Genomic DNA, 104314 nt, shown 5'->3' on the forward strand with positions numbered 1-104314 from the left:
GACCTGTCAACACAGCACTTACTATACCATGATGCAATAGGGGAGATACACTATATATACAAAAGTATGTGGACACCCCTTCAAACTAGTGGATTTGGCTATTTCAGCCACACCTAATGCTGACAGGTGTATATAAATTGAGCACACAGTCATGCAATCTCCATAGACAAACATTGGCAATGGAATGGCCTTGTTTGTCAGTGACTTTCAATGTGGCACCATCCTAGGATGCCACCTTTCCAACAAGTCAGTTCGTCACATTTCTGCCCTGCTAGAGCTGCCCCGGTCAACTATAAGTGCTGTTATTATGAAGTGGAAAGTCGAGGAGCAACAACAGCTCAGCTGCGAAGTGAAAGGCCACACAAGCTCACAGAACGGGACCGCCGAGTACTGAAGCACGTAATGCATAAAACTCGTCTGTCCTCGTTTGTAACACTCACTACCGAGTTCCAAACTGCCTCTGGAAGCAACATCAGCGCAATAACTGTTTGTCGGGGGCTTCATAAAATGTGTTTCCATGGCCGAGCAGCCGCACACAAGCCTAAGATCACAATGCACAATGCCAAGTGTCGACTGGAGTGGTGTAAATCTCGCTGTTTTTGGACCCTGGAGCAGTGGAAACACGTTCTCTGAGTGATGAATCACGCTTCACCATCTGGCAGTCTGACGGACGAATCTCGGTTTGGCGGATGCCAGGAGAACACTACTGCCCCAATGCATAGTGCCAACTGTAAAGTTTGGTGGAGGAGGAATAATGGTCTGGGGCTGTGTTTCATGGTTCGGGCTAGGCCCCTTAGTTACAGTGAAAGGAAATCTTAACGCTACACCATACAATGACATTTTAGATGATTCTGTGTATCCAACTTTGTGGCAATAGTTTGGGAAAGGCCCTTTCCTGTTTAAGCATGACAATGCCCCTGTGAACAAAGCGAGGTCCAAACAGAAAGGTTTGTCAAAATCGGTGTGGAAGAACTTGACTGGCCTGCACAGAGCCCTGACCTCAACCCCATCGAACACCTTTGGGATAAATTGGAATGCCGACTGCGAGCCAGGCCTAATTGTCCAACATCAGTTCCCGACCTCACTAATGCTCTTGTTGTTTAATGGAAGCAAGTCCCCGCAGCAATGTTCCAACATCTAGTGGAAAGCCTTCCCAGAAGAGTGGAGGCTGTTATAGCAGCAAAGGGGGGACCAACTCCATATTAATGCCCATGATTTTGGAATGAGATGTTCGACAAGCAGGTGTCCATATACTTTTGGTAATGCAGTGTACCTGCTGACATTCACTACTGACATTTTACCATCTTCAGTTTGTTCAATTTGAGACATTCAAGATTCCTGTTAACACTGGTAACTACTGACATATCAAACACAAATCAATACCATTTATCTTGAATGCTTTTGATTGTATTGGACATCCTTGTCAAACCATGAGGAAATAGGTAATTGCAATAATCCTAGGTATACCGGTAACTCAATACTTACGCAAGGCTGTGGCTTGTATGACCTTTTGCTCTTTTTTTCCTGATCCATTTTGAGCTCTAGGTTGGAAGAGCACTGGTTATAAGCAGAAACCACCAACAGACCTTGGGGAAATTATCATTAGGCACTCATTATAAATGTCTCAATTGTATCTAGTCATGCCATGGTCACTTTCCCTGCTAGAATGAGATGCACAATTGAAAATCCTTGGGATGCTGTAACCTTGACTACCTAGCATTAGAATTTGGATTTCTAGAACTAATACTAACTCTATGGACTAATGACCCTCTCCTTGTATTCATGGTCTCAATAAACAATGTTCCCCAAATGAAACAAAAATCTAACTGCATTTCACAACAGCAATAAAATATCCTACATGCTTATTTACATAATGTGTTTGTCTTGTAAGAATTCTTAAAAGTTGTTTTGGTATTTGTATAAGTGATATAAGTATATAATTAATAAAAATAATGCTAAGACCAGTGGTATCTGTTTTTAAAGTCTACTGTGTAGGTCCTCTCTTGATTGGAGTGGTAAAGACAGGTTACCTAGCAGGATTTTAAGGTGCACAGCTGAGTATTATTACATTTTATAGGTACCATTCATAAGCAACGAGTGGGATTAAATGTGGCAGTATTACAATACATCTTCTTAAAGAATATCAAATAAACACATTATCCACAGCCACATACCTTCCTTAGGTATTTGTTTCTTTCTCTCCGCCCCTTTAGTCTCTGTCTCAACCCACCCCTCTCTCCCTGCCACTTTCAGAGAAAGAGCGAGAGAGAGGGAGAGAGAAATAAAATGTGGTGGTTTGGATAACTGGGGCAAGGTAACTTTACAGGATAGAACACATCGAAGGGAAGGGAGCCCCTGGTTGCTCTCGAAAGGAACACTTACAAAGGTAATAGTATAAAATAAGAAATAATACGTTGGTGTTGCTCAGCCCTTCTGGGCTGTACACTTGTTTTCTTTTGTAGACCTGTTGGTGTAGCTTTTTTCTAGTGTTCTCAGGTTGGTGATGAATGCGTTTTTTGTTTGTGTCAGACAGTGTTCAACAGAAAGTGTTTTGGGTGCTAGCAGTTGATTCTGCAACCTTACTCTGTAGGCTATATTTTACTTTGTTCTATAGTGTTATATATATATATATATATATTTTTTTTTTAATTATGGTGTAATATGAGACATTCTTACTGCCTCTGAGCTCCTTGAACAAATTCAAACTATCCTGTGTAAGAATGTTAGGCTTCCGGTGCCGCCCAACATTTGTTTTCTATATTAATGCACATCTGTATATTTGTATGTTTTTATGAAAGTATTTGTTGTGTGTTTGTGTTTGGTGTGACATGGTCTTTTTAGTGAGCCAAATTCCTCTTTAACTAGCGAGGGAAGGGTCAGTAACTTCAGTTTAGTTCTACATTCAAGTTACACTTTTTTGACCATTTTGACCAAGGCATAGTAATCACAGAGGCTTTGCTATTTCTTCCACATGATTAGTGATGCAGAAGCCTCTCATCCAGGATTTGGCACTGTAATCATCTGGTCTGTTGTTCTACAACTACCCAACAAAACCCCACAAGTCTGAACCCCTCTACGCTACACACTTCTGTTATTGGTTACCAGAGGAAGCTTAAAGCCTAATCTCTGCCCCTGTAACAAAACATGAGGTGAGGAACATTGAATGTCATTGAGCGGCTGGATTGAATAACTTGAGTCTTTGTTAAAATGGTATTGAAGAGAAAAGTAACTATTGATTGGCTGATTGAATGCTGTTAGAACTGTTTTAGCCTATTGTTGCTTCCTCAAGTCTAATGGAATGATGGCATTAAGAACATTCTGGGTGTAGTCACTTAGAAAAATGCCACTTTGACAAAAATTGGAGCTCAATTTAAACAGTTGTTTAAAGAGTGTTTATTGACTGAGGATTGCTGCCATATTTCCATATAGGGTACAGGTGTTCTCACGGGCACATATTCTACAGGAATTCCATCTGCGCTGTCAATCACTCGCTGCCAAGGACAACAGTGGTTTCTGGCAGAAGTTTGAGGTAAATAAATCTCAACCAGTCTTCTATTGAGTAATACCCTGGCTCTGTAATCCAGAAGTGTTTCCCAACTCCAGTCCTCCAGCATCCCCAACAGCACACATTTTAGTTGTAGCCCCAGACAAGCACACCTGATTCAACTTGTCAACTAATCATCAAGCCCTCAATGAGTTGAATCAGGTGAGTTTGTCCAGGGCTACAACAAAAAGGTGTGCTGTTGGGGGTCCTGGAGGACTGGAGTTGAGAAACATCAGAGTATTGAGCCTTGGAGACTTTGTGCAGTGTCTGCTGTGGCAGTAAAGTCCCACTTTCATATTGTCCCTTCAGTTGCTGTTTTTTCATTGTTCAGGAGCTGAATGATGTTGGTAAAGAGTTCACTACCAGGGCTGGAAACCTGGAGGCCAACAGAGAGAAGAACAGATATCCCTACATACTGCCTTGTGAGTATTATGGTACATACCATATCAGGGCACCACCAAATGCTACCTCTGAGTAATAGTTTATTACCATGATAATATGACCTGCTATATCTAAGCACATAAACATTATCTTCACATCTATCCCATGTGTGGTAATGCTTCCCATTTTCTGATCACTTTGATTAATGGTCCCTGTGGTTTCAGATGACCACAGTCGAGTGAGGCTGTCCCTGCTAGACTCCCAGCTACACTCAGATTATATCAACGCTAGTTATGTCCCTGTGAGTACTCTGTCTGTCCGTCTGTCGCTGTGTCTGTCCGTCTATTCATTCATCAAGTCTGCTGTCTGTCTGTCTGCTCCTCAGGGTGGATGTACAGTGCGAGACTTCATCTGTACCCAGGGTCCTTTGCGCAGCACCATCGCTGACTTCTGGAGGATGGTGTGGGAGCAGAACATTAGGATCATCGTCATGGTGACCGCCCTAAAACAGAAGGACATGGTGAGTGAGGGATTTGATGGTGATGACACACTGAACAATTCTCAAATGTATTAAACGTTCATGGGTAACATGTTAACTGCATTCACAGCATCAAGTTTGACTCGTAGACTTGCATAGTTCTTCTGGTTTTATATTGCTCTCATTGCCACCCATGAAGTTATGGAAAAGTCTTCGTAAGCATATTCTTGCCCCTGTTGATGTGGATGCTGCACAGAGTGGGTGTATCTACCATGAATTGGTCATAGTTTCAATTTTCCTGGTGTGCACAAAGTAGTTTCTATACTTTTTGTTAGTTAGACAACGTGTTGACTATGTTTCTCCAGGTGCTGTGTTATGAGTACTGGCCAATGGAGCAAGGGACGGTGTCGTACGGAGTGGTCCAGGTTACCACAGTGTCTCGTAAACGGCGTCCAGATTATTTCATCACCACCATTCACTTACGACAGGTGAGGCCTAGGCCCTGTCATATCCTAGTTGTCCTATTTTATTGTAACAAAGACTATTAGTTTCAGCCACTGGTCAACAGATGTAGGCTATTTCCAAGATGAATCATGTGTTTGTGAGTGGTACAGATGGTGTGTGTGTGGTTATTCTGGTAGTGTGGTTGTGCTGATAGTGTGTGTGTCTGTTTCAGCACGGTTTTCCCGTAGAGAGGACAGTAACACACTACTACTACGCTGCCTGGCCAGACCAGGGTGTACCCAACGACCTCGCCTCTCTCTGTGCTTTTACTGAGCATGTGCGGCAGCATCTGGACACTCTACCCCTTCTGGGGCCTGCAGTGGTGCACTGCAGGTATGACCTCTCACCCCTGACCCCAACTCACCTAGCTTGCAAACTGTCTCACACTTTTTGTTTTGTGTCATTATCTATTAACTTCTACTTAAGATTTTTGGCCTTGATATTTCTGTGACAGAAACATTAATAAAATGTTACATTTGCAAGTATACAGTGTGCAGCCCTCAGTCTATTTTTGTTTATTAACTGTGAAAATAGCTGAATGCCAGTCACATTTCCATCATTGTAAAACATTTAAATCATAGTCATTGTGTTGGTGGTGGTTCCTTAATATTTGCAGATATCTGTGTATGAATCTCAGTTGAGACAATATCTCTATATAAAGTATGTGTGTCCCAGTGCAGATTACACCTCTTTTAAATGCTGTTTGCATCTCTCAGTGCAGATTACCTCTTAATGCTGTTTGCATCTCTCTCAGTGCAGATTACACCTATTTTAATGCTGTTTGCATCTCTCTCAGTGCAGATTACACCTCTTTTAATGCTGTTTGCATCTCTCAGTGCAGATTACACCTCTTTTAAATGCTGTTTGCATCTCTCTCAGTGCAGATTACACCTCTTTTAAATGTTGTTTGTATCTCTCAGTGCAGACTACACCTCTTTAAATGCTGTTTGCATCTCTCTCAGTGCAGGTGTGGGGCGGTCTGGGACGTTTGTCGCTCTGCTGTGGCTGATGCAGCTGTGTGTGCGTGGCATCATGCCTGATGTTAGAGCAGCCGTGGAGGACCTGAGACGGCACCGAGTCATGATGGTCCAGAACCTGGTCAGTCCACAACTACTGAGAATATTGATGATTAGCTGAATCAGTTGTGTTGGGATATAAACAAAATGTGCACCCCCTATAGATAGAAACCCTGCCCCAGGAAAGTGATTCATTTTGATCCTTGTTACACATCATCATCAATAGATAACTGAAGGCCTGGAGACAAACTTCTTTTGATGCTGCATTGAAAGTAGTTTGTCTCTAGCCTCCCCGTTTATTAAGTTGTGATAATGGTTCCTGATGACCTACTAGTACAACGTGAGGCTATATAACCCCTCAGAAAAGGATAGGGCAGCTGAAGGCTCCTCTCTGCTGGCAAGTTAGTCTGTAAGACCCCCCTCCCCCCAGTTCAAGAGCTCAGCTTGTCACAATCTTCATGTCATCTTCATTAGCTGCAGTATGTTCTCAATGTTCTGTTCCCTCACTGCGTGTACCCAGGAGCAGTATATACTGGTTCATCAGTGTCTGATGCACTGGCTGAGTGGAGGGAGTGTGGGACCTCTAAGGTGAGAGCACAAAGCAAACACTCAAGTATTATCTTTTTTTTTTGCATATGTTAATGTTTCAGATGGTAACATGTCTATTGAAACAGACAGTATCATATTACACTGTGCTATTTGATTCAGCTGGCTATCAGAACTCTTAACTTCTCAGCAGAGTACAGAGTCATGCTGGCCCTGCTCATGTTGATCAGAGGCAGGATCACCCCCTCACCTCCTCAGGGCGATCAGGTCAGGGAAACCGGTCGAGAGGGAGGCGCAGGCGGCAACAGGAACAGCACACCCCCCATCTAGTCCAAACCCAACCACAAACCCAGAGCTCCGTGCAACAGCTGCTCAACCCTAGGAACTTGCTAAGAAGACTGCTGCCCCCCTCTATGCATATTAATCCACAAAAACACACTTGAGGACTAATCGCACAAATGCAGACACACCCAACACCTTAATCCGCATTTACACACCAATCTATAGCCACACCCTCATCTTCACTCAGTCACACACCTGGAAGGGCTAACTCCGTCTGAACAAACAATAGTACACACACCTGTATCTACAAGTGAAACCACATATCCAAACTCCAACACACCTGGGGTTGAGGGAAGATGTCCCAACCTAGGGACTATTGTACGTTGTGTGATTACATATAACAAGGCCTTTGACTGAGTGGGAAGGGGACTTTGCCCTATGAGATGACTGTGTGTGTGACAAAAGACAGACAGACAAAAGGAGGCAGCCGCAACAATGGATCCATCTACTTCCTGGATCAGTCCGACAGACATAGAGAGAGGAACATGCCTCTCCGGTTGAACCTGTTCCTCCAGACTGGATTACCAACCATGAATAACTATTAAGGCCTGAGGTAATGGGGGAGATATGTACTTCATCACAAATGGTGCTGAGACACATCTATTCTCATGAATGCAAAACCAAGATTGTCCCTATGTATAAGGTTGCAGCAATGTTGAAATGCATTTAAAAAGCATAGTAGTGTGCTGGAACAAGATTTGTATGTTGATGTACATTGTTACATATGTGTCTCTGACTGCTTGTTTATCTTCCTGGTGAAAAACAGCCTCTAACACAATTTAGACCCTTGATTTACATTAGGAAAATTCTATGAAAATATTTAACTACTTTGTGCAGAAATTAAGCACTATTGTTCACGTTATCTCCAGAGAAAAACACAAACACGTGGTGAGTCACTGCACAAAAAAAGGTAATGTTTGAAAATCGCAGAGGCACTGTCATTCTCCATAAGGCTCTGACAGCACTTACATAAAATAAACAGAACAGTGGATGAAAACCCACATCTATTATCTGTTTCATTCATCATGAACAGTACACTGTGGCCAGGAGTTTTTCCTGCTCAGGCCACTAATTAGAGCCAGGAGTTATCAGACCCTATATCCTGGCCAGGGAAAACTCCTGGTTCTATTATGTATAATACACATGCTACCAAGTACTATTAATGCTGTTAGACTCCCTCATATGGTAGCTGCAGGCTGTGATGCACTGTGTTGAGGTCAGAGAATAATAAAGACCTCTAGTGGCTAACAGGCTGTATTAGCATAGGCAGAATCATTGAGAGCTTCCACCATTTTAATGTAGTCAACTGGGTGGGACCTCCAACTTCATTTGCTGTTGACTCATGTCCAACCCAGTCATCAGGAGGGATCTGCCAATTGTAAAGAAGAAAATTGACTATTTCAAAATGGAGATTGCCATAATGGAACAGATGCAAAGATGAGTCCTCCATCTTGCTCTATGGTTGAGGTCCATGTAAGAAAGTGGTTTAATAGTCAACAATGATTGTAAGCCTGGGTCGCATTCAGAAGCCCACAACGTAGAAAAACATTTAACAGAAAGAAAAAGTCTGTTCTTATGACAAGTTTATGTGGAACACTTTCATTAACTGCCTGCCATAATCCATTAGGGGCCACAACAGCCCGAGCACCATTCAGTCAGTTCACTGTGCCGCCAGACAGTTCAGTAAGGCCATCACAGGTCTGTTCAGTCCAGTATCACACAGAGAAGGAGAGGAAAACAAAGAGTAAAGCCCATCCTGGTTGTGAACTTGCAGGTGAGTCCATATATACACACCTGTTCACAGCTGGGCAACAATGAGATCAGGAAAACTTAAGAGGAAATGCAACAAAGAGGGGTACTCATGACAATGACAAAGAAGCAGCAGTGTCTAGTTAACACCAGCAACATAAAAAACAATATACATGTATTTTACAGAATAAAACAGGAGAAATGCATATATCCCTCAGTCTGTTGGTGAACAGAAAATAACAATTACAACAGTAATGCTTAAATGAAATTAAAAAAAAAGATTTCACAGGTTAGTTTATTATAATGAATCTTGTTCTGGATGCCGCTCTGCAGTGGTTACTAGCTGGCACAACCACAAAGGCATAACATCTGATTTTAAACCTAACCCCACGGCTAACCCCAACACTCAAATTAAGACCAAAATAAAAAAAATGTTATGACAATATAGCCAATTTTGACTGCAGCTGGCCTAAGGGGAAAATCACAGTTAGCTTACAGGACAAGACTCATTAACCTGCAATTACTTCCTTTGGCAAAAATATTTGATGGAAAGGTTGTATCTAAGGCTGAGTTTACAAAGGCAGCCCTATTCTGATGTTCTGCCCAATAATTGGCAAAAGAGCTGATCTGATTGGTCAAAAAAAAATTGGGCTGTCTGTGTAAACGCAACCTAAGGCTTGCAAGCGGTATTCTCTGTATGGATGAAAGTTAAGTATGCATCTTGGGATGTGCAGTGTACAAAACTTTAGGAACACCTGCTCTTTCCATGACAGACTGACCAGGTGAATCCAGGTGACAGCTAGGATCCCTTATTGATATCACCCGTTACATCCACTTCAAATCAGTGTAGAAACAGACAGGTTAAAGAAGGATTTATAAGCCTTAAGACATGGATTGTGTATGTGTGCCATTCAGAGGGTCAATGGGCAAAACAACAGATTTAAGTGCCATTGAACAGCGTAGGGCAGTATGGTGCCAGGCACATGAGTTTGAATGTGTCACGATCTGCAACGCTGCTGGGTTTTTCCATGCTCAACAGTTTCCCGTGTGTATCAAGGAAATCCAGCCAACTTGACACAATAATGGGAAGCATTGGAGTCAACATGGGCCAGCATCCCTGTGGAATGCAACTCAATATTAGGAAGGTGCTCCTAATGTTTTGTACACTGCATGCGCTATACACTAGTACTTCCCAACCCTCTTCTCAGGGACCACCAGACATTTAAACTTTTGGTTTTAGCCAGAAATTGGTTCAACTGATTCAATTAGTCAAGGGGTTGATGATTAGCAAACTAATTGAATCAGGTGTGCCAGTTTAAGGTTACAACAAAAATCTGAAACATCTGTTCGTCCCCAAGGAGAGGGTTGGGAAATTCTGCTAGACACAGACAATTAACATATACATACATTTAAACGCCCACACCAGTAGAAATCCACTTTTTCGGGGTGAAAGACAATTGCCAGAGCTTACCCATGATGTTACACAACAATGTGAATCAATAAGTCATCGTTTTAGTCAAAGTATAATATTTGGGCTTGAAGTGACAAATCCAAATGTGTAACTTCGGACGTTTCCATGAGGCTTACATGCCTTTTTCGATGAGGTGACGTGCAAATTATTTTTCACCCTACGTTTCGCTTTGGGGCTGGGCTTTATGTAAATATTATCACCCACCAACATGGCAACATTTATTAAATCAGAAACACCTGCTGCAAAGTTCTTCCTATTCGAGAGTCGTCTGAGAACCAAACAACTTCTCTGTAGCCTACACTTGAGTTTCCACTAGATAAAAACAGCCACAAAGTCAACATTGGCTATATCGTACGTACAAATTCATGAAAACAAAAAGTAGATTATTTTTTTACCTTAAGGATAGGCTAAGGTTAGCAGTGTGGTTAAGGTGAGAGTTGGGTTTAAAATCAGATTTTAAGATCATGTTGAAATAGACAGGGTTTATGACTTTGTGGCTGTGTTCACTAGTGACGACCCTACACTTGGCCACCTTGCCACGGAACAAATTAAGATAAGGGGTGCAAACTAATGTTTTTACCAGCAAATTATCATAATCCATTGGATAATGTGTGAAGTTATAATTATTTTGGAGCCGTCAGGAGGGATGGACCAATGAATTATAGGCCTACTCGTGAATAAACATTCCATAACTGCAGTTGGCAGTAAAACGCCAACCGTGGCTTTATACTGTTCAAACACCACACTCCGGGTGGTAGTATGAACCCTTTCAGTTTGTTTGCCAACTCATAGAAGTAGAAGAAGAAAATGTACTACTTCAAAATAGAAATGGCCTCAATGGCCCTGCCCATGCTCTCACCGACGCCATAATGATGCGATGTCTAAGTCAATGGTCATTCCCCTCCTCCAGTCCTGCTAGTGTATGTTGGCAACAGCTTCCTGGATCTCTCTCACGATGAGGCAGCGAGCGAGGATGTGCGCCATCTGCTCTCTGTCGATTGGCTGGGTGGAGTACCACAGGGGGCTGTTGGGCGCCACTACGGGTTCAGGGTTCAGGTAGAAGGCATCGTTGCGGCCTTTAGCACTCTGTGGACTGAGAGAGAGAAGGAGAGAGGTTAGTATTATGTGACAAATGGGAAAAAATGTCAACGTTTTAACCACCATTTATCAGTTTTCCATTAAAAACGCTTCATAAAATATAATGGGAAATCCTACTGCGTAGTATGACTGCTAGGGGCAATGAAGTTCTACCGCAGTAGTTCGGGTAGCTATTTGTTTAACTATTTAGCAGTCTTATGGCTTGGTGGTAGAAGCTGTTCAGAGTCCTGTTGGTTCCAGAATTGGTGCAAACGGCAAACCGTTTGCCTTGAGGTAGCAAACGGTGCCGAACAGTCTGACTTGTGTGGCTGGAATCTTGACAATTTTTAGGGCCTTCCATTTACTGATTAAAATAATTTTAGCGTTCTAATGCTGTTAAATCTATGCCTCAACTCCCATTATAAAGGAAATAACACCATGTTGAAACGGGAGTAAATGTCGAACAGTGATATTGATGAGAAAGACGCACCTGTTTCAGCAGTGCGAGTCATGGCTCAAATGGTGCTTGCATTTAGCAAATTACCTCAACTCAAGTAGGCCATTGGCAAGGGCTGCATATAAACTGCAATCCTTTCTGTAATCAGCACCTTCTTTTCCAACTGTTAAGGACGATGACGTGCGGAGCGCTTTAAATCCGTCGCAAATAATTTGAAAGATGCATATCCCCTCTTAACGTCACAGCATTGTTGCGTTAGGTAGGCCAATTTGTAAAAAAAATAAAAAAATAATCCCTTTACGACAATGATCGGGACCTGTTAGTGGTAGTTTTGTGATAGCTGCATTGTGATATAATTTTCTTCAGTTAGGGATTTTTTTCTTAATGTTAATGATTAAATGTAGTTTTTTTTTTTTTATGTAACGTTCACACCCCTATTTGTATATAGTGTTCTACAAATATCAGGCTAGATTCAGAGGCATTATGTACCCTTCAACTGTTTCCTTCACACCCTTACTCCTTGTCCCTCAACTCACCATTTGAAGAGGTAGAAGTCGTAGAGTTTGATGGGGCAGCGCAGAGGGTTCTCTGGGTGCTCCAACTGCTCTGCATACATGTCATCTGTCACTGCGGGAGAGGGGTTAGAGGTTACCACCAAGTTTCTGCATGTCACAAAGAGCCATGTACAGCATTTGACCCCTGGCTCTCCTGTCCTGGGGCTGGGTGACCTCTCACCTTTCTGTCCTATCTGGTGCTGGCCAACAGGCTTTAGGTAGCGGATGCTGGTGCACTTGTCTTTGGGGTTGTTGGGGCTCTTCCTGGTGTGTCTCAGGACCTTGGAGAAGGCCAGCTTCAGATGCTGCTCCACAGTCTTCAGCTGGAAGTACCTAGGGGGGACAAAGAGGTGTTAGATACATGCATTTTATGTGTGGATGTGTGTGGGTGTGTATGTGTGTGTAACTTACTCACTTGGTGTTGAAGAACATCAGCGTAGTCAGTAGCGTTGCAGGGGAATGGGCACCCAGCTGTTTACACTCCCACAGCATCTCCTCTGTCACCTGACTGGCGATGAGGTAACCTGGGCCAGGAAGTCATAAAACACAGCAAAAAACATGAAACACCTGACATGTTTTATTCATCACTAATTCATACAGGTGATATGTACAATGTGTATGGTTGGGCTCTAATGGACTATACCGATTTCTGTTCTTACCTAGTGGATGGACGCTTGGCCTCCATGGCTCCAGTATCCGATGCAGACACTGGGAGAAGCGCCCGTAGTACGGGTCTGAAAACACGTCATCCACACGACCATTATCAACCAGATACTACAGAGAAAGACAGGAAAGACAAGAGAGTAAAAAGACAGTTAGAATATGCAGTAGCTTCTATTATAGTTACTATATTCCTGTGTGTGTGGGGCACCTTCTGTATGCAGAGGAAGACGTAGTAGAGAACGTCAGCCCCATAAGTCTCTCCCTCCAGCCCTCGGGCCTCCTGGCACATGTGAGACAGCCCCACACTGAGCTCAGCAACCGCACACGACACCAGGTCCTCCTGGAACCTCAGTGCCTGCCGGCCTACACACACACAAGTATAAACAGTCAATGGGGAGCTGGCTAGCGAGGGGGTAGACAGTGTCCGACAAAAAAAGGTGAGTGTACTTACGGCCAATGGGAGCTAGTTTGTTGATCTCGTCCTTGTCCAGCTCGGCATTCTTCCTCTGGGCCCAGAGCTTCCACACATCAAGCCCCTCCTCAGGCTTCAGAGAACAGGGAAGCATCATCTCTGTATGCCCCTGGCCCTCCATCTCTGCTACGGCCATGGTCTGACCCTGCGCAGACACACCAGGGCTATCAATATGCAAAACAAATGCAGCAAGAGACCAGGCCATTCGAGTTAAGACCTCTAAACAGAAAAATTAAATCAAGATTATAAGTTATATCAATCTTGATGTAGATGTTTGGGGCTTGTAGAATTATAATCTGTAGCTGCTGAATAAAGTGACCTGTAGTTGCTGTGCGTCCTGGACCTGCACCCCTCCCTGTGTGTGCAGCACCTGCTGCTGGGGGTCCCAGATGAGCGACTGCGTGGTGTTGCCGTACCCTTGCACCGCCACAGGGATGTGGATGTTCCCGTGCATGAACTGGGCCGGGAACAGAGAGTTGGCCGCCACTGTCTGGTATTGTACTTCTTCATGACCCACCGACGACCCTGTCATCGTTGAAACTGCATGACTCGAGCCGATCGTAACTTGCGTTGGCGTAGTGTGTGCCATTGTCGTTGTAGTCCCCCCACCAACCTGCACAGCGCTGTATGCTTCCTGGGGAATGGCGATGTGTGTGACGCCGCCCTGATCACGTGACCCTGGCGGGGCAGAGTAGACTGGGATGGTCCAGGTCTCTCCAGTGGGGCTGGTGATGGTACCTGTAGCGCTGTACAGGTGGCTGCTATCTACAGTCAACACGTCTGGCCTCAGAGATACGTAGCTCTGCTGCTGTCCCTGACCCTGGGGGATTGCTAGTACAGTGGCCAGCTGCTGACCAGGCAGGGCGTAGGACACTGTGATGGGCATGTCCACCTTACGCTTCTTGGCTGGCTGGAGGGGGGAGGTGGTCTGGATGGTGTTCCCCCGGGGAGAGCCCTGCTGCTGGGAGGGGGAGAGAGCTCCCACCGTCTGGATCTGGATCTGTTGACCACCCGCCACCGCTGCCATCAACTGGGCCTGCAGCTGCGAGAGAGAGATGTTAAAATACATTATCCGTTAGGTATATGTGTACACCAACTGGAATGTGTGTTTACCTGTTGGTGCTGTTCTTCTGTGAGGTCCCCGGACTGTATTAGCTGGGCTGTGGTGACCCCCTGCAGCTGTTGATTGGAGGATGAGGGCAGCTGCAGCACCTGGCCCCCCACCCCAACCACCTGGCCCTGATGTTGCCCCCCAATCTGCACCTACAGGAGACATATACATTTCGCTTAACCAGGATAGTCATAGGCTCTCAGCAATAATTGGCACTCATTTTTAGGAGAGTGGCAGGGACAGAGCAAGACATTGAGTGAGAAAGACAGAAAGAGTAGATGATAATACCTGTATTATGTCTTGGCCTTGGTGCATGGCTGTGGTCATATTTGGTGAGAGCTGCTGCGCTGCCATCACCTGCTGCTGGGACACCTGTACCTGCTGTTGCTGAAGGTAGAGCACAAGGTGGTTTTTATTATAATATGGATCATGTCACCAAATCTATCTTGTCTTTCACAAACTCTACATTCTCTTTTCCTCTCCCTGTCTCTTACCGGACAGGCCAGTTCCAGCAGTGACCCAGCCACCTCGGTGCTGTCTGTGTATATGCAGTTTGCTCCCTGCTGGTACACCGTAGTGGTGGTAGTGGTTGTGGCGGCAGCGCCGCCCTGATGGTTGAACTCCTGCAGTGCCTCGGGGCCCTTGTTGGCCAGGGACTCCAGGAACTCCTTCATTCGATGCTGGGGGACACTGCGGGCCTTCAGCCTCACCAGATCCTCAAACGAGCCCCCCGAACCCTCCATGTTATTCATCACAGCCCAACGCTACTCTTCTACAGGGGATAGGATGGGGTGCCTGTGTGGACATAGACAAGACGCATGTCAGTTATTGACCATAAACCTGCAGTAATTTACTTACTGTCATGAAGGCTTAAAGGGCAACTCCACCACTTTTCAACCTCATCTCTTCATCTCTTTCCACAATACGCAAAAAAAAGCACATTTCTACATTTTATAGAAATAAATAAAGTTAAAAGTTCTACCCGATAACATCAAATGCCAAAACGTTTTTTTTTTACGGATTTTCAAATTGAGATATACGGTGACTTTGGGAGCAAGAAAAATATCCTCCCTCTGGCTAGAAACTCGTTGCAGGTTTTGAAAATTAGTTTCTTACTTTTAATCCTACCCTGTGAGGTCACAGAGATGCATTTTTTAGGACCTTATGTTTTTATCCACAGATCATAGAAAAGGTACCGTTTTCACATATTTAGACAAAGATAAGGTGCTGTAGATAATGAAAACGTTGAAGTGGTGGAATTGCCCTTTAAGTTACAATGAATATGTAAATAGGGTTGTGGTACACTACTAGTTGTCTGTCACAAAAAAATAGATTTCATTTTGGACGGAAATTAACGTTTTCGGACAAGAATATTTGCTGACAGACAAGGGGGTAACTTTTGTGGCCGTTCAAATCACTACCAATCGGTAGTGGGTGGCCTTAGACTCCGTTCTGTCCGGACAGGACTATGACAGTGGTTGAAGGCAGGAATGTTTACATCTGACAGAAGCTAAAAGGTTAATTCTGCTGGCCTGGGGTATCGAGAGTCGGAGCTGCAAAAGCGTTGTATCAAATCAGAGGAATTAAATAATGCACTCGGAAGTCGGAACAATGAACACTGTTCAGTGACAGTCGAGGTCAGGGCGAGCGCTCACCAGGTAGGTCTTGTCCTGGTTCTTCGCTCGAGCAGGTCGGTTGTGAGAACACCGAACGAAGATGAAACACTCACATTTGACTGGGTGTGAATTAAGTAACTGTTCATATTGTCATTGATACTGAACAAATGCCAAGTGTACATTAGCTACTGTTGCTAAAAGCGAGATACTGGTGCTGTAAATCTACTGTAGCTAGCTAACGTTACAAGCTAACTAACGTTAGCTGACTACGGTATTTTGCTCGTTCCCGTGGAGTCCCCTCCTCCCTACCGGCCTATTAAACAAACAGAATATGCAGCTCTTGACCAAATAAAATACGCCATGTTAATGAAAGCACAAAATATATAATGTGGCGAATAGAACGTCAGTATAAAACGTGTTAAGTTCAGTAACAGTATAGCTCGCTCCACTCTCCTCCCTGCCTGGCTTAACTGTTACCTCTCTTTCCCAGGCCGACCAAATCCACTCTCTCTATCCGCCCAGAAATGCAGCTCCACAAGCCAGTAGCAACGTTTTTCTTGAGCATAGGAGAGATACAAATTGTCTCAGTGATCTTTTAGACTTGGATTTTTCACGGTTTCTTGCTATTTTCTCTATTATTTTCCCTTTTATTTTGCAGTCAGATTTCACTGGGCGCCATCTTACAACTACACCCCTTTCGTCCAATCAGATGGCGTTCTACTGCGGCGTGTTAATAACGCGAGATTACCCCCTTCAGATGCCGCGAGAAATTGATGTGACGGTCATCTTAAAGGGGACATGCAGTGCAACATGCCACACGCATCACAACCTCGTGAGAAAAACGCTTCCAGATGAAGCATAACTCAAGATTAATTAGCAATCTAATTGCTCTAAAGTGTGAATTAAATGTATTGTTCATAAGGCGGTGTGCTACTCATCAGGAACAACCTTACAATACATCTCACTTTTCATTTATCCAGTTAAATCTTTTCCCCATCCAAAAGCTTGAAAATAACCTTTGCTCAGCACTAGTGAAGAACCCTGGAGGCAGGGTAATGACTGGGTACTGTGTTTTAGAAACATAATCTGTCCCAGTCCACCTCTTAAAGACCTCTTAACTGTTCTCTTGCCTAGTTCTCTTAAGGGAGACCACAGGAAATGTGCCAATTGTGGAGCTGGGACAGCTCTGGGCAGGCAAGAGTTAATTCGCATGCGCTCTACTTCCTAAAAAAAATGGTCTGTGTTCCTCCAACAATGCAAGTGTGCCTTTAAGTTGATTGTGTCAAAGTATGAAAGTGGGTGAATGTCATCCCTGTCACTGCTTTTTTTTTAAAATAATTTGTGTATTTAATTTTCACTGTTAAAGTTGATTAAGACACACACTTACATTAACCCAAGGTAAACACTGACTCAGACACATTTTAATATCTATTTTAAAATTGTTTTTCATGGTTTTATTCATGTTTTCCTCTCAAATGTATCACCAAATTTTGCATTTGTAAGCATCTATGTTGTGTGAGATCAGCAGAGCCAAGCTTGATGATAAGTTTGACCATGGACTCAGAGCTTGATATGATGGGTTTACATCATACAACTTACAGTAAGACCCTTATTACCCCAATTATAAATGAGTTGTGGTCCTCAAAAGGAGGTACCTTGCGACAGTTTCCAAGTCTGTGCAAATGCTAAACTGAAAGATGCCCGAAAACCCCAATTCTGGATTTCAAATCGACTCCTAAACACATCTGTAGATCTGGATTGGATATGTGTTAGGTATTCAATATGGCAAAAAGTCCAACAAGCCTATCAGAGGTCTATCAAGATGGATCATTGCTTACACTCATTGATACTTTCAGATCTAAATCATGTCAGGTATAGGGGACAGGGGTTGATTTGGGATTCAGACATGTTTGAGGGCTCATGGGAAGCAGGCAGTCCAGCTTGATCTCATTCTGCCCAATCACATCTTCCCAGGATCCTCTTTGAGGGTGACCGTTCTGTTGAAGACGAGCTGCAGGGAGAGGAAAGCTGCTGTTACCCTCTGGCTCATGCTCTATGGAAATGTCTCTTAGGTCACCAACTTCATAAGATGACATTCTACATTTCAAAGTAAACAATTTAACACCCCAGTTCTCACTCCTTTTTGCCACCTGTGTCAATCAACTATTCAGTTTCTGGTTGGTGGACCGTACCTTGTCTGCTGTGCTGTCTGGGTCCAGTGCGAAGTAGCCCACTCTCTCAAACTGGAACTTATCAAACACCTTTGCTTTGCTCACAGAGATGTCCACCAAGGCACTGTCAATCACTTTCAGGGAGTTCTGGGGGACAGAGAGGACATAAGAAACATTTTGACATGGGTGAATCTCAAGCATCCTCTCCTTGTCTCCTTTCCTTTATCAGCATGTGTGTATGTGCGGAGGTTGTGTGTGTCCATGACAGTAACACTTAGACACACTCACAGGGTTGATGTCACTTAGGAAGCCACCGGGCACCTCAGACGGGTCCTCAGGATTTTTGTGAAGGAATCTGTGGACAGACGAAAAAAAATTGACAGCGAGAGAGAAATCATTCCACACCTAGCAGACAGATGTATTTACAGACGTGTGTCTCTCTCACAGACACACGCAAAGCCTTTTCAGTGACTCACAGTCTTTCGTAGAGACGGATTTCACACTTCTGGGGCTCGCTGACCCAGTGGATGAAGGCCTTAGGTTTCTCTGCAGCCTCATGGGAAGTACAGCAATGCACCTCCAACTCCACCACCCTGCCCTGGGCGTCCTGAGAGAGATGGAGAGCGAGAGAGATACAGTAAGAAAGCGGAAGATAATAGCAAAGTGAGAGAATCAGAGAGGAAAAGGAGAAGACAGACGGTGTAGGGGACAGAAAGAGGACTAACATCCTGCCAGGACAAACAGGCATGTTTGTAGGTTCATAGTCTTAACATGGTTCTTTATAGTCTTTCAATCTGAGAGAAGCATCTCACCTTGATGACCTTCTGTACAGAGATGACATAGCCAGCATGCCTCAGGCCTACTGGCTGATCTGGGGTCAGACGCTTGTAGCCCTTCTCCATCACCTGCAGAGGGAGATTGTGTGAGAGAGAGCAGCAAGGTTAACACCCACACTTACAAAGTACACAGACCTTGTATTGAAAGCATGCGCACTAAGACCCACACAACTTGTCACCTACCTCTCTAAAGTCACTCTGCTCGATGAAGATGGTGCGTGTAAATGGAACAACATGGCTGCCCATGAACTCATTGGCTGGGAAGTCAGGCACACGGACATCATTCTAGGAGAGAAGATAAATAAATGGTTCGCATTCGCACTAATCCTTGAAGCAAAAGTGATTGTGTGAGTGTTGACATACCCGTATGCCCTCAGGCAGATTGGTGATGGTGACTTTGAGGGGCTCCAGGACAGCCATGGCTCGGGGGGCGTGGTCATTCAGCACATCCCTCACACATGACTCTAACATGTGGGGCTCCATCGTTGCCTGGGCAACAGTCACTCCCACCTGGCAAGATGGAATAAAACATTCAAACAATAGTATTGCTTACTCCACCATCTCCCTATCCCTCTCTCATACCTTTGCACAGAAGTTGTTGATGGCCTCAGATGGGAAGCCCCTCCTCCTCAGAGCAGTCAGAGTGAAGAGACGAGGGTCGTCCCAGTCCCTGCGAAACACAAACCGTCAGTGGAAGTCTCTCACACACACACACACACACACAGTTACTTTGGCACAAATAATGTAGTTTGGCTCTGGAAACAAATAGTTTGGTTGGGAGAAATCCAGATTTTGATACCATCGTACACTATTACCGAATGTGCACACAAGGTGCTATAACAACAAAAACACAAAACAATTTAAGCAACAGGGATCGTGATCCAGGAGGTGATTTACTGTCTCTGCCGTAACCAAGAAGCTTGATCTTGACAACTAGCCACTTAGCTAGCAACTTAGCAAACCAAATGCATAGCTGGAGCCCTGAGCTGGATCATACCGTTTCAAAATACCCCGGTATACAGTGTATTGCCCAAGCCTACAGTTTGGCCATAGAAACAAATAGTTTTGCCTTAAACAGGGCTTCCATACGTGTGTGTATAATGCTGACCTGACAGTTCCTTCCTCCACCAGTTTGATGATCTTCCTCTTGGAGACCACGGTGTAGGTGAGGTTCAGACGGCCATATTCCCACTGCACAGGGCAGTACACGTCCAGAGCATTACACAGCCAGAAATACGATGACCGCCTGAAGGACACACAAGCATATTAAGATTATCAAAGGTTCTAAAGAACCAACAACTTAAAGAAAAGTTGACCCAGAAACAACTACAACACAGCATACCTGGCCTGGAACTCCTTGGTGCAGAGTGAGTGTGTGATGTTTTCAATAGAGTCACACAGACAGTGGGTGTAGTCATAGGTAGGATAGATACACCTGTGAAGAGGAAAGGCAGGAGGGGGTAGAACTGTGATGAGTATAATGAACTGTTAGAAGAAACACTGTGGTGTGTGTGTGTATTACCATGCGTCCCCAGTGCGATGGTGGGCTGTGTATTTGATCCTGTAGGCCACGGGGTCCATCTTGCCGTCCTCCATCACTATCTTCATCCTGAGTGTGGCCTCTCCCTCAGCGAACAGGCCCCGCCTCATCCTGTCAAACAGCACCAATGACTCCTCAGCAGGACGCTCTCGCCATGGCGACGGGGGCGGGTTGTGACCCTTCAGCTCCTCCCCCCGCTGGTGACACACGTAGGCATGGCCCCTAGAGAGATGAGCAAACACACAGACACACACATGCAAATTGTTCCACACATATGAGAATAAAGAGAAACACAGATAGCGTCACCCACCTACGGATGAGGTCCACTGCCAGGTCGTAAAGTCTCTGGAAGTTGTCGGAGGCGTGAGTGATTTCATAAGGCTTATAACCTGAGACACACACATACAGATGTTGCAATGTGTTATGGTTGACTATGGCATGTCATTACCAGTCATTGCAAAACCGTTCTCTGGATGCTTTGCCAGTGTTGTTGTGATGTTAGGGTAACATTGTACAGCGGACACTCACCTAGCCACTCCACCATGTCTTTGATGGCAGTGAAGTACTTCTCCTCTTCCTTTTCTGGGTTAGTGTCATCATACCTCAAGTAGCAGATCCCATCGTTAGCCTGAGGAGGGAGAGAGGACAAGGCGAGAGGAAAAGAGGACAACACACAATTATGATACTGTGTTATTGTCAGGGTTCTGTCAAGTACCCCATATGAAATCAAGCCTTAGCCTTTACCAATAAGCTAAACGTAGCCTGAGCTATACTTAGCCTTCTGGTAGTGGTCAAGAGTGTGGTGCTGGTGGGTGGAGTGTGTGTCAGGGTCATACCTTAGCATAGCCAAAATTAAAGTTGATGGCTTTGGCGTGACCAATGTGAAGAATACCGTTGGGCTCTGGAGGGAAACGAGTGCGAATCTACAGTAATATAGACAGGCGAGATAAAAACCAAGAGAGAGATCAATTAGTGAGTGATCAACAGTTCCACCTGCAGGCAGTATGAACCTTAAATGCATTCTGGTCATCCCACCTGTGACATTGCCTTGTCTCCATACCTGTCCTCCAGTGAACTCCAGATGCTGCTTCAACAGGTCCATGGTTTTAGGAGTGACCACATAGCCCTCTGTTTTATAGTTCTCTCCTGGAGAAACAGGTCAGAGGTCAGGGGTTACAAGCTAGTATACTTAAATTGGTCATGGATGAAGTGGCTCTTCATCTCACCTGGTTTGTGGAAATTCAAGGCCACTCCTCTCAGCTCATCCATCAGCGTTCTGCCCTCAATCTTTAACTCCCCTACACACACACAAAAGTATGTCAACACCCCTGTAACAGGGTGACCACTTAACCCACAGCAGCTTTATGTGGAGTCCCCAGATCATTACCATTCATAGTGAGCTCCTCCTTCACCTTCACCTCACCATCTGGAGCCTTAGCCTTCTGAGCCTGCACATAGAGAACTTATTCATTTAGTAAATTGTATGTGATTATGCAGTCACATAATGGATTAGTAAAATTATCTGCGCTTTTGCGTGTGAAATATGATTGCATTTTTTTATATTTTTTATAGACAGCCATGTTGAGCTGTGTGAAATGTTACCTTGGGTTTCTTCTCCAGGTCAGCCTCTGTCTTTGGGCCCAGGAGATGGAGGACCTGAGAGGGAATGGGGTCAGGATTGAACACAGGGTCACAATATAAGCACACAGCTGAGGTACAGTATATCTATGTTGATATACACAATGCCTTCAGGGGACAAACATAAATGTATTGCTACACACACCTGCATGTCCACCTCGTTTTTGATCATCTTCCCATCAGCCCACATCAGGCCACCACGAGCCTCACCTGTGAAGACAGAGGCACTCTCAATGAGACTCACATCCTCTCCTCCTTACCGACACAGATATTAATTTCCTCCAGTCCCAGAGGAGGTAATCAATATTCTATCAGGGCTGTATTCTTACCCATGAGCAGTCCCATGTTAAAACGGTACCTCTCCTGCAACAGCTGGTCTTTGTGCTTCTTGATCACTTTTTCCACCTGTAACATACCACTGTTAGTCAAACCCCTCACACTACCTAGCAACTGTTAATAATCATCATCACTGGACAGAGACTATGTTTACAGCATTACGGGTAAACAGGAAATCGCTGGGCCCTCTAGTTAGGGCTAAAGCCAGACGTTTTCCCAGGTCAAAATAAGCTCAAGTCCTCACCTTGTCTTCTATCTGCTCTGGTGTTATAACCACTCCCACTCCACACAAAGACTCAAACTCCTGCTGGTTGATAGGGTCCTGGGGATGGCTCTTCACAAACTCCAAAGCAGCTAGAGAGGCGAGAGGAGCATGGTTAAACAGTCTGACACATTATGGATAGTTCACCCCAAAAGTCACTCACACACACACACACACACACACACACACACACACACACACACACACAGAGAGAGAGAGAGAGGAATGGTCACGAGACAAAATGCTGATGACATATGTAACAGTGTAGGTTCCGTCCCTCTCTTCGCCCCAACCTGGGCTCGAACCAGGGACCCTTGCACACATCAACAACTGACACCCCACGAAGCATCGTTACCCATCGCGCCACAAAAGCCGCGGCCCTTGCAACGCAAGGGGAAACCCTACTTCAAGTCTCAGAGCGAGTGATGTCACTGATTGAAATGCTATTAGCGCGCACCACCGCTAACTTACTAGTAATTTCACATCGGTTACACATACAGTCAACTACATTAATCAGTGATGTCAGGAAACGTGTGTTTGTGTGTGTCTACCTGCCAGTTGCAGCTCTGTACAGATCTTGCGTTGAGCGATGTGATCTGTGAGGAAGCCCAGGCGTTTGGGGTCTCGAAGACGAGAGGCCATTGTGTACAGGAGGGTCCCTGTCGCTTTGTCCACTCCTGCCACCCCAAGCACCCGCTGGGCCTGTGGAAATCAACCAGTTGGAATAAATAGACAGTGTTACAAATGTTGACACCACTTAACACTATTGAAACCAGTGTTGGGCCAATACCAAGTCCCAGAGTAGACTAGACCTGGAGTTGGACAGGAAAACTGTCAATTGAAGTCTGGATTGCTACTTTCAAGAACAAGTGAGGTACAGTGGAGATCTGGGTTATTTTTAGCTGGTCAAGTCAGGGTAAGATGAGTTCTAATGACAGGGTACACTAGAAAGAGGACTCCAAAGAAAATTCAAAGGGGCAGGCCTATAACATGTGCATGTGAAAATTTACAGTGAACTATCAGGTCTTTTCTTTCACTATTATTCTTGATTTGTCAATAATACGTTTGAATGAATGTATTCACTCAGACTCATATCAAAGTATGAACTTGTCTGACTGAAATAAATGCCACAGCCAAAAAGAGTCAGTGAAATGACTAACGTTACTAAAAAAGCTAACGATAGATGGTTTATAATACTGTCATATATGCCCGAGCTGCCAAGATTTCATACTTTTACCAATCTCTGAAGTCATACCTGTGCAATAGCATCCTTTAGGGCAGAACATAAGGCATCATTTTTCAAAGTCTCCTTCGCTTTCTGCTCACTTAGCCCGATAGAAGTGAATAGCGTCAACGGATCCGCCATCTTTTACAATTTACACCAGCCAAACACGTTGCAAAAAATAATTTGTCTGGAGGGGCGGGTGTACTTCCTAATCACGGAAAGAATGAAAGGACAGTCATATGAACCAATCATGTCGCGTCTTTTGGACCAATCATGAATGGTGTTTGTTGCAGGCGTTATATTATGCTCTCTCAACGAGCCAATCGTTGGTTGTGTTGATATCAGGAGGCTCCCGAAGAGTGGAGAGGGGTTTCACAAATGTGTTGGTTGGTTGCATCAGACAGTAGACGAATGAATTAAAGTTTGAGTAATCCCCAAAAAAAAAAATCATTAATACGCAGAATAATGTTAGAAATGTTAACTAGGAAGTCAAATTGGCTGTTAATGTAAGAACGAAGTGACAAATATATTATGTTAGTCAAAGAGGTTAGGTCACTCCGCGTAATATTTCTTTTCCATTCTCAACAGTCAAACACCGGGAAAGTCATTATAGGCCCACACATATCCAGGGTGTGAAGATACGTGTAAACATCTGCTCTCAAAGTAAGATTTTGAAGCTATAACTTCTTGTACTGACAAACTGGTTTTAACTTAGATTTGCGTAATATGTTAGCTACTGTACTATGATTTTGAGGTGACTCATGGCATGTGGAGCTAACCTAATTAATAGCCTGTAGACTAGCTAGCTAACTACTATCTTAACTAATTATTACCAGAGCAAGAGCCGAAGTAATCAGTATGCTGTAACGACCCTGGGTTTATAAGCGCGGATATCGACTCTGCCGCACGAGCATGCTTTTGGGGCACAGACGATAGCACGCTGGACTTCGGGCTAGAAGGTCGAGGGTTCGAGGCCTGCTGCCTGCCTGTTTCATTACAATACGTTATTCCACTAACGTTAGCAATCTTTATTACACAAATTGCTAGCCTCCCTAAGTTTGTTTTATTCACTGCTTTAGCACACTCTGCCAACCCGGTTGTCCTAGCCGTGTCTGAATCCTGGTTTAGGAAGGCCACCAAAAATCTGAAATTTCTATCCCTAACTATAACATTTTCCGACCAGATAGAACTGCCAAAGGAGCGGAGTTGTAATCTACTGCAGAGAGAACCTGCAAAGTTCTGTCATACTATCCAGGTCTGTGCCCAAACAATTCAAGCTTCTACTTCTAAAATAAACCTTTCCAGAAACAAGTCTCTCACCGTTGCTCTTGTTATAGACCACCTTCAGCCCTCAGCTGTGCCCTGGACACCATATGTGAATTGATTGCCCCCCATATATCTTAAGAGCTCGTACTGTTTGGTGACCTAAACTGGGACATGCTTAACACCCCGGCCGTCCAACAATCTAAGCTAGATGCCCTCAATCTCACACAAATGATCATTGAACCGACCAGGTACAACCCTAAATCCGTAAACACAGGCACCCTCATAAATATCATCCTGACCAACCTGCCCTCTAAATATACCTCTGCTGTCTTCAACCAGGATCTCAGCGATCACTGCCTCATTGCCTGCGTCCATAATGGGTTCTGCAGTCAAACGACCACCCCTCATCACTGTCAAACGCTCTCTAAAACACTTCAGCGAGCAGGCCTTTCTAATCGACCTGGCCCGGGTATCCTGGAAGGATATTGACCTCATTCCATCAGTAGAGGATGCCTGGTTATTCTTTAAAAGTGCTTTCCTCATCTTAAATAAGCATGCCCCATTCATAAAAATGTAAAACCAGGAACAGATATAGCCCTTGGTTCACTCCAGGCCTGACTGCCCTTGACCAGTGGCGTACCGCATTAGCATCGAATAGCCCCCGCGATACGCAACTTTTCAGGGAAGGTAGGAACCAGTATACACAAGCAGTTAGGAAAGCAAAGGCAACCCCGGTTCTTCAGCCCTGCACCCCCCACAGCAACTTGCCCAAGCTTCCCCCATTTCTCTTTCACCCAAATCCGGATAGCTGATGTTCTGAAAGAGTTGCAAAATCTGGACCCCTACAAATCAGCTGGGCTAGACAATCTGGACCCACTCTTTCTAAAGCTATCCACTGCAATTGTTGCAACCCCTATTACTAGCCTGTTCAACCTCTCTTTCGTATCATCTGAGATCCCCAAAGATTGGAAAGCTGCCACGGTCATCACCCCTCTTCAAAGGGGGAGACACTATAGACCCAAACTGTTACAGACCTATATCTATCCTACCCTGCCTTTCTAAGGACTTCGAAAGCCAAGTTAACAAACAGATCACCGACCATTTCGAATCATACCGTACCTTCTCCGCTATGCAATCTGGTTTCCTAGTTGGTCATGGGTGTATCTCAGCCACGCTCAAGGTCCTAAACGATATCATAACCGCCATCGATAAAAGACAATACTGTGCAGCCTTATTCGTCGACCTGGCCAAGGCTTTCGACTCTGTCAATCACCACATTCGTATCGGCAGACTCAACAGCCTTGGTTTCTCAAATGACTGCCTCGCCTGTTTCACCAACTACTTCTCAGACGGAGTTCAGTGTGTCAAATCGGAGGGCCTGTTGTCTGGACCTCTGGCAGTCTCTATGGGGGTGCCACAGGGTTCAATTCTCAGGCCAACTCTTTTCTCTGTATTCATCAATGATGAATACAGGCACTTGCTGCTGGTGATTCTCTGATCCACCTCTACGCAGACGACACCATTCTGTATACTTCTGGCCCTTGTTTGGACACTGTGTTAACTAACCTCCAGACGAGCTTCAATGCCATACAACTTTCCTTCCGTGGCCTCCAACTGCTCTTAAATGCAAATAAAACTAAATGCATGCTATTCAACCGATCGTTGCCCGCACCTACCCGCCCGTCCAGCATCACTACTCTGGACGGTTCTGACTTAGAATATGTGAACAACTACAAATACCTAGGTGTCTGGTTAGAGTGTAAACTCTCCTTCCAGACTCACATCAATCATCTCCAATCCAAAATTAAATCTAGAATTAGCTTCCAATTTCACAACAAAGCATCCTTCACTCATGCTGCCAAACATACCCTCGTAAAACTGACCATCCTACCGATCCTTGACTTTGGCGACGTCATTTACAAAATAGCCTCCAACACTACTCAGCCAATTGGATGCAATCTCTCACAGTGCCACCCGTTTTGTCACCAAAGCCCCATATACTACCCACCACTGCGACCTGTATGCTCTTGTTGGCTGGCCCTCGCTCCATATTCGTCCCCAAACCCACTGGCTCAAGGTCATATTTAAGTCTTTGCTAGGTAAAGCCCGCCTTATCACAGCTCACTGGTCACCATAACAGCACCTATCTGTAGCACGCTCTTCAGCAGGTATATTTTACTGGTCACCCCCAAAGCCAATTCCTAGTTTGGCCCCCTTTCCTTCCAGTTCTCTGCTGCCGATGACTGGAACGAATTGCAAAAATCACTGAAGCTGGAGACTCATATCTCCCTCACTAACATTAAGCATCAGCTGTCAGAGCAGCTCACAGATCATTACACCTGTACATAGCCCATCTGTAAATAGCCCATCCAACTACCTCATCCTCATATTGTTTTTGTTTTTTTCTCCTTTGCACCCCAGTATCTCTACTTGCACATTCATCTTCTGCACATCTATCACTCCAGTGTTAATTGGTAAATTGTAATTAGTTCGCTACTGCGGCCTATTGATAGACTCACCTACTTAATCTTACCTCATTTGCACACACTGTATATAGATTTTTTCTATTGTATTATTGACTGTTAATTTGTTTATTCCATGTGTAACTCTGTGTTGTTGTTTGTGTCACACTGCTTTGCTTTATCTTGGCCAGGTCGCAGTTGTAAATGAGAACTTATTCTCAACTGGCCTACCTGGTTAAATAAAGGTGAAAAAAAAAGTTAATTAGCTAAAGTTACTGACAGATGAATTCTTACCAGCATCAATCAGATACATGACTAACTGATTAGTGTCTGCAATGTGTCCACAATCTTTATAATAACCCACCTGTATTTTGATTTAGGTTGTTTATTTTATTGTAATTTTTTTTGGGGGGGGGGGGGTAGATAAGCATCCACTCCTAGTGGCCAGTGATTTTAATGCAGGAAAACTGAAATGTGTCTTTCCTCATTTTTACCAGCATGTCACCTGTGCAACTAGAGGCGAAAAAACTCTAGATCACCTTTACTCCACACACAGAAATGCATTGGCTTATAAAGCTTTCCCTCGCCCTCCATTTGGCAAATCTGACCATAACTCTATCATCCTGATTCCTGCTTACAAGCAAAAACTCGAACAGTAATTACCAGTAACGCGCTCAATACGGAAGGGATCCAATGAAATGGATGCTAAGCTACAGGACTGTTTCGCTAGCACAGACTGGAATATCTTCCGGGATTCATCCGATAACATTGAGGAGTATACCACATCAGTCACCGGCTTCATTAATAAGTTAATTGATGACGTCGTCCCCACAGTGACTGTACGTACATATCCCAACCAGAAGCCATGGATTACAGGCAACACCCGCACTGAGCTAAAGGCTAGAGCTACCGCTTTCAAGGAGTGAGATACTAGTCTGGACGCTTATAAGAAATCCTGCTACGACTGACAAGCTATCAAACAGTCAAAACGTCAATACAGGACTAAGATCGAATCTACTACGCCAGCTCTGACACTCATCAGATGTGGCAGGGAAACCCAGCCGCAAGCTGCCCAGTGACGCGAGCCTACCAGACGAGCTACATTTCTTCTATGCTCGCGTCGAGGCAAGCAACACTGAACCATGCGTGAGAGCACCAGCTGTTCTGGATGACTCTGTGATCTTGCTCTCCTTAGCCAATGTGAGTAAGACCTTTAAACAGGTTAACATTCACAAGGCCACGAGGCCAGACAGATTACCAGGACGCTTACTCAGAGCATGCGCTGACCAGCTGTCAATTGTTTTCACTGACATTTTCAACCTCTCCCTGACCCAGTTTGTAATACCTACATGTTTCAAGCAGACCACCATAGTCCCTGTGCCCAAGAACGCCAAGGTAACCTGTCTAAATGACTATCACCCCGTAGCATTCAAATCTGTAACCATGAAGTGCTTTGAAAGGCTGGTCGTGGCTCACATCAACACCATTGCCATCCCAGACACCCTGGACCCATTCCAATTCGCATACCGTACCAACAGATCCACAGATTACGCAATCTCTATTGCACTCCACACTGCCCTTTCCCACCTGGACAAAAAGAACACCTAGGTGAGAATGCTGTTCATTGACTACAGCTCAGTGTTCAACACCATAGTGCCCTCCAAGCTCTGGGACAGAACACTTCCCTCTTCAACTGGGTCCTGGACTTCCTGACAGGCCGCCCCCCAGGTGGTGATGGTAGACAACACACATCCGCCATGCTAACCCTCAACACAGGGGGCCCTGCAAGGGTGCATGCTTAGTCCCCTCCTGTACTCTCTGTTCACCCATGACTGCGTGGCCATGCACGATCATTAAGTTTGCTGACAACAAACGGTGGTTGGCTTGATCACCACTGACAATGAGACAGCCTATAGGGAGGAGGTCAGTGACCTGGCAGTGTGGTGCCAGGACAACAACCTCTCCCTCACTGTCAGCAAGACAAAGGAGCTGATCGTGGACTACAGGAAACGGAGGGCCGAGCACGCACCCATCCACATCGACTCATCTGTAGTGGAGCTGGTCGAGAGCTTCAAGTTCCTCGGTGTCCACATCACTAAGGAATTTTCATCGTCCACACACACCAACACAGTTGTAAAGAAGGCACGACAAATCCTCTTCCCCCTCAGGAGGCTAAAAAGATTCGGCATGGAATTTTAGATCTTCAAAGTTCTACAGCTGCACTATCGAGAGCATCTTGACTGGCTGCATCACCACTTGGTATGGCAACTGCTTGGCATTGGACCACAAGGAGCTACAGAGAGTAGTGCGTATGACCCTGTACTGGGGCAGAGCTCCCTGCCATCCAGGACCTCTATACCAGGCGGTGTCAGAGGATGACCCAAGTCATAGACTGTTCTCTCTGCTACTGCACGACAACCGATACCGATGCACCAAGTCTAGAACCAACAGGACCCTGAACAACTTCTACCCCCAAGCCATAAAACTGCTAAATATTTAGTCCAGGTAGCTATTGGTTAACTGTTTAACTATCTGCATTGACCCTTTTTGCACAAACTCTTTTGGCTCATCACATACTCTGCTGCTACAGTTTATTATCTGTCCTGTTGCCTAGTCACTCTATATGTATCTACCTCAATTACCTCGTTCCCCTGCACATGGACTCGGTACTGCTACCCCGTGTATATAGCCAAGTTATCCTTACTCATTGTGTATTTATTCTATTATTTATCATTTTTCTCTGCATTGTTGGGAAGGGCCTGTGAGTAAGCCTTTCACTGTTAGTTTGTTGTTTACAAAGTGTGACAAATAACATTTTTTTTTATTTTGTTGCTACACTCTTAGAAAAAAAGGTGCCGTCTATGACCTAAAAGGGTTCTTCAGCTCTTCCCATAGGAGAATAGTTCTCCTATGGGAACAGGCGAAGAACCCTTATTTCGAAGAGTTCATGGCCTCCACTATCCATCTCATCAGATATACTCCACTGTTCATCTCATCAGATATTTTAGATGCACTATTGTAAAGTGGTTGTTCCACTGGATATCATAAGGTGAATGCACCAATTTGTAAGTCGCTCTGGATAAGAGCGTCTGCTAAATGACTTAAATGTAAATGTAATATCTCTTATACTACAGTATGTGGTGAGTGATCCAGCACTATGTCCCAGCATGCATTGCTGTCGGCGGGGACCAAGTCATGGCGCTCCCTGGCCTGCTCACGATCAGAGCTCCGTTTGGACCTCACACTAGGCTGCGGACAGAGCTTCCGGTGAGTTCCTTTGACCACTGCTTCGCTGATTCTATAGAGCAATGGCAGGCCATATGTTACATGACCCAGGGCTCTGCCAAAGGCATTAGCAAGTATTGAAATGATCTCTAATCCACTCACTACCTCTCAAACCATTTATCCTAACCCTCTGTCGTCCCTCCCCCCTTTTCCCTGCAAGCTGGCGAGAGACAGGGGATGGCCACTGGACCGGAGTGATGGGGGGACGAGTGTGGACTCTCACCCAGACAGACGACACACTATGGTACCACACATACAATAGCCCCAACACCATAAGAGGGGATGGGAGGAAGCGGAGGGCAGGTTCCCTGCTCCAGGGGTCAGGGAAAAGATCCAAGGGAGTGATAGAGGTGAAGGAGGAAGAAGAGGGGGAGCCAGTGGCTGTGACCCCTGACCCAGACAGAAAGGAGGAAGAGCTGCTAAATGATTATTTCCAGCTGAAGGTGAAGCTGGGGGATCTGTACAGAGATTGGGGAGCAGCCGACCCACACTTTAACAGCATTGCCAAGATCTTCACAGGTAAGTTGGTCTGTGTTTGTAATACTGTGTCTGTATCTATTATGTCTCTTCCGTGTGTGCGGGTGCGTGCATGTGCGTTTCATACTTTACAGTGTGTGTGTTCTGTCTCTCCCCCAGGTGTGCGTATGCTGCGTCAGGACCCCACAGAGTGCCTGTTCTCCTTCATCTGCACCTCTAACAACCACATCTCTCGTATCCAGAGCATGGTGGAGAGGCTGTGCCAGTCCTTGGGCACCCCTCTGTGTCAGCTGGACCAGACCAGCTACCACGACTTCCCCTCCCTGCATGCACTCGCAGGTTCCACCTCCACTACCACCAACACTACTCTGGCTGATTGTCTGACATCTGTCTATCTCTCTCTTTCAAATCCTTCGTTTTTTCAAATGTTTTGGGCTCTGACATGTCCTCTGTCCTCTGATTGACAGACAACAGTGTGGAGGCTCGTCTGAGGGACCTGGGGTTTGGGTACAGGGCCAGGTTCCTGCAGCAGAGTGCCAGACAGATCCTGGACTCTCACGGTGGGCCCCATTGGCTCCAGGGGCTCCGCAGTGCCCCCTACCTGCAGGCACGTGACGCACTGCGCACCCTCCCCGGGGTAGGCCCCAAGGTATGCCTCAACCCATCAGGACAATTAAGGGTGCATAACATAGTAAATGTAGACCTAACATAGTAAATGTAAATCCGGGACACTCAAATGTGTATGATATATTACGTTTGGTATGGTTACATTAGACGGATAGTTACTTAGGGTGGTTGGTAGGGGTGGATGTATAGCGAACGTCTAGCAACCCAAAGGTTGCAAGTTTGAATCTCATCATGGACAGCTCTAGAATTGTATCTAATTAGCAACTTTTCAACAGCTTATTACTTTTTAGCTAATTTGCACCGACAGTACATAGCATGTTAGCTAAACCTTCCCCTAACCTTAACCCTTTAACCTAACTCTTAAACTTAACCCTAACCCTTAGCCTAGCTAACTTTAGCCAGCTCGCTAACGCTAACCACCTAGCTAGAATTCGTAACATATCATACATTTTGCAAATTCACAACATATTGTACGTTTTTCAAATTCTTAACATATTGTCCGTTTTGCAAATCTGTAACATAATACGATTTGTAATTTGTAACATATACGAAATGAGTGATTCACATCCACAAATTAATACATTCCATATGAAACTTAACGTATCATACTAAATGAAGTGTCTCGGATTTGCGTACAGAATAATACTAAATGCTCTGAGACCAGGTTGACTATACATGTATTATACACAGGCATAGAAAGTGTTACCTGGGTTCCCCTTGTAGGTGGCAGACTGTGTGTGTCTGATGTCTCTGGAAAAGGCCTGTGTTGTGCCTGTGGATACACACGTGTGGCAAATCGCAAAACGAGACTACAGTTGTGCGGCGGGCAATGGGCAGAAGAGCCTCACAGACAAGGTCCACCGTCAAATAGGTGAGGATTCACAGTACAAGGATGTGTTTAACAGGCTTTAACAGTGTCCTTCTGAATATTACCAATCACTAATTGACTGATTTTGTATCTGCACAGGGGACTTCTTCAGGCAGCTATGGGGTCCGTATGCTGGTTGGGCACACTCGGTGAGAAAAATAACTGGTGGTCAGAATCCATCCACTCATCTGTTCACTTCCTCTCTCTGCTCACTCTCTTTCTCTAATCTATCCATCCATCCAACTTGAGACACAGGAAACTTGAACTTTCAATAAATCATGCATTGATGTCAATGGAGCTTGACTGTCACTCTCTCAGGTGTTGTTCTGTTCTGACCTGAAGAAGTTCCAGAAGCTGAAAGAAACACACTGTCTGAAACAGGAGGAGGAGAAGAAGAAGGTCAAGATAAAGGTGGAGGGAGAGGGAATGACCAAGAAAATTAAAAAAATGTGTAATAGAAAGGTGAAAATGTGTGTGAAGGAGGAGGTGGGGTGAGGTCAGTAGAGGTTATGTGTTGGTGATTTATGTTAGCTCAGGAAGCTAACCTGAATGTATGTCATTCTTTGCACACCTCTCTGGAGCAACTAGGCTATGAGTCTGACAGTCTTACCTGTTCTTTTTAGGTTCATGACATGATTAACTGCAAACCAAGGTCACTGTCAGTGGAGATTGTTCCTGATCACTTTGTAGAGTGATGTAAGACAGATCTATAAATGTGATACACGTTATAAAAGAGAGAGTTCACTCTGAACCAGACTTCTCACATTATCTGTCATACATTTGTGTTCAGCTCTAAACTGAAGGCTGGTGTTTAATTTTACTGCGATTTCTGTCTGAATGAAGCTCTATCGCTATGTGTCATTTTCCACTGCCGTCTCTTCATATGAACTACACACAGAAACCGTGTGTTTATCATATATTTTCTGGATTAATGGACCGCTACACAGACTCTGTAACAGTTAATTTTTACACTGAAATAAACTGGTTTTAGACTATTTTCCTTTGTCAGTGTTGTTTGGAGATTATGCACACATTTTGAATAAGTCTAGTTGTGGATAATTCCACTTTTTGATCCCCTATATTTGTCTTTCTATCAGTGTAGTATGCTTAGACCATAGAGATAGAGGACTGTAGTTGGATAAATGGGACATATATCAAAATAGTATATCCCTCTTATTTTCTGACCCAGACAGACAAGGTGCAGAGTGTCAGAGGTGGCCTCTAGATGGCAATAAGATATGGGAAGATTCTGCATCATAGTATCATGTGATTCTTCAAGGTCTGTCACTGTTAAAAGATTATTCTACTTTAAACTTCATTGTTTGCTGAGCTTATATTAAGTAGTCAATGGCCCTCAGGGTAGCCTATGTGCCAATGCATTTAGCAGTGTTGACGGGTGCAGGTTCGTATGTCCAACAATGTTTCCCATTACTGGTGCAATACACACTCAATCTCTCTTGACGATTCTATATGTTTACTGAGCATGTCTGTGAGTCTGTCCAAAATAAGCAGTATGTCCAGCCAGCTGTGAAATGCCATGGTGTCTGTACATGTATCTATAGGCATTAGTCAGGTGCGTCAGCACGTCTGTTTATAGTTGGGATTGCAGTTATCTGCCCTCAGTGCTATGAGCTATAAGTGTGTGTATGTCACTCTGGGCTGTCACTGGTGTCTAGGATAGTGTGGGCTATATGGGAGTCACTGGGAGAGTTTGACTGTAATGTAACGTAGATCTTTTTTTAGCCAACTGCTCTGTTATGTTTGTTGTCAGGCCATTTGCAGTTAGCTACAGCACAAACAGACCTGGCTAGAGTGTATGGATTTGAGTGTGTCACTCAAAAATCAAGACATTTATAGATCAAGACACTGATTGAAGTACATAACATTCGTCATCTATACTGAATGGATATGTGTGTGCATTAATGGGTAGCCTAGGCTACTTATATATGTAAGCATACATTCATGTATGTGTACTTGCATATGTGTGTATGTCTGCATCCATAGGTTCTTTATTTGTGTGTGTGTGTAAGCGGTGTGTGTATAAGGGGTGTTTGTGGTGTGTGTGTGTATAAGGGGTGTTTGTGGTGTGTGTGTGTGTGTGTAAGGGGTGTTTGTGGTGTGTGTGTAAGGGGTGTTTGTGGTGTGTGTGTATAAGGGGTGTTTGTGGTGTGTGTGTATAAGGGGTGTTTGTGGTGTGTGTGTGTGTGTATAAGGGGTGTTTGTGGTGTGTGTGTGTGTGTGTGTGTGTGTAAGGGGTGTTTGTGGTGTGTGTGTGTGTATAAGGGGTGTTTGTGGTGTGTGTGTGTAAGGGGTGTTTGGTGTGTGTGTGTGTGTGTAAGGGGTGTTTGTGGTGTGTGTGTAAGGGGTGTTTGTGGTGTGTGTGTGTATAAGGGGTGTTTGTGGTGTGTGTGTGTGTGTGTGTGTGTAAGGGGTGTTTGTGGTGTGTGTGTGTATAAGGGGCGTTTGTGGTGTGTGTGTGTGTATAAGGGGTGTTTGTGGTGTGTGTGTGTGTAAGGGGTGTTTGTGGTGTGTGTGTGTGTAAGGGGTGTTTGTGGTGTGTGTGTGTGTATAAGGGGTGTTTGTGGTGTGTGTGTGTGTATAAGGGGTGTTTGTGGTGTGTGTGTGTAAGGGGTGTTTGTGGTGTGTGTGTGTGTAAGGGGTGTTTGTGGTGTGTGTGTAAGGGGTGTTTGTGGTGTGTGTGTATAAGGGGTGTTTGTGGTGTGTGTGTGTGTATAAGGGGTGTTTGTGGTGTGTGTGTGTGTGTGTGTGTGTGTGTGTGTGTGTGTGTGTGTGTGTGTGTGTGTGTGTGTGTGTGTGTGTGTGTGTGTGTGTGTGTGTGTGTGTGTGTGTGTATAAGGGGTGTTTGTGGGTGTGTGTGTGTGTGTGTGTGTGTGTGTGTGTGTGTGTGTGTGTGTGTGTGTAAGGGGTGTTTGTGGTGTGTGTGTGTATAAGGGGCGTTTGTGCTGTGTGTGTGTGTATAAGGGTGTTTGTGGTGTGTGTGTGTGTGTATAAGGGGTGTTTGTGGTGTGTGTGTGTATAAGGGGCGTTTGTGGTGTGTGTGTGTATAAGGGGTGTTTGTGGTGTGTGTGTGTATAAGGGGTGTTTGTGGTGTGTGTGTGTGTATAAGGGGTGTTTGTGGTGTGTGTGTGTGTGTGTGTGTGTGTGTGTGTGTGTGTGTGTGTGTGTTATAAGGGGTGTTTGTGGTGTGTGTGTGTATAAGGGGTGTTTGGTGTGTGTGTGTATAAGGGGTGTTTGTGGTGTGTGTGTGTGTATAAGGGGTGTTTGTGGTGTGTGTGTGTATAAAGGGTGTGTGTGTATAAGGGGTGTGTGTATAAGAGGTGTGTGTATATAAGGGGTGTGTATGTGTGTATAAGGGGTGTGTGCATATAAGGGGTGTGTATGTGTGCATAAGGGGTGTGTGCAGCCACGTGTGTGTTGATGTGTGAGTGAGTCAGCTTTCATCTCCAGTCCAGTTGAGTTGGGCAGGAGCCGGGGTCCAGCTTTAGGGCACAGAGAGAGAGAGAGAGAGAGCACACAGATATAAATAGGAGTGGAAGAACAGGAGGAAGAAAAACAGCGGGATGGATAGAGGAGAAAAGGGGGGATTGACGTAGGTCGACTAAATAGGCGATATCTGCAACATGAACTCAAACACATTTGTTCGCTATGACCAAAATAGCCCTAGTACCCTGTATGTTGTGTAAGTGATAGGTCCCAGTGTGTGTCTTGTCTGTCTATAGTGTGTATGCTGAAAGGAGAAGATGCTGGTCCCCTGAAGCGATTGTGTTACTCTCCTCACCCACCAGGGAGCACACTCCCAGAGCCCCAGCACAAAGAGGGGCTTGTGTCCCCTGCCAGATGTGCAGTAGTAGGGGTGTGTTTGCCTCCCTGCGCAGAAACATGTGAGGTTTGTGAGAGAAGGTTGTGTGTGTGGAGATGTGTTACAGAGAAAGAGTATGGTGTGTGTGTGTGTGTGTGTGTGTGTGTGTGTGTGTGTGTGTGTGTGTGTGTGTGTGTGTGTGTGTGTGTGTGTGTGTACACACGCATGTACTTGAATGTGTGTGAGAGAGAGCGAGTGTCTTAGTATTCTAGAAATGTATGTGTGTTGATTTATCTGTATGAGTATGTCTCCATGTGGCTCTCATTGTTATGGCTTTGGTGTTCTTCTTAAATGGAAAGACAGCGTGAAAGCCAATGGAACATCTGCCTCATCACAACTTTCTTTCTCCGACACACATGCTCTGTTCTCCCCTCTCTCTCTTCCTTTCACATACCCCAAACATGGTCTGTCTGTCTCCTACTGTTCCTCTCCCCTCTGTCTAATAATACAAGACACATGATAGCTATTATATTAAACAATAACAGCTGTAATATTTGTTTTATCCTCTGTTAAATATACACTGAGATGTGTATAGTATCATACTGTACAGACACAGAGACTAGAATGGGGTACACCCCTCTTGTCCTTCCAGATCTGATGAAACCCAATGCTGGTGGAGGGAGAGGGAGAGACTGAGGGAGAGGGAGAGTGACCCCTATACAGATCTCTATTTTCGGGGCCCAGAGTGGGGGATTATCCCTGAGTGTCTAGACAACCAGAGAGAGGCCGGAGCCAGTGGAGGTATTTTGGTGCTAAGCTCCCCACTGACTCCTCTGTGGTTATACATTAGCATATGAGAAGCCTGAGCTAGGGCTAATAAGCAAGGGTTTATCACATCAATGAAATTAATATGGGTCTTAATCTGATTGCTTTTATCCTGCTGCTGCAGTGTTATTTACATGCCTTTTTTTGGAAGGAAAGATCTGTTCTGATTTAGAGGTAGATGTGTGTGGCTTCCTGGCAGGACAGCGGTTTTTCCATTGAGTTTCAGTCTAGAAGTCCTGGTATGCATCTACCTCATTGTTCCAGGAAGGTGTGTGATCTACTGCCTGCCTGACTGTTTGTATCTGACTACTGGTATGTTTGCTAACATGAGGCTGTGAATTTCTGTGTGACAGTCTCTGTGTTTTCAGACCGACAAACTCCCTCTCTCAGCTCAAGGACATTTCACAAAGAACACATATGGCTTCAAGTGTGCCGGAAAGCAAACCATGTTTGTTTCTAGACCTCCTGAAGCATGTACTGTAGCCCTCTAACTATCTGTCTGTCATGTTCTCTATCTCTCCCTGTGTCTATAATATGGCTTAGGTTATCTTTCTGTCTCTCCCAGTGGTCGTCTTTCTCTGTCAATCCTTCTTTCTCTCTCTCTCTCTCTCTCTCTCTCTCTCTCTCTCTGATATATATTTCCATGTGAGACACATGGACACTGAGTGTACAACCCCCCCCCCTCATTTTGCCCTCAGAACAGTCTAAATTTGTTGGGGCATGGACTCTACAAGGTGTTGAAAGCGTTCCACAGGGATGCTGGCCCATGTTGACTTCAATGCTTCCCACAGTTGTGTCAAGTTGGCTGGATGTCCTTTGGGTGGTAGACAATTCTTGATACACACGGGAAACTGTTGAGCATGAAAAACCCAGCAGCTTTGCAGTTCTTGACACAAACCGGTGCGCCTGGCACCTACTGCCATACCCCGTTCAAAGGCACTTAAATATTTTGCCTTGCCCATTCACCCTCTGAATTGCACACATACACAATCCATGTCTCAATTGTTTCAAGGCTTAAAAATCCTTCTTTAATCTGTCTCCCCCCCTTCATCTACACTGATTGAAGTGAATTTAACAAGCGACATCATTAAGGGATCATAGCTTTCACCTGCATTCACCTGGTCAGTCTATGTAATGGAAAGCCCAGGTGTCCTTAAAATGTTTCACACTCAGTGTAGATATTCTCTCGTATATCGCACAGGCAGACAGATGGACTCCTGTGTTGGGCTGGTGACTCATTGGGGCCTTTTGGGTGGTTTTAGGCTGTCAGCTGAAACAGGCCCAGTGATAGGACCAGATTACTGTAATCTCGTTAGCCAGGGAACGTAGCTGGGTAATTCCCCGGTCATACGCTAAACACACAGCAACACATTCTCCCATTCACACTATACACATTCCTGTGGTCATTCCTATAGCGCAGCCTTTATGTGCTGTGGTCATTCCTATAGCGTAGCCTTTATGTGCTGTGGTCATTCCTATAGCGCAGCCTTTATGTGCTGTGGTCATTCCTATAGCGTAGCCTTTATGTGCTGTGGTCATTCCTATAGCGCAGCCTTTATGTGCTGTGGTCATTCCTATAGCGTAGCCTTCATGTGCTGTGGTGATTCCTATAGCGTAGCCTTCATGTGCTGTGGTCATTCCTATAGCGTAGCCTTTATGTGCTGTGGTCATTCCTATAGCGTAGCCTTCATGTGCTGTGGTGATTCCTATAGCGTAGCCTTCATGTGCTGTGGTCATTCCTATAGCGTAGCCTTTATGTGCTGTGGTCATTCCTATAGCGTAGCCTTCATGTGCTGTGGTCATTCCTATAGCGTAGCCTTTATGTGCTGTGGTCATTCCTATAGCGTAGCCTTCATGTGCTGTGGTCATTCCTATAGCGTAGCCTTTATGTGCTGTGGTCATTCCTATAGCGTAGCCTTCATGTGCTGTGGTCATTCCTATAGCGTAGCCTTTATGTGCTGTGGTCATTCCTATAGCGTAGCCTTCATGTGCTGTGGTCATTCCTATAGCGTAGCCTTTATGTGCTGTGGTCATTCCTATAGCGTAGCCTTCATGTGCTGTGGTCATTCCTATAGCGTAGCCTTTATGTGCTGTGGTCATTCCTATAGCGTAGCCTTCATGTGCTGTGGTCATTCCAATAGCGTAGCCTTTATGTGCTGTGTAGTCACACCCATAGTGCATTGTGGATAGTACATGTACACAGGCCTTGTATCTGGGGTGCAGCAGGACAGATACTGTAGTTCAGCCTGGAGGACTAGAGGAAGGGTGAGGGTCTACTCTTATCACTGTTAAAAAAACTCCCCTGCACTGAATAGAACACTGTTGACACATAGTCCATGGACAGCTTAGATAAACACTGTACAAGGACAGGTGTATGACTACAGGTGTGTGTGTGTGTCATCTGTAACTCCCCTGCTCCTTTAAGCAGTCCCTAGGCTCTTCCTGAATCACCTGGACACACCCATCCTCGGAAGGTTTGAGGGAGAGGGGGGGCTGATAGGGTGGCATGGAGCCAGGGTGCAGAGCTTGGCGCAGGAAAATACCAACGGCCCTGCCTGCCTCTTTCCCTCCATGACTGAAAGAGAGGGGAGGAGGAGGGTAGAGTTTCAACATGAGAACACAGTTTGTTCCAACCCCTTTGTCTCCCCTGGCCTGCACCATTCTCCAACCTGCCTCAGTTGGAAGTTAGACATGACCTCAGGTTGGGGTTCTCTTCACATACAAACAAGCCTTTCTCCTTGTAGCTGGAACAGTTAGGTGTCAAGCCAACTTTCACATGATGTTTTATGACTTCCTAACCACTGGGGTGGCAGCAGCAGCTCATAACTACTGCAACAACCTCTCTGAACTGATGGTCAGAATCGGACAATCCTAGAGGTTAAATAGCTGGCTTCAGAACTATTTTATCACACCTTGTCAATTATCACCCTCAGCATGCAGTCTTACAGTCGCATTACCAGATGCTGATAGCATAAAATACGTAAAAACGGAATATAATTATGAATAATAATTTAAAAAAAGGTTGAAACATAGCCAAAGAAAGACCTGACATTTTATAATTTATTCGAGAGAGAGTGCGCAAGAAGGGGGGAGAGAGTGAAAATCAATATTCTGACTATGAGTGGAAAATAAAAACGTCCGTATTCATCCCATCATGTAAGGCTGGAATCTAAATGTCGGCGAATTTGTTGGTGGGCCCGGGGTCTCCGTGCTTGAGCAGATCAGTTGTGTAATAGTAACCGCTTCGGGCGGTTGGAGGTAATCATGTTGATCCGCATGTGAGCCAGAGAGAGGGAGGGAGGGGAAGGGAGAGAGAGATGGAGCAATTTTAAAGGGGCGTGAGTTTCCGTGCTTGCTCCTGCTGGTTTGGTTTATCGTAGAGAGAACTGGCTGAGGTAGTCTAAGTCAATATCTACAGAAGACTGACTTTCCGTATTTTAGCCTATAGTTTCACCAGAGGTGGAAGCGCGAGACCGGAGGCTGTGGATACGCATCCGTGCCCGCTGCTATATGACCAAGTCATAATCGGATGCAGACGACGTCATATCTGAGGACAGGACATATGAGCGCAGGTAGGTTTTGAATGAAGAAAGGCGAGTATGGGGATAGCCTACATTAAAACTGTATGAACGAAGACGATGCGATAGGCCTGCAGGTTATGAATGATCCATATGTGGCCTGTGCGCTTAAATATATCATATTCATATAGCGTTTTTATTATAAATGTATTATACATTTTGGCCTATGGTGCGCTATGTATGCCATATCCTGTCAATATGAATGAATAAAGTCAGTCGAACTTTAAATATTTATGTGGCTGCTGTATGCAGTCGTTTTTATATTGTTGGTAATCTGTGAGAGGCAAAGAGCAGGTTGGGGACACAGGCTGCTGCGGAAATTCTAAACCAGTTGCGAAAATTGGCAGCATCGTCTATTCTGTAGCCTGTCGTATGGAAAGAACGGGTAGGAAAGACGAGCCTCTCTTCCCAATGATGCGATGATACCAGATAGGCTACAACACCAGACTATTCTCCTCACGACGACCTACTCATGTTTAGTTACATGACATACCCAGGTCCCCAATTTACAATCGGAAAGAGGAGACGGGTTCAGTTTGGACACACGCAATGAGGGGATTATTGAGATCTCGATTCTGGACGTGGACTACGATTATTCAAATGGTTTAGGGTTCGTTGAAAGAGCAAGCAACTCGTTGATGTGCACACAACAAACCCCATTAGTGCTTCTGTGTGTTTAGCCTGCTCATTTGAAAGTGCGCCTGAGGTCTGTCCTCAAACTGGTACGCGTATTGTGTGTTTGTGAGTGTGTTTACGAGGGTTGCCCAACCAAGGCCCGAGGCAGAGGGTTGGTGTATGGGGCCGTTGGAGAATCTAGATTCACCTGTTTCTCATCAGGACTTCAACGACAGTCGCAGTTGAATCCAGCTGAGGGAGGGAGAGAAGGAGGGAGGGAGAGAGGGGGGCGTGCCACTGCGTAACGGGCGGCAAACTGCTCCAAAGAGCTACTGGATTGAACACAGAGCCCTGCCAGACCACTTGGATTGCAAAGAGAAACAAAAACACGTCGATCCACCGACTAGAATAACAGAATGTCAACCCCAAGAACAGCATTTTGCTCCGGGAGGATTTACTGCCTGCTTTGATACCTAGTATTATTTTAGAGAAGGAGGCTTTTAGAAGGGACACGTGCAGACCATACACTCCAGACCACCTTGTAGGTATGGGATATCAAAGCAAACTTAAGAGTTTATCGTTCTGTCATATGTTATGCCAGAGTGGGGTGTGAAGCTGGCAGGATAGTGGGAGGGACATCCTCTCCAGATAGTAAAGTGCACAGGGCAGACAGATCACCCATCAACAGCAGGACAGATAGTTCACATATGGGCAATTCCACAGTAAAAGAGTGATGCTGAGACTTTAAAATTGATGTCAAACAAAAACTAATGATTGAAAATGTAAACAAACCATACAACTGTTACTGTTGAATTGTCCATATCTGACTGACAAAACCTTCAAGAACAAAAAGGCTACCCGACAGAAAACATCACTCACAACCAACCCCAAAACCTACTGACCAAGCACTATGACACACCACAGACAGAACACAGAGCACAGACAGAACACAGAGAGAACACAGAGCACAGACAGAACACAGAGAGAACACAGAGGACAGACAGAACACAGAGAGAACACAGAGCACAGACAGAACACAGAGCATAGACAGAACACAGAGCATAGACAGAACACAGAGCACAGACAGAACACAGAGCAGACAGAACACAGAGCACAGACAGAACACAGAGCAGACAGAACACAGAGCATAGACAGAACACAGAGCAGACAGAGCACAGACAGAACACAGAGCAGACAGAACACAGAGCAGACAGAACACAGAGCAGACAGAACACAGAGCACAGACAGAACACAGAGCAGACAGAACAGAGAACAAAACCTAGAACAAAAAACTGACAGAAGACTGCAAAGTGTGTAGATCACAGAACTTGTGATCTGACATTATGCTGTGGATAGTGTAACATTCTAACATTCTACAGGGAAAGTGATCCATATGGATGACTCGTCAATCAATCAAATGTATTTAGAAAGCCCTTTTTACATCAGCAGTTGTCACCAAGTGCTTATATAGAAACCCAGCCTAAAACTCCGAAGAGCAAGCAATGCAGATGTAGAAGCACAGTGGCTAGGAAAAACTCCTTAGAGAGACAGGAATCTAAGAAGAAACCTAGAGAGGAACCAGGCTCTGAGGGGTGGCCAGTCCTCTTCTGGCTGTGCCGGATGGCGATTATAAGAGTACTTTGGATGGGCAGCCTCCTCAGTATTCCACTACTCTCAGCTCTTATCATCAGTTAAGAGTCTGCCAATCAGGGTGTGTTTTCTGTGTGTGTCTCTGCTCTGTCTGTATTCCAATCTGAACTATAGTGTTGGTATTCACAAATGTGTTTTTGGGGTTCCATGATCCTCTGTATGCTCCGCTCATTAGTGTTACAAAGGCAACCCGTATTTGACCTTTGTGTGTCTGTACGTGTGTTCATGCGTGAGTGGGTGTCAAACTGTAGTTAAAATACCTCCCTGTCAGAGTCAATCTTGGCCTTTGAACTGTGGCCTGTCTCAGAAGAGGCAGAACATCAGAGAAGATGTCTGCCTCCGATGTAGTTGGCTGTCCACCTCATCCAGAGGTCAAAACATGAAGGCAGGAGTCAGATGATTGGTTCTGGAGCCACAATAACAAGCCAATGGACACGTCTTTAAGGCTTTGTCATGTGACCCTTCTGTGTGGTCCAAGTCACATTGGACAGGGTTATAGCCCCGGACAGAGGGTCAGAGTCAACGACCTTTAGTGCATGGCTGAATAGAGGGTTCATGATGGTGTGTCTATAGGTTTAATGGAGTTCCTTTCACCAGGTATTTATGAACTCATTTTGGAGATAACTTATCATGACAGTTATCACAAATACTGCATGTTGTGCTTATCATTGGATCCTTTAAACGCTTAATGTATTTATAACTATATGTTTTCTCATCAAGGTATTGAGACAGAGATAGTGCGCTACAGGTAATCAGAGTTGTTGGGAATAAATGAGTGTGTATGTGTGTGTGTCGGAGGAGGAGGAGGAGGAGGGATGATCTGGTTTGATAGTGAGCGGTTTGTTTACATTCCTGCAAGATGGTGGAATCTTAAGGATCATATCGACCACCTCTTACCTCCTTGACCCCACACATACATACCACAAACACACACACACCCGTCCTCTCACCTACACGGCACTCTTATAGTGTCACGCCTGTGTGTAGGAACGGACCAAGGCGCAGCGTGAGTATCGTTCCACATCTTTTATTTGAATGTGAAACTTTGAAAGACAAACATTAAACAAAACACAAACCGTGACAACACAGGTGCAACATGCACTAACTCAAAAATAATCTCCCACAAACACAGGTGGTAAAAACAACTACTTAAATATGATCCCCAATTAGAGACAATGCTGACCAGCTGCCTCTAATTGGGAATCATACAAAAACCCAACATAAAAAAAGAAACTAGAACACAACATAGATAAAATAAACTAGATAAACCCCTCAGTCACACCCTGACCTACTCTACCATAGAAAATAAGAGCACTCTATGGTCAGGACGTGACATATAGGCCATACATAGGTACCTTAAGCTGAGGGTAATGCAGTAATACTTTAAAGGTCCACTGCAGCCATTTTTATCTCAATATCAAATAATTTCTGTGTAACAATAAAGTACATTACGGTGATTGTTTCAATTAAAATGGTCAAAAATAACTAAATGCAATTTATCAAGCAAGAATTTTGCTAGGACTGTCTGGGAGTGGTCTGAGAAAGGGGTCTAATTGGAGGAGCCTAATGGGAGAGATGTGTAACCTGAAAACTAGCTGTTATTGGCAGAGAGGAGGGCAAACTCTTTGTTATTGGTCTATTAACCTAAATCGAAAAACCCCACTGAGCCAAACAAGCTGAAATTTCAAGCAGTCTTTTAAAACAGATCTTACACTAAATGTGCATTATCATAATTTTCACAATTTCACAGTATTCTTCCAACCTCATATTGTGGAATTACATATAAAACATAGGAGAAATCTAGTTTTTGACTGCACTGCCGCTTTAACTGTTCTGTTGGACTTTGGAACCGCTCAGTGTCCCTCCATGGCATATCTCTCTAGAGTGCTCTATTTCTGTCTCTCTTTCTCTATCTGTTTCTGAGCTATAAACCTCCCCTATTATTCTCACTCTCTCTCCCTTTGTCTCCGCATGTATGCTATCAGTCCATTGATCATTATTTCTCTCTTACCTCTCCTCTCTCTCTGCCCCTCTGTTTCCCACTCTCTCGTTCTTCAGATTGAACTTTATTTTTCTGTCATTCTCCACTGTCGGTCTTCCCGTTCTAAAGTTCTAACGTAATTCAGTCTGACTCTTTAATCCTGTTTATTAGAGGGCCACCTTGACATTCGAGACCCCACAGTCACTCCCATTCACTCACTCACTCACTCACTCACTCACTCACTCACTCACTCACTCACTCACTCACTCACTCACTCACTCACTCACTCACTCACTCACTCAGACACACACACACGCTCACACACACACACGCAGACACACATGCATGAAGGCCAGTATGTCACCGTTCAGACTGGTGCTTGCTGGGGAGAATTCAGCAATCCCTCTGTCCACAAACAGGATAGTGTCTGTTTCTGGAAATATTCACTCAAATTAAGATGCTCAGACTCTCTGAAATCTGGCAAAAATGTGTGTGTGTGTGCAAGAAATATAGAGAAAGAGTTTGTTTGTGTGAGTGTGTGTGTGTGTGTGTGTGCGCATGTATGTCAGTCTGGGCAATGTGTGGGTCAAAAGTGGCTATGAAATGTGGTCATTTCAGTTGAATCTGGAACAGAGATTTCTTTCAGAATTGTAGAGGTATTTTGGCTTGCTATGTTTATGCGGCTTGGTTTAGGTTCAGTTTAGTTTGAGCTTAAGGAATTAACTTTACAGTTCCTGATATTTGCCTGTGGTTTTTGGAAGCCATTCTTTTTTGGAAATAAGGGTTTGCTTTGCACCTGTTTCATTTTTTTGCACCTGGTATTAGTAGAATCGATAGTATTATCATTAGCAGTCTAGTTACGGCAATAGAAGTGTTACAAACAGAGAGAAGTGTAACTTTACTTGTAGTAGTAGTGGTGTCATGCAATATATATCTGTATGTATGGCAATCCTCAGCTTGTTGCATGTTGTTCTACAATATTATATTGTCCTCAGGCCTTCCTGTAGATGGATAAAGACGTTATTGTGAGAGTGACGGCATACCCCCTCCTCCATTCCATTGCCCGCACTTAGTGTTCTTCTGCCTCAAGGGGCAGATCTCAGGATATAAATACCCTCCTCCTCCCTGCACCCATTTGCCCTGTACAGATATTCACAGAAAGACACAAGACACTCACAGATGCTGTAGTATTGTGTGTGTGTGAGCGAGAGAGAGAGAGAGAGAGGGAGAGAGAGGGAGAGAGAGAGAGATTAATGTTGACAGTGATTCAGATAAAGCAGCAGGGTGTTTCTCCTCTCTATGAATCCCGTTTGGCTAAGGGCCCTCAGAGTGTCTTAAATCAGGACCACCGCCTACACACACACACTCACACTGGATGAACTGTGATTGCAGTAGTAAGACTACCATCGAGGGGCAATGTTTTTTTGTAGGCCCATTTTTCAACTGTCAGTTTGTTTAAAGTCAACTGCCAGGTTGCTAGTTTTACCCTGTGATAAGGTGAGATGGCTCAGTTCCACTGTGTTCCAGGCTGCCCAGAGTGACATCTTGACACACACCTCATCAGAACTTTAGAGACTGTACACACTTCTAGCCCCTTCAGAGTTTCTCTATCCCCTCCTGTCTCTGTTACTTTATTTTTCACTCAATCACATACACACAGACTAATTTGCTATGGTCAAGACATACCAGCATCACTGAGTCAGTTTCCCCTGAAACCGTGTCTCTCTGCCGCCCACATTCTCTGCTTCGTTATATCCCTAATGCTCACCTCACCCTCTCCCTCTCCCTCGCTCTCGTTTATTTTCCTTTCTTTCTCCATACTTTCCACTCCCCCTCTCTGTACCTTCCACTGTCTGCTTCGTTATATAGCTATCCATCACCTTTTTCCATGCATCTCTCCCAACCCTCCCAACCCTCCTCCCTCTCTCATTTTCTTCTTCTGTTTATCTCTCTATCTTCACTGCCCTATATCTCCTCCCACAAGAGTACAATACAACCATGTTGAAATAACACCACCAGAACGAGGGAAGGGGGTGAAGGGCGGGGGTAAAACAGAGTGATTCATCGGAGGTGGATTGGCCAACAGAAGGCTGGAGTCTGGGAGAAAGAGATGGTTGATTGGGAGAAAGAAAATAAACAGCAAAACTACTGTGACGAGTTGGAGATGGAGACGTATACCTCTTACTTAATCTCTCTTTCTCCCTCTCTGTTCCTCTCTTTCTCTGTGCTTCTCTCTCACTATCCTACCCTAAATCCATCAATTTCTCTGTCTTTCTTAGTCTCTTTTCTCAGCTTTGTTTAACATCTATATGGGAGTATTTGAGCATCACATGCTATTAGCAAGATCTCAGTTACAGGGACAATCTGTGATTGCTACATGTGTTTTGTGACTTTTAAATTCATGATATATAGCCATTGATTTTATAACGTGTGCGCTGAGAGTTGGGAAGCAAGTTCAGGGAGTAAATAATTTAATAAATGAATGAAACATAATATAAAACAAGAAAACGCGAGCAACGCACAGACATGAAACTGAAACAGAAACAATAACACCTGGGGAAGGAACCAAAGGGAGTGACATAAATAAGGCAGGTAATCAAGGAGGTGATGGAGTCCAGGTGAGTGTCATGAGGCGCTGGTGCGCGTGAAGATTGTGACAGGTGTGCGCAATAATCAGCAGCCTGGTGACCTAGAGGCCGGAGTGGCAGCACACGTGACATATTCTTGTAGAATATAACTTATAAATGCTTCGTGAGCTTAGTTAAACTGTCATACCCCATCAGAACCCCAAATATGAACTTGTTTTACTCTTTGTTAAATAATGTAATTGTAAACAAACACCATATGGTCAAAATTATAATTTTGAAATCATGAATGATTAGTCCTTGCATTTAAATGTTTTTATTAAAACAAACGTAACCTTTATTTAACTAGGCAAATCAGTTATTAAGAACCAATTATTATTTACAATGACGGCCTACCCCAGCCAAACCCTAACCCGGATGACACTGGGCCAATTGTGCGCCGCCCTATGGCCGGTTGTGATACAGCCTGGAATCGAACCAAAGTCTGTAGTGATGCCTCTAGCACTGAGATGCAGTGCCTTAGACCGCTGCGCCACTCGGGAGCAGATAGCTGTCTTTGAATTTGAGAGTGCTTACATTTCTCCAGCCCTATCCCTCAGCTGTTTACTGAAACAGTGGCGGGGTGTCTTTGTTATTGTTTGAACTGCAGATTGCCCCTTTTAAGATTTAAATTCCTCACATGTACCCATAGATTTTCTCACATATGCTCACTCTCCCATGATGGTGCACACACACACACACACACACACACACACACACACACACACACACACACAGTGTCCTTACACATACTTACTCACGTATGTCACTCCCTTAACCACTTCACACATGTGTTGTTCATGAGCATAACACACACATGTCAGGATTAGCGCACATATGTTTGTTCTTCTACATGTGATTTAAGAGAATGAGGCATTGGTATAGAAGTGGAATTAATGACTCATAAGGAGTAGGATGAGGTTGCCCTAGTTACTGATCCGTTTTTTGTTTTCTTCTCTAAGGGTTAATGTTAGGATTTGGTGAGGGTAAGCTGCTCCTAGATCTGTGCCTTGGGTAGTTTATCCCTAGTCTGTGAGTTACAGTAACTGGTTGTGTAGGTAGGGGAGGGGATTTTGAGTTAGTGGATGCCAGAATGAAGGATGGGGGGTGTTTTTGATAAGACCTGTGGGGTGAGCTATTCTGGTCCAGGAGAGCAGCAGGGTGTGCAGGCTTTTGTTTCAGCCCAGCTCTAATTTAATACACCTGCTTAAACCCATCCATTAGTTTGATCAGGTGTGTCGGTGCTGTGTTCCACACCCAGAGGCCCTTGGTACCAGAGCAGCTCACCCCTGGTCTTATGAACATCATCCCCCTCAGTCACTACCTCATCCTCTGACTCAATAGCCCACACCTGGTTAAGACAGACAGACATGATGACTGTATGAGGATTAGACAGACTGACGGCTGTTTTACTATGATTGATAGGATTGTGTGATCATGTACTGTTCACTGTCTTCTACTGCATCGCCTTCAGCCAATGTTACTGCTGTTTATTCAGACCTGGAGTGAATGCACAGAGAAAAAAAGAGAAATAATAGATCAATTATAACACCAGGAATAAATACAAAAGGAATAAATACACCAGGAATAAATACACAATGAGTAACGATAACTTGGTTATATACATGGGGTGCCAGTACCGAGTTGATTTGATATTTTGATGTGCAGGGGTACGAGGTAATTGAGATAGATATTGATATTATACAGTGCTGTGAAAAAGCATTTGCCCTCTTTCTGATTTTCTCATTTTTTTGCATATTTGTGATACTGAATGTTATCAGATCTTAAACCAAAACCTGATATTAGATCAAGGGAACCTGAGTTTACAAATAACAAAATAAATGAATGCTTATTTTATTTATTTAATTAACAAAGTTATGCAACACCCAATTCCCCTGTGTGAAAAGTAATTCCCCCTTACACTCAATAACTGGTTGTGCCACCTTTAGCTGCAATGACTGCAGCCAAACGCTTCCTGTAGTTGTTGATCAGTCTCTCACATCACTGTGGAGGAATTTTGGCCCACTCTTGCATGCGGAACTGCTTTAACTCAGCGACATTTGTGGGTTTTCAAGCATGAACCAATCCTGACACAACATCTCAATTGGGATTAGGTCTGGACTTTGACTAGACCATTCCAAAACTTCAAATGTTTTACTTTTTAACCATTTTCATGTAGACTTGATTGTGTGTTTTGGATCATTGTCTTGCTTCATGACCCTGCTACACTTCAGCTTCAGCTCACCGACGGATGGCCTGACAATCTCCTGTAGAATTCTCTGATACAGAGCAGAATTCATGGTTCCTTCTATTAAGGAAAGTCGTCCAGGTCCTGAGGCAGCAAAGCATCCCCAAACCATCACACTACCACCACCATGCTTGACTGTTGGTATAAGGTTCTTATTGTGGAATGCAGTGTTTGGTTCTTGCCTGGCATAATGGGACCCTTGTCGTCCACAAAGTCATATTTTTGACATCTGTCCATAGAACATTCTTCCAAGAGTCTTGATGATCATCAGGTGCTTCCAGGTGCTTTTTGGCAAACTTGAGTCAACTTTTTGGATGAGATCGGTGCCATTTTGTCAGGCGAAAACGAAACACTGCATTCCTCAAGATGCTCTCAATGTTGCAGCTGTAGAACTTGTTGAGGATTTGAGGGCTCATAGTGAATCTTTTTAGCCTCCTGAGGGGGAAGAGGCGTTGTCGTGCCTTCTTTACAACTGTTGGTGTGTGTGGACCATGATAATTCCTTAGTGATGTGGACACCGAGGAACTTGAAGCTCTCGACCAGCTCCACTACAGATGAGTCGATGTGGATGGGTGCGTGCTCGGCCCTCCGTTTCCTGTAGTCCACGATCAGCTCCTTTGTCTTGCTGACAGTGAGGGAGAGGTTGTTGTCCTGGCACCACACTGTCAGGTCACTGACCTCCTCCCTATAGGCTGTCTCATTGTCAGTGGTGATCAGGCCAACCACCGTTGTGTTGTCAGCAAACTTAATGATGGTGTTGGAATCATGCGCGGCCACGCAGTCGTGGGTGAACAGGGAGTACAGGAGGGGACTAAGCATGCACCCCTGAGGGGCCCCTGTGTTGAGGGTCAGTGTGGCGGATGTGTTGTTGCCAATTCTCACCACTTGGGGGGTGGCCCAACAGGAAGTCCAGGATCCAGTTGCAGAGGGAGTTGTTCAGTCCCTTGGGTCCTGAGCTTAGTGATGAGCTTGGAGGGCACTATGGTGTTGATCGCTGAGCTATAGTCAATGAACATCACTCTCACGTAGGAATTCCTCTTGTCCAGGTGGTTCAGTTGAACAGAGGATGGTGTTAGTAATATAGGTATTGTTACGTCCTGACCTGTATAAGGGGTTATTTGTTATTGTAGTTTGGTCAGGACGTGGCAGGGTGTGTTTGTTTAGTGTTTCGGGGTTTGTTGGGCTATGTTCTGTTTTGAGAGGGGTGTTTGTTTAGTGTTTCAGGGTTTGTTGGGCTATGTTCTAGTATGTCTATTTCTATGTGGTGTTTGTTGGGTTGACCTTCAATTGGAAGCAGCTGCTCCTAGTTGCTTCTAATTGAAGGTCCTATTTAAGAGGGGTGTTTTTTTCTATGGGATTTGTGGGTAGTTGTTCCTTGTATAGTGTTTGTTGCACCTGACAGGACTGTTTAGTTTAGTTCTTTTTTTGTATATGTATTTAGTTGTTTCTCCTTCTTCAAAATAAAAAGATGAGTATACATATTCCCGCTGTGTTTTGGTCCAATCCATACGACAACCGTGACAGGTATAGAGAAACTGTAGAAAGAGGCTGGGAGAGAAAGAAGGAGCCAATGAGAAAGAGAAAAATACAGATAGAGAGATAGTGCTCATCTGCCTTGGAGGAGTGAAACCATCTGTGCTCCTTTGCTCTGATCATTCTGCAGGCTTTCTGCATTATGCAGCTTAAGGTGTGGGCCAAAGTCCGGTCTGTGTGTGTGGGTGTGTGCATTTGCATGTGAGTGTGTGTGTGCACGTACGTGTGGGTCAATGACTCACTGTAACTATACACCACACCACACCCCTCTGTGTGCGTACTGCTGTCGTGCCGCTTGGACCTCTGGGAGAATTCAGTGACATGCCCTCTGAGTCAGCACAGCAGAACAGCTATAAACACCCCTCTACATAGGCATACAAACACACACACACACACACACACACATGCTATACAAAAACTCCTCAATAAAGAAAGAGAGATATTCACACAAAGACCATATCTATGAACCCAAGTACGCCAGTGAGATACAAACATATCCCTATACCTCTGATGCTGTATTGCCCCCTCTAGCTTTGCGTTGCATAATATGTACATGCGTGTATGCTGCTTATGTGGTTGCATGTGTTTTTCTCTGAGAGCTCTACCAAGTTAATGTGTAAATGATATATGCAGAGGTAATCATGTGTGCTCTGCAGAAGTGACATTTTATTCCTAAGACAGTGATGTGTATGTTACCAGGCCCTGAACGTAGTCACTAGCCGTCTACTCATCCCTGCATCTTAGAGGCTGCTGCCCTATGTACATAGACATGGAACACTGGTCACTTTAATAATGGAACACTGGTTACTTTAATAATGTTTACATTCAGTTGAAGTCGGAAGTTTACATACACCTTAGCCAAATACATTTAAACTCAGTTTTTCACAATTCCTGACATTTAATCCTAGTAAAAATTCCCCGTCTTAGGTCAGTTAGGATCACCACTTTATTTTACGAATGTGAAATGTCAGAATAATAGTAGAGAGAATGATTTATTTCAGCTTTTATTTCTTTCATCACATTCCCAGTGGGAATACATACACTCAATTAGTATTTGGTAGCATTGCCTTTAAATTGTTTAACTTGGGTCAAACATTTCGGGTTGCCTTCCACAAGCTTTTTGGTGAAAAAGTTGGGTGAATTTTGGCACATTCCTCCTGACAGAGCTGGTGTAACTGATTCAGGTTTGTAGGCCTCCTTGCTCGCACACATTTTTTCAGTTCTTTTTTCAGGATTGAGGTCAGGGCTTTGTGATGGACACTCGAATACCTTGACTTTGTTGTCCATAAGCCATTTTGCCACAACTTTGGAAGTATGCTTGGGGTCATTGTCCACTTGGAAGACCCATTTGCGACCAAGCTTTAACTTCCTGACTGATGTCTTGAGATGTTGCTTCAATATATCCACATCATTTTCCATCTTCATGAAGCCATCTATTTTGTGATGTGCACCAGTCCCTCCTGCAGAAAAGCACCCCCACAACATGATGCTGCCACCCCCGTGCTTCACGGTTGGGATGGTGTTTTTCAGCTTGCAAGCCTCCCCCTTTTTCCTCCTAACATATTGATGGTCATTATGGCCAAACAGTTCTATTTTTGTTTCATCAGACCAGAGGACATTTCTCCAAAAAGTAATTGACATCAATTACTTTTTGGCTGCCGTTGACGGCAGCCACCCTCCCTTCCCTCCCTTTAGTTTAGGGGATTTATGTTTGTTTTGGGGTAATTTTGTTTTTCTTGTGTGAGGTGCATCCGGGGTCTGCACCTTTGGGGGGGTACTGTCACGTCCTGACCAGTAATAGGGGTTATTTGTTATTGTAGTTTGGTCAGGACGTAGCAGAGGGTATTTGTTTTATGTGGTTCGGGGTGGTGGTTTGTTTAGTAGGGTATTTGATTTATGTATTCCGGGGGTTTTTGGGCACTGTTCTATGTTAGTGTATTTCTATGTTCTGTCTAGTCTTTTGTATTTCTATGTTTTGTTAATTGGGGTTGGACTCTCAATTGGAGGCACTTGTTTTCTAGTTGCCTCTGATTGAGAGTCCTATATATAGGTATGTGTTTGTTGAGTACTTTGTGGGAGATTGTTCTGTGTATAGCCTTGTACCGTACCAGCCTGTGAATAGTCGTTGTGTTTTCTTTGTGTACGTGTTTATTTGGGTTCTCCTTCTTGTCCGAATATAGTAAAGAAGATGAGTGCACATTTCCCCGCTGCGTTTTGGTCTATATCCGACGACAACCGTTACAAGGGGTCACCAACACGGTGCCCGCGGGCACCAGGTCGCCCCCAGGGACCACATGAGTCGCCCGCAGGCCTGATCTAAAAATAGCACAACTCACTAGTGAGCTGCGTCTGAAATGTAATTGTATTCTGTTGCTATTCTTTTTAATCACATTTGCATTTATATATATTTAAAAATGACTATCTTAAAAATATTTTCATTATACATGAGTTTAGATAAGTTTAGGTGAACTCTGACCTACTCTAGTTCAAAGGTCAGTATTGTGCGCATGAAAAAAACAGTGCTCGTGGAGAGTAAGCTAGCGGGCGCAGCGAAGATGGTAGCTGAATGCAGTTTCTTGCCCCAAAAACATGGCAGAAAAAAGGAAGAAAACGTATCGCTTTCACAACGATTGGGAGGAGGAATTAGAAGCAATGATGATAATTGCTAACACTGTACTTAAAGACGAGAAAAATGGAACCGATCTAATCTCCACTCTCTCCGACATCCAACTGGGTGCATCTACGATGGTTAGACGAGTGTCAGCTATGTCTGGTAACTTGGCCGATCAGCTGGACCGTGATCTGGCGAAGTGCAGCTGGTTTAGCATCCAGTGCGACGAGTCCGTGGACAGCAGCAGTATAGCGCAGCTGTTAGTTTTTATCCGGATGGTGTTTGAAGATTTCTCCACAAGAGAAGAACTCCTGACACTACTGCCCTTAAAGACAGCTACGAGGGGAGTTGACATTTATAACACAGTGAAGGAGTTTCTCGTGCAGAAAAAGGTACCATTGGAAAAGCTGGTAGCGGTGACTACAGACGGGGCTCCTTCTATGATCGGCCGACATACAGGTTTCATCGCTCACTGTAAAAGTGACCCAGACTTCCCAAAAAAGGTGCTGCACTTTCCCTCTGTGCAGTCGGTGCTGAAAGACAATGCTTCTGCATCTGAGACATTTGACAAAGTTGCAGAAAAGTACTGTGAAGTCATAAACAGACTTGGGCAAGAGTTTGAGAATAGGTTTTGTGACCTTCATCAGCTTGAGCCATGTGTGTTGTTCATTTCCAATCCTTTCATGAATGTGGACACAACATTCTTTGCTGAGCAACTAAGTGCAACGTTCAACTTGGATGCTGGACAGGTGGAGATTGAAATCATAACATTGCAAAATGACCTCCACCTCAAAGCCTACCAGGCTGCACCAAACTTTTGGTGCCTTGTTGACACAGAGAAGTACAGTGGAGTATGCACAGCAGCTATGAAGGTTGCTAGCCTGTTAGGTTGAACCAATCTCTGTGAATCAGCGTTTTCTGACATGAACTTCAACAAACACAGAACACGCCTCACTGATGCACATCTGAAAGACTCACTCACAATTGCAGTGTCAAGTTACACACCAGATTACAATACACTGGTGAACAGCATGCAATGCCAGTCTTCCCACTAACAAAGAAACAGATACCAGATGTTGTCAGTGGCAACATGGCAGTGCCATGGCGAAGTTGAATTAAAATATTGAAGAATTGTGTTCAATTTAAAAGTGTGTTAAAAAATGCAGCAGATTTGGTCATTAGTTCAAAATGTGACAAGATTTATTTAAAAATAAGTAGATTTTTCTAACATTACATAATTGATAACCTTTTGAAACATAGTGCAACATAGGTCATGATTTGTTAAAAGGGTTTGTCAGTGCCTAGTGAAAATGGGACATTTTTCCTATTAAATGTAGTGATGTAAGTGATCATCTGAAAATGTAACAATTACTGAGATTAAAGTGCTGAATATTGATATCTGTTTTCCACCTTATTGTCATTGTTGATAATTATTGTGAGAAATTATTAACGTGATCAGTGTCTTCACATAGATGAGTATCATTAATCATTATTAATAACGTATAACTAAAGGCAAACTGAGCACATTTGTTATTTCAGAAGAGCGTATCTAACTGGTAGCCCTTCGTATGACTCAGTACCCATGAAGTAGCTCTCAGTTTCAAAAAGGTTGGTGACCCCTGCTCTAGAGTGCCATTTTAGCTGGCAAAGATGGGAGTGGGATGTCCGATTCTCCGCCAAAGAAGAGGCAAGCACTGACTGTCACCAACCAGCGCCAGGACCATGGACAGTTCTTCCACTTGTGTGCCATCAATGGAAACGTCACTATTACCATCACCAACTAGCTTGGTTAGCTCAGGCTCGCCAACCGAAATAGGTGTTGCCTATGTAGGCCTATAAGATATTTATTAAATCGTTATTTATTGAGGTTCTTGTCTCTCACCATCATTGAATCTCTGTTAGCTAGCTACATGCCATTGATTTGTTTAGCATAGCAGCGTCGAATGAATAGAATTATTAGAATTAACAACTGGGTCAAAACATGATAAAATAACTAACAAACAGCCTGCTTGGATAGCAACTTCAGAATAAAAAAACAAATGCACTCATAATATTTGTTATAAAAAAAATGTCATTAATATTTGTATAAATATGTTGGCAACCATTTTATAAAAGAAATAATGCTTTCAAACCCATTAATTATCGTGTGACAACTCCCTCCAAGGGCTGTGTGCCGGCCCTTGGCTTCGCCTCGGGCCTCAGAACAACCCTTGTCGGGAGTGGGCACAAGATAATTCCCACGTTCTCAGGAATTATTGCTTAAATATTCACTGAGTGAACCTCATCCATATCTCTCTGTTCTCTCTGTGTCTACAGAGCTCAGTAAGAGGATGGTGTGACAGACGGACAAACAGACGGCCCGTATAAATCATCACCCTCAACAGCCAGACCATGACCACTGCATCCCTCCTCCTCACCCTCACCTTCCTCCTCTCCTCTCTCCATCCCTCTACCAGCCAGGTGATTGTTAGCTCTTCCTCCTCATCCTCCTCTCTTCCAGACCCTGTCATCAGTACATCCCTCAAACCCAGCTTTCCCTCCTCTCGTCCCAGAGGCCAGAGCGATGTGCCAGTCAGAGTCAACAACAGAGATTGGCCCACAGAGAGAGCAGGTGGGGGACAGGTGGGCTCTGACCTGGGGCAGGTTGGGGAGGAAATGGGCACTAGAACTACAGACCAAAGTCAACCCCTTTCCCCCTCTCAGAAACTCAACAGTGTATCAACCCAAAGCCAGTCTACTTCTGTTGAGGCTTGGACAGGTACTATGGTAACCGCAGAGCCAAGTGGAGTTTCATCTGCAAAGGGACCAACGGCTCTCCCACCCACCAAATCCTCAGGTGATGAACGATTAACATCAAGGGGCAGGACTTCTGATGGACCAATCATACCGGAGGATTTGGATGACTGGCCGGCAACTGGATCAGGAAGTGAACTTGTCCCTACAGTGATTGTGAAGGAGGAGTCACTGGTTGCGTTGACTACACTAGATGAGATGCCACAGTTCCGACCACAGGCTCAGACAGAGTTCAGCAGAGGTCTGGTATCCAAGATGGCCGAAGCTCAGACTACCCCGACGGTCAGCCTCACTGTGCAACCCCACCTCTCTGGGCTGACAACAGCCAATAGGATCCTCTCCACACAGTCACCTGACATTAGAGTGACAGCCGTACCTGTGGTGACACAGCCAACCTTCATTGGAGGAGTAGTTACAGGTGAGTAACTAAAGGGTAACTAATATGATGTTTATGAGGAATATGTTTCAACCTATGAGTGGTGGAGTAATATGCCTTCATCCACAACTGGAGCTTGAGTACTATGCTATAACCACTGAGTTCTTTATCATGTTGTTACAACTCTTTAAGTAGTATTTGAGTGACATTAGTGTTGTTGTCAGCAGAAAGGCTGCTTCATATCTTTTGACTCTTTCTTCAGGTAATATGACAGATAATGCCACTACGCCAACAGACAGACCAATAGCAGGACAGACCCCCACTGTGACATCACCGTTACCCAGACCCATCACCCCTGGCTCCACCAATCAACAGCCAAATTCTGTGATGCCTCAAGGAACCACAACACTAGGAGTGACCACCACAACTACAACCAATAAGACGGCAACAAAAGCAGAACCCAGAAGTACTTCCTCAAGCACAACCAATCAACCGAAAAAGGCAACTGAACCAGAAAGAACTACAACAAGTACCACCAAACAGTCGACCACGACAGGTAGAGAGAGGAGGCTTTGGGGTGTTGTAGTTTCCTGGGTGGAAAACAATGGCAGCTGTGACTGCGCCTAAGTTTCCTTTTCCTATGAGGATTTAAAGTGGAATTATTTATGCAGCTGGAGTTTTTCCTGGAAGTCCCTGGAACAGGCTCAAAGGAGGGAAGAGGCAGAGACAGAGTGGGCGAGAGAGGGCGGGATGGAAAGTGGAGGAGAAGGTGTGCAGGGTAGACTCAGGCAAGAAAATATGCACAGGAGTAGAGAAAGGGAGAGATGGACAGAGAGAAGAGGATGGAAACAATGTAGAGTAGAGGAAAGAAGAAAACAAGAAAGAGATAAAAGATGAAAGAGTGACGCTGAGAGTTTGAACGATAGAAGGCAATAGGGAGGACAGAGAAGAGTAAGGAAGTAGTGAGTGAAAGAGAAAGTGAGGCAGGAGGAGAGGTGGGGCAGAGAAAGTACACAGGGTGAATAATGTAAACCAGATGGATGGAGAGAGTGATGGAGGAAGGAGAGAAGTGGGAGAGAGGGAAAGCAGACAGAGAAGGAAAAGCGTCACATGGGGTATATGAATCGGTCAGTTAGATACCATCGGGAGTCGGTCTCTTAGATACCATCGGGAGTCGGTCTCTTAGATACCATCTGGAGTCTGTCACTTAGATACCATCTGGAGTCGGTCACTTAGATACCATCTGGAGTCGGTCACTTAGATACCATCTGGAGTCGGTCACTTAGATACCATCTGGAGTCGGTCACTTAGATACCATCTGGAGTCGGTCACTTAGATACCATCGGGAGTCTGTCACTTAGATACCATCTGGAGTCGGTCACTTAGATACCATCAGGAGTCGGTCACTTAGATACCATCTGGAGTCTGTCACTTAGATACCATCAGGAGTCGGTCACTTAGATACCATCTGGAGTCTGTCACTTAGATACCATCAGGAGTCGGTCACTTAGATACCATCTGGAGTCGGTCACTTAGATACCATCTGGAGTCGGTCACTTAGATACCATCTGGAGTCGGTCACTTAGATACCATCGGGAGTCGGTCTCTTAGATACCATCGGGAGTCTGTCACTTAGATACCATCTGGAGTCGGTCACTTAGATACCATCAGGAGTCGGTCACTTAGATACCATCAGGAGTCGGTCACTTAGATACCATCTGGAGTCGGTCACTTAGATACCATCGGGAGTCGGTCTCTTAGATACCATCAGGAGTCGGTCACTTAGATACCATCAGGAGTCGGTCACTTAGATACCATCTGGAGTCGGTCACTTAGATACCATCAGGAGTCGGTCTCTTAGATACCATCTGGAGTCGGTCACTTAGATACCATCTGGAGTCGGTCACTTAGATACCATCTGGAGTCGGTCACTTAGATACCATCTGGAGTCGGTCACTTAGATACCATCTGGAGTCGGTCACTTAGATACCATCAGGAGTCGGTCACTTAGATACCATCGGGAGTCAGTCTCTTAGATACCATCAGGACAAACATTTGAGCCACATTTAAACAACCCTCCATTTGGTCTGCCAGGAGTGTACTGAAACTGAATGATTTTGTGTGTATTGGCAAGTGTGTTGATCTCGTTAGTGTGTCAGAACACGTGTGTGCGTGTGTGCAACACTTGGGTTTGTGTGTTACAGGGTGGGGACGTCCAAGTGCCTCCAGCTGTGAAATGTGATCAGCACATCTGGGACGTGTCTGAGTCCTGCTGCTTAGGGAGTGTAGTTTGGAGAAGGAAATTACACACATGTGAGAGGGTGTGTGAGTGTATGTTTGCGTATGTGTGACCATTTGTGTGTGTGCTTTTTCCTGAGTAGGTGTGAGAGTTAGCGTATGTACGTTTGAGGCAAATATTGTGTTTGATAGACGAGAGAGAGAGACTCTGTATTTGGCAATGTTAACATATGTTTCCCGTGCCAATAAAGCTTTTAAATTGAAAATTGAAATTGAATTGAAAGAGAGTGAGAGACAGAGAGAGAGAGAGAGAAAGAATAGAGAGAGAAAAAGTGAGAGTGCTTTGGAGAGAGAGAGAAAGAGGGAGAAAAAGAGAGAGAAAAAGAGAGAGAGAGAGATAGAGCCAGGACATGTAACACATTTTGGAGTCAGCCATCAGTCAGTCAGTGTGTCAGGTTTATAGTGTGTTCTTCAGGGTGAGTTAGGAGCTCAAAGAGCTCTGAGTGTTCTCTGTCAAACTTTTACTTCAGATGATTCTGTTCCATCATTGATCACCATTAATTTCTTTCTCCAGGTGTGTGCGTGTGTGCGTGCGCGTGCGCGTGTGCGTGCGCGTATGCGTGCGCGTGTGCGTGCGCGCTTGTCTTTAAAGAGGGTTGGGGGAGACAGAGAGAATGTACGTTTACAAATTGTCTTGGATTAATGTTTAACCAAACCTAATACATTTCCAGTTTGGGCAGTATAAGTTGTGGTATGTTATAGTAGTTCACCCTCTCAGTGTTATCTTAGTGCTAAAGCTCTGGCTGTTGGAGGTGATGAATGGGATTGTGATTGGAGTGTTGTTGGCTTTAAGGTGGAGCGCGCTGGGATCTTTGTTCATTTCATTGTTTTGCCTTGAAATGCAGAAAGTGTGTTGTGTGTGTGTGTGTGTGTGTGTGTGTGTGTGTGTGTGTGTGTGTGTGTGTGTGTGTGTGTGTGTGTGTGTGTGTGTGTGTGTGTGTGTGTGTGTGTGTGTGTGTGTGTGTGTGTGTGAGAGAGAGTGAGATTGACAGAGAAGGGAGGGGGAACAGTCATATGTAGATAACTGATTTATTCCACGTGACAGGTCTTTGATGGTCTCAGTATGTGTCATGTGCTTCATGCAGTTTTCCACAGATATATCAATGTACTATATGTTTTTTATATTATGTAAAGAGATGTTCTCATCAATTACATCATCTAGTAGTGAGCAGTAAGCTCCAATTAAAATACATTATATAAATGGTGTGTGTGGTGTGTGTGTCTGAAATGCGAGTGTGTGTGATGCCCGCACCACTTTGATGCGTGTTATCTAATCTGTGCTCCAGACTCGACCTGTGGAGAGGAGGTACTCTGTATCCAGGTTAAGTCGGTAGACCCCATGCTGGGCCCTGCTGGGAGGTGCCTTATGTAAGAGCTGATGACTGTCAACAAACACCTACTATCTACCCTCCACACACATACACTACATGACCAAAAGTATGTGGGCACCTGCTCTTAGAACATCTTATTCCAAAATCATGAGCATTAATATGGAGTTGGTCCCACCTTTGCTGCTGTAACAGCCTCCACTATTCTGGGAAGGCTTTTCACTAGATGTTGGAACATTGCTACGGGGACGCAGTTGGCATTCAAATTTATACCAAAGGTGTTCAATTGGGTTGAAGTCAGGGCTCTGCGCAGGCCAGTCAAGTTCTTCCACACCGATTTCGACAAACCATTTCTGTATGGACCTTGCTTTGTGCACAGGAAGCATTGTCATTCTGAAACAGGAAAGGGCCTTCCCAAACTGTTGTCACAAAGTTGGAAGCACAGAATTGTCTAGAATGTCATTATATGCTGTAGCGTTAAGATTTCCCTTCACTGGAACAAAGGGGTCTAGCCCAAACCATGAAAAACAGCCCCAGAACATTATTCCTCCTCCACCAAACTTTACAGTCGGTACTGTACATTGGGGCATCCACTAAACCCAGATTTGTCTGTTGGACTGCCAGATGGTTAAGCGTGATTCATCGCTCCAGAGAACGCATTTCCACTGCTCCAGAGTCCAATGGCGGCGAGGTTTACACTACTCCAGCCGACGCTTGGCATTGCGAATGATGATCTTAGGCTTGTGTGCGGCTGCTCGGCCATGAAGCTCCTGACTAACAGTTATTGTGCTGAACTTGCTTCCAGAGGCAGTTTGGAACTCGGTAGTGAGTGTTGCAACCCAGGACAGAGGATTTTTAAGCTCTATGCCCTTAAGCGCTCGTTCTCTGAGCTTGTGTGGCCTACCACTTCGCGGCTGAGCCGTTGTTGCTCCTAGCCATTTCCACTTCACAATAACACAATTTAAAGTTTAGCAGGGCAGAAATTTGACGAACTGACTTGTTGGAAAGGTGGCATCCTATGACTTTGCCATGTTGAAAGTCACTGAGCTCTTCAGTAAGGCCATTCTACTGCCAATGTTTGTCTACGGAGATTGCATCGCTGTGTGCTCAATTTATTTTATACACCTGTCAGCAACAAGTGTGGCTGAAATAGCCGAATCCACTCAGTTGAAGGGGTGTTCACATACTTTGTATATGAAGTGTATATCAACATACTATCTACCTGCCACACACTCTATCGGGTGAAGAGGAGGAGCAGAGAGGGGTGATAACGAGAGAGAGAGAGACATACTTTACTATTTGGAATGTAGGTGAGACTTGTGTGAGGTTGAGAGGGGTAAACTATTTCACAATTGCCCTATGTGATTTTTGCCCTCATTGGAGAGAAAAAAACTGTGGAGTTGTCCTTTGGCCTGATATGAGAATAGGTCATAATAATCAACTCCCTTTGGGTTATTTGCTGCCTTGTGGAAGAGAACCTGCTGCGCTTTCAATACACTTCTCATAGGAAATTAGCCTACTCTAGTGGGGTAGATTTTCCACTGTATGTGTCCACTTGTTATAGCTAGGTTCTGCTCTGTTAAAGAAAATAGTTTTTTTATTATTATTGTCAATCATTCCAGTCAGATGTTTTGGGAAAGTTCAATATGATTCATTAACATAATTTCTCTCTCTGCCTCCAGGGACGACCCCTCTCCTCATCACTCCTACTCTACACATTGTCAGAGGGCGGTACGTCCCCAAAAATGACAGCCGTCTAGCACAGAGGAACCACTCCATCCCCGTGGGACGCCCTCGCCTCCCCCCATCCTCAGCTCCCTCTCCCAGCTCCTTCCCCTCCCCCAACGGCACCTCTCTGCTGTGGGATGACCTGAGCAGGACGCTGTCCTTCGCCTGGGAGCTCCATGTCTACGGCTCGGCTTGCCTCTTCCTGCTCCTCCTGGCTGGAGCCGCCCTGGGCCTGGCCCTATCCCCCAGCATGCACTGCCCTCACCGCGGTGCCCTGACCCTGGCTAATGCCCTCCTCCTCCTGGTGGGCGCAGCAAGAGCAGCCCTGTTCATGATTGACCCCTACGGAACAAGGAAGATTCTTCCCCGGCCTGCGGTGACTGCTCTCTATAACCTCCCTCTACCGTTACTGGTGTGGGCGCAGGCTGCCCTGGCTCTGCTGGCCATGAAGGGGACAGGAGTGAGTCTGTTGCCCTCTGCTCTGGAGCGCCCTCCTCTGGTAGCTGTATTGGCTGTGTTACAGTGCACTCTGCTTCTGGCTGCTGACCTACTCTCCCCAGCCCTGTCCCCAGCCGTGCCTGTCACCCTGCAGTCCCTGTCTCTCTGCTGGGGCCTGGCTCTCTGTCTGGGCTACCTGTGCTACGTCTTCCCCCGCCTCCGCCATCCCACTGCCCAGCCACCTGTCCTAGAGGAGGGGAGGGCAGTTAAAGCCTGGCCGGGGCGTAGGGGGGCAGGGTTGGTGCTGGGTCGTGTGCTGGCAGTGTGTGCCCTCCTGGGGGTGCTGTGCTGTGGCCTCCATGTCCACTCCACCCTGTGGCTATACGGGATGTTGGGGGACTGGAGGCGCTTCTGCTGGGGCTGGTGGCTGGTGCACTTCTGGGCCCGACTGTTGGAGCTGGCCTGGGCCTTTTCTCTCCTCCTATTGGGATCCTGGGTGTTCTGGAGGCCCCGGGGGGCCCGAGACAGAGGAGATGGGGGAGCAGGGGAGGGCAGGGCGGGAGGAGATCTCCCCTCCCCTGGACATTCCTCTGGGTCGACACACAAACACACCTGCTGGGCCAAGATAGTCCAGAGCCTGACGGGAAAGCCCTGTGGGAAGTCAGAAAGTAACGGAGTGGGAGGATCAGTAGGAGGAGGGGCAGGGGAGCTGCCTAATAACTGGGCGGGGCAGGAACGCTCAGGGGCAGACATCAGTAAGAGCCTGATCAGAAACCGTGAGGCTCCACCCTCACAGCCGCGCTGTGTCAAGGACAGCAACCGAGGCCGCAACCAGAGGGGCAGGTCTGCAGAAAGGGGTATGTCTGACGGGTCCACAGGGTCACTGCTGCGGCTGCAGCCGTTAGGCCGGCCACTACAGCACTCTCAGAGCGGCAGCCTGGAGCAGGAGAAAGAGTCAGGGGTGTCTCTGTATGATTTTGACCTGCGACCCCCCTCCCCCATTGACCTGGGCCGCAGCATCGATGAGGCCCTGCACCGTGAGCACCTCCTCCATGGGGGCAGCTTGTTCCAGCCCCTGTGTGCCCCCTCACCCACTCCTTCACCGGGCTCAGCTGTCAGCCAGGGGGGGCCCTGGCTCCGCAGGAACAGCGACCCCCAGATCTCTGACAGCAGCGAGGACCGCTCAGCCCGTACAGAGTTCTCCGTGCCACTGGGGGGCAGTGTGCTCAGCAGTGTTCCCAGCAGGCAGGTCACTGCTCCTCCCACGCCCTCTCACCAGGGGCATCGCTGGGCCGGGGATGCGGCGGTCAGTGTCCCCTCCTCAGTGTCCTGTCCCGTTTCCCTGCGCCCCTCTAGAACCTCCACGGGACATCTCGGGAACGAGGGAGGAGACGACACGAGGCCGTTCCTCACCCCAGACTCTGAGACACAGAGTGGGAGGGCAGGCAGGGAGGATGGGAAGAGCTACCTGGAGGTCAGCAGGCAGGATGACTCAGCCAGCGTCAGCAGTGAGATTATTAACCTCTGAACCCTCAACTCCAACCCAGGACATCTGGACCAATGACCAAGCCCCCCCAAAAAACATCAAGAACCAAACTTACGTAATACCTTAACTCTTAGGTGATAACTTTAACTATATCTTGTCAACTAGATAGACTTTATTATAAACATTGACTCAACTACATTCAGACTGCCATGTGAATCATGGACAGAGGACTTATTTTAAGATACTGAGGGAAAATACAGAAAAGCTTCCCCTGACTAAAACAGTCGTCTTATATGGGACATTATCCAGTGTTTGCTCTAAATCAGAGTGGTTCAAAGGCTGCTAACCGGAATCAGATTCTGTGGCATAGAGCACATGTTCAAACAACAGAACACACACACACTCATGCCTACAGATTCACACCTGTGTACCTTTGACTAACTCGCTACATTTCAAGCATCACATACTGCAGCACATACATTCACTTTTTGTAACACTTCTGTTTAAGGTGGTCTTGAGAGAACAGAGGAATGGGCACAGGATTCATATTGATGACAACCCAGGGATTCCTTAAAATATCTATTGGTCATCCCTATAATTCCCTCTGAGGATCCATTGCTTAGATACCATGTTTTATGGATGTATGTAAAATATGAACGTGGTAGCTCCTACTTTTATGAAAGCCATTGTGCTTCCTGTGAAAATGTCTTTATATGAATTTATTGACTTTGTTTGCGTTGATAGTATTAATCTGCTGTCCTTGATATTTCAACTTGATGCATACATACGTTAATGTGTTTTTTGGGATATGTGCCATAAACATTGATCATGTCGGTGGTTATTTTGATGTTATGCTTCAAAATACATTAATAACGCATTACCTGACTGACAATGGTGTCTTTCCGTAGTTCCTCTAGCAGGAAAGTAGCGTAGAAGTCAACACTCCAAAAACATAGGATTGCTAGTTATCGGCTCATAATTGCGTTGCTGTTTCAGTACATTCTGCCTTGTATGTAAATGTGATGTTTATTACATAAGGAAAACAACCTCATAGAGATACTACTGCAGGAAGGAAGTTGACCTGTGTAGCTGTGGCTGATGCCTGGAGCTCTAGCTAAAATAGTTCCTGCTAAAACTAGACATTCTAAGACATTTTTGTTTGAATGTGACGCGGGTACATTTCGCCTGCTGATTCTGGTACATTCTATCATCACGGTCCGTCAAAGGATATGACTGCATTTTAACATTCAATAATACTGGCAACAGTGTAAACATACCCACAACATTTTATCAGTTGCAGCATATCAGTGTATACCGTGGACTTGAGTTATTTTTAGCTGTACTCATTGCTCCACGCAGTTAAGCTGTGTTGCATTATACAACGCTGACCTACTGTGAAGCACAACGCTCCTGTACTATAGTAGTACTTTACAGACATCTATAAGCCTAGACCTGAGCACTCTAGACTGAAGTATTTTTATTACAGGAAAAATCACAAGTATATTATGTAACATAAGAAGGTATGTAAATGCTGTTCTTTTTTTCTGTTTGTAAATAAAGGTATTTACTGTGAGGACAATCTAAAGTGGTCTTGCTGAGGTCTCTGAAGTATAGAACAGTTGTCTACTAAGAGAGTGATAAATGGCGCTGGCTTGGGGAGGAATATTGGAAACAGTGACTGTCCAGCCCTAATTTATGATGTTCAGGGCTCTGTTCAGGATAGAAGTGTTGAAAAAGGTTTCACAACAGTACCTGGAACTGCTACAATGGTTAGTGTTTAATGTTTAGGGGTTAAAGAGCAGTGGCAATGGCACGTCCTCATTTGGAGCTGCATCATTTCAAAACAGTTCAAAACTGTCCAGTGATCTTGAATGGAGCTCAGAAGTCAACCCCATATTTCCACTTGAGACCCGGGTTGAGTAAAATAGGCACAAAATGAGAGAACATGTTTTGAAAGGGAGTGAAATGGGGAGGTACTACCGGAAGCCGTCCAATAAGAAACTCATACATTTTTTCTGTTTCAAAATCCTTCCAAACGTGTCCTACTGAACCCAACCCGGGTCCTTGTGTGACAAGATCTCATGTTTCCTGTTTCCTGCCTTCCTCAGGGTCAGTGCAGTCTCTCCCTGTGATGTGAAATGCTTGACTTGTGTGGTATTTACAGTACAGTACAGTACAATAGGATTCTGTTGTTGTCTACATTTCAATGACCCTGTCTGATTTCAGTGTACTTTGCAGTTTCTCTCGAGGTACTGTAGAATCATCCTTATAACCACAGGTCCAGGATCAGATTACCCTACCTCCAATTCTATCCTTAACCATTAGGGTGGGTGAAGAATATTTGACCCTGTATTAGTGATCTGGGGCAACGTCTGCCTCCTTTATTTCATTTTGGGTTTGAGTTGGGAGGACCTTCATCAGTGACTGACAGTTGTGGGGATGTTTGTGGTGTTTCCTCCACCAACGCGGTATGTGCCATACTACAGTAAACCAATCCGTTCTCCTCTCCATACAGTATTACAGTGCAGAGGTACAGTAGTAGAGATTAAAACATTCATTTAATTCATTTGCTCATTGACTCTGTTTATATATGAAGTTGTATTATATTTGTGATGCGACCTCGTATCTGGTTTAAAAAAAAACATGAGAAATAAAATAGAAAATTGATATCAGGTGTTGTTTATTTACAGTAGTTAGACAGTATGTCTTTGCTGCCCATACATTTTTACATCCAGTCACATACTTAAGACCTGCAGAGTGCTTTAGATAATGAAGACAGTCCTAAATTGTTGTGCGAAATCGAAGCTGAGTGATTTCCATTTTCTTCTTATAGTCTTCATCAAACTGTTCACTCTGGGCCACAGTGAAATGGTTCTTCCAGTCACCAACCTTTCCTGGAGACAGAGAGACAGAAAGACAGAAAGACAGAGAGACAGACAGACAGACAGACAGACAGACAGACAGACAGACAGACAGACAGACAGACAGACAGACAGACAGACAGACAGACAGACAGACAGACAGACAGACAGACAGACAGACAGACAGACAGACAGACAGACAGACAGGTATATTGATAGTTTGATCATTCAGTAGATCCAGAATAAAGTATTCCAATGTCTCCACACCAGGCACCAGCACATACGTGTTGGTGTCTGTGATGACGTGTCTCTCAGTGTGTTCATGTGTGTCTGTTGTGATAGTTGGAAGAGCTGAGCTCCAGCAGTTTGTTTATTTCTCTCTCATTCTCTCTCTCTCTCTCACACACACACACACACACACATACACACCTTTGCGCATAAAGGGGGATATCTTAAAGTCCATGACTGGGTCGGTGGAGTAGTTGGCCATGCTGTTCTTCTTCATTGTATCAAACTGCACTCCTCCTCTCACCCTCTCCTTCTCCTCTGCTGAAGGTGACAAACCAAGGAAGGAGCACAGCCTATCCAGCTCTCTCCCCGTATCCTGTAGGAACACATACACACTGGATGTAGAAACAGCTAACCTCCTAGAGCAGCAGTTAGTATGACTCTTGAGCATATGTGTGCACTGAGCTCATTAGATGCATCTTAATAATACTGTAACACACACCTAGCATCAGTATTCTACTCACCTCAAACATGTCCTCATAGAAGAGGTAGAGGATTTTGGAGTGAGTCTGCTTCTTCTCCCACCAGCCTTTCACATGGTCGTACCACGAACCAAACACCACTGAGGAAGTGCAGAGTAGACAAATTCATAGTGTGCATGGGGACTATTATCCCTTGCTCATTCAATCACTCCTTTATTCTCTCGTTCACTCACTCTTTCCATCCATGAATCTCTGTAAGAAGTTGTTCCAGTCTCCTGGCTCTGGCTCGGCCTGGTTCATGCGGTCAAAGTGGAAATAAGACACAGCATTGTCCTTGGCATTACGGGCCACATACACTATCTGCAGAGAGAGAGAGATTGCATTTATATATAGTGGTTATATAGTGGAGAAACATAGAAGACAAGATACAAATACTGCACCCTGCAGTTCTGCTCCCAGAAGGACTTGGGCAGCAACTGGACTGGGAGGTGAGTCTTGATGAGGCGAGGAGAGGTGGTTAAGTTGTCCAGCACCTCCACCCCTAGGACAAACAATATAATAATGCTAAATAATGTTTGATGGATATTATCACTGTTCAGCAGTTTCTGTCATTGTATTAAAGACTTTAGTTACTGCTTTGAAGACATCAGCTCAATTTTTTACAGAGAAATGACAAAATGGGAGAGGCATGATTAAGTTTTCCAATGCTCTATTCTGACCTGGAGGGTAAAGAGAAATGAACAACTCCAGAAAAGGAACTTTCTCAAAGATGGGTCTCTGACGCTCAGGGGCTGTCTGGCCAAAATACAGCAGGTCTAGAATGTAGGAGACCCATGTGGTTCCTAAGAGAAGAATACAGATAGGGGACATATACACAGTCATTCACAAACCCAAACCCAATCTTTAATGCAACATCAACCTCAGACTGAGAGAGACCTGCTTTTGGGTAGGTAGCGATGAGAATGTCATCTGGTCGGGCCTGGAAGTTCTGTACATTGTCCCAGTTGTCAGTAAAGTAGTTGGTCATGGAGACTCCATGGAAGTCAAAGAGTTTTGGTCGAGGTGGCAGCTCCATCTGTAAAAGTCGGACATGTATTCGATCAAGGATCACCACAGTATTGTTTATGCTTGGATATATTAAGCGATCCAAATGGTTGTATTATTCAAACATAGAGAGGAATAACGCTCCATTGATATGATCGCCTACAAATGTTAACAAAGACTAAGTCTTAATGTTTCTGAAATTATGACAGTTAAAACGTACTATATGTGAAAGCAATTCCTTCCAACCAAAATATCTGATTTACCCTGTTTTTTCTGAGTAAGATACCTCAGGGTGAATGCACTGCTTACAAAATGACTCATCTTTTATTCTCTGTGCACCTCCCCCATTCTCTCTTCACTCTTTTGCTTTTCAGGGTCGGGTTTGTTCTGGCTCTACTCCAGAGTTGAGGGGCTTTTCTGCTCTCCCTCACAGTATTTAATGTCAATACTAAATCACCAGGGGGCAGTTATACTACCAGAAATACACCACTGGGTGGCAGCTGACCATTGCAATGGCTGCTGGACACAGGATTGAGCAAACAAATTATTACCTCAAATTTACCATATGCTTCCCAGTCGAAACAGTCCACGCATATATTATGCAAACATTTTGTGACGTTTTTGTACATTTTGGTTTTCAATACCGTATGGCGGGGGTTTTTCCCAGCTATTCAAGCAAACAACATTTTTTCTTGAGGTTAGATGTTTTTCTGTGATTGGTCAACAGTTGGGATTTTTCTATTAAGTGCTTCTTGTCATTCAATGACAGAAGACTAGTTTTCATGCAAATTTTCACTTGAGAAATACTGCACCAAACATCTTAGTTAGATTACTTAACTAAGATCTCCTCGGCAAAAACATCCAAATGAATTACAGATTTCTTGAATGAGCTTAGATTAATTCTCACTATTTTGAGGAAATGTACTGGCAATGTTGTTGACAAGCCGCCTCAAGAGATACAAACTATAATTTTGACGCGTTTTTCTTGTTTTTCATGTGAATGGCGTTTGCTTCACCTTGCCGAGTTCTGCTAGGAACAAACCCAACCCATGTATGTGGATGCCTTTACACACCTGATCTGACCCCAAACATACTCAATCATCCACCTTTCATCAAAGCACACACATACACTTACTCACCTGATAGGCTACTGAGTGGGCAGTGTCCTGGGGTAGATATTGTCTTGTCTTTTCTGTGACCTCAAACTTCCTGCACAGTCTTCAACACACTGTCTAAATCACTGTTCAACAGTGTGGGTGTGTCTAACTCTTACCTGACCACAGACTAGGCTGCAGAGTGTGTGCCTGAGCAGTGTGTGAAGCGTGTACACATCTTTCACCTACTGCACCAACCTTTGATCACCCAGTTGCTTGTTAGACGCCCACAATCAATACAAAAGGATAAGCTGTAATGTTACTTGGTAAGGAGGTCTGGTGAGGAGGTCAGATGTCACAGGTAAATATTCATACATTTACATTTTGTCATTTAGCAGATGCTCTTATCCAGAGCGACTTACAGTAGTGAATGCATACATTTCATACATTTTTTTCTCCGTACTGGTCCCCTGTGGGAATCGAACCCACAACCCTGGCGTTGCAAACACCATGCTCTACCAAATGAGCCACACAGGACCGTTGAGGAGTAGTTGAGGAGATCCAGAGTAAATCCAGCTTTAGTAAGGTTCTCACAGGCATACTGAACAACGTGTATGTGTGTGTGTGTGTGTGGACGAGTTTAACTTAGTAAACAAACACAAATTGTACCAGTAGGGGACATTTTGTTAGTCCCCGCAAGATCAAAAGTTTCAAGTTCATGATCATTATACATCAAATTATGGACTCCTCTTTGAATCTGCGTATTTCTCCAAAACACAGTTGTCCTGAGTCTGCATAGAACTTCCAGGAACTAGGATCAATGAACACAATCAAGTTTTTTTTATCCTGTATCTCTCAACACATTCACGAAAATAGTAATGGCCTCTAAACCTTCCAGCTGCCTACTGGACCCTATTCTAACTAAACTGTCTGAAAGAGCTACTTCCTGTGCTTGGCCCTCCTAAACGTCTCCCTATCCTCCTGATGTATACCAAACTCACTAAAGGTTGCAGTAATATAGCCTCTCCTGAATAAGCCAAACCTTGACCCGGAAAATTAAAAAAACTAATCGGCCTAGATCGAATCTCCCATTCCTCTCAAACATTTTGAAGACGCTGTCACTGCCTTCTTGAAGACAAATAATGTATACAAAACACACCAGTTTGGTTTTAGACCCCATCAAAGTACTAAGACTACAATCGTGAAGGTTGTAAATTACATCTTAATGGAAAAGGCCCTGCATCTGTCCTCATGCTCCTAGAACTCAGGACACTTTCCATTCAGTAGCCCATCAGGTGAGTGTGTGTGTGTGTGTGTGTGAGTGTGTGTGTGTGTGTGTGTGTGTGTGTGTTGACACCATCGTTCACAATGTTCTTTTGGAGAGATTGGAAACACTAATACGGCAACACGGACAAATTATTGCCTGGTTTAGATCTTATCTGTCTGAAAGAGGGCGATATTATATTCTATATATTCTACCCCTTGGTGAAGTCATTTGGGAACACAATGTCAACTTTCACTGCTACGTGGATGACACACAGCTGTACATTTAGGTGAAAAACAGTGAAGTCCCAAAATTGCCTACCCTGGAATACTTTGTTTCTGACATAAGGAAGTGGATGGCAGCAAATGTTTAACTTTAACACTCGGACAAAACAGAGATGCTATTTCTAGGTCCCAAGAAACAAAGGGATCTGCTGTTGGATCTGACAATCTTGATGGTTGTACAGTCATCTCAAACAAAACTGTTAAGAACCTCAGCGTTAATCTGAACCCTGATCACTCTTTTGACGAACCTATCAAGGGCAGCTTTTTTCCATCTTTGTAACATTGCAAAAATCTATAACTTTTTGCCCAAAAAGGATGTAGAAAAGCTCATCCGTGCGTTTGTCACTTCTAGATTAGACTACTGCAACGCTATACTCTCTGGCTACCCAGATAAAGCACTACATAAACTTCAGTTATTGCTAAATACTGTATGTCTGCTAGAATCTTGAATAGAACCCCAAAATGTTATCATATGACTCCGGTGCTAGCCTCTCTATGCTGGCTTCCTGTTTAAGCTAGGGCTGATTAAGGTTTTACTGCTAACCTACAAAACATTTCATGGACTTGCTCCTACCTATCTCCAATTTGGTTCTGCCATACAATGCATTTGGAAAGTATTCAGACCCCTTAACTTTTTCCACATTTTGTTACGTAACAGCCTTATTCTAAAATTGATTAAATCGTCCCCCCCCCCCATCAATCTACACACAATACCGCATAATGACGAAGCTAAAACAGTGTGCTTAGGTTCGTTGTCCTATTGGAAGGTGAACCTTTGCCCCAGTGTCATGGAAATTCCTACTGAGAGAGACTGTGTCATTTCTTCAAACAGTCATCTTTATTTAAATGCCAGAGATGTTATCATCAAATGCCCAGACTGAGTTTGATATAAATTGTCTCAAGCTGGCTCATAGCACTCATACATATTAACGCCATGGATTGTCACTCTTCTTATGCTGTGTCTTCTCAAAGAGTGTGGCCCTATCACGACTCAGGATATGACCCAGTTGCAGACACAGGAGGCGGATAGTACAGTTCTCATAATATGTATTATACAAGGGGACAGGCCAGGGCAGGTCGAGGTCAGGCAGGTCATTAATCCAGGGCAGAGTCAAAGAGGCACACAACGGCAGGCAGGCTCAGGGCAGGCAGAATGGTCAGTAGTCCAGGGCAGAGTCAATGAGGTACAGAACGGCAGGCAGGCTCAGGGCAGGCAGAATGGTCAGTAGTCCAGGGCAGAGTCAATGAGGTACAGAACGGCAGGCAGGCTCGGGGCAGGCAGAATGGTCAGTAGTCCAGGGCAGAGTCAATGAGGTACAGAACGGCAGGCAGGCTCAGGGCAGGCAGAATGGTCAGTAGTCCAGGGCAGAGTCAATGAGGTACAGAACGGCAGGCAGGCTCAGGGCAGGCGGAATGGTCAGAACCGGGAAGACTAGAAAACAGTAACTAGACAGACTCGAAAATGGGAAAACACGCTGGTAAGACTTGTAGGGACAAGACAAACTGGCAACAGACAAACAGAAAACACTGGTATAAATACACAGGGGAAAATGGGGACAAATGGAGACACCCATTGGGGGGTGGAGACAAGCACAATACAGATGAAACAGATCAAGGCGTGACAGGCCCTTACCCCCTTGGCCGCTCCAACAGTTGGCTTCATGAGAGCCGCACAAAGCTGGACAAACAGGTATTGGAGGTGATTTACATGGGACAGGTGATGAATTTCACCTAATCACAGTGTCCACTGACCACAAAGGATGGAATGTACAGTATCTTACCCCAGATGAGGTCGTTGATGTCCCTATGAAGGTGTTTGGTTTCCAGACCAACTCAGAGATCATTGAGACATGGCATGAGGAGCACAGCTCCACGGCTTACACTACATATAGTTATGTCTCATACCAACCTGCACTAAACAGCAAGTATCCATTGACAACCAACGCATTAAGCTTAACCAGGTTGAAAACAACTGCACCACTATTCGTATTTAGGGAATTTACACTAACCTTGGAAAAAAAGGTGAATACAACTTTATCACCTGAATGCAAAGTATATTGGTTGATACATTGTTTTGATAATAATTACAATGCATGTAACAAGTGTAAAGAAGGCTTATTGTGAGGTAAGATTTAACTTCTTATGGCTTGAATCCCGTTAGCGTGATCGATATGACAAAAGCCAGTGAAAGTGCAGGGCGCCAAATTCAAAACAACAAAAATCTCATAATTAAAATTCCTCAAACATACAAGTATAATACACCATTTTAAAGCTTTACTTCTTGGTAATACAGCCACAGTGTCTGATTTCAAAAAGGCTTTATGGCGAAAGCAAACCATATGATTATGTTAGGTCAGCGCCTATACACAAAAAAGCCAAAGAGAGGAGTCACAAAAAGCAGAAATAGAGATAAAATTAATCACTAACCTTTGATGATCTTCATCAGATGACACTCATAGGACTTCATGTTACACAATACATGTATGTTTTGTTAGATAAAGTTCATATTTATATCCAAAAATCTCAGTTTACATTGGCGCGTTATGTTCAGTAATGTTTTGCTCCAAAACATCCGGTGAGTTTGCAGAGAGCCACATCAATTTACAGAAATACTCATCATAAATGTTGATGAAAATACAAGTGTTATGCATGGAACTTTAGATAAACTTCTCCTTAATGCAACCGCTGTGTCAGATTTCAAAAAAGCTTTACCGAAAAAGCACACCATGCAATAATCTGAGTACGGCGCTCAGACACAAAAACATCCGCCATGTTGGAGTCAACAATAGTCAGAAATAGCATTCTAAATATTCACTTACCTTTGATGATCTTCATCAGAATGCACTCCCAGAAATCCCAGTTCGACAATAAATGTTTGTTTTGTTCGATAAAGTCCATCCTTTATGTCCAAATACCTCCTTTTGTTCACGCCTTCAGTTCACAAATCCAAATTCACGACGTGCAGGTCAGACGAAAACTCAAAAAATTCCATTACAGTTTGTAGAAACATGTCAAACGATGTATAGAATCAATCTTTAGGATGTTTTTATCATAAATCCGCAATAAAGTTTCAACCGGAGAAATCCTTTTTCTTCAGAAATGCAATGGAACTGAGCTACCGCTCACGTGAGCGCGCATGGCTGAGGCTCATGCCCTGCCGGCAGTCCTCAATGAGCTCTTATTCATCCCCACTTCACAGTAGAAGCCTCAAACAAGGTTCTAAAGACTGTTGACATCTAGTGGAAGCCTTAGGAAGTGCAAAATGACCCCACAGACACTGTAGTTTGGATAGGCAATCACTTGAAAAACTACAAACCACTTCCTGTTTAGATTTTTTTCTCAGGTTTTTGACTGCCATATGAGTTCTGTTATACTCACAGACATCATTCAAACAGTTTTAGAAACTTCAGAGTGTTTTCAATCCAAATCTAATAATACTAATAATATGCATATCTTAGTTTCTGGGCGTGAGTAGCAGGCAGTTTACTCTGGGCACGTCAGTCATCCAAGCAACTCAATACTGCCACCATCCATAAGAAGTTTTAACAAGTGGCACAAGCGTTATGCAAAAATATATTAACAAAATTACATTTCGGTCTTTTGTTGTTGTCCCTAGGTACATAATCATCTGTGAGGACTGACTTCCCTCTTGACTCTCGTTTTGCTAGCCAGGCAGAGAAAATTGCAAATGCACTGGAAAACAATCAACTTGAGTTAGCAAACTATTTGTCAGAGAAGCTGGTCCTAGACTATGGCACCCATGTGATAACAAGTGGTGATTTAGGTGCCACTCTGGTGAAAGAGGACTTTATTCTGAACTCCTTTGTAAAAAAATAATAAAGAATTGTGACAAAGCTAAATTCACTGCATTTACAGCTTTCTCATTTTTTTGTATATGGTTAACGAGGTATTTCTTGGCAGAACTTGACCACATGGCTGGACAATAATTAAAATGAGACAAACCTAGAGCCTGCAGGGCTTGCTTTGTAGAGTGTGTTGTCAAAAGAGCAGAACATCTCTTTATTACGAACAGACCTCTCCCCATCTTTACAACCACTAAATCTATATGTTGACCATGACGGATTGCCACTGCATTCTGAACATGGTAACTTTACCTGATCTCCCAAAGCCAACCATTCATAGGTTGGCAAAGTCTGTGATTGAGGCTGTGCAGCGTTACTACATCGTTAACCTGCGCTCAGAACGTCTTGATTGTGACTAAGAACTTTAACTTCCAAGCTAATGTTAGAGATGATTCCTGCAAGGACCAGACCACCAACTTCAGCTTTGGTGTGTCGTAACGTTGTATCATTAATGTGATGACTGCTGTTTATCGAATAATTAACTATGTTTATAATTACGTGATTCAATTAATCAGGTAGTCCTTAACTCAGTAACCTGGGGAACCATGGGAAATTTTGTTGAATGACTTTCCATTTCCCAAATTAACTCAAAGAATATCAGAATATTGATTTTACAGCAGTCGCTAATTAATTAATTTCCTCTACAGTCTCATCTTGAACGTCGCATAATTCGTAAATCTGCACCAACCCGGGTCTCAGTAAATCATTCCGTACCACAACAAGTTAAATGATAATATAAGATACACATACACAAACATACAGTCTAGGCTATTGATTAGAACTTAGTACAATGAAACACCTCCCTAGCAGACCAACACAATATGACATGTGTTACACCAGATGGGGATTTAGAAAGAGAGAGAGCGTGCACGAGAGAAAAGCACACTTGGATACATTTGTAAACTATGCTTAGTGTAGCTCTAACACCTTGCCCCGAACTGCCGCTCTTATGGGTCAGAATTATAATGATGTAATTACTTGTTGAAGGTCTCCATTGCGTATCTCTTCGTGGACCGAATTCCTCTTAGGAGGTTTAGCCGAAGACCTTCTTCTCCGATGGCGGCACCTCCTTCATTACCGGGTGTAAGTCTCTGATTGTCCACACAATGTCAGTGTTCTTTCTCTTAATGGTCTGTTCCCTTGCATTCGTTCTGTAAGAGTGGATGATCTTGTTACACAATGAACTAAAATCATAGTTTATTGTTACAAAAACATTCCCTTCTGGATATTTTCTACACAACACACAGTATGTAAACATCATGTACAAAATGGCGCCGGAAGAAATGGCAGCAGTTTTACGGGCGCCCAACCAATTGTATAATTATGTGGGGGTTTTTCGCTTTATTTGTAACATATTTTGTACATAATGTTTCTGCAATTGTATCTTACAGCAAAAAGAGCTTCTGGATATCAGGACAGTGATCACTCACCTCGGATTAGACAAAGATTTTTTCTTCAACAAGCAAGACGCACAGGACATTCTCCAAACACCCGACAGGGCCAACATCCCCGTTATTTGCAAGAGGAAGCGACGCAGGTACAGAGGACAAAGAGCCGGATGCCTGGTCAAGACCCGGAAAAGGCAAGTGGGAAAACTGCCGTTACCGTCAATACTACTTGCCAACGTGCAATCATTGGACAATAAACTAGACGAGGTACGATCACGAATATCCTACCAACGGGACATCAAAAACTGTAATATCCTATGTTTCATGGAATCGACATGGATATTCAGCTAGCGGGATATACACTGCACAGGCAAGATAGATCAGCACACTCTGGTAAGATGAGGGGGGGAGGTCTGTGCATATTTTTAAACAACAGCTGGTGCACGAAATCTAAGGAAGTCTAGATTTTGCTCGCCTGAAGTAGAGTATATTGTGATAAATTGCAGGCCACACTACTTACCTAGAGAGTTTCCAGCTATACTTTTTGTGGCTGTTAATTTACCACCACAGACAGATGCTGGCACTAAGACCACACTCAGTCAGCTGTATAAGGAAATAAGTAAACAGGAAACCACTCACCCAGAGGCGGAGCTCCTAGTGGCCGGAGACTTTAATGCAGGGAAACTTAAATTAGTTCTACCAAATTTCCATCAACATGTTAAATGTGCAACCAGAGAGAAAGAAATTCTAGATCACCTGTACTCCACACACAGAGATGCGTACAAAGCTCTCCCACACCCTCCACTTGGAAAATCCGACCACAACTCTATCCTCCTGATTCCTGCTTACAAAAAAAATAAAATAAATTAAAGCAGGAAGCACCAGTGACTCGGTCTATAAAAAAGTGGTCAGATGAAGCAGATGCTAAACTACAGGACTAGAACATGTTCCGGGATTCTTCTGATGGCATTGGAGTACACCACATCAGTCACTGGCTTTATCAATAAGTGCTTCGAGGACGACGTCCCCACAGTGACTGTACGTACATACCCCAACCAGAAGCCATGGATTACAGGCAACATTCGCACTGAGCTAATGGGTAGAGCTGCCGCTTTCGAGGTGAGGGACTCTAACCTGGAAGCTTACAAGAAATCCTGCTATGCCCTGCAACGAACCATCAAACAGGCAAAGCGTCAATACAGGGCTAAGATTGAATCATACTACACCGGCTCCGACGCTCGTCTTATGTGGCAGGGCTTGCAAACTATTACAGACTACAAAGGGAAGCACAGCTGCGAGCTGCCCAGTGACACGAGCCTACCAGATGAGCTAAATCACTTCTGTGCTCGCTTCGAGGCAAGCAACACTGAGGCATGCATGAGAGCATCATCTGTTCCGGACGACTGTGTGATCACACTCTGCGTGCTCAGTCCCCTCCTGTACTCCCTGTTCACCCACGACTGCATGGCCAGGCACGACTCCAACACCATCATTAAGATTGCAGACAACACAACAGTGGTAGGCCTGATCACTGACAATGGCGAGACAGCCTATAGGGAGGAAGTCAGAGACCTGGCCGGGTGGTGCCAGAATAACAACCTATCCCTCAGCGCAACTAAGACTAAGGAGATGATTATGGACTACAGGAAAAGGAGGACCGAGCACGCCCCCATTCTCATCGACGGGGCTGCAGTGGAGCAGGTTGAGAGCTTCACAAAGTTCCTTGGTGTCCACATCAACAACAAACTAGAATGGTCGAAACACACCAAGACAGTCATGAAGAGGGCACGACAAAGCCTATTCTCCCTCGGGAAACTAAAAAGATTTGGCATGGGTCCTGAGATCCTCAAAAGGTTCTACAGCTGCACCATCGAGAGCATCCTGACTGGTTGCATCACTGCCTGGTATGGCAATTGTTCGGCCTCTGACCGCATGGTACTACACAGGGTAGTGCGTACGGCCCAGTACATCACTGGGGCTATGCTGCCTGCCATCCAGGACCTCTACACCAGGCGGTGTTAGAAGAAGGCCCTAAAAACTGTCAAAGACCCCAGCCACCCCAGCCACAGACTGTTCTCTCTACTACCACATGGCAAGCAGTACCGGAGTGCCAAGTCTAGGACAAAAAGTCTTCTCAACAGATTTTACCCCCAAGCCATAAGACTCCTGAACAGATAATCAAATGGCTACCCGGACTATTTGCATTGTGCCCCCCCCCCCCCCCAACCCCTATTTTACGCTGCTGCTACTCTCTGTTTATCATATATTCATAGTCACTTTAACTACACATTCATGTACATACTACCTCAATTGGGCCGACCAACCAGTGCTCCCGCACATTGGCTAACCGGGCTATCTGCACTGTGTCCCACCCACCACCCGCCAACCCCTCTTTTACGCTACTGCTACTCTCTGTTCATCATATATGCATAGTCACTTTAACCATATCTACATGTACATCCTACCTAAATCAGCCTGACTAGCCGGTGTCTGTATGTAGCCTCGCTACTTTTATAGACTTGCTACTGTATATAGCCTGTCTTTTTACTGTTGTTTTATTTCTTTACCTACCTATTGTTCACCTAATACCTTTTTTGCACTATTGGTTAGAGAATGTAAGTAAGCATTTCACTGTAAGGTCTACACCTGTTGTATTCGGCGCATGTGACAAATAAACGTTGATTTGATTTTATGTACATATTATGAAAACTCTACAAGTTACAATGTTTTTGTTATAATTCCATCATTTCACTTTTAATAACATAACAAAAACGACATACATTTTCATATTCCATCTATCATTGCTACCACCATTTGGCTGATGAAATATAATGTCCCAAAGTCAGTTTTTTGCATGTTGCAGGTTCATTTTCCATAGGCCCACCATACATTCCAATCCTCCACACTGAGAGGACAAAGGATTTGTTTTCTGCCTTAAAATGTACAAGTGGCGTGAGGTGTCATAAATCCCCCACCCCCCCCCCATCAATCCCTCTATACCTCTCCCCCTCTGCAGGGGTGAGAGATGTCTCTGTAGGACTGTGATCCATGGAAACCTGACCCGAACAGGCCAGTCATGACAGTCCCCCTCTGGTGGGTTCAACTTGGAAGGATTCTGCATTTTGCAACCCACCATAAGAATGACCATCGGATGTCCTGGTTTGTGGACCATCGTAGCAGTCCCCCCCCTGGTGGTTTACCCTGGTAGGATTTCAGCAAGCTGCAGACCACCACCAGAATGGACATGGGAGGTCCGGCTGTGGCTCTGCGTTCCGGCCAGTCGTCCGGTTGTCCCGGCTAGTGGATCTAGGCAGTAACTTAGGCAGACGTTAATAACGCACAACACTCAGGCAATACATCATAAGGTATGGCTTGTTTGAGTTGGTTTTTCTCGTCATATCCCCAATAAAGTGGAGCGGTTTGTTATCTGTGTTGATTTTCAAGACAGATAACCCACCTTCGTGACCCAGTGGGTCCTCTATTGGAATGGGAGAGGAATCATCTGTTGCAACGCTGCTTACCTTGTGCGTCTCCACATCTGTATCAAAGTCTGTAGACAAAACCTGCGGGCTTGTGTCTAGAACGAGTGGTCCCTGGACAGTGATTTGAGTGTGGGTGAGGGTAATGGGAATGTTGACACAATGGTGTGAATTTCAGTGGACTCAGTCTCCGGCAATTGTACGCCTAGTCACAATGACTTATCCTTGTCCTCTTTCTCAAATTTCTTTCGCTGCAGTACATCTCTTATCAGAGCTTCTATATTGTTTCAGGTTAACGTTTAGATCATTGCTGAACACTTTGTTGCTCTTGTTACGCTTGTTGACCCCAGGTTGATCTCTACGGGACCTTCTAGTTTGGGGACGTTCATCACAGCTATCTTTACTGCGATGGTTATCGGTGTGGTGGTTACTTGGTAGCCACCCTTTTTGTGCATCCTCTTTTACCACACCTGTCCCTGATGCCGCACCTTCCAATTGGTGGGTGCGGCACCAAGCTCGAAAACCGAGCTGTCCCGGCTCTTAGCCCAGCTTGCTTTCGATGCTTCAAAAGCTGTCCTCCCAAGCTCTTGGTGTTGAGATCGGAAAACCAACGTGAGCAGTAGGGCCCAAGTAGTTAATGAAGTTGGGAGACATGTTTGACAGAAACAGTTGTTTGAATGGTAATAGCTCTTTCATTCCTGTTTCAGTGAGCATGCCAAAGTAAGCTGAACAAAGCCTATGATAGTAGGCTTGTGGGTGTTCATTTCGAGCTTGTTTGATATTGTTAGCCAACGAGCTGTCGTGTTTGCGAGACGCAAAACCACTGAATTCTATTTTCAAAACCTTCAGAAGTCACATAATTAGTTAAATAAAGTCCACCTGTGGGCAATCTAAGTGTCACATGATCTGTTACATGATCTCAGTATGATCTCAAAGATAACCTGTTCTGAAAAGTCCCAGAGTCTTCAACATCACTAAGCAAGGGGAACCACCAAGCAAGCGGCACCATGAAGACCAAGGAGCTCTCCAAACAGGTCAGGGACAAAGTTGTGGAGAAGTACAGATCAAGGTTGGGTAATGAAAAATATCCCGAAACTTTGAGCATCCCACAGAGCACCATTAAATCATTATTAATAAATGGAAAGAATATGGCACCACAACAAACCTGCCAAGAGAGGGCCACCCACCAGAACTCACAGACCAGGCAAGGAGGGCATTAATCAGAGAGGCAACAAAAAACCAAAGATAACCCTGAAGGAGCTGCAAAGCTCCAGAGTGGAGATTGGAGTATCTGTCCATAGGACCACTTTAAGCCGTACACTCCACAGAGCTGGGCTTTACGGAAGAGTGGCCAGAAAAAAGCCATTGCTTAAAGAAAAAAATAAGCAAACACGTTTGGTGTTCGCCAAAAGGCATGTGGGAGACTCCCCAAACATGTGGAAGAAGGTCAGGAAAACACTATGTCTGGCGTAAACCCAACACCTCTCATCACCCCGAGAACACCATCCCCACAGTGAAGGATGGTGGTGGCAGCATCATGCTGTGGGGATGTTTTCATCAACAGGGACTAGGAAACTGGTCAGAATTGAAGGAATGATGGATGGTGCTAAATACAGGGAAATTCTTGAGGGAAACCTGTTTCAGTCTTCCAGAGATTTGAGACTGGGACGCAGGTTCACCTTCCAGGAGGACAATGACCCTAAGCATACTGCTAAAGCAACACTTGAGTGGTTTAAGGGGAAACATTTAAATGTTTTGGAATGGCCTAGTAAAGGCCATATCTCAATCCAATTGAGAATCTGTGGTATGACTTAAAGATTGCTGTACACCAGCAGAACCCATCCAACTTGAAGGAGCTGGAGCAGTTTTGCCTTGAAGAATGGGCAAAAATCCCAGTGGTTAGATATGCCAAGCTTATAGAGACATTCCCCAAGAGACTTGCAGCTGTAATTGCAGCAAAATGTTAGGTGAATAGTTAAGTACGCTCAAGTTCTGTTTTTTTGTTTATTTCTTATGTTTCATAATAGAAAATATTTTGCATCTTCAAAGTGGTAGGCATGCTGACCAATCAGAGCCGGTGTGGAATGAATCAAGGGCTGAGAGGATGGGTATTCTCCAGTGTCTTTAACAACATATTGCTCTGTTTCTAGGGAGCTTCAAAAGAGCTGAAACCCTCATGTGAAAAACAGTTTTCAGGGTCATGTGGGTTTATTGAAGTGTGTTGCTTTATGACCTAGTAACCTTACCCTTTTCATGATATAAATCGTGAGAGGAGTGCTAATACACACATACATGTGTTCAGAAAAGAAAATCCAACCCACACACTGGAAAGAAGAATTAGAACCCATTCGAAGAAAGAAGTATTAGAGCGAGTGTATGTGTGCATGTGAAGCAGAAGGAGGGTGGTCGCTAACATGGGAATAAAAGGGAAGGATATGGAGGGGTGTCTTGACACAACACATCTGTGATGTCACTGTGATTGCAGTAACCAGAGTGAGAGATAGAGAGTTCTGAACTTATGTAACAAGGAGTGGAGGTAGGATAGGAATGTGAAGCTGGGTTGGAAAATCTAATCCAAAGCAGGAGAGAAAAAACATTGTCTTTAGTGAGGGAAGAGAAAGGAATAGGGGAAGAAGAAAGAGAAGGAACACTTGGACAGAGACAAGAAGAGACTGTGAAGCTGAGAAGAGTGGCCAAACAGGATACTACTGAATTCCATTCAACATGGAAAATGTGAGTCTCTAGATTATTATTTTTGTTGTCAAATGTTCTGTGCCAGTAGCTGATATCTTAGGATTTTATTTACATCTTTCAACATTTTGAGTGTAATGTGACTGACATTTTTTATTTTCTCTGCTCACAACGTAATTCCCTTTATATCCACTTTTCGCTCTAAGTGTATTCTGACCTTGAATTTAAGCACGAGAGTTGTGTTTCCGAGAACGTACGGCTCTTGACCTTCTCCTCTCAGGAGTCCGTACAGGAGTTGCAGCAAAGAGACAAGACTAACTACCAACTGGATACGAGGAAAAAGGGGGTAAAAAAAGCATGCTATTCACCCGCTATTTGTTTGGGGTGGAGATCATAGAAATTAAGGTGTGGCGGAGGTGTGTCTACACACAAGCCGTATTCTGACCTTGACTTAATTCCCTCATAATTCCACCACCTTTACGCGATGAAACGATTAATAAGTAGAACAACATCTGCTTTACTTTTTTCCTGATAGAAATAACACCATTCCCCATGCACTGTAATTTACAAATTGGTAAGAGCTATTGATAAGAGCTAGGTAAATGGATAAGCCGTTTGGCTCGGGGATTGTAAATAACAATTGTTTTAAATCTATTTTACCATATGATTGCTGGAGACAAACGTGAAACTAGTTATATGGCAGAAAACTGAAGCATATCAACACATCACCTTTTCCACAGTGAAGTTTATGAAATGCTGGCTTTATAACTTGCAAGGATGACATTTGGAGACCCAACCTATAGGCTTCTCTAGCCATACGCAAATGATAGTATATTGCCAACCCTACCGAGTTGATTTTTGATATCTAAAATGTTTTCATTATATGCCAGGACCTTTCACTGTATTGTGAACAATTTGTATCATGTTAAATATTAGCCACTATCGGTAGCCAAAGTCCGTTATACCCTCATAAGCCTACATTTATAGCTGTCACTTTAGTGTTAGTTTCCTTATATTTTGCATCATTTCATTACATTGTTAGTTTACCTTTATTTACTCTTTCACATTTGTGTGGTTGTTCCAGAGGATCGCTAGCAATAGTGGATCATGTTAGGCTAACATTTCAAAATGTGCAACAATTTGGGACATAGTGAAGATTATTAGGGGAGATTTATAGGACTTCTGTTCAATCCCTACTGTACACTTTTGTCACCTTCCAATATTTAATGGATTGAACAATTGAAAATGACAACTTTCAGGATGAATCAAACCACTGTATTTTTTCTTTGACAATATATTTAGTGCGAAAAGACTATGGAAAGCAGTTTTTGTATTATTCAAATACTTTCCTAACCGTAAATAAAAAATAATATAAGATCAGAGTACTTTTAAATCTTCCAATTGGTGCTGAAAGGAGACGAATATGTGTGTATGTAGGCCTACATGTCTTTCTTTCATTGATACCCTAATATTCTGAACCATTCTTTCCATATATTCTAGTGAGTCTTTCAAGAAAATTCAAATGAACGGTACACCAAATTTAAAGGGATGGCTTTAGATAAATGCAGTGAAAACTCTACTGAATGAAAACTCCAATCGAAAATGTGTTAGCCAGCAAGTGGGAGGGTTTTTAGAAGGTGAATTACATTTATTCAGCGCGCACAAAGTAACAACGCCTACAAAGCCCATTACGCACCTGCATAATGTGAGTCTGAATACCAACTACTGAGAAATGTGTAGGAAAGGTGTGTGTAAGAAATGGCTAATTTCCCAAGTCTAAATAGACCCCATAGAGTTTGTGCTCGTTTTGAAGTGTGTACAGATAAAAACTTTACCCAAAAATAGATCTACCTGTAAAGACAATATGCTATGCCAGGAAACCTGCAGGCCTTTTCCCCTTAATGTAACATAACCAGCTTCTTACTTTTGCAGAGACAGGATAAAATTGCCTATTTTAAACCTATTTTTGTGGACCACATGTCAGGAACATTATGTTTGAGAATGTGAGAACTTGGGACTATGAGGTTCTATCTGCAAAAGGATGATTCTGAGATAATTGGCTTTAAAGTTCCAAATAGTGTCAGTGTCAAGTCTGCTCCCGCTCCCCCTCTTCGGTGCTCGAGGTCACCAGTTCACTCATCATTACACACACCTGCCACCATCATTACGTGCACTTTATTATGGGACTCACCTGGACTCCATCACATCATTTACCTCCCCAATATCTGTCACTTCCTTAGTTTCATTCCCAAGTCAGCATTGATGTTATGTTTCTCCTGTCCAGACGCTGTAATTGTTTTGTTCATGTCTATTTATTAAATCCACACCCTGTACCTGCTTCTCGTCTGTTGTTACTGTCAGCAATTTTTATCTAGTACTCTTTTGAACATAACAACCTGAGTTGGTGTATTTAGAGCACTATCTTAGTAGAGAACATTGAACAAAACAAGGCTATGCCAACAACTTAAATTTAACAAATGCAGATAGAACCTTATGGTCATAGTCAGCTAGTTGTACTTTACAAAGTCATCATGACTGTATGCAGTCTATAATTTTCTGTACTTTGTCTTTTGACAAGGAAACTGGCAAGGAATTAACTGGGATCTCTTGTCACCTGGAGAATATCCTTGAATGAAGCAAGAATATTAGTGAATAGTTGATTATTGTAACTCTCCCTGATAATATCTCTCTGATCAGCGGTGGAATGTGTCGTTGTTACAGATGGAGCTGCCACCTCGACCAAAACTCTTTGACTTCCATGGAGTCTCCATGATCCACCATTTCACTGACAACTGGGAGAACATACGAAACTTCCAGGCCAGGCCAGATGATATTCTCATCGCCACTTACCCCAAAGCAGGTCTGTGTTTGTGTATTGCCGACATTTTGTAGGGATAAACGGATGACCAAAGACGCAGCTCTTTGACAGGCCTCTCTCTCCCTCTTTCTCTCTCCCCATTTCTCCACATTCTCTACCCCCCTTTCTCTCTCCCAGGTACCACGTGGGTCTCCTACATTCTAGACCTGCTGTATTTTGGTCAGACAGCCCCTGAGCGTCAGACTTCACTGCCTATCTATGAGAGAGTGCCTTTCCTGGAGAGTGACTTCCATATTCTCCCTCCAGGTTAGAATACAACACTGATATAACTCTACACACTGTGAAGCCTTTATCTTGATTACACATCAATAAAGTGTAAAGGGCACTGTGTACTCCAAATAAATAACTGATCAGCTGACAATGACTCTGCACTTACAAGACACATCCGAGTCTGTAGATCAAATCTTTGACATACTTGTACACAGAATCCGGAAAACACCATGCACTATACCAAAGTCCTTATCAACAGGCTTTTTACTGTCACAAAGTTGAAGGATCATTTTCATGGCTTGAAATCGTATACTGTGAGAAGTTGTGCCAATCACATATTCCAGCTACAAGACAATAAGCAGTTTTACTGTAAAGTCATCCTTAACTCCAAAAAGTAACCTATCCAGATCCCCACCCCTCTGTACACACAGGAACGGAGCTGGCAGACAAGTTATCCACCTCTCCTCGCCTCATCAAGACTCACCTCCCAGTCCAGTTGGTGCCCAAGTCCTTCTGGGAGCATAACTGCAGGGTACATTATATGTAACTCTCTGCTTGTTGTCTGTGTAGTCTGTGAATATGACTCCGCTCATGTCTGCTGGTGTAGCGTATGGTTAACATTTATGCATCCTCAAACCTCCTGCACTGCTTTTTGTCCAGTGAGTGAACTTATTTAATGACACAATTTGTGTGAATCCCCAATGGAGGGCAGCATATCATTACACAGTACACAATCTCAAACCTATCCATAACCAGTCCTTTTGGAATGTGAAGACTCTATAGAAACCCAGTCTTTGTAAATACATTTACATTTACATTTAAGTCATTTAGCAGACGCTCTTATCCAGAGCGACTTACAAATTGGTGCATTCACCTTATGATATCCAGTGGAACAACCACTTTACGATAGTGCTTCTAAATCTTTTAAGGGGGGGGGTTAGAAGGATTACTTTATCCTATCCTAGGTATTCCTTAAAGAGGTGGGGTTTCAGGTGTCTCCGGAAGGTGGTGATTGACTCCGCTGTCCTGGCGTCGTGAGGGAGCTTGTTCCATCATTGGGGTGCCAGAGCAGCGAACAGTTTTGACTGGGCTGAGCGGGAACTGTTCTTCCTCAGAGGTAGGGGGGCCAGCAGGCCAGAGGTGGATGAACGCAGTGCCCTTGTTTGGGTGTAGGGCCTGATCAGAGCCTGAAGGTATGGAGGTGCTGTTCCCTTCACAGCTCCGTAGGCAATCACCATGGTCTTGTAGCGGATGCGAGCTTCAACTGGAAGCCAGTGGAGAGAGCGGAGGAGCGGGGAGACGTGAGAGAACTTGGGAAGGTTGAACACCAGACGGGCTGCGGCGTTCTGGATGAGTTGTAGGGGTTTAATGGCACAGGCAGGGAGCCCAGCCAACAGCGAGTTGCAGTAATCCAGACGGGAGATGACAAGTGCCTGGATTAGGACCTGCGCTGCTTCCTGTGTGAGGCAGGGTCGTACTCTGCGAATGTTGTAGAGCATGAACCTACAGGATCGGGTCACCGCCTTGATGTTAGTGGAGAACGACAGGGTGTTGTCCAGGATCACGCCAAGGTTCTTAGCACTCTGGGAGGAGGACACAAGGGAGTTGTCAACCGTGATGGCGAGATCATGGAACGGGCAGTCCTTCCCCGGGAGGAAGAGCAGCTCCGTCTTGCCGAGGTTCAGCTTGAGCTGGTGATCCGTCATCCACACTGATATGTCTGACAGACATGCAGAGATGCGATTCGCCGCCTGGTTATCAGAAGGTGGAAAGGAGAAGATTAATTGTGTGTCGTCTGCATAGCAATGATAGGAGAGACCATGTGAGGATATGACAGAGCCAAGTGACTTGGTGTATAGCGAGAATTGGAGAGGGCCTAGAACAGAGCCCTGGGGGACACCAGTGGTGAGAGCGCATGGTGCGGAGACAGATTCTCGCCACGCCACCTGGTAGGAGCGACCTGTCAGGTAGGACGCAATCCAAGCGTGGGCTGCGCCGGAGATGCCCAACTCGGAGAGGGTGGAGAGGAGGATCTGATGGTTCACAGTATCAAAGGCAGCAGATAGATCTAGAAGGATGAGAGCAGAGGAGAGAGAGTTAGCTTTAGCAGTGCGGAGAGCCTCCGTGACACAGAGAAGAGCAGTCTCAGTTGAATGCCCAGTCTTGAAACCTGACTGATTAGGATCAAGAAGGTCATTCTGAGAGAGATAGCAGGAGAGCTGGCCAAGGACGGCACGTTCAAGAGTTTTGGAGAGAAAAGAAAGAAGGGATACTGGTCTGTAGTTGTTGACATCGGAGGGATCGAGTGTAGGTTTTTTTCAGAAGGGGTGCAACTCTCGCTCTCTTGAAGACGGAAGGGACGTAGCCAGCGGTCAAGGATGAGTTGATGAGCGAGGTGAGGAAGGGGAGAAGGTCTCCGGAAATGGTCTGGAGAAGAGAGGAGGGGATAGGGTCAAGTGGGCAGGTTGTTGGACGGCCGGCCGTCACAAGACGCGAGATTTCATCTGGAGAGAGAGGGGAGAAAGAGGTCAAAGCACAGGGTAGGGCAGTGTGAGCAGGACCAGCGGTGTCGTTTGACTTAGCAAACGAGGATCGGATATCGTCAACCTTCTTTTCAAAATGGTTGACGAAGTCATCCGCAGAGAGGGAGGGGGGGGGGGGAGGGGGAGGAGGATTCAGGAGGGAGGAGAAGGTAGCAGAGAGCTTCCTAGGGTTAGAGGCAGATGCTTGGAATTTAGAGTGGTAGAAAGTGGCTTTAGCAGCAGAGACAGAAGAGGAGAATGTGGAGAGGAGGGAGTGAAAGGATGCCAGGTCCGCAGGAGGCGAGTTTTCCTCCATTTCCGCTCGGCTGCCCGGAGCCCTGTTCTGTGAGCTCGTAGTGAGTCGTTGAGCCACGGAGCAGGAGGGGAGGACCGAGCCGGCCTGGAGGATAGGGGACAGAGAAAATCAAAGGATGCAGAAAGGGAGGAGAGGAGGGTTGAGGAGGCAGAATCAGGAGATAGGTTGGAGAAGGTTTGAGCAGAGGGAAGAGATGATAGGTTGGAAGAGGAGAGAGTAGCGGGAGAGAGAGAGCGAAGGTTGGGACGGCGCAATACCATCCGAGTAGGGGCAGAGTGAGAAGTGTTGGATGAGAGCAAGAGGGAAAAGGATACAAGGTAGTGGTCGGAGATTTGGAGGGGAGTTGCAATGAGATTAGTGGAAGAACAGCATCTAGTAAAGATGAGGTCAAGCGTATTGCCTGCCTTGTGAGTAGGGGGGGAAGGTGAGAGGGTGAGGTCAAAAGAGGAGAGGAGTGGAAAGAAGGAGGCAGAGAGGAATGAGTCAAAGGTCGACGTGGGGAGGTTAAAGTCACCCAGAACTGTGAGAGGTGAGCCATCCTCAGGAAAGGAACTTATCAATAGTTTTATATTGTCCTCATTTTTCGCTTTTCCATTTCATTCTGTGTTGTTTGTTTTAAATTATATACACTTACATCAATTCATGTTGTAACTGCAACAATTTCTCTCTCGGCAGATAGTGTATGTGGCCCGTAATGCCAAGGACAATGCAGTGTCTTATTTTCACTTTGACCGCATGAACCAGGCCCATCCAGAGCCAGGAGACTGGAACAACTACTTACAGAGATTCATGGATGGAAAGAGTGAGTGAATGAGAGAATAAACGAGTGAATGAATGAGTCTGTGAACAAATAAATTACAATGAGTAAGAGGGAGAGTACTGATGCTATGATTCTTTCCTGACTATGTATATCTCGCTAACATTCTCTCATGTCCACATGGCTTTTTCCCTCAGTGGTGTTTGGTTCCTGGTACGACCATGTGACTGGCTGGTGGGAGAGGAAACAGACTCACTCTAAACTCCACTACCTTTTCTATGAGGATATGGTTGAGGTGAGTAGAACAACTACCTCCTGTGCCATAAAGGTGCTGACCTCTTTGCAGATTATGTTACTCATTACCGTACATAAAGGCAGTGTGTATATCAGTGTTATATTGATAATCTCTAGCATTAGCTTTCAGTGAGGAAGAGTACAGTATCCAGTGTGTTTTCCTGCAGGATACGGGGAGAGAGCTGGACAGGCTGTGCTCCTTCCTAGGTTTGTCTCCTTCAGCAGAGGAGAAGGAGAGGGTGAGAGGAGGAGCGCAGTTTGATACTATGAAGAAGAACAGCATGGCCAACTACTCCACCGTCCCAATCATGGATTTCAAGATCTCTCCATTCATGCGAAAAGGTAGACCTCTCCATTTCTCCCCTACGACTTTCTCTGTCAGTCTTTCTCTCTGCCTCAACAAACTTTTCTCTGCTCACACACCCTCTGTCACACGCCAGGAAAGGTTGGTGACTGGAAGAACCATTTCACTGTGGCCCAGAGTGAACAGTTTGATGAAGACTATAAGAAGAAGATGAAGAACACCACCGTACAGTTCCGCACTGTAGTCTAGGGGTTGTGATCAGGTTGACTGGTGCATATGCATCTCAGCTCTGCTGGAGTCATGGTGCTGAAACGTACAATATGCTGATACTATCTCTACTGTATAAATAAGAGAGCTAATGATGTCTTACTTTGAGATAAAGGCAAATGATAGACATGCACAATGTCAACAATGGTTTGTTTAGTTGAAAACACACACACACACACTGTATACTCATGTAACTTTAAAATTATAGCTGATAATTGAGTTGAGAACAAGATATTACATTAAATAAACTAACCAAAAGAGGAAGAGGGTAAACACAAAACGAGACATGGTCGTTTAGTTAAAGACAGAAATAGAGAGAGTGAAAATAAAATATAAACAAAATAAATACTAGAGGGACAAACTGAAACAGTAAAATAATATTATCAAAGTCATATTGATGTACACCTATTTTACATTTTGACACGATAAATGTTTAACTTTGAACAGATGCTAGCTTTGTTCCTAAACTCAGGCCCCTACCAGAGCACAGTCCAACATTTACCCATGCAATCAATGTTGACAGGTATTGTAGCTAAACATGTCAAATAGGTAAAAGTGTTATAAGTTGTGGATGTTTTTTATATGCTTTTGTACGTGTGCATATTACAGGATATTGTGGAATTAAACTAAATAAAAATAGCAGTGCAAAAATAACATCTGTTGTTAAAGCTGCCTTGAAATTCATACAGTTGATTACATGAAGAAATTACAAACGCCTACCAATCACAAAGCTATAATTCTGATTTAAAGTGTGAAACATAATCTAGAGACTTTGTGGTTATAACCAGCATGTTAGACATTGTCAAGCTCTCCATCCACTCTAAGCCTTTTATTGTTCCTGGAGGCTGTTGCCATAGTGATAACCAAAACAATAGACAGCAAAGACAATTACAACAAGTGCAATGAGAATACCAAAGGCTCCGCCCACTGACACTGTAGATGATTCAGGATCAATTGGCATCTTAGATGATGCTGGATCAATTGCTGTCTTAGATGATGCTGGAACATTTTCCTTATTAGATGATGCTGGATCAATTGCCTTATTTGATGATGCTGGATAAATTGCTGTTTTAGATGATGCTGGATTAAATTCTGTTAGATTCTCAGGCATCATCCATGTTCCTCCATCCCTAATCCAGGGCTGATCTCTTTCACTCATCACTGCCACAATTTTTGTGTCCATCATGCTCACCAATGGAGGTGGCAATAGGTGGAAATTGGATTGACAACAACTGTGACCCTGAGAACCCAACCGATTGAGTACAATACAGAACCTGGCACCCATTGCTAATAGCAGCGAGGTGCTGGCTGAACTGTGGGGGACAGCGCTTTTGTCCCTCTGCCAATAGATTGACTGTTGCAGCTGAAAAATCCCCCAAATGGTACTGAAAATATAGCAACAGTCTCATTATTACTGTTTAGGCAAATCTTCAGGCCGTTGGACAGCAACTTCAGAGGGGACACGTTTAGGGGCAGCTCCTGGCTTTGGTTTGGGGATTTAGAAGAGATGGGCTGAAAAGTCCTCCAAAGAGGTACCCTGAGAATCTTTCGGTCTCATGGATTGTGGAGCACCAGTTGGTATCTATGCATTCAGAGTGGACATGTTAAGTCTACACACATATCTTTGCTGCATCTGAAAAACGTATTGCACAACCCCAAATTGCCTTCCTTATGATTATTGTCCTTGATTACTGTCCAGTCGTGTGGTCCAGCGCTGCAAGGAAAGACCTAGTTAAGTTACAGCTGGCCCAGAACAGAGCGGCCCGTCTTGCTCTTCATTGTAAGAGGGATGATATAAATACTATGCATGCCAGGCTCTCTTGGCTAAGAGTTTTGGAGAGACTGACTGCATCACTTCTTCTTTTCATAAGAAATGTTGTGTTGAAAATTCCAAATTGTTTGCATAGTCAACTTACACACAGCTCTGACACACACACTTACCCCACCAGGCAAAGACCACCAGGGGTCTTTTCACAGTCCCCAAATCCAGAACAAATTCAAGAAAGCGTACAGTATTATATAGAGCCATTATTGCATAGAACTCCATTCCATCTCATATTGCTCAAATAAACCGCAAACCTGGTTTCAAAAAACAGATAAAGCAACACCTCGTAACACAACGCCTCTCCCCTATTTGACCTAGATCAGGGCTGCCCACCCCTCTTCCTGGAGATCTACTGTCCTGTAGGTTTTCAGTCCAACCCTAATTTAACGTTTCTGATTCAGCTAGTTAAGGTCTTGTTGAGCAGCTAATTAGTAGAATCAGGGTGTTAAATTAGGGTTGGACTGAAAACCCACAGGACGGTAGATCTCCAGGAAGAGGGTTGGGCAGCCCTGACCTAGATAGTTTGTGTGTATGCATTGATATGTAGGCTGTGTGATTTTAAAAATGATTTATATAGTTCTGTCCTCTGTATTATATCATGTTTTGTGTGGACCCCAGGAAGAGTAGCTGCTGCTTTTCCATTAACTAATGGGGATCCTAATAAAATACCAAATATGACACTCATTTTGATTGGAGCCCTCATTTCGTACCTCAGAGCATAAAAGAGTTGAGTTGTACGGGTGACAGCATGTGTAAGAACCCCTGTCTGGGTTCTCTTGGGCTAGGGCTTGGCAGAGTGGGTCTGCATCATCAGAGAGTTCAGGGCAAATTTGGTACATGCCACCTATCATGACTGGCCTGTTCGGGTCAGGTTACCGTGGATCACAGTCCTACAGAGACATCTCTCACCACCGCAGAGGGGGAGAGGTATAGAGGGATTGATGGGAGGGAGGTTTATGACACCACACGCCCATTGTAAATTGTAAGACAGCAGACAAATCTTTTGTCCTCTCAGTGTGGAGGATTGGAATGTATGGTGGTTCTATGGAGAATCTACCTCAGAATGGTAACATGCAATAAATGGACTTTGGGACATTATATTTCATCAGCCAAAACGGTGGTAACAATGATAGATGGAATATGAAAATGAATGTCGTTTTTGTTATGTTATTAAAAGTTAAATGACGACGTTCTAATGAAAACATTGTAACTTGAAGAGTTTTCGTATGTCAATGATGTTTACAATACAGTGGGTTGTGTACAAAATATCCAGACCAAGGGAATGTTTTTGTAACAATAAACTATGATTTTAGTTGTCTAACAAGATCATAGTACAGTGTGATACCTTGCCTCATAACTACATATGCCCCAGAGAACTTGCCATGAAGACGGAAACACCCCTTTGTGACCCAGGGGTATTAAACATGTGAGTTAAGAATGTACATATCACACTAAAACAGACCACAGCTGCAGTGTGATCTAAGATAGTCGCGACCCCACAAACGCAACACCAGGAAGAGGACAAAGGAACCTCTTAACAATCTAGGCTACGGTTGATTACTGTATCTAAGAAGGGGAATTCAAGAAGAACCAGCCAGTTATTCTCTTCAAATCATCGGTTGTCTACACGGCCCTCCTAACCAAGCTGGGAGGGTTGACACGGCTTATTAGCCTCCTCAGAAGTCCACACTCACAGAACGAGTGCAATGGAACAGACCACTAAGAGAAAGGACACTGACATCGTGTGGACAATCAGAGACTTACACCCGGTAACGAAGGAGGTGCTGCCATCGGAGAAGGTCTTCGGCTAAACCTCCTAAGAGGAACTCAGTCCAGGAAGAGATACCCAATGGAGACTTTGAACAAGAAACTACATCATTATAATTCTGACCCATAAGAGCGGCAGTTCGGGGCAAGGTGTTAGAGCTACACTAAGCATAGTTTACAAATGTATCCAAGTGTGCTTTTCTCTCGTGCACGCACGCTCTCTCTCTCTCTCTAAATCCCCATTTTGTGTAACATGTGTCATATTGTGTTGGTCTGCTAGGGAGCTGTTTCATTGTACTAAGTTCTAATCAATAGCCTAGACTGTATGTTTGTGTATGTGTATCTTATATTATCATTTAACTTGTTGTGGTACGGAATGATTTAGTGAGACCCGGGTTGGTGCAGATTTACGAATTATGCGACGTTCAAGATGAGACTGTAGAGGAAATTAATTAATTAGCGACTGCTGTAAAATCGATATTCTGATATTCTTTGAGTTAATTTGGGAAACGGAAACTCATTAAACAGACTTTTCCCATGGTGCCCCAGGTTACTGAGTTAATGATTACCTGATTAATTTAATCATGTAGTTATAAACATAGCTAATTATTCGATAAACAGCAGTCATCACATTAACGACGCAACGTTACGACATATTTGGCGCCCCCTGTGAGGAATCTAAGATAAAACTAGGCCTCACTTTTGAATTCATTCCATAGCAATTGGGTAGATAGATGCGTATACACCAATAATAGCTATAGGCAGGATTATTGTTGAGAGGGTATTGTGTGTGGTTTTTCCTTTTCACCCAGATACTGGTAGGGAGAGAACCCCTCCTGTGTTGTATATCGGACAAAAGTCCGTTTGTAGGGGATTTACCGAATACTATGAGCCAGGGCATATGAACCGGCCGATGTTTAGATATTCGAAAGCAATAGACGCGTTGGGCCACAACATAGTGTTATTTCTGTCTATCGCTAGTAGTATTTTAAGGGAGGACATAGGGCGAGCCGATTGAAATTTGAGTAGTGTTAGGGTTTAACCAACTATTTGTTAGCATAACCTATATAAAATAACAGAGAAGCTATGCCACAATATTAAGTATATAAACTATAGATAATTGAATACGGCTATATGTTAGAGAAAGTGGCTCATGTGATGGTCCACAGAATGCTGTTGCTTTAAAACAGGGTTTTGCAAGAGCTTTTTGCTGAACAACAGCAATAACAAGATAATGGGTGCAATGTAGGGGTTTTAGAGAACTGTGCATTGTGTAACAAGGTGTAGGCAGCTGACTTAGTGATAGGAGGTTGTGAAACCCATCACAATGGGAGCACGTGAGGAACAGGTAGAGTGGAGAAACAACAGTATAAGTAAATCACTGGAAATTGAGTGGTTGCTGACTCTTGAGTATACACTAAGAAGATAAGATCCAACGCCAGGCAACATGTGATGCGTCAAGAGGTTGGGACCAACCTGCACGCCAACGATAGGCTGGAGTAAGTCTAAACCACACCCAGTCTCTACTCTGACAGGCCCAGCAAGGAGGGGGAACTAAGTCTGTCAAGAAGTATTTAAAGAAGAACTTGTGATGACATTTCAGTTCTCTGTCTGCCCTGCGTGGTGTTTCAGTGAGCCCGTATATACGAACGACATACTTACCACTCAAGTGTTTGCATTAATTAAAGTACAAAGAAATCAGAAGTTACTCTGTGCTGACTATTTTGTTCCGACACCAGATTCGAATTGACGCGACCCGACAGTAGATTTTATTTTTATAAAAAAAAAAAAATGCTTACCTTTATTTAACTAGGCAAGTCAGTTAACAACAAATTCTTATTTCCAATGACAGCCTAGGAACAGTGGGTTAACTGCCTTGTTCAGGGGCAGAACGACAGATTTTTACCTTGTCAGCTCGGGGATTCGATCTTGCAACCTTTCGGTTACTAGAACAACGCTCTAACCACTAGGCTTCCTGCCACCCCATATATAGCTTCACCGAAGCGGTTAAGTATCTCTCCAGACCAACGGTGGTATTTCTTTGTTCTCCGCGCGTTCCGGTCAACATCGTGAAACATATCGCAGAAATGTTGAACGTGAGATGTCACTTAGTAAACCTGTTCCCTTGTTGGAGGGAACTTTCCTTGTGCTGGGAAGTTCCCGCACAAGTGAAGCTAAGCATTGCACCAATTATTATAATTTTTTTTACTTCTTTTTTTAAAAACGTTTTTAATTTAATTGTTTTCTTTTTTTTTCATTTTTTTATGAACACAACAAATACAAAAAAAATGAAATATACAAATGAGTACAAAACCTAACAGTATTACATGTCAAGATTCATTTTCAATTTGTTAAATACTTTTACTGATCATTTCAAAGCTATCTTAAATAATGTGAAAAGGGGTTTGTTCTCTGCCCACTTCATTTTATGGACAAAGAATCTTCCATGAAAGATAAACAAATTAACAATGAAAGTTAAATCAGGGTCCATATCATTTGGTTCAAAATAAAACATAGAGTCTTTCAAATTAACATTAATAGTTGTTTCTTTTAAAATAAAATCTTCTAACTCACACCAAAATCTTCTGACATAAGAGCAGTCCCAAAATAAATGGTCAAGAGTCTCTGGGTCACAACCACAAAATACACATTTGTTATAAATAGCTATTTTAAATCTGTGTATAATAAAGGTCTTTAGAGGGTAGATTCTATGAATGAGTTTGTATGATACTTCTTTCACCTTATTAGATATACAATATTTACCAGATAGCAACGAAACTTTGTTCCAGTTCACTTGTCCTAGGGCTGCATTCCAGTACATTTTAGCAGAGGGAATAGTAACATATTGACATAGTCTCCTTATATACATGTTATTACATTTAGTTTAAAATGTCAATTCCTTCTAGTTGTATTGAGGCTACAAAATCCTCAACAGTTGCACTTGGAGTATTGTTATATTCTCCTAAAAGAAGAATAGCACCTTTAGGAACAGCTCTAACAACAATTTGATACTCCTCAGGAGTGAATGTAACATTGTGTGTTCTAATAAATTCTGGATAATCATATAGTTGTCCATCATTGTTCAGTAATTGTTTAACCCAAATAATGTTGTCAAACCAGTTCTGGAAAAACAAAGACTTGTTTTTGTATTTTATGTGTTTATTATTCCAGATTGTATACCTATTAGGGGAAAATTTGTGTTTGTACATGAGGTTCCAAGTTAGAAGTACTTGTTTCTGAAAGTTTGCAAGCTTAATAGGGATTTTACCCAAATCAAAGTTGCATTTGAGTAAGAATTCTAGACCACCAATTTGTTGGAATATTAAATAGGGATGATATTCCAGATGCAATCCTTATTTCTTAAATAGTTTTGCATCCATTTAATTTTAAATATTATATTAGAGGTTTTAAAATCCAGAGGATTCAACCCTCCCTCACCTTGGGTGCTACATATTACCGCTTTTCTTAAATAGTGTGGTTTATTCCTCCATATGAAGTTAAATAATTTCGTATCAACCATTTTAGTTACTGACAGAGGAACATCCAAGGCAAGGGAGGTATAAATTAATCTGGACAGAAATTCAGATTTTGATAAAAGTACACGTCCAGATAAAGAAAGATCTCTTAATAACCAGGAGTTAAATCTCTTTCCAATTTTCTCTACAATAGGAGAGAAATTTAAGTTGGCCTTTTCTTTCTGATCTTTGCTAACTGTAAACCAAGATATGTGATCACATCTTTTACAGGGATTGTAACGGTTGTCGTCGGGAATGGAGGACCAAAACGCAGCAGGAATGTGGATGCTCATCTTGTTATTTATTTTATAATCAAGAAAACACCAAAATAACAAAATGAAGAACGAACGAACAACAAAACAGTCTTGTCATGCTCACACAGGCAAAACAAGAAACAATCTCCCACAACACTACACCAAACAATTACCCATATATAGGACTCTCAATCAGAGGCAACGAGAAAGCACCTGCCTCCAATTGAGAGTCCAACCCCCCATTAACCTACACATACGGCACTTGTGCTACACCCCCCCTCCCCAACCCACCTATACAGGAGGTGGTTCTGGCTCCGGCCTACTGTCCTCCAGAATGCAGACAGACTTGATCAGTTTCGGGCCGTAGGCAGACTCCCCTCGTTCCGGATCGTAGGCAGACCTCTTCCGTTCCACACTGTAGGCAGACTTATTTGATACACCGTTACTCATATTTAGTTCCGGATCGTCAATAGACTTACTCAGTTCCGGGTTGCTGATAGACTCCCTTGGTTCCGGGTCACAGGCAGACTCCCTCGGTTCCGGGTCGCAGGCAGACTCCCTTCGGTTCCGGGTCGCAGGCAGACTCCCTTCGGTTCCGGGTCGCAGGCAGTCTCCCTCGGTTCCGGACTAGACACTGGTGCCGGATACTCTGGACTGCACCCTGGTGCCGGATACTCTGGACTGCACCCTGGTGCCGGATACTCTGGACTGCACCCTGTTGCCGGATACTCTGGACTGCACACTGTTGCCGGATACTCTGGACTGCACACTGTTGCCGGATACTCTGGACTGCACACTGTTGCCGGATACTCTGGACTGCACACTGTTGCCGGATACTCTGGACTGCACACTGTTGCCGGATACTCTGGACTGCACACTGTTGCCGGATACTCTGGACTGCACACTGTTGCCGAACTCCCGAGGCTGGGCTGACGCACTGGAAGCCTGATGCGTGGTACTGGTACTGGATGTGCCGGTCTGGGGACACGCACCTCAGGGCTAGTGCGGGGAGCGGGAACAGGCCGAGTCGGACTGTGTTGACGCACTAGCAGCCTGATGCGTGGTGGTACTGGAGGTATCAGCCTGGGAACACGCACCTCAGGGCTAGTGCGGGGAGTGGGAACAGGCCGAGTCAGACTGGGCTGACGCACTGGAAGCCTGATGCGTGGTGCTGGTACTGGAGGTATCAGCCTGGGAACACGCACCTCAGGGCTAGTGCGGGGAGCAGGAACAGGACGTACCGGACTGGGCTGACGCGCTGGAAGCCAGGTGCGTGGTGCTGGTACTGGACGTGCCAGACTAGGGGTTCGCACTTCAGGGCTAGTGCGGGGAGCGGGAACAGAACGAGTTGGACTGGGCTGACGAACTGGAGGCCTGGTGCTGGTACTATCTTCACCAGACAGCTAGCACGCACCTCAGGACTAGTAATAAACGTTAACTCAGGTGATATCATTAGGACATGCTCTGTAGGGCGAATGTCATGCCTAATACACCAACACAGTAGCTCTCTCATCCCTTTCTCCTCCAATTTTCCCATCAACTCCTTTATAGTCTCTGTTTCTCTCACCTCCAATTTTACCCCGACTAGCTCTGGTTCCATCCTCGGCTCCGCCGATCTGTCCGTGTGCCCCCCCCAAAAAATGTATTGGGGCTGCCTCTCCGGTTTCCTCGCCAGTCGTGTACCCCGGTAGCATTCCTGGTCCTCACCGAATTCCCCTTGCTCCTTACTCCGCTGCTTGGTCCATTTGTGGTGAGAGATTCTGTAACGGTTGTCGTCGGGAATGGAGGACCAAAACGCAGCAGGAATGTGGATGCTCATCTTGTTATTTATTTTAAATCAAGAAAACACCAAAATGACGACCGACCGACCGACCGACCGACCGACCGACCGACCGACCCGACCGACCGACCGACCGACCGACCGACCGACCGACAAAACAGTCTTGTCATGCTCACACAGGCAAAACAAGAAACAATCTCCCACAACACTACACCAAACAATTACCCATATATAGGACTCTCAATCAGAGGCAACGAGAAAGCACCTGCCTCCAATTGAGAGTCCAACCCCCCATTAACCTACACATAGAAATACCACAACCCAGAAAGAACATAGAAGTACAAAACATAGAACATAAACCAAAACCCGGAAATAATAAATCAAACACCCTACTACACAATCACCACCCCGAACCACATAAACAAAATACCCTCTGCCACGTCCTGACCAAACTACAATAACAAATAACCCTTATACTGGTCAGGACGTGACAGGGATATTACATACTGAGTTTAAGTCACATCTTTTCAACGCAAATAATTCACATTTCCTAATATTCAGAGATAAACCTGATACATGTGTGAAGGCATTAATACACTCAATAGCTTTCTTGACTTCATTATGATCTTTCAAATAAAATGGTGGTGTCATCAGCCAATTGTGAACATTTTATCTCTTTGTCTTGTATCTGAATACCCCTAAAACTATCCTTATTTATATGAAGTGCCATAACTTGTGTGACCAATAAAAATAAGAAAGGACAAATTGGGCATCCTTGTTTAATTCCGCATCTAATGTCGAATCTTTGTGAAGTTCCATGGGATAATTTAACAGAGCTGTTACTATTATTGTAAAGTGTCTTAATTACATTTTGAAAATATTGACCAAAACCAAAAAATCGAAGAGTCTCAAAAAGAAAATAATGTTCAACTGTATCAAATGCCTTGTAAAAGTCTACAAATAAAATAAAGCTATCTTCCATAATGTGCTCATTGTTGTCTATCAAGTCCAATACTAGTTGAATATTATTACATATATGTCTGCCCTTCATAAAACCAGACTGGGTATCGCCAATGATTTGGTCAAGACCTTTTTTAAGTCTTTCTGCAAAGATGGATGTAAGTATCTTTCCATCATTGTTCATTAATGTGATTGGTCTCCAATTTTCTAACATCATAGAATCTTTGTTTGGTTTGGGTATTACAGAAATTAGGCCCTGTGTCATTGAAACAGGCAGGACCCCTAAATCAATTGCCTCCTTAAAAACATTAAATATAAATTCAATAATATCCTCCTGAAAATATTTATAGAATTCACTGATAATGCCATCATTCCCTGGAGATTTGTTCTCTTTTAACTTGCTGATACATTTTTTTATTTCATTAATAGAAATAATTTCATCACAAGACTTTTGGAAGTCTTCATCTATGAATTTTGCACAGTCTTTGACAGAGTCTAGAAAGGCAGATATGTCACTAGTAGGACAGGCATTACTGGTATAAAGGTTACCATAGAATTCCGAAACATATTTTGAAATATCTTTGGGGTTTTCATTTTCTTTGCCCTCTATATTGAGCTTATGAATAGATGTAAATTCAGAATTCTTTCTTTCTAAATTGTAAAAGTATTTTGTATTTTTTTCACCTTCCTCCAACCATCTCCTTCTTGATCTTACAAATGCCCCTTTTGCTCTCTCTTCATACATTCAGTCCATTTCTAGTTGTAAAGAGAATAACCGACCCTTTCCTTCCTCATCAAGGTCCTCCATAGAGATTAGAGAAAGTATTTCCTTAACAAGTTTATCTTCCCTCAATCTTTTAAGTTCAGCAATTTCTTTACCTCTCTTCATGGCTGTTTGTCTTATTTCATACTTCATTAATTCCCAGTATTTCCCATAAGACTTAAATAGTTGGGCTTTCCTCCAATTGTCTTGTATAATATCTTTGGCATCCATCTTGAAATTATCATCTTCCAACAGTCTACTATTGAGTTTCCAATAACTCCGATTCGGTTTAACTTCAGATCCATTAATATTTAAAGATAAGAATATAACTTTATGATCAGTAAGAATTGATGGTTCAATTGATACCTTGACTACAGAATTATCTAATGAATTAGAAATCAACCAGAAGTCAATTCTTGACTGTCTGGACGTGTCCTTGTTACTCCAAGTGAATTCCTTTTTATCAGGATATTTAGATCTCTAAATATCGGCTAATCCAAGACCAAGACATAGGTTATTAAACTCAGGATTAACTATGCAGGATCTGTAAGGAGGGGGATATCTGTCAATCATCACATTAGATACAGAATTAAAATCTCCACCTAAGATAATTTTGATATCCTGAAATACACCTATAACTCTATTAATTTCTTCAAATTCTTGAAATAATATCCTGTTTAGTTTGTTGTTGGATGCATAAATATTCCCTAATAAAAACATTTCACTGTTGAAATGTACTGTTAAAATTAACCAATGTCCAGAGTGGTGAGTCTTACTACTGATGACCTTCCCTTTAAATGCACCTCTTAAAACTGCTACACCTGTAGAGTGGTTGTTGCCATATAATAACCAGATATCGTTACCCCATTGATTTTTCCAAAAAGCTAGATCGGAAGAACAAGCATGAGTCTCTTGTAAAAAGTAAAAGTCTGCATTAAACCGTTTGCAATACAGGAAAATAGCCTTGCGCTTGAGTAAATTATGAATACCCCTGACATTAATTGAACAAAGAGATAAAGACATAAACTTCAACCAACAACCTTGTTATGCTAATATAAGCTTTTCCTAAGGATATGTAACTCAAAAGGATTTCCATCCCATTATATTAACCTCTCCAAAAAAAAATATATATATATATATATTGGTCATACAATTACCAAAGTATTGTTACTCCCACAAGGGGGAGACGTTGTGTAGACTTTACAATAAGCAGTTATTCACCTATAGTTAGTGTTTAGTTTACCAGTTCTCAGGTCAGCCTTTTCTCATTCAAGTGTTTGTGTACATTTTTATAATAAAAGGCTGCTTTTCACCTGGTAATCAGTTTTTGGCCTGACAGTTCTGTCCGAGTTAGACTCTGGCTCTCACTCAAATGTTCTGATTTGGCCGCATTTCTTTCTCATCGATGATCACTCTTGCACCGATAAAAAATGCAGTTTTCCCTGCCTTTCGAGCTGCAGCCACCATCGGCCACAGTTTCTCTCTTGTCACATGGTCTGCTGAGGTCAGATCCTCCATGAACCTCAATTTCTGTTTGAGGAATTCACAATTCTTTGCTCGCCTCCAAAGAAGATCCCGTGTAGATCTGTTGGTGAACCGGATGATGGTTGTCCTCGGTCTCTTGTCTTAATCCTTAAGTCTTCCCAAACGATGGACGATGTCGACATTTTCCTGAAGTTTGGCTTTTGATTCGGGAATGACAACTCCACAGATGTCAACAACTCTGCATTTGATGTCCTCACCCGCCTGCTCTGAAATTCCATGGAGCCTAAGGTTCCACCTGCGCTGGTATCTCTCCGCCTCATTCACCTTTTGCTCGAGTTCAGCCACCTTCTTTTCATTTTCTTGGCAGATAACTTCCACTTTCTTCATGTCACTTTTGAGGGTTTTCACTTCTCCAAAGATAAAGTCAACAGATTTTTAATGGCCTCAATTTTCATCATATTCTCCCTAACCATGACCTCCAAGCCATTTTCCCTTTCATCTATCTTTGCTGTCAAAAGCATTACAATATTGTTTTGCATCTCAAGAAGTGACATACCCTCTTGGCCTCTCATCTTTTTCCCCTGGGGCTTGACTGGAGTGCTGGGGGTCGTAAGGTAAAGACCTGAGCTGGGGACTGGAGGGGCGCAAGATGTGAGCATTGTTGTCCGTGCTCACCGCATTTTCATCACCCATTGCAGTATTTCCCCCTACAGTTACATTCTGAAGAGGAGTACCCAAAATCATACTATCTTTTGTGGTTAATTGTCCATCTGACGATCTCTCCATTTCTTTCCTTTTGGTTCTGGTCGTGGCAGTTTCCATGCACGTTCGAC

The 104314-nt window shown here is 44.2% G+C and overlaps 7 protein-coding genes across 21 annotated transcripts; 4 read left to right on the forward strand and 3 right to left on the reverse strand.

The window, feature by feature from the left end:
• Window positions 1-2120: 2120 nt before the first annotated feature.
• On the forward strand, window positions 2121-7812 carry LOC106566640 (receptor-type tyrosine-protein phosphatase V). Of its 5 annotated transcripts, XM_014134857.2 has the most exons (11): window positions 2141-2386; window positions 2980-3149; window positions 3430-3529; window positions 3876-3966; window positions 4150-4226; window positions 4311-4445; window positions 4769-4891; window positions 5080-5240; window positions 5870-6005; window positions 6444-6511; window positions 6660-7812. In XM_014134857.2, exons 2-11 carry the CDS (start codon window positions 3145-3147, stop codon window positions 6910-6912), a joined length of 1149 nt encoding a protein of 382 aa, XP_013990332.1. In that variant the 5' UTR covers window positions 2141-2386; window positions 2980-3144; the 3' UTR covers window positions 6913-7812. The 5 variants fall into 5 exon arrangements, with proteins under 5 accessions (XP_013990334.1, XP_013990331.1, XP_045548999.1 ...); XM_014134859.2 differs by having other exon boundaries at window positions 2121-2386; window positions 4150-4445; window positions 6632-7812; XM_014134856.2 differs by having other exon boundaries at window positions 2129-2386; window positions 4150-4445; window positions 6663-7812.
• On the reverse strand, window positions 4225-16706 carry LOC106566639 (transcriptional regulator QRICH1). Of its 7 annotated transcripts, none has more exons than XR_001319912.2 (13): window positions 16459-16706; window positions 14860-15160; window positions 14654-14752; window positions 14368-14517; window positions 13574-14296; window positions 13234-13399; window positions 12991-13145; window positions 12779-12893; window positions 12535-12649; window positions 12301-12452; window positions 12102-12192; window positions 10891-11124; window positions 4225-4427 (listed from the first exon to the last, which is right to left on the reverse strand). XR_001319912.2 is itself a non-coding variant. In XM_014134854.2 (12 exons), exons 2-12 carry the CDS (start codon window positions 15115-15117, stop codon window positions 10947-10949), a joined length of 2196 nt encoding a protein of 731 aa, XP_013990329.1. In that variant the 5' UTR covers window positions 15118-15160; window positions 16459-16706; the 3' UTR covers window positions 8274-10946. The 7 variants fall into 7 exon arrangements, 3 of the variants coding, with proteins under 3 accessions (XP_013990329.1, XP_013990327.1, XP_013990328.1); XR_001319911.2 differs by lacking the exon at window positions 4225-4427 and adding an exon at window positions 8274-9677; XM_014134854.2 differs by lacking the exon at window positions 4225-4427 and having other exon boundaries at window positions 8274-11124; window positions 12535-12643.
• Window positions 16707-17400: 694 nt separating this feature from the next.
• qars1 (glutaminyl-tRNA synthetase 1) lies at window positions 17401-24266 on the reverse strand. Its single transcript, XM_014134851.2, has 23 exons — window positions 24020-24266; window positions 23316-23466; window positions 22747-22856; window positions 22496-22571; window positions 22312-22376; window positions 22131-22184; window positions 21916-21976; window positions 21755-21826; window positions 21589-21674; window positions 21365-21451; window positions 21057-21156; window positions 20839-20917; window positions 20511-20750; window positions 20331-20423; window positions 20097-20234; window positions 19571-19658; window positions 19352-19498; window positions 19172-19273; window positions 18965-19057; window positions 18629-18759; window positions 18441-18507; window positions 18174-18299; window positions 17401-17992 (listed from the first exon to the last, which is right to left on the reverse strand). The coding sequence occupies exons 1-23, from the start codon at window positions 24128-24130 to the stop codon at window positions 17942-17944; spliced, it is 2328 nt and encodes a 775-aa protein (XP_013990326.1). The 5' UTR covers window positions 24131-24266; the 3' UTR covers window positions 17401-17941.
• Window positions 24267-24381: 115 nt separating this feature from the next.
• Window positions 24382-33971, forward strand: ogg1 (8-oxoguanine DNA glycosylase). Of its 2 annotated transcripts, NM_001140547.1 has the most exon segments (8): window positions 24622-24652; window positions 30852-30984; window positions 31163-31521; window positions 31639-31818; window positions 31947-32128; window positions 32830-32977; window positions 33074-33123; window positions 33293-33969. In NM_001140547.1, coding segments are annotated over 7 exon segments (1206 nt in total). In that variant the 5' UTR covers window positions 24622-24652; window positions 30852-30874; the 3' UTR covers window positions 33470-33969.
• A 6935-nt stretch (window positions 33972-40906) lies between these two features.
• Window positions 40907-67573, forward strand: LOC106566637 (proline-rich transmembrane protein 3). 2 transcript variants are annotated; one of them, XM_014134850.2, is made up of 5 exons: window positions 40907-41191; window positions 56776-56919; window positions 57012-57670; window positions 57891-58184; window positions 62937-67573. In XM_014134850.2, the coding sequence occupies exons 3-5, from the start codon at window positions 57115-57117 to the stop codon at window positions 64946-64948; spliced, it is 2862 nt and encodes a 953-aa protein (XP_013990325.2). In that variant the 5' UTR covers window positions 40907-41191; window positions 56776-56919; window positions 57012-57114; the 3' UTR covers window positions 64949-67573. The 2 variants fall into 2 exon arrangements, with proteins under 2 accessions (XP_013990325.2, XP_013990323.2); XM_014134848.2 differs by having other exon boundaries at window positions 56776-57670.
• Window positions 67574-67598: 25 nt separating this feature from the next.
• On the reverse strand, window positions 67599-70800 carry st2s2 (Cytosolic sulfotransferase 2). The gene is given in 8 exon segments (NM_001140674.1): window positions 67599-67800; window positions 68197-68371; window positions 68520-68617; window positions 68711-68837; window positions 68918-69018; window positions 69197-69319; window positions 69414-69552; window positions 70661-70800. Coding segments are annotated over 7 exon segments (876 nt in total). The 5' UTR covers window positions 70661-70800; the 3' UTR covers window positions 67599-67687.
• A 12463-nt stretch (window positions 70801-83263) lies between these two features.
• LOC106566634 (cytosolic sulfotransferase 3) lies at window positions 83264-91786 on the forward strand. 3 transcript variants are annotated; one of them, XM_014134845.2, is made up of 9 exons: window positions 83264-83626; window positions 83814-83930; window positions 86306-86444; window positions 86580-86708; window positions 87104-87204; window positions 90186-90312; window positions 90465-90562; window positions 90729-90903; window positions 91002-91786. In XM_014134845.2, the coding sequence occupies exons 1-9, from the start codon at window positions 83618-83620 to the stop codon at window positions 91112-91114; spliced, it is 1008 nt and encodes a 335-aa protein (XP_013990320.1). In that variant the 5' UTR covers window positions 83264-83617; the 3' UTR covers window positions 91115-91786. The 3 variants fall into 3 exon arrangements, with proteins under 3 accessions (XP_013990320.1, XP_045549002.1, XP_013990321.1); XM_045693046.1 differs by having other exon boundaries at window positions 83267-83626; window positions 83865-83930; XM_014134846.2 differs by lacking the exon at window positions 83814-83930 and having other exon boundaries at window positions 83279-83626.
• The last annotated feature ends 12528 nt before the right edge of the window (window positions 91787-104314 follow it).

Source organism: Salmo salar, chromosome ssa13 (genome assembly GCF_905237065.1).
Source record: "Salmo salar chromosome ssa13, Ssal_v3.1, whole genome shotgun sequence".
NCBI classification, from domain to species: domain Eukaryota; kingdom Metazoa; phylum Chordata; class Actinopteri; order Salmoniformes; family Salmonidae; genus Salmo; species Salmo salar.

Coding starts and splice junctions, on each gene's coding strand:
- LOC106566640 (XM_045693043.1), top strand. Junction 5,241..5,869: donor CCTGCAGTGGTGCACTGCAG/GTATGACCTCTC, acceptor CATCTCTCTCAG/TGCAGGTGTGGGGCGGTCTG. Junction 6,006..6,443: donor TCATGATGGTCCAGAACCTG/GTCAGTCCACAA, acceptor GCGTGTACCCAG/GAGCAGTATATACTGGTTCA.
- ogg1 (XM_014134777.2), top strand. CDS start 30,875: ATGTCCCAGCATGCATTGCTGTCGGCGGGGACCAAGTCATGGCGCTCC. Junction 30,985..31,162: donor GGCTGCGGACAGAGCTTCCG/GTGAGTTCCTTT, acceptor TTTCCCTGCAAG/CTGGCGAGAGACAGGGGATG. Junction 32,129..32,829: donor TCCCCGGGGTAGGCCCCAAG/GTATGCCTCAAC, acceptor TTCCCCTTGTAG/GTGGCAGACTGTGTGTGTCT.
- LOC106566639 (XM_014134852.2), bottom strand. CDS start 15,117: ATGAATAACATGGAGGGTTCGGGGGGCTCGTTTGAGGATCTGGTGAGG. Junction 14,518..14,653: donor AAGGCCAAGACATAATACAG/GTATTATCATCT, acceptor TGTCTCCTGTAG/GTGCAGATTGGGGGGCAACA. Junction 14,297..14,367: donor CAGAAGAACAGCACCAACAG/GTAAACACACAT, acceptor TCTCTCTCGCAG/CTGCAGGCCCAGTTGATGGC.
- qars1 (XM_014134851.2), bottom strand. CDS start 24,130: ATGGCGGATCCGTTGACGCTATTCACTTCTATCGGGCTAAGTGAGCAG. Junction 21,977..22,130: donor ACCTGGAGAAGAAACCCAAG/GTAACATTTCAC, acceptor CTCTATGTGCAG/GCTCAGAAGGCTAAGGCTCC. Junction 18,300..18,440: donor TCCTAAGTGACATCAACCCT/GTGAGTGTGTCT, acceptor TCTGTCCCCCAG/AACTCCCTGAAAGTGATTGA.
- LOC106566637 (XM_014134848.2), top strand. CDS start 56,851: ATGACCACTGCATCCCTCCTCCTCACCCTCACCTTCCTCCTCTCCTCT. Junction 57,671..57,890: donor CATTGGAGGAGTAGTTACAG/GTGAGTAACTAA, acceptor CTCTTTCTTCAG/GTAATATGACAGATAATGCC. Junction 58,185..62,936: donor CAAACAGTCGACCACGACAG/GTAGAGAGAGGA, acceptor CTCTGCCTCCAG/GGACGACCCCTCTCCTCATC.
- LOC106566634 (XM_014134845.2), top strand. Junction 83,931..86,305: donor TGGATACGAGGAAAAAGGGG/GTAAAAAAAGCA, acceptor TCGTTGTTACAG/ATGGAGCTGCCACCTCGACC. Junction 90,313..90,464: donor GAGATTCATGGATGGAAAGA/GTGAGTGAATGA, acceptor TTTTTCCCTCAG/TGGTGTTTGGTTCCTGGTAC.